The 141960-nt window shown below is 43.2% G+C and overlaps 6 protein-coding genes across 10 annotated transcripts; 4 read left to right on the top strand and 2 right to left on the bottom strand.

The window, feature by feature from the left end:
* Positions 1 to 8213: 8213 nt before the first annotated feature.
* On the bottom strand, positions 8214 to 32111 carry AKAP1 (A-kinase anchoring protein 1). Of its 2 annotated transcripts, none has more exons than XM_048966851.1 (11): positions 32006 to 32111; positions 18514 to 20200; positions 16465 to 16598; positions 15234 to 15360; positions 14533 to 14660; positions 13591 to 13768; positions 13083 to 13233; positions 12362 to 12429; positions 10835 to 10908; positions 9966 to 10031; positions 8214 to 9848 (listed from the first exon to the last, which is right to left on the bottom strand). In XM_048966851.1, exons 2-11 carry the CDS (start codon positions 20174 to 20176, stop codon positions 9786 to 9788), a joined length of 2652 nt encoding a protein of 883 aa, XP_048822808.1. In that variant the 5' UTR covers positions 20177 to 20200; positions 32006 to 32111; the 3' UTR covers positions 8214 to 9785. The 2 variants fall into 2 exon arrangements, with proteins under 2 accessions (XP_048822808.1, XP_048822809.1); XM_048966852.1 differs by lacking the exon at positions 32006 to 32111 and adding an exon at positions 30783 to 30880.
* Positions 32112 to 35539: 3428 nt separating this feature from the next.
* Positions 35540 to 116695, bottom strand: NF1 (neurofibromin 1). 4 transcript variants are annotated; one of them, XM_048966725.1, is made up of 59 exons: positions 116568 to 116695; positions 109838 to 109981; positions 108441 to 108524; positions 106130 to 106320; positions 104543 to 104649; positions 104194 to 104261; positions 103888 to 103963; positions 103162 to 103319; positions 102358 to 102531; positions 101777 to 101899; positions 101404 to 101478; positions 100463 to 100594; positions 99478 to 99522; positions 97377 to 97511; positions 96445 to 96558; positions 95773 to 95852; positions 94289 to 94412; positions 92767 to 92910; positions 92085 to 92331; positions 91714 to 91787; positions 91485 to 91568; positions 90456 to 90896; positions 89896 to 90035; positions 89224 to 89346; positions 88770 to 88853; positions 88060 to 88176; positions 87335 to 87516; positions 87019 to 87230; positions 86303 to 86464; positions 85242 to 85345; positions 84270 to 84405; positions 80703 to 80765; positions 78953 to 79111; positions 78283 to 78380; positions 77996 to 78142; positions 77423 to 77569; positions 77015 to 77125; positions 58518 to 58950; positions 57966 to 58306; positions 57218 to 57420; positions 56057 to 56250; positions 55452 to 55592; positions 54976 to 55255; positions 53642 to 53856; positions 53402 to 53463; positions 53163 to 53277; positions 52268 to 52369; positions 51368 to 51508; positions 50674 to 50800; positions 50173 to 50304; positions 49513 to 49648; positions 48531 to 48688; positions 47429 to 47551; positions 46610 to 46737; positions 45792 to 45892; positions 45026 to 45168; positions 44847 to 44893; positions 43850 to 44066; positions 35540 to 41446 (listed from the first exon to the last, which is right to left on the bottom strand). In XM_048966725.1, the coding sequence occupies exons 1-59, from the start codon at positions 116625 to 116627 to the stop codon at positions 41304 to 41306; spliced, it is 8547 nt and encodes a 2848-aa protein (XP_048822682.1). In that variant the 5' UTR covers positions 116628 to 116695; the 3' UTR covers positions 35540 to 41303. The 4 variants fall into 4 exon arrangements, with proteins under 4 accessions (XP_048822682.1, XP_048822684.1, XP_048822683.1 ...); XM_048966727.1 differs by lacking the exon at positions 80703 to 80765; XM_048966726.1 differs by lacking the exon at positions 99478 to 99522.
* Positions 60255 to 63811, top strand: EVI2A (ecotropic viral integration site 2A). The gene is made up of 2 exons (XM_048966743.1): positions 60255 to 60384; positions 62429 to 63811. Exon 2 carries the CDS (start codon positions 62445 to 62447, stop codon positions 63204 to 63206), a length of 762 nt encoding a protein of 253 aa, XP_048822700.1. The 5' UTR covers positions 60255 to 60384; positions 62429 to 62444; the 3' UTR covers positions 63207 to 63811.
* EVI2B (ecotropic viral integration site 2B) lies at positions 63980 to 67352 on the top strand. The gene is made up of 2 exons (XM_048966742.1): positions 63980 to 64944; positions 66030 to 67352. Exon 2 carries the CDS (start codon positions 66061 to 66063, stop codon positions 66904 to 66906), a length of 846 nt encoding a protein of 281 aa, XP_048822699.1. The 5' UTR covers positions 63980 to 64944; positions 66030 to 66060; the 3' UTR covers positions 66907 to 67352.
* On the top strand, positions 68758 to 72556 carry OMG (oligodendrocyte myelin glycoprotein). The gene is made up of 2 exons (XM_048966733.1): positions 68758 to 68972; positions 69709 to 72556. The coding sequence occupies exon 2, from the start codon at positions 69715 to 69717 to the stop codon at positions 71107 to 71109; it is 1395 nt and encodes a 464-aa protein (XP_048822690.1). The 5' UTR covers positions 68758 to 68972; positions 69709 to 69714; the 3' UTR covers positions 71110 to 72556.
* Positions 116696 to 129067: 12372 nt separating the features above from the next.
* Positions 129068 to 136307, top strand: WSB1 (WD repeat and SOCS box containing 1). The gene is made up of 9 exons (XM_048966734.1): positions 129068 to 129237; positions 129798 to 129966; positions 130071 to 130339; positions 130765 to 130896; positions 131164 to 131264; positions 133399 to 133571; positions 133932 to 134045; positions 134826 to 134933; positions 135185 to 136307. Exons 1-9 carry the CDS (start codon positions 129198 to 129200, stop codon positions 135342 to 135344), a joined length of 1266 nt encoding a protein of 421 aa, XP_048822691.1. The 5' UTR covers positions 129068 to 129197; the 3' UTR covers positions 135345 to 136307.
* The last annotated feature ends 5653 nt before the right edge of the window (positions 136308 to 141960 follow it).

Here is a 141960-nt window from a genome sequence, read left to right as displayed (position 1 = left end):
AAGTAAAACCTAGCTGCTTTTAAGCTGAACAGGAGCATCAGACTGTGACACAGATATTCAAAGCCTTCCAGAGTCCCTGTGTGGAGAGCGATTTTCTAAAAATGCTGTTTTTTTCCCTTTTTGTTTAAAGTAAACGTATAGTCTTTGAAGCTCCAAGGAAAGAACTTGAAAAATGTGACCTTCGGGCTTTGATATGAGACAACAAATAAAAGTAATCCAGAGGACAATCCTTTCAAACAACACGCATGGTCAATGGAGAAAGGACAACATGTTTTGCTCGGAAGCCAAGGCTGGCAGCAGGCTCCTATGTCACCTTTGAAAATACCAGTGGGAAAACCTGGCACTGCCAAAACGCTGTGGCACACCGCATGCCGCCCAGGGCTGCGTCCCCGGCCATGGGACGGACACTGACCCACACCACTGCTCCCGGCAGTGCCGGAGTGCTTTGCTCGAGGAGCAGCGGCTGTGTGCCTGGCAGCGCTCCAGGAGGGGACGTTTGCTCACCTGGCACCTGAGAGCACTTCAGCTCCTTCTCTCCAAATCAATATTTTCACGTCATTCAGGATCGGCATCCATGGGCCCACCAGGATCCTGAAGCCACACCTCACACTGCTTCTAATTGGGATGCTCTTTCAACAAAAGGAAATAAGACTTGAACATTTGGGCGATCCTGAGTCGGAATGGACGAAGCCTGCTGGACCTGCTCTCTCTGGGCCCTTTCAGAGCCATACATCATTACGGCGCTGTCGCCCTCATGATGTATTGGTGTAATGCATCATCAGAGCAGCACTGCTCCAGTGATGCATTGCTCTTCACACAGTGTTAGCCTCTCACCAGCCGAACGTCCACCAGCAAGAACACGTTCAGGACAGCCAGTACATTTTAATCTATTATTTCCCAAAACTTTTGGAGACTTGCACTTGTTTACTTGGACGGCTCAGCCCGGCTGCTGAACGCAGGCAGGTTCCAGCCCTGCCGTAAGCACCCAGCTCTCGAGAGCAGGGGATGGGCAGTAACAATTACCAAAGCTCCATCCCACTTGAAGTCTTTTCCTTTCTCGAATTGCACGGAAGTTTCAAACACTTCTCCCAATTCCTTCTCGCCCCTTTTTGCTCTCCTCCTCCTCCGGCTGCAAAGAAGGAAAATGTAAATGGTTGGTCAGCTGGAAAAAACTGACCAGCCACCCCACGCTATACATATGTGTATGAGTACATATTTGCACACGTGTTTAATTATAATTACTTCTTTTCAGCAGCAAGCAATGTGTCTGTTGCATCCAAAAATGATTTTGCTATTTCAACGCTTGGAAATCTGCAAGTCAAAGGTGAGGGAATGACTGCATGGAGCAGCTAGTATGAAAAAATCACAATCTGGCAGCTGGCAGCAGCCCCCGATTGCTGGCAGAGCAGGATTGCCAATCATTTTTATACCTCTGCACTTTAAATAGCAATAATGTGTTGAATGTGAAATTGCCTGTGCTGATGTGGTTTGCTTCGCGCTATTAAAATACAAGCGTCGGGACACACATTACACATTTGTGATTCCTCTGAGACATTGTTGGGGGAAAAATACAAACTCCATGAGAAAATTGAGGGGGAATTAAGAGGCACAGGGAGGGGGAGAAGCGGCCAGAGATCGCAAGTGTGCAGAAAGGAAACAGGGAGAACATTGTTCAGCGCATCTGGACACGGCCAGGAAGCGGCCAATTATTCCAAAGTCACCGGGGCACATTAAGCGACGGAGATTATTTCCGATAACGCTTATCCCTTATTTGATTTCCACTTGTTTTGTCCTCCCTTCGCCCATCCCAGAGCGATGCTTGGCCCAACACCCAAGCCCCTGCTCTGGTGCCAGGCACTGCTGTGTTTTTACTCCAGAGACAGAAGCATCAGCCGAGGCACAGCGCAGCTGAGAGACGTGGCGCAGCCCTCAGGGCGCAGCGCTCCCTGCACACACTTCCCTGCCAGCAGCTTCGGGGCTTTCCAGGAGCGCGGCAGAGCAGCTCTGCCTGGGCAAGGACACTGAGGGCTGTACCTGTGGCCATAGGCAGCGCTGCGTCTCCATCAGAGCCATTTGTGTCCCGAATCAGGAAGCCATTACACATTCTGACAACCACATAACTCTTTGTGGATGAACAGGTCCCTTAATGTATGGTTTTACAGCCTTATTTATATACAAGTACCCACATATAATGCATATCTGTATGAAAAAGTGCCCAAGCCATCCCTGCATAAGCAGCTACACTCCTGAAAGGGGAAAAAATGATGATATATGCACAGTGTTATTTCCGTCCACCTAAGAAGTTATAGCATGATTCACTGATCCCCACCTCGCTTTCTGCTCTCTGCCCTCTCCTCTGTCAACATATAAATAGCCATTCCTCAGCCACACATTTCAGGTGCCAAACTTCTGCAAAGTCTGTCAAGAATATGCCATTCCTAGCTCAGTCTCAGACCATGGGTTGAGGGCAAGTAATACAAAAACGCCAAACCTTCAATATTCTCCGTCACTTTGCTGTGAGTGGGCACAGCTGGGCCCCACCAGCAGCCACAACATGGGGTCGAGGGGGGAGAGGGTGCGGGCAGGGGGCTGGGAGGTCCTCTCAGCACACAGGGAACAAAGCAAAGAGATTTAAGGTCCTGTCATACCCAGGAGTTTTATTACTTCTTCTGCAGCAGTTATAGGGCTGAATTTTTTATTATTATTTTTTAAGAGAATAGGCATAGCGGTAAGGTGCCAGCAATAAAAAGCGCCAGAACAGAATAAAAACTGAAGTATCTGTGTTCATCATACTCACAGAGTCATGCTATTGAACCAAGGTCGCACAGAGGTAGGACACAAACCCACACTTTTCTGTCCCCTCTGCCCACAGCTGAGCCCCACAGGCAGCCCCACTCCTCCTCCTCCAGCAGCAGCTCTTCACAATCCGCACAGCGACCTCAAACCACACAGCCAGAGAGTGCAATGTAATCAACGCAGAAAGGCTGAGAAAATTAACTTAAAATTGTTAAATGAGAGGAACAAAGACTTCAGACGTGAGCTGGAAGATGAATCGTGCTAAGAGAGGAAAGCTGTCCGGGAACTTGGGTGCAAAGGCGCCGTGTTTACAGCGGCCGCGACACGGAGGAGGTGGCAGGCGAGATATTGATTTGATAAGCAGATGAGTTGAAATGCTGAGTGCATTGGAGATGCTGATAGAAAAAAGGGATGGATGGAGAGACAGGGGAAAGCAAGAGAACAGCTGTGTACACTGAGATGCATGAGACGTTATGGAAAATAGAAGGTCATCACGATCCATGAAATTCTCAAAAGAAATTGGAGAAGTGGAGATTGTGGAGAGACAGCAGATGTTTTCATGCCAAGACAATGATGGAACCGTAATTACAGCGAGATGGAGCATCCTGCATAGTCACAGCGACGGAGAAACAAAACAAACCCCCAAACCAGACACATCTGATTGGCAACTGGAAAAGGCTTCAAAAAGGTAATAAGCACTTAGCCCTTCTATTACACTGAAGTCAGATGAGTGGAGGAGAGAGGGCACTTCACCAGTGCAGGGCAGCAGCACCAGCCAGGAGGTCAATCAAGCCGTTGATGGGAACCCACAGGTCTGCCTGCGTCCTTCCCACAGGCTGCTGCCAGGGGCTCACAGGGCCGCAGCAGAGTCAGGAGGAACATTTTTTCCCTCATTTCAATACAGGGGAGCCCAGACACACAAAGATGGGGTCAGGACACCCACCAGCATGGCGAGTACTGCCCTGGGTCAGGGTTAAGGCTTAGGGCTGTGAGCCTTGGGGGGCTCTGGGTATGCAGCCCTTGACCAGGGGCTTCCCCAAGGACCACTGGGAAAGCAACTGCCCAACTGGTATTAAGCTTATAGCAAGCAAAGGCAACTAAGGGAAGAAAACCTAAAACTCTTGGGGACTGGAACAGCACAGGACACCATAGGAGGCAAAAATGCTCATGGATGTGAGTGCCTGCATGAACATCACCACGGGGCCTCAGTTTCTGACTCATCTGTACCATGACTTCTGCTTTTGCAAGCCAGTTCAGACTCGGCCTGCCCCTGAGCACAGGCAGCTGCGCTAGGAGGTACACAGCGCTGTTGGAAGGAAAGCAAGAAGGCCTCGGGCTCTCGATATTTTTAGCAGGTGCCAAGATACACTTCCAAATACAAGAGTGACCACTGTTACAGTAAATCTGCAAAGTGCATTCAGATCCTGGGCTGAGGCAGCACAGCACTGAAACTTCTGCTCCTCTGGGCTTCATACCGGCCATCTCTGAGCCTCTGTTTGCACAAAAAAGATAATTAGCTTGATCTGCAAAACTAACAGCTTGGTTTCACACTGCTCAGGAAGGCACGCCACTGACAAAAATAAATACAGTAAAGCCATTTAAATTAGGGAGCAGACTCCCCAAAGTGAAAAGCAGCGCTTTATCACCTCGAGTGCGGGCACCGCGTAAGGACAAACCTGCGAGCAGAGATACGATCCGCACCTGCGAGCGGAAGGCAGCGTTCCGAGCTGCAAACGAAGGCCTGCAGGCTCCGCTCGCAGCTCCGCACCGCCCCGCGCGGGGACCCCTGGGCTGGAGCTCGAGTGCCACCTGCAGCACCGACACGGACCGGGCTGGAGCGAGCGCGGAGCTCCCCGCGGGCAGCCCCTGCCCCGCTGCACCGCCTCGAGCTCCGCCGGCCACGGGGCCTCCAGCAGCGCCGTAAAGGAGCCGAAGGATGAACGCGAGGCAGCCGAAGCCTTCCGTCCCACTCCGGGAAACAACCGTGCCAGCAACACGAACACCTCCAGGAAAAGATGAGAGCTGAGCCCTGGGCGAGGACTGAGGGTCCTGCAGCTCTGTGTGGGGCAACACAGCACCACGAGCCTCCCAACATCGTGCTTTCTGCCACTGCTGATGAAGGAGTGTTTGCAGGGTGCCAGAAAGGGGCACTCAAACACACTCTAGACCCAGACAACGCGTGGAAAAAAAAACAATCCACAAATTACTTTGACCGTGCTGTTTTCCCCACTTGAAACAGCATCAAACATCACTTCAGCATCCTTGAATCCAAATCAGGGAGTTCTGATGTTAAAAATAAAAATAAAAAAAAGAAACCACAACCACCAATGTCACCCACTGACGTGGTTTCAGAAGCAACCAGGGCTGCTATCATGCCTCTGACCACGCTTTTAGGCACAACTGACACTCAGCAGCTGTTATCCTGTTCCAGATTCAGCAGAGGAAGGAAGCCCTGCTATGCGTCCCATTGCAAACAGCCGACACAGGGCTGGGACAGGCACAGGGTGTACAGTGGGGAATCACCCACCAACATCCACCTGAGGAGCTGAAGGCACTACAGGCATCTCACCATGTAACAGAGGCTGGGGACAGAAGTCTATAAACTGCTCACAGCAGAGACAGATCAAAGCAGGGACCATTACTCACCTCAGGCAGCATCAGGAAGGTGGACTATCCAGGTATGCTCAGGCAATTCACAAGGCAAAGAGGAAGTAACTCTTTCACCCACACTTAAGTTAGGAGACGCACTGCCACTGATCTCAGAGGTCAGAAGGACAGACGGCCTCACACGTGAACACACCAGAGGGCATCTGAGCGTCCGCTATGGCTGCACATATCACCTGGTGTCACTCCTAGGGGGAAAGTGGCAGAGCCCCAGGCCAGGAACACTGCAGGGGATTCAGCTTTTGTATCATACACCTCAAATACTTGAATGGACAGAGCTGACGGGGGCCAGCCAGACCTACAGCATGACCAGAGCAGAGCCCCGACACAGGGCCATTCCTCTCACAGTAGCCCCACGCACACTACTGCCTTTTGCCCAATGTAGCCCCAGTTTCATGCTTTGCAGTGCTGCTGTCCCTCCTGCATCCCGAGAGCCAACGTGGCTCAGAGGCGTGGAGCTCAGTGCGCTGCTCAGCTGCCCTGCAAACCGAGGCACCACGACAGGGAGCAATGCTCGTGTGCAACTCGGTAGCAAAGGAAAACAGATGTAAATTTCATTTTTACTTTCACTGGAAAAGAACAACCATCAATAAGGCTTCCATCCCCAAAGACAAAAGCCGGGCTCCATCTGCACCAACACAGAGCCCTTTGCTCCGGCCGGCAGGCAGGAAGCACTCCAGAAGGAAGTGATCCATCAGGCGTCTCCGGAGACCTCATTGATTCCACCCGTAATAAAATTACTGCCTTTCAAAGGGAGAGCCCCTCCGCACGGTTCAGAGCCGAGGCTCCGCCGCCGGGAGCGGCCACGGCGGCCGCACGTGGGCAGCGCCGCGCGGGGAACGGGGCGGCACCGCGGAGCCCGAGCCGCGGACAACCGCTCCTTTTCAACGTGCCCGCTTCACCGAGCCGCCTCGCTCCCGTCAGCCTGAGCCCCGGCCTCCCTCTCCGTCCCGGCCCACGGGCCGCCCCGTTCCTCCCGCCCAGGAGCTCCTTACCCGCGGGCCGCCATTCGGCCGCGCTGACCGCAGCTCCGAGGAAGGCGCTGCGGCGGCCCCGGGCCGTGCGGGCGCTGAGCGCCGCGCCGTTGCCTCGCGGCTGCTCCCCAGCACCGCTCCCAGCTGCGCCGCTCGGAGCTCCAGCCAACAGCGCGGCACCCGGGGCGGCTCGAGGAAGGGCCCATCGCCTCGCTGCTCGCCCCTACCACCTGCCTCTTTCGGTAATTGCACGTCCAGTGTTCCACTCGCTACTGCACAAACACGGAACGGGAAGACATTTGTGCTGCTGAGCCTGAGGAAAACAAAAGATGCAGAGCAGACACAGAGGAGAGCTCCCACGGCCACTGCAGCAGATCGCTGATGGCCCCACGAGGCCGGGGAAGCGTGAAGAGGAGCTGAACTTCATAGTCAGGTGCAGTGAGTACACAGCCATAGCATGAGCACAGACCTGGAAGTCCAGAGCTCCTCTCAAGATCCTGAGAAAAAAACAAACACTTCCAGGCTAACCTGCACTTGGTTTGAAACCAACGACCACAGGCTCTGGGATGTGGGAGTAGCCATGGGAGCTCTGTTCGCTTAGATCTAAAAACTCTAAAAACTGCAGTGTCTGCATTACCTTGGGATGGCAATAGTGCCTCTCAACTGCCAGGCTAAACTGTATTCTTCATATTTGACATCTAGAAAGAGACAACAGGCAGGCACTTTGAACCAGCCACTCCAGCCTGCAGCTGGGGCAGAGCTGTGTGCTTGCACAGCTGCCAGCACCCACTGCTCTAAGGTGTGCTAGGAAGCAGTAATGATAACCACCCACAGCACCTGCCACCAGCTGCTTACCTGGGAGACCACACCGCATGGCAAAGCCATCCCTCAGAGATACTGAGTGTGACTGCAAGGACCGAGGAATCTCATGAAATGAAACTCACCTTCTGCAATGAGATGCAAGGAAAGACATTGCTGAACTCTGCATGCTTCCAAACCACTACACCTCCCAGCATCAAGATGCTTTGTCTCCTGTCCTCGCCTATACAGCACCGAGGTGTAGCCCGCAGGATCCACAGACTGTGTGTATTCTGCAATGAACCCGACAGACTGGTTTTAAACCTTGAGAGCAGGAAGGCTGATACCTTGAACTATATAGTCTGTAAATATGTATGCACTCACAAAGGCAATACTGTCCAGTTTAACTCTTAGTTTTGTGCTACCTTCAGAGTCAGCTCATTCAGTGCCTTCATTTCTCTTCCTTTCAGAAAGCACAGATACATCCTGCTGCCAAAAAAATACCTGACCAATTGCAGGGTGCTCTGGTACCAGGTATGGACAAACTATTCACTGGGATACCCAGTCACATCATTGCTCTCCTTGGCTCAAATAACGAACTTGTCAGTGTTTTAAAGAGGTTTTGTCTCTGCACAACAGGATGACACCCATCCTATTTGGGAGCTTTCAACACACTCGTGGGGCCGAGCAGCTTCCTGAGTCCCAGGGTAAATTCACTGCATGTACACAACAGCTGTGAGTCCCACTGCTCAAACGAAGGCTTTCTAAAAAGCAATTTTAAAAGCAACCACAAGGTTACGTCCAGTTTTCAGTTCTTTCACAAAATTTGAAGTAAAAACAAACCCAAAACCAGGAGACTTGAAGCTTGACCTTTATGTATCTGTTGAAAAGCCATCGTACCTCACCTGCTTGTCCCACTGAGCTCTTTTCCCCACCCTACGTCCCAAGAGTTCTAGAAATGAAGGCTCTTAGTCATCACAGTTTGATTAAGACGGCTTAAAATTTGAGCTTTAATTGAAATGGAAAGAAACATTCCAAAAGGATATATGTCTTATAGATTTAACTGAATCACCAAATTTAGTTTCCATTGGAAATTATTGCAAATATGAACATTAAATCATAAGCGCCAAATAGGAGAAAATTCAAGAAAGGATATAATAATCATAACATATCAGAAGGGACTGGACCAAATGCTTTTGTAGGCAGTTATCCAAACGTGCAATGTACTGACACATGAGCTCACTGGATGTAAAGACACCTTTGAATCCACCTGAAAAAACCTGGGAGGCCCTGACTACATCATTTGCCTGGCAAGTATCTTCTCCACCAGCAATAAATCCCAACTCAATACCTATCTAAAGTGATACACATTAGAGGGCATGTGCTTAAGAGCATTAAGTCAGCTTAAATTACTTGGGCAAAAAATGTTGTAAGTTTGTGACACAAATAAATCTAAAAAGGAGCAAAAAAACCCAAAAAACAAAAAACTGTGAGAGAGAACACCACTGCAATATTAATGCCAAATTGTTACTTTTTTTTTTTTTTTTTTTTTTTTAAACAGGTCTGTACAGCAACATAGCAAAGAATGCAGTGACCACAATTCAAACCAGACAGCAACCTACGGGAATGCTAATCCTGTGTACAGTACAGCAGAAACACTCCCATCTCCAGATGCTCCAAATACGTTGGCTACCCTAATGCACTCCAAACCAGTTCTACCTACATAGGACATTTTGGTGTGAAAAAGTTTCTGTAAAGTTCCCTTTGTTTCCAGTGTTTTTCTTGTACAAAATATTACAATGTTTTTATATATATTTACAGACTTGCACAGCTAGAAAAATACAAATTACAATTAGGCTTGGCAATCAGTTCTTTAAATACATGATATTTCAGAGCAAAATTGTAGTGGTAATGTATCCTGCACTTCAAGCATTTCTTCCTTAAGCATATCAAGCATAAAAAGCATGATCGCAGCGGGACGTATGGGCAACAAATGCAGCTCACCAACCTCCTGGCATCAAGAAGATAAAAGATGAATGCAATTTATGCACGTCAGTGGCACAATATAGAAAAATCCATAACTGAACGGTAAGTTCCTTAATAACATTCATTAATTTCACAGGCAGAGCCTGTTAAAAAAATAAAAAGGACAAGCACTGTAACTTCCAGGAAAAGCAGACACCAACTTCATGGGGTACTATACATCTTCAGCACAAATGTAGCCACAGCTAACATTTCAGGGGCATCTGGTAGCTTCAAGGAAGCCCCAGGATTTTATTTTGCCTTTTAAGTAGAGGCCAGGGAGGACTTTTTGCCTTAAAGCTACAGTGTCTCTCCTTATGGCTTTTAACACCCTGCCTTTCACTGAGATGAGGTATGTGCTTCTAATGAAATGGTAACAGTTGAGCAAAACAGTTTTCAATGGACCACAAAACTCTGCAGGCAGGTGTAAACAGGTGTTCTGTAAGAGGTTGCCAAACCGAATTGTAACAGTGCAAAACAGGATTTTTTTTTTCCCCATTAGGAAAAGTTGTCGAGGCATCTAGGACACCGCTAGTAGTTGTCAACCCACTGAGCAAATCCTCTTTCCACCAGAGTTCTGTTTATTGACACCACCTGAAGAAAGGGGAAAAAAGAAAGATGAATAAACCACTAACAAGAAAGGCCAAGTTCCGAATCAGCAGCGTGCATAACCAAAACTGAAACAAGTTAAACAGCAGTATGGCAGCATACCTCATCTCCCATCATACTCCACAACTGTATCAGTGGCAGACCTGTTGCACTGTCGTAATTCGTGACCTGGAAACAGAAAACGTGTGCAGCAATTGGGTCTCATCCATGATAGATGCAAAGCTGGTGTTATTCATTGCATGACACTCGGTTCCTCAACCCATGTGCAGACCAGACAAAACAGCTGCTGCCACCACACAGCTGAGGTACTGCTGACAAGTTTACTGTATTTGCTCAAATCTTCACCCTTGCCAGAATTACTGATGCCTTTAAGCACTGTGTTAAGCCAAAGGAAGCTATAAAGCTATCACAAACACTATCAAGCTTCCCACTCATCTCATTTCAATTAGTTTACATGGATAATTACAGCCAGTATTAGAAGCACTTCAAAAGAGGTAAAGTCCCCTTCAGTAAGACCTAGCACTGTGCATGGAAGCCCATGAGCTCCACCAGAAGTCCTTCTTCTCTCTCCAACCAGCCACAGGCCACATCTTGTGTGTCAGCATGGCAAGAACACTACAGGCTGGCAGGGCAGGCAGTGCTTAATCTGCTGCATAACAGCCCACTCTGGCTCCATAAGCGCATTCATGCATCCATCCTCACCGTCCGCATCAGCTGACAAAAGGGAATTCCTGCCCCTTTCTTTGTGCATCTCTTCGAGGCACACAGTCCTGTGCAGTGGTGATGCTATACAAGGTTGCTACACAAGCCTGTTCTCAAGAACTGAGGCTTCTCAAAAAGAATCTTGCCCAGCAGCCAGGCTTACAGGTTCTGGACTCTTTCTGATTAATACACACACTGTACTAGGGGTAGAGAGGATAACAGCAGCAGTAAAATCATCAGCAAGTCTTTTCCAGACAGCTCTCATGTACCTGTGCCAGCAGTGCTGCCCCTCTGGTCATCTCACTAACAGCAGCGTCAGCTTCTGATGAAAAGTGATCTTCATCTTTGGAAAGAAAAGAACAGGGGAAAACAAGTGAGACATTCATGGGCTTTAAAGTCCAGAAGGCACCATTAATCTAATCTTGTCTGACCTCCCACATAAGCTAGGCCAGAGAGAATCCTCACCTACTGCTGCTGCAGGCATTTGCTGAAACCAGTCTATTAAGCTGGAGATCACAAGAACTATGCCTGCTGTGCTGCTGAAGGGAGAGGATGAAATGCTTTTCAAAGCCACTAGCTAAGTTAACGTGAACACAAGCGGCTGATGAATTAGGAAGCTTTAAAGACAGAAATGTTCTTCTGCAGTACCTCTGTCATTAATATTTTGATCCTTAATGAACTGAGCTCAGGAGCCTCAGGCCTTTCCTGACCCTGCAGCATGCAATGCTACATATAGGAGCTCTGAAACACTTGTCCCACTGGCTCTGGTACTTGAATGGTGCCAAACACACTCTGCAAGCACTTGCAGCCCAAACCTCACAACTTGCACAGCTTTTGGGGTACTGCTGCAAACTCCACATGCAACAGAAAACTCTCATGTTCCAGCCAATTAAGTTAAAATCTACTCAGCAAAGATGAGACAGGACAGAGGTGTTTCCATTTTGGAAGAAAGTTGCTCATTTCCTATCTAAAGGGTACAAAATAAAGTTTCCTCTTTGTGCTCCCCATCTTGAGATGATCTCCAGAAACAAAGGAATTCCCTGCACTTCCAGAATTAGGAGGCAGATTTCCTCAAGGCACATGAAAACCCCTCACCTCTGCTAGCAGCAGCATAAACCCTGCCGTCCATCTACAGCCTTGGCAGAGCCAGCACTGGAGTCCCGCCAGCCACAAGTTCCAGTGATTAAAACCTGCCCTGCCCACCCCTGCACCCCTTCTGCACCCAAGGGGGCAGGATTTTAGACACCAGTACTGCAAACATTACTTACTGCTAGCAAAGCCAGAGCCTGCCACCAGGGGGTGGGGAGAAACAACTGAAAACACAGCAAACATTTCTAGGCAGGGACTGACAACACAGCTTGGAGGGCAGTCTTTTCAAGGCAGAATGTGTACATCAGTCTTTTCAGCAGGAAAATACCTGGTATTTGTCTAGCAGACTGAAAACCAAGTTTGCATTTACAGCTACATTATGTCAGAAGGCAGCAGAATCATTACAGCTGCTTCAGTTACACCCTGCCAGTCCTGCCACACTGCTGTTTGGGACAGCAATTCATTCTCTCCTCTATAGAGAAAAAAAGAGTATGGATATTTATTATCTTCCTCCTGAGTAAGACAGATTGTGTCATACTAGCAGATCCAGAACAATAAAATATAATATCTCCAACCCTTGATCTCATCACTTCAGAGGCTGCACTTGCAATAGGAGGGACAAGTTTACACAATCACTGCTTGCACACAGCTGGTGTGCATTTAAACCTGCAGCAGGAATATGAGTGATAGCTCAAGAGCTCCATTACCTGGAAGTGGCACCACGTTGTCCAGTAAAACTTCTGCTCCTTGGAAAGGTAGTGTTACAAAGTCAGACCTTACGAAGAGAATAAGTTCAAAATAAGAACGTGGCTTCAAATTACTTCTGTATTCTTTAAGGTGATATTGATTAATCAACTGCTCTAATAGGAACTTGGTTTATAACTGATAATGGCCAAAAAAAAAAATAAATCCAACCATTCCACCAACAACTAGAAGCAATGAACTGCCTGCTTAACAGGCCACGTCCGTTTGAGCTCCAAGCAAATATCAGCTCCCTAACAGCCTATGCTTCTTACCTCCAGGCCATTGGGCACTCTTTCTGAAACAATTAAGTATTTAACAGGCTTGTATGCAGCATTCCCAGCCAATGGGGATGGAGCATACAGAATCTGAATTTTAGTCCTACCTCATTGATTAACAGTACATTAACGCACCATTAATGATGGGACAGACTCTGGAAGGCATCCTTCTGCTCAGTTTCCAAGCTGAAGCAGCAGAAGTCACATGGCTTTTTTTTGAAGGGAGGAGGAAAGACATTGCAAGGGTTTACCACACACCCAAGAAGTCCACACCCACTGCTGGGACAAACCATCTAACCATCTCCCACTTCAGCAGAGAAACATCCTTCAGTGTTTCAAACTGGATGGATGCTTTTGACGCAGACTGAAGCCAGATATTGCCCGAGGCTGTGGAAGAGGAGCTACAGACCTGATCTGTCTGAGTGTGTCAATCTTCACTCTCTCATATCCTCCATAGTCGACGTATCTGATCTCCACTTCACCGCTGTCTTTGAAGTAGCCAACAACTTGTGCCCGCCACCATGCCCCATCCAGGCCTGGAGCAGCACAAATAATACCAACTGCAAAGAGGAAGAGCACAGAGAAGAGAGGCTCAGCATTAACAGACTGCTGGAAAACAGCACTTCACGCGTTAGCAGTACTGCACAGTTATTCACAAAGACTCAACAGCATTGCTTACGTTGCTTTTATTTTCTTTCAACATCTCTCACATCCCCAACAGATAAGGCCTGCAGGTGAGACCAGAGAAATGCATTTTACCACTAAATCTCAGCCACTATAATGCCGTTCTATGCAGACATCCACTTCTGTTCCAGCCTCTAGCAGCAAGGTCTGCTGTCTCCAACAAGGAAAGCAAGTGCTGATTACTCCTTCCCTGTGGTGCACCCCCCACTTCACATCGTGTCCAAGTCACTTACCTTCCACAGGTGTTGGCAGGGTTGGAATTCCAGGTTGAGAATAGCAGACATACATCTGCTGGTCCAGGCTACGCAGGACATGGAAAGTGGGGTGTGTATGCTGCTGTAGAAACATGTGTCCTGCATTGACTTGGTTGGCCACAACCACTTCTACAGTGACTCCATCTGGGAGCATCAACTACCACAGGAAGGAGAGAAATACTCATCAGCTTTGACTGTCACATAAGCTTCAATCACATTTAGAGACACTGTTTAATTCTTTGTTCTATGAGCAACTCCTAAAGCTAACAGCCACCGGTGGGAGAACAATGACATTCTGGTAGTTGGCTTCCAAAGGCTGCTTTGGATCAGAACCAGAAAAATACCCAGCATTACTCTACACTAAAGGGAATCACATCTGGGAAGGGGCCCATCTTGTGCACAGAACGACTATTAGCACAGAGCAGCTGTGGGACTTAGTACACAAAAGATTAGAGAGAGTCAGCAGTGATGGAGGTCAAGTCATGCTGCACTACTGATGCTGTACAACTCCCAAGGATGCCTTGCCCACAGGATTTTTAACATCAAGGCAATCTCTGCAGGGGCTGCCTAAGATTTGTCACAGAGGTTGTTTCAGAAGTTAGTTTGCCCTTCCTACCAGAGGGCTGCTGTGCTGGGCAACTTCCCAGAACACAAAGCATTAGTCTGCTCAAAATACACCATAAGTGCCTTTAACTTTATTAAATTCAGTCTTCCTGAACAAAGACTGTCTTCACATCCACAGAGACGTGCACATTTACTGTACAGATTCTAGAAACACTGCTTGCATTGGGCATCTAAGTACCTTGTAGCAAAAGCAGCAAGAAAAGCAAAAAAATCACTTTACGAAATGCTGAGGTGTGAGTGTTCTCCAAATGCAATTAGGCACCATAATGCCACCAGAGCCAGCAAACCAGGGCTTACCCAGGAAGTCATAGGGAGGGAATGAAGCGCCAATGATGGTGGAGGTGGAGCATAGATGTTGGTGAGACTCAGCTCTTTGAACTTCTTGCCAATAAGGCTCAGTGCTTTTTCTACATGATGCTGGGAACCTGGAAGACAAAAGTCCAGCATAGAGTCTGTTGTACAGATATTCTGGGGACGTACGTGTATCCTACGTGAAGCAATACACCAACAAGAAACTTCCTAGGCTATATCAACAGTTTCTAGAAAATTAATAGATTGGCCACTAAATCTGATGCTGGGGCCATCGTGAGCCACTCAGGTTGTCAGGCCATCACTTCAACAGCTTTAGCCTCCAGGGTGACCTATTTCACAGTGTACTAAGATTTTTTCAGCCACATTTAAGTGTAACTCTCACACAGTCAGAGTCCATTTGTCAATGCATGTCCCCTAGCTCCTCTCTCAACACTAAGTGATCCTGCAACGATACCAGTTACAAACTACAGCAAATGAGGATGTTAAACTGCACCTCTAAAATAGAGAGTTCATGTGCTAGGATACAGGTGACTTGGTATACACCTCTACTGTAACAGCACTATCTGTGAGCAGAAAAGTTTTGTTGAGCACTGGACTCATTAAGCCTGTAAAACTGTTTTAAATTCCTTGCCCATCTAACTACAACCCACAAGCTAGGTATTAGACCATGAATAGATACATCTTACCTTCAATGTGACAGATTTGGAAGTCGTGGGAATAAGGTAGTGTTGAGATATAAATTTTGGCACCAGATGTTTGCTTCAGGAAGCTCACATACCTCCCCTGTTTGCCAATCAAGCGGCCAACTAAATGCTTTACAGAAGAGATAAGAAAGCAACAGTCAGGAAGATAAACAGATCAAACAGCATTGCCTTCTTTCACCCACATTCCCACTTCCCTGTGTGCAAAGGGCCAGGCAGGATGAGTGCAAAGCAGCACTGGGCCAGTTCTGTTTGTCTGCAGTAAGGTAAGGCAGTTTGTACAGATACTGATCAGTGGGTACTGATTGTTTTGACACATCTTGCAAAAAAAAAAAACAAAAACAAACCATGAAAACAAAACTGAATGTGATAAAGGCTACTGCCTTCCTACAGCAAGTGAAAGAACATCTCCTACCAGACTGGACGTACTTTTATTTTTAGGGCACTGTATTCAACATACTACTGTATATTTTGAACAAAGCATGTGTCAGTTTTAACACAAGCTAACTAGATTTGAAAGGGAGTAAATCAGGCCATCACGTGCTGGGCCATACAATTCTGGAGCAGCTGTGCAGTTTGCAGTCAAGGCAGCAGCATGCTTATCCTGACAGAGCTGCTGTTTCACTTCACTGACTGTCAGCATCTAGGTCTGCTGAGGAGCAGAACTGCAAGGGCAACGATGTGTACAGTAGCCATGGGTGACTGCGTACACGAAGTAGGAGAAAGGGGATGAACACTGCCCACAAAACCATACCCTCTCTCTCAAATCCAAAAGAAAACTTTTTATAATAACAGATGCGAACTGCTCCACAGAACAGCTCAGATCAGCATTCTGTTTGTGAGGAGTTTAGGCAGGCTGTTAAAACATGGTTCTCCTACACAATGAAAAACGAATCCTCACCTGCTCTTAAAAACCTTGTACTCTCAAGCCATTCTGAAAACACTTTTGAAGCAGCGCACTAACAGGCTGGGGTAGAAGATGGGGAGTAAAGACTTTAACACCCAACATTACCCTGGGTATAGACCTTACGTGCCTCTTGATTACAGCTGTGTACAGGCTCTTCACTCCTGACCAGTTGCAGCAGGAGCTAAATGCTTAAATCCTTGTTTATTTGTCGATCTCCTTGGGATGGCACTGAGCCACTACCAGACCGCAAGAACCAGAAGATCGCTATGTAGGGCAGGGAGGAAGCACGATGGGCTGGTGGCTGGTTACCTTTGGAACCTCGATTTCCCAGATAGTGAGGTCGGACTTGCTGGATTCTCCTCCTGGCTTAGAGTTCTGGCGGGTCTCTGTCTTCCCCAGGGCACAGCCACTGTCCACAGAATCCATGCTATTTACATCCGAACCTACAAAACACACACACCAGCATTCCAATTACTTCCATAATCCACCCAGCTTCCAGACAGAAGGCCATGAGAACACGTCATCTTGCAGAGAGATTAGGTTGAGCTTTTCTTATGTGGATTCATGTGATGTGTTCCTGCACTGAGTTCTGCAGCATTTCAGTACAGATCAAGCCCTGTCACACACAGTCTAAACAGTTTCCTTTTGTTCCTGGAAAGAAACCTGAGTACCCCTGGAAACACAACAGTAGGAAGCTAGAGTTCAGCATGAGTCCTTCAAACAGGGTGACACCTTACACAGAGACAGGACACTAAAGTCACCACTACCAGCTGAATAGGAGCTATGTTAGCATCAACGCACAGCTACTGCTGTGGAAAGATACTCTGCATTTTCCCCATGGCTTACACAGGGCTCCTCACAGGGAGGGACACACAACCTATTTGTCTGCTTCATATCACATTCCTGCCTGAACAAGAGCTGCAGTGAATCCTGAGCACACCCAAGCTGCCTCCTGCCTTAATATCTCATATGCCTAAAGAAACACAGCACCAAAGCTGAGCTATGGTTTGTTCCCAAGCCATCCATCGATATCAAGGTTTCCCTTGGGAAGGGGAAAAACAGTCTCCTTGTTGATACACTAGATCAGTGTATCACAAAGTTGATCCTTCCTGCAGAGTAACACACAGGAACATGAAGACCATCCAGTACAAGGCCAAAAAGAAAAGTAACTGAACAGCTACTTTATGTTTGCTACATCTCAAATAGTAAGACAGTACAAATGCCAAGAAAGTCAAAGACAAACAGCACAGCTGCTTGCCACGGACTCTCCAGACAAGGAGCAAGATTGAAATCACACAGCCGGGGTGTGAAGGTCAGCTGTAGGACCTCTTATCCAACAGTCACATTAACAACTTTACCTGTTGTATCCTTCCTCCCCAGCTTCCAGCTTTAGCACAGAGCTTTCAGCTCTTGTTATTTATCAGCAGGCTCCCAACTCGTTCTTACTTCTTCCATCACATCAGCACTGACAGCAAGGCAAAACCATTCTCTTCCATAGTTATTCTCACTAGTGAGGATGTTTTGTGGGTTTAATCCTTAATTCTTGGCAAACTCGACCCTTGTCTTGCAACAAGCAGCAACCCTACTATGCAGTGATTACAAGACATCCTGTCATTAAGAGCTGTTGGCGCCACAGGATCCTAAAGGATTTTAACACCCATCCTCAAGGTCACATGGGTCAACATTTGCTCAGACAGTTTTGCATTCTGCCAGGCATACATCAGGATCTAGAAGGCAAAAACAATACAGAGACAGATGGAGGATCTCCACAAGCATAGCTGCCTGTTGAGAATTCCTGGCGTGCACCTACTCTTCCAGGCAAAAAAGGCTTCAGGGTAATTGGTCTCCAACCAACTGATTTTATCAGGATTTATTAGAGCACTTCGCTGGTTCACCCAGCAGCACCTCAGAAGCCTGCCCTACAGCCTCCCTCCAGAAGCAGCCCACAAATGGAGATAAGAACTCACTGCTTACTAGAGTGAGTTGCCTGAACTGGAGCAGAAACCATTTGCATTAGCAAGTTTCAAACCAGTAAGGTGTTCAATGCCTGACCTACATCCAGTCACACCATTTCATGGGGACACTCACGCGCCTCGCTTTAGACAGCGAGCAATGTGCTGAAAGGGAATCACCCTGTTCATCCCTTTGCAACACATCACAGAACCCTGTGATTCCATGGCATGTAGAACATCCAGCTAACACTTGGGACACCCATCTGAATAAGAAGGCTGAATATTCATCTGCTGGGGAAAATTTAAGTAGAAAAAGGAATTATCTGAATGTGTTGTGAAGCAAGGTGTTACTGCCCATGAAATGTTTATTCACCATGTTTTGTTGGAAGCTTTACAAATCCTTTACCTCCTGAATGATCTCCATCCATCTCTGCTGCCCAGTTACCCTCATGGCGTGAATCTGAACCGTCTTCCTTCAGCGTCCCGTTACTGTATGGCACTTTGCTGTCTTCAGGTAGCTTCAGGGTAGGAGGCTTTTCACTTGGTTCTGAGCTTTGCTCAGCAGAAGTGTCTTGGGCTGTAGATGTGCTCAGTAAGTCCGAATGCTGGCCTGATGCGACAGACAGCATTGTGTTCTGCAACGGGTCCTCCACACTTGTCCCACCTTCAGATGCACACGTGCTGCACCCAGAGTCCTCCATAACCAAGCATGACTTCCCCAGCGATCCTCCATGGCTTGCCACAAGAGTTCTATCAACTCTTTGGGACTCACTGTGCACACAGTTCTTTTCCTGGTGGTTTTGTGTGTCTCCCTGAACCGGGCTAGACAAATGACCAAGTGCTAAACAGCTGGAATATGTCACACACTGATCATGCTCCTCTGCTGGCAGGGACGTTGGTACCGCAGCATCGCTCTTAAGAGCTGTGTTCTCATCCGCTCCTCCAGCTTCTCCTGCAAGCAGCTGATCAGAAGAAACAGTGCTTGCTCTCTCCTGAGGTCTCTCAACTCGGCTGGCTGCAGCCTGGCAGATCCGACTGGACACATCGCTTACAGAACCAGACAGCACTTCCTCAGTTGCTGCCAAAATGACCTTGGAAATTATTTGTATTGCTACTTGCTCGATTTTCTCAACTTCTTCCTTGTCCAAACTCACTCCTCTGATCCTCTCTCTCTCCAATTCATTTCCTTTTGCATGCGTGTCCTCCCCCTGACACACAGGTACAGTACTGTCATTCGACTCAGATATCTTTTCTTCCCTAGATTGCTCCAAACAGGCAGACTCCAAACTGTCTGATAACATCCTAACTGCAGAATCCTGGTGACTCGATACAACTTCATTAGAGAGAATGGCTTGTGGGGTATCGGCTTCCTTCTCCAATCCCAAGTGAAGGGCTGTCACACAGCCAGTATCCGACAGCGCAATTTCTGGCATCTGGCTTTCCTTAGGGGGCTTAAATGAAGACTCATCTGACTGCTCTGCATTGCTGATCTCCTCCGTGATTCCCAAAGACCCTTGTGTCAGCACCAGCGATGCTGATGGGCATGTAGCTTGGTTTGCACTAGAGCCTGAATCCTCTTCAGGGCTGACTGCAGCATCGCTATGATATTTAGCGCTCTTTGAGATCAGAGGGAGAGAAACACAAGCAGGGACACTGCTTTCATCTTGAGAACCTTTAATTTCTAGTTTTTCACTGTCGTCCTCAATGGTGCTGGGCTGAGTTGTCCTTATTGCTGGGGCTGAAAGGTCCCGTGAGAAATCTAACCTCTCGCGAGTCTGACGCGTAAGAGAGGGCGTCATCGGCCCTGCCAGCAGCAGGGAGGTCGAGGTTTCATTCTCTGGGCGTTCCTCTTCTGGGGAGAGAGGCAGTCTTTGAGGAACACATGCTTCTGTTTTGGGTGGTGAATCATTCTCTGGCAGTTTTTTCTGCTTTTCTTCCGCAATAGCTATTGCTTGTCTGTTACGGTTGCTTGGATGCTTTTTTCTATGGGAATAGATCCACCAGCAGCCAAGAAGTGCCAGCACTCCAGGTATGGCGTACGGGAAGAAAGTGCGAAAGCGTAAAGCCATTTTACAAAGCCTCAGCAATTAATCCTAGAAAGGGAACAAAAATGGCGTTAAAATACAGAAAAGGCAATGAGAAGTTTCACAAACACCTTGAGCTGTTTCTATTAGCACAACAGGGCTGCTTTCCAGCTGCTTTAAATTCACATCTCTGCTCTATCAGCAGACCTAGGAACACAACCCTCACCTAGCAGTAGGGATATCTGGTCAGCTTTCACCAGTGAATTTATCCTGGCCAACAGCTTCATGTTCTTTCTCCTGTCTTGCCTTTGCGGGTCAGCGCTGCACACAGGGCAGCATCCCACACAGCACATTTCTCCTGCACCAGGCTGAGTTCCCAGCACGGCCATACTACAAGCATTCAGCAGCTCAGACTTGATACACCACAGGTCTCCCCAGCTCCCTGCTTTGAGGACAGCATCACGCTCCCAAAAGCATTTTGTAGGCTGACAAACACCAGTGACTTACTACATGTGAGAAACCAAAGGAGAACTGCTTCACAAACCTCCTCACCCACATCACTGCAGGAGGGCAGCGCACGGCACTCGGCCCAAGCCGGCACTTCTGGAGGTGCAGCAGAGCGCTATGCAGCTGATCCATTGTTTTATGAACAAGGAGCACTTGCTCCCTCATGATGATGCAAGGGTCTGCAATAGCCAGAAGTGCCTTTGAAAGACTTCATGCCTTCTACTGGAAGCCCAACACAGCTATGAAAAAAAACCCAAACAAACAAACAAAAAAAACAACCCTACCCTTCCTCTTATCTAGCTATTACCATCACAGGATGGGCACTCATTAAGAACAAAGGGGCAGTAAGTCCACTCAGAACTTGCAGACCCCTCCACGCCATACATCAATCACTGGATTTGCAAGCTAAGCAGATGGGAGGGCTGACACTGATCTTATTGCCCATCTGTCTGCAGTGTGGTTTCTGCTAAAAGAACAGAGCTATATAAAGGGAGAACCGCAGCACTAAATCAGGTTACAGCACTAAGACAGGCAAGTTCCCCTCTCTGGAAAAAGCAACCCCCAAGCCAACAGGCGTCACAAGACCAGCTGGATGCGACCACACATCCGAGCAGAGAGGACAACACGGGCAGGAGAGAGTTACTCTGCCCTGCTGCAGAGCGATGCCAGGGATACCGCTAACAGAAGGCGCTGCAGGACGGGCTCTGATCCACAAGTTTCTGGGATGTCTCTGCAACCCGACCTCAATCGTTTAGTGACTGAGACAGACGAACAACATTTGCAAGCTTTTATGCGGCCACATAACCAATGTAGAACAGGAAGGCCTGCAGTTGAAGATAACCCCAAGGAATTCAGGCTACAGAGACAGCAGCATGCCAAGGATCCACAAAGCACCCTAGAGCCTGTAGAGGTAGCTACTGGATGCAAGTAAGCCAGTCGTAGCATGCTTTCTTGGCCCTAAGGAGCACATAAAGTGCTCAGCCAGGTAAAATGAGCTCTGAACACACAGAGCAGCCGAATCCCCAGCTTGCCATGCACTGATGAGTCAAAAAGCCACGACCACCCCACAGGGCAAGGGGCCTCCAGGCCTTCCACTGCCTTCTTGAAGGCAGCGGGTGTGTGCTCCAGCAGAGGGTTCTGTGTCGCCAGGGCAGCAGCTCTTCTATTCACGTTAGAAGGATCCCACTGCTCGTTCTGTGAAGCCTTTCAACAGGAATCATCCTACCACTCTACCTGAAAAACTGAACCTTGCCCCCCTTCAAGAGGAGCAAAGTGAGACTAACAGTTGTTATTTCACTTGCTTCAATTTCACAATACAACAGAGGGAGAACAAGCAAAGCAGCCTTGAGTACCTCTAACACCATGGGAACTCTGGCTGGGTTTAAGCTGCACACAGCCTGCAAAGGCACATGACTCCTGATGCATTATGGTGAGCAGCAAGATGGTCTCAAAGCTTTCCTACACCACCTAAATCACAGTCTTCGTGCCACTATTAACAGGCAGGCAGGAAGAGACTACATTCAGGGCTGCTCCAGCCAAGGACACCACTCAAGATGTGTAGGCTTTGTGTCAGCTTGAGACAAGTACCGATAGATGGAGTATCCTGCCTTCACTGCCAGCAACAAAGGCCTCTTAATACTGAGCACATGTCCAAGAACACAACATCATGAGTTCACAGCTTCAGTCATTGCACACACTTTTAGAAAGATCCTGTGAAATTTGGAAACATATCTACCCGTCTGCACAGGGACTGCCAGCAAAGGGACGCACACTGAATGCCTCAGCAGCAGCTCCTCATCACACGTGAAGCTCTGAGGTAGGGACAGCACAACCAGGGCTGCACCATGAGCATGCAGCCTTCCAGGGCCCAGCACAGCGCATCATCCTCCCACATTGCTCATCACCCAGTTGTGTTCATGCTATGACCAGAATCCAGGACACGACACATTTCTAACATGCTGAACCTCTTAATTGCAGTTTCAGCCTTTGTTAAAAGGGGTTCTGTGGGTTTTTGAAGCACTGAAGCAACTTCAGAGCATGCTTTCATGTCTATAAATGGAGCAGTAAGCAAGATGGCACACAGCACTTTGCTGCTTCTTTGTATCAGCATGCTGCTTGGATAAAGACAGACATCACTGTGAATTAATTCCACCACATTAACGAGTGTCCAGGTCACACAGGTGGCTTGTGCACTCCCTGCTCTTAGATGGGTCATGGCACTTGCACCCTGTGTCCCCGCTGCTCCCTGAAGACAGGAGGGCCCACACCAGGGATTTTCAGCATAGCTGCCATATTCTGTGCCAGCACTGCTGCAGTGCACAGCTCCCTGCAGCCCAGCTGGGTGCACCTCCTGCCCAACAGGGACATCACACCTACCAGGAGCCCTGGCACTCCCAGGGCACTATAGCAGCAGACTGTGCATGCTGCGTGGGCTCACTGGGCTGCCCTGCTTCCAGCACTGCTGCAGACAGGGAGGCCTCTTCTGCACTGTGGACCAAGGCTTGGCCCACAATCTTGCTCTGCTCCAAACCCTGCCCCGATGAAGGGCAGGCAAGCTCCACGCACCTCAGCTCAGCACCCAGAGCCCATGAGCCAGACAGCACCACTTCAGACCTTCAGGGATCCCTCAATGAGCAATTTCAAGAAGCAAAGGTGGGAAGTACGCTCTAACACCCCTTAAGCAGCAATACTTGTCCAGCAGAATCCATCTGGATAGGGATCCCGCTACTTAGGAGCCCAGACCCAAAGTCTGCCATACACCTACACAAACTGCCCTGGTGAACAGCTGCCACCCCTGAACTTCAGCAAGATGAAAGCCGCCTCCCTCCCTGCAGGAAGCACACCAGTTCTTCCATGCCCCACGCTGCTGGCACCCACACTGCCCTCACACTCCCCAGTCACCATCCCCGCACTGCGAGGCAGGGCCGACATGCCTTTCCTTAAGGAAAGCTGGAACAAAACCCAAACCGCTGCCTGCCTCCCACAACAGCCTCGCGGCAGAGCACTCACAGTTTACATTTTCCCTGAGCAGGAATTAAAGCAAAACATGACATGCCTGACCATACCCACACACAACAGACTGTTCTCCAACCAGGCCACAACTTTTACCAATGAGCGACACAAATAAGATCTGTTTTTTCAGGAGATAGCAGCCACAGAAGCGGGAGCCACCCACTGAAAGAGCATTATCTAGTTCCCTTTGAGAAGCACAATATTTCTTAGAGGAGAAAAAATAATTAAGCCAGCCTGTAGACTATGCTTAGTCTGTCTCCACTGGAAAAAAATGATTATCAGAGCAAGTGTTCCAACTGCAGCTTCCGAGTACAACCCTCCCAGTCTTCACGAGGAGCTGAGGAACAAAAACACACCTCCCCCTAGCTCTGAGCATTCAGGTCCCAGACAAGCCAATATTCACTGCACTTTTCACACCTCTTCCTCCAGCCACATTCACAACCTTAGCTGAGCTGGCTCAGTCACCAGCCTCACCTCCTGGTTCAATGCAGATATGATTTAACAAATGCACTAACACCTCCTGTACCTCATGAATGAGGCTTTTATGTTGTTCTGTGCAGAAGTGGAAGCTGTGTGCGCCGGGCAGTTCTGATTCGTTCTGCAGGAGTTACCTCCTTGCAGTCAGGCAGCAGAGCTCGTGGCTGAGAATAATGTTTTGGTTAGCACGCTTTGGATTTGGAATTGAGGGGAAAAAACAACACAGTTTTGTGCAGTAATTTGGATTTTGTTTGGAGGGTTTTTTTTTGTTGTGGTTTGTTTTTGAAATTGGTCACTGGAAAGCCTGCACACTGCTAAGACAAAAGGTTTGCAGCACAATGGGACATTGTGAGCCACTGCTGCTGCTCCTCTGCTGTCCACTTAAGTTTGTCATAGTTAATGCAGAACCACCCCACAAGCTGTCTCATACCACAAACTCAAATTAAAGTAGCTCACAGAAGCCCATTCCCAGCAAGCTCCCCCATACAGACTGTGCCATTATGATCCATCCCTGCAGAGCTGCATCAACCACACACACAACTGTCCCACACAGCTGTGCAGTGCAGCAGAGAGCAGCAGGATACCCTACGGGGTCGGGCCTGCCCCAGCCTGGCAGACAGAACACTTCCAAGAGTTATTTTGAACAGTACAATCACTTAAGATAAAGATTTTTGCTCTTCTGTGATATTTAAATCAAGGGGAATTGGCGCTTCGGCTGAGTGCTCGTTGGGAGCCCGTTTAATTTCTGGCTTGCCATTGGACTTATTTCAGCAAGTGCTGCGTGCTGCTCCCACTGATGCTCTGCCACAGACAGGAGGGCCATGGACGCCCCACACTGGGCTGGCAGCTGCCAGGCAGGGCCGTGGCTGCACACAACTGAGCAAAGGCTGCGCACCGGACCGCGCTGCAGAAGGTGTGAGGATGTACAGACATACTCATGCTTCATCTCTGAAAGAGTTCCTAAAGCCACACCCATTTTCCAACATGTTCCAGAGTGACAGAGCCCTCTCCCCATTGCTCATCCGACCGTTTGGGCACACGTGGCAATGGCACCGTTTACATACAGGGGGCTGAGCACCGCAGCCTCCCCCAGCAGCAGCAGGGCACAAGATGGCAGCTTGTCAAGTCACACGGCCCCAAGCACTGCCAGAACAGAGGGGCCTGGCCCTGCAGCCCTCACAGCGGGAGGAGCCCGTGGGGGAAGCTCAGCAGCTCCAGAGCCTCAGCCCAGGTCAGCGTGCCAGCACCAGAGCCAGCACCAAGCACTGCTGCCTGGCTCTGCTCTGCCTGCACCAAGAGGAGCCATCACACAACAGAGCTCACACCATCGGCATCTCAGGAGTCCGCTCTGAACATCACAGCTCACACCAAGGCCCAGCCGCAGCTCCGCACGGTGCTGCTCCGCGCTGAGCGCTGCCCTTGGAAGGGATTAGGACAGCAGGGAAGGCAGCAATCCAGCTCACATTCTGACTTGATTTATGGAGAACTCCTGGTGAGGACCTGGAAGATAAGGACAAGGATGGGCACACATGCTCACCTACCTTAAAAAAAAAAAAAAAAAAAAAAAAAAAAAAAAAAAAAAAAAAAGGCGAGGACAGTCAGCTCATTCCACTGGCTTGCAATAGGGTCCCAGAGTGGCTTTAAGCTACCTTGCTCCTCCAGCCAGGCCAAGCAATCCTTCAGTGCACGCATCCTTATAAGGTTAGAAATGTTTGCAGGACGAGCTTTGCATGGAAGCCAGAGAGCTCATTCCTAAGGCCCAAGAGGAGAGCACAGCCATCCCTGGAGCACAAGAAGCTGCACTGGGGGCACTGCCCCACAGCCTGGTCCCCCACCCAGAGCCCACCAGCAGGATGGGACACAGCCGGAGCTCAGTACTGCCCTGACCAGAGCCAGCAGGCAGCTATATTGGATGTACGGCTCTCCCAGCAAGCCCTGCAGTTAACGATACAGCAGTTGGGAAATGAATACTATCTGGGTGAAAGAACACTGGGCAAGGCTGCCTCGGCTAAAGCTACATGGCCTCTTAAAACTTTCCATGCTAAAAATAACCTGCAGCACACGCTTTGCCTCGTAAGAGGCAGATGAACAAGAGTAGACAAAAACCTAAAGAACTGGAAGAACAGAGGAAGTGCTGCACAGGAGCAGCATAGAGGTGGCAAACCCAAGCTGCCACCTCCAGTGCCCAAATGCCTCCATGGGAGGCTGCAGGTCAGGCTGCAGTGAGTGGTGCCCAACATGAACCTCACAGGATGGGCCGTGAAGCCACAGCCAGCTGCCACATCCCCAGGCCGCCAGCCTTGTGTCACCCACCCGAGGCACTGCAGGACATGGCAGCATTTCGGACTCCTGTCTGTCCCAGCCTCTCCTCCCAGGGCAGCGTACCATTCAGAAAGAACATCCACCACCCAGAGCTGAGAGCTTAGGATATGTGACTCAGAAGCAGCAAGGAGCCAACGGCAGGTAGGAGCCAGGCAGGCAGATCACAGACAAGATGGTATGTACTTAAAAAAAAAAAAAAAAAAAAGTGAACAGGTGAGTTTCTCTGTACTTAATTAAAGTGAAGAGTTCTGCAGCAACTCCTGCCACTAACACCAGCGCTGGGACACAAGAGCAGCAGGGGATGCTCCGGAGGCAATACCTCCCTTTACCAACTGCACAGCTCACAGAGCTGTCTTCCTACGGATGGAAACTATTAAGAAAGCCACTCTACAATCTTCAAGTACTAAAAAAACAGTGAGTCCTAGTTGCAGAGAGGTTATTATGACAAACAAGATGCTAAAAAAGCTGGTTGTTGTAGAGCTAAACTAGAGCTCTGGAACATGAAACACCAACAGCAGGCTGCTTTTATCTCAGAGATAAAGACTGCTTTTGGTGTAATCAGCTCCACTGATGTTCCTACAATAGCTCACTCCCTTCCTCTGCAGCTGAAGCTGCTGTGCTTACCGCCCAACTTTATCACTGCTTCATCCTACAACTCTGCTTCTGTAGCTTCTGACCCATCAAGGAACCTGAGATTGGACCAGCAGAGCTGTGCAGCTCCAGCAGCATCACTTCGAGGCCCAAGGCAGGTCTCAGAGCCGCCTGCCTGGACATACAAGCTGAGGTTTACAATGAAAGAATCAGTTTTGCCAAACTGTATGGTTTTTTTTACAGATGTCTCAGAAAGCACCAAGCAGCTCGTGCATACGCAACCACCTAGCATCAGCAGCCCTCCCTGCCTGCGCTGCTGCACAGATTAATGCAAGGCTCTGAGCTGATCCCACCCACTAGGCAATAAGCCACAGGTTACTCTATGTAATTAACATTAACCCAATCAGGTTATCAAGCTCCTTACTGCAGTTGGTATCTTACTACCTTCCTGCTCTCTCGTTTCATTATTCAGTTTCCTCAGCCACGCTGGTGACTTGCTGGGAGCCCTCTGTCACAGAGAAGGCCAAGGTCAACTGGCTGCTTTGCCAGAAAGGTGAAACAGCTTCTGTACCTCTTCATCAGTACCAGTTTCACCTTTCTCATCTATTCCTCAAACATCTGAGGAAGTTTGCCAGCTTGAGTCTGCTTCTGAACCAGACCAAACACTCTTTTGCTTCGAGCGAGCCAGAAGTTTAGCACATTGGCCACAACCTTCCCATTGTCGCCCTGCTTTATGCAGCAGAGGAAGCCCTTGGATTCAGAGCCACCCACCCTTGTGCACAGATGTCCCCGCTGGAGCAGCACCACTCCCTGCAGCCCAGGGACCACTCTCTGCTCCTGCCACTGCACAGCCTCACACAGCCTGGCCGTGCCAACGCCTCCCTGCCTGCTGGACTCACCTCCAGGTGGGCAGCTGCCAGCACGCCATGCTGTGTCCCTGCTGCACGGCCTGCATTGCACCAGGGGCGACTCAATGTTTTCAAAAGCATTTTTCATAAAATGCTGAAGAGAACCACTCCTCAGGTAGTACAGGCAAAGCTGCTTTTATTACATTCATAACCTACTGACATATTGCAATCATTAAAAAAAGATTTTTAGCATCTTTCCTTCTTTCTGCATTGTTACCCAGCTTGGAAACTACTTCCCTGAATTTCAGAACAAACACATTCAATGCATACATGCCTTGTATTTGCTTCTACATCAATATAAAACTCAGCCTTTGCTAAGGGCAACACTAATGTCCACGGCAAGTGCAGCTTACAGTTGACAATCTAAGCAATCAGTGAAGTAAAATACCTGGCACACACTTTATTTCCAACACCCAGGCACGCACAACGCTCAGAAGCAGAGACTAAACTAACCAAAGGCTTCCGCTGTGCTCTGCACTCCACACAACAAAACAGACCTGAATTTTCAAGGAGACAGAACGGAAAGGTTTACACCACAGCACTGATAGCGCTCACCGCAACAAGACCTTGACAGAGTGCTTCTCAAAACAAAACCTGGGCTAAAACAGAACAGCAAGAGGTGGTGTTGCTCAGAAGGAAGCTGTGTGCCTAGGGCTCGCTGCAAACAAACCTCAGAAGTGCATGGAAGGATACTCAACATCTGTTGAAAAAAGCACTCCACAGTCACCCACAGTGGGAAGGAACGGCAAAGGTTTCAGCAAAACACTTAGACTAAACAAGCAGGAAGATGACTTTTATGCATTAATAAGCTTGCTACGAGGAGTTATACAACATAATTGAGACCTAATCAGAGAGACGAGCTTCGCTTTGATCTATATTACAGGAGCAGCTACAAGCCCTCGCCTCAACTGTGCTGGGGGCTGTTCTCATGCACAGGACGGCTCCCCCAGACTTCAGCCCACTGCTGGAGTCAGCACACAGACCAACCTTCCTGCTGCACACACACTGCCCATCCTTTTACGGGCCAGCAAACAGGACGCTGTATGCTATTCCTTTAAAATATTTTGGAGTTGGGATGTGCAAACTTCTTTCCTGCAACCCTGAACACCACACCTGTCCTTATCCCCACAGTTCAACAGGAAATGGAACAAATCCCAAGCTCACAAACAGAAGAGGCTCCTCATTAAGGAAAGGGGACAAAAAATACAGGATCACAACCCTGAGTTTTATGGAGAGATTTTTCTCCCTAATTCTTGTTCCAGACTTCAGCCTTCTAAACCACTGATACATCCCCAAGCACAGCTAAAGCCCTGGTGCAAGAGGCACACACAGATCATGAGCTCTTGCTAGGGTCTGCTATTTATACCCACAGAGCCCAAACCAGCTAGAGCACATGGGAAGTTTCTCATCCTCATTGCCAGGTGGCAGCAGAGGTCACAGGCAGTTCCCCCCTGTGGTCTACAAGCACAGGTTTGTTTGCTGAAGAACAATTTGAACAATCTCTTCAAATCTCCCTCTTAGCTCACCTCTGCTAAGAGCAATGCATGGGGCCCCCACGTGCTGGTCAGCAACAAAGCTGACAAAGGGGACAGCTGAAGAGATCATGTGCAAAAGCAGTGACTGACAGGGAAACATGCCATCTCCTGCAACCCCTGCGAGGAGCAAACTCAACAGCCTGACCTTCCAGGCAGCGCAGCACCTCCTGCAGACACCTCAAAGAAGCTGAAGTTGGCAGCTGCAAGTTTTACCAACCGTTTGTGTGAAGCATTCCACAGTGCTTGCTTACTGCAAGCACTGCAGTAAGAGATCAGGATTTTAGAAAGGCCACTCATTAAATTCGAAATATTACATAATTAGAAATAATTAATGGTTTTTAATGACTTAAAGATGTTGCTATGGGCACCTGGGGATACCAATCCTGAGCTCACCATCCCTCTGGACACTAGAAATATCCTAAATAATTTTTTCACAGCAGTTAAGCACACATAAAAGGCAAGAGCCACAGGGCCACAAGAGTCCTGTGGTGCAGGGGGGAGTTGGAGCTTCACGATCCTTGAGGTCCCTCCCAACCCAGGCCATTCTGCAATAAGCAGAGCATGTTGCTTCCAGAGCATCATGCTCCTCACGTAGCTCTTCTACTGCACAAACACACTCGCTCTTGAATATGCCCCAAGTCAGCCTACAGTGCTTCCAAAGTAAATTCGAGTCTCAACACAGCGGCCGACGGCTCCTGGCGTAGAGCAGCTTTGGCAGCAGGCCTCACACTGCTGTCACTGACTCCCAGGAGAACTTGGGGGGGAGCTCAGAGCCCACAGACCATCGGGTCTGACCCTCAGGTACCGCCATCACACTGTGTTTGGTGAGGGGAATTCCTGCTGCCTCACCCCACGCGCTGTGGAGCAGCTGCCTTTACCCCAAGGCTTTCGAGGCAGTTGATGAAAGAGAGGAAAGCTCTCTATGCAAGCACCCTATTGCATCTCCAGAGCTTTAAGGAATGCGGTTCCTCCAGTGGGTATCTAAGCTTAGCATGACTAACAAGAGCAAACCTAAATAAGCAACAGCCACCAGAGTGTACAAAAATGGGTTCCTGCAGCACTATCCCATACAGACCCCCACCAACATTAGCTGCTTCACATCTGACAGCCATCAGCCCGTAGCCCCATGGCACAGAGCCTCATGAGAGCTGTTGGGAGTCCTTCAAGAGCTCCACAAACCACTGCAAGCAGCAGGTGCCAGGTGAGCAGCACAGGCTCTGCAAGTGAAGCATTAAGGCAGCTTCTATGGAGCGTCAAGCACAGTTTGAGTCTACAGGTTTTGTATTCCCTTTCACTTACTAGAACTGGAGTTTCCTTCTGCGCAGTAGGCAGCACATGCAAGCAAACCAATCAAACAAGAACGAAGCTGTGAAATGAAGGTGCGCAGAGAGAAGCCGCGCTACCTTCATACCGAAGGAATCACAGACAGACATCAGCCGATGCCAGGCACGGCACTGCTTCATCCGGCACCCAGGAAGCTCATTTGAGACAACGGAGGCTCAGCGCCGAACTGCGTCCCACGGGGAGCTCCGGCAGAGGGGCGGGCGGAGCCCAGCGCAGCTCCACGGCTCCCGGCCCGGCCTCCCTCCCGGCACATGCTCAGTAGATCATTCACAGACAAAGTAAACACGAGAAAAATAAAGTTAGCTTCTCTCACTACAACTTTCCCCAGCAACGAGCCATTTCCTTTCAACTCAAAGTCCACAGCGGCTCTGATAACGCTCCTGGGCGCGCGCGCAGCCGCCGGCCTCAGCAAGGCAGCGCGCGGCCCTGGAAACACCGCGCACCCCGCCGCCTCCCCCGACAGGCGGACCGCAGCTCCGCTCGGTTCCTACCGCAACGGAACGCCTCCCCAGGACGCCCGCACCGCGCCGGGCTCCCAGATCCGCGTCGAGACATCACAGAGCTCCGGAAGGCGGCAAAGCCCTGCCCGGTAAACGGGACCTTCCTTCGTTACGGGACGGGGGAGCAGCGCAGGAGCCCCAGGAGAGCGGGACGTTCGAGTGCAGCTCCGCGAGCAGCGACGCACCGGAACGCAACCACTGCGCTCCCACGTGCGGTCCGTGCGGCGTGCAAGCAAACAAACGAACCGACGAGCAAAAGCACGCGTCGCACCGGTCGGCGGCAGCTCCCATCGGGAACGCCCGCAGCATGGCCAGGCCCCGTCGCCTCACACGCAGCAGAATGGCCTCGGCCACGCCGCGATCCCGCAGCACACAGTGGCACCGCGGACAGCGGCCGCCGTGGGGAGCGGCCCCGAGCGGCTCCCCCCGTCCCGCTCGGTGTCGCCGGGTGACCTCCAGGCCGGGCCGACGGCACTGACCTTGGGCTCGGCGCGGCCGTGCAGGACCCTCTACGGCCCCCAGAGCGCAACAAACGGCCGCGCGCGAGGCGGGCACAGAACCCCCGGCACCGGCTGAGCGGAGCGGCAGAAACTCCGGGCCCGCGGCCGAGGGCTGACAGCCCAGGACGGAGGGCCGCGAGGATGAAGGGTTCCGGGCCCGGCAGCACGCGGTACTTACGGACGGTCCGGCGCGGCGCTGCCCCTCCCGGCGCCGGTGCCCAAGCCGGTCCCGGTCCCACCCGCCGCCCCCCGCCCGCGCCGACCCACGTGCCGCCCGGCCGGGCCGCCGCGCTGGGACATGCACGGCACCGCGCCCCGCCCGTGTGCCACGCCCCTCTCGCGAGAGCGGCGCCGGGACCGCCCCGCCCGCGCGCCGCGCCTGCGCACCGCGTCCCGCCGGCGCCCGAGGAGCGCCCCGACCGCCCCGGCATGAGGAGGATCGCGGCCTCGCCCCCGCCCGCCGCCATTCGCTGCTGCGGCGCTCCTCCCGACGTCTCGCGGTGCGGCTCCCGGTCGGAGCCGTCGGCCACGCTGCTCCTCGCTGCCGAGGGAAAGTTCCGGTAGCACGAGCCGGCGGAGCGCGACCGCAGCCTCTGGGTGCTGGGCTGAGGCGGGTAGAAAGGGGCGTCGGGGCGGGGAACGCCGCGCTCCGGGCCGTGGGCGCTTCGCCTTCGTTTCAGCGTTAAGTGGCGGCGTTCCTCACAGCGCTGCGCGGCGCGGATCTGACGGCGCGCCGCGAGGAAAAGCTTTGGGGTGGCGGCCGGGCAGCGCTGCGCGCCGTGCTGTGCGCGGGCAGGTGGGCACTGCGCGCATTTGCGGCGCCTGATGGTGAGATGTTTCCTTTACCTAATGATAAACATTTGAGCTGTGGGGTCACAGGAGCTCAGGAGCCAAATGTTTGGAGCAAACATGTAAGTTTCTTCCCTTGTTTTGTTGTCCTGCCCCTGCCAGCGCCTGGCCTCACCTGTGTTCATACGCTGAGGCCTTTACTCCTCTGTGTGCTTTGCATTGCTCTGAAGCAGGCTCCCCTTTGGCTCACTGCCACTCTGTGCCGTCTCTGGGCCACGTTCAGTCACGTCTGTCTGTAGACAGTTGGGTGGGTCTCACACGCTGTAGACCTCTGCACGTGTTCTCACTGTGAGAAGAGCTGGAAGAACCAGTAAAAAGGGGAAAGAACCCTGGCTGATACTGCAGGGAGCAGGAGGACACAGGCAGCAAGTGAATGCACTTCACAGAGTGATAATTAAGGCAGAGAGAACAGAGCCCAGGACAGGAGGCAGAGGCAGTCACTGCAACCCTCACCTAGCATCTTATCTTAACCACAAGTACTGAATTAATAAACAAGGGCTTGGAAAACTCAGCCCCAGTCAGGCCTGTCTCTGATCTGCCTCTTCAGGACACAGTCACTTCACTTACCTGCATCTTTAACGCCATGGTCTGGGTGAGCAATTCTTGTACAGCTCAACAAAGCCATTCTGCTGAGCATCCAACTCTGCACAGAATTCGTCGTCTGAGCATACTAGTCAGGAGCAGAAGCTGCAGAGCAGATCTTTTTCATTTTTCTAAAGGACAGTGTGCTATGAAAAAAAAACGAACAGTTTAATAGTTCAGTGGGAGTTTCTTAAACACAGAGTTAGTCATGTAGTCATCACTATAATGCCATCATTTGACTGTACCTTGAGATGCAGCTGTCGAACTTCATCGTTGCGTTGAGCAGCAAAGTTGTACTTGTTTGAACAAGTTACATCATGGGAGACTTTATTCTACCTTCTCCACCCACACAACCCTGCGATTTATTTTCACCTGAGAACTTGTTAATAATACCAGCGAAGAAACTAATGTTCCCAGATGTTTAGGATTCACACACAAATCTTAAATTCTACTGGCAGAAACAGAACATCACTGCTTTGATAGGGAATAGTCAGTAGCACTCTCCACAGCAAGAAGAGTTTTAGTTCTTAGTTCCATGGCGCTGTGCCTGAGCATGATATACTTACTCAGGTTAATGTGTTTTCTGCCTACTTTATCAATCCAGATGGGCTTAAAGGGAGGAAAGCAAAATAAGCATTTGATGATCACAGAAGTGACCAACTTGCAGTAGAACTCAGTGCTCTGGCAGGATGCTGAGGAGCAGACTTACAACATTTCATGCAATGGGTCTTAGATGTAGCAGTTTGCCCATGACAGCATTCGGTCACTTTAACTAATGGCTCTGAGCCACCCTGGGGTCAGCAAAGTGGGGCAAAGTCCAGGACATCTCTCCCCTGGCCCTCGAAGCAGTGCACTGTGATAAACAGAACGGCCACTTTGCTTTTATCTGCTGTGCTTCCTTAAACCAGCTGCACACAGCTGTGAAGCAGCCTGAGATGAGGCTGATCCTCATAGTGATGTTACCGTTCAGAGGTGTCAGATTCAGCTCAGTATATGTGCCAAAGTTGCCCTCAGTGCTGGCACCCCACCAGCTTCTGAAAAGGGCTTTCAGTTGTTACACCCGTGAATTTTTGTTGTTTCTTAGTGTTCACAAGAAAGTCTGACATCGTAAAAGGAGAACTGCAATTTTTTATGAAACATCTGGGCTGTCTGAAGTGTGAATATTGAAAAGACTTGTTATCCCAGTCAGGGGTATTTGGAAATATTTATGCTGGCCAGAGACAACTTAGTATTTAGGAATTATCTACTCTCACTACAGGTCAGTCTTATTCAGGGGTTTACAGCAGTTTAAACAATTGCAGTTTTCCTTTTTGTACAGTTTTACCCTTATTTACCTCTAGAACAAAATTTGTACCCTTTCATCAAAGAAGTTCTGAATTTAGACTTCTTTTTTCTTTGTCAAATATTCTGGCACATTGGTGCCAGCTGGGCAGGGATTCTGAAGCTATTTCCAAACAGAGAAGTGGTTGCTCTGAGGATGCCACTTTTTTCCCTTGTGTAGAGTTGTTCAACTGCATAAAGGCTGAGCTAAAATAACTCCCCTTTCATTCTGTACCACAAGTAACAGGGAAGGTCAACTGTCCAAAAGAAGAATGTCAGCATTTTTAGCAGCAGTCGCTCAGCACGGCTGCAGAAAATACCTCTCTTAGGGCTCCTCTTTACACACAGTGCTGCTATTTCTGATACAGATTAATGAACATCTCCTCTAAAGTAAAGAAAACGTACTACTATAGAAGACACTCAACTAATTATGATTCATAAAGGCAGCATATAAGTACTTACACATTTTTAGTGGAAAAGTATCCCCATAAAAGAGAAATATTTCTTTTTTGTCATAAAGGTTGCCTTACAGTTGAAACTTGAAGCTTTTAAGCGAGAAAAGCCCAAATAGACAAATTATACTGATGTGTTCTTTAAAGGCCAAGCAGCTGTTTTATTAAAATACTGAATTTACATTAAAAAGTCTGAGTCTTTCAATTATAATAACCTTACTGAAGTGACATGAAATCCATGACAAGGAGCTTGCTTTATTCTGTCCACCTTCTGTCCTCAGTTATCCACAGACACTTCTGCTACTATTCAAAACTGTGCAAGTTCACACCCACATAGAAGCACATTTGTCTGGAAAGACAAATCCCAAGGCAATTGGTTCTCATTTTCCCTAGGACAAACAGCTTTTCAACTCTCAGTTTCAAACCCATCCAAATCTGTGTCCCAAGAAACAGGAAAAGGATTTCAGGATATACCAACTCCCGTAAGTGAATGACCTTCAACAACTTGAAGCAGGTTGAATTTACATTTTACTTCAAAAAAAGGCAAAGTACATACATGAGGAGCAGATGGGAGGAACAACAGTTACCTGAAACCAGGCTTCCACCATTTCTGCCTAAGCTTACCAGCTGTGTCTGAGTCAGCAGGGCTCTGCCCGCCCTGCCACGCTTGCTGACCACAGGAACAGGACTGTTTGTATCCAGGGAACATTTTCAAAGGTGAGGCCCGAGTGGAAAGAGTAAGATATCATACACAGTGTAAGTTTATAGTACACAGCTTTGTTTTTAAATGACATAACGCAACAGCAGGAAGGAGAAGTAGTAGTTAACAATTACTAACACTAGAATAGTCAAATTTGTATGTTATACATATACAGCAACTAACTGCTTTACAAAAAAAGCAAAATAATACAATATATTGTCACATGTATTTACAGTGTAGTAAATATACTTTTCTGTCAAATTTTACACAAAAAATATTTACAGGTGAATATACTGCATTAAAAAAAATGGTGGGACCAACACTAAAAGTGACTTTCTGTGGTAAGTTTGTTGCATAACAGTAAGACGTGCTTCATTACATTTGTAAAAATTAAACTTAGGATGAAACAGAAAAAGCCCTAAAACCTACAACCCATTTAGGAAGAGAGCACTGGAATGCTCCCAAGTGCTCGGTCCACAATACTTATTTGAAAGGTTTCCTATTCCTGGAAACTTCATGCACATTAAAGCAGAAACATTGGCATAATTAACAGGTAGGTTATGTACTATTCAAATACTACTGAATTATCTTTAAGTCAGGGAAAATACAAACACAAAATGTTAATCATCTTTACAGTACTTAACTGTAGTTAGTACGTAATGGATAGCGTGTTCTGAAACAGGGGTGTCAAACATACAGTCCCCATAGTGTCGCTACGTGGTCCACGTGTTGCAATCAGATTTTTCTGAACTTAAGTTTTCATTCTGAAGTACACAGACTGCATGGCTGCAGAGCTGATCCTCAGACCATGGGGAGGGCAGCCTGTGCGGTGCTGAGCGCCGCCTGAAGCAGTGACTGGAAGGTCTGCACCTGGGAGTCTCCCACTTACATCAGGTTTCAAGCCTGATCTTGAAGCACTGTCACCAGCAACTGACTGCTGATCACTAGCATCAATGGAATGACAGGATGAGGAGGGGGACAGAGGCTGGATTAGAAATGGAGAGCGGTGCTCACAGGAATGAAACAGAGCAGGACACAGAATATGCACAACAGGAAAAGGGAGCAAATAAGGAAGGATGTGAGAAAGAAAACAAAAAAGTGAAGCAATAGCAACGGCTATTACAGGGAGCAGGTTTTCATGGTGATGGATGACAGTAAGGCACTGACCAACCATATACTAATCAAAGTTTACGAATGAAAGGAAGGCGTTTTCCCCCTTGATCTAAGCACAAACGTCCTAAACCCTGGTGCTGCTGTGTACCAGGGCAAACACAGCCCTGAATTACATCTTTGCTGTAGACTGTGGCCACCTAGAGTACTGCATTCATGTCTGGGCTCCCTGAAGGCAGATACAGACCTGCTGGAGCAAGTCCAGAAGAGGCCAGGAGGATGCTCAGAGGGCTGAAGCAGCTCTCCTATGGAGACAGGCTGAGGGAGTTGGGCTGTTCAGCCTGGAGAAGGCTCTGGAAGACCTCACTGTGGTCCTCGGGGGCTGCAGGAAAGGGCTGTCAGGGAGCACGAGGGCTTCAAACTAAAAGGACAGACTTAGAGCAGGTAAAAGGAAAAAATTCCTCACGGTGAGGGTGGTGAGGCCTTGGCACAGGCTGCCCAGAGCAGCTGGGGGTGCTCCGTGCCTGGAGGTGCTGCAGGCAGGGCTGGTGGGCCCTGGGCAGCCTGTGCTGCTGGGAGGTGCTGGCAGAGGCTGCAACGTGAGCTTTAAGGCCCCTTCTGTCCAAACCTTTCCACGGTTCTGTGTCTACAGTTACACTCAAGTTCGGCTCTTTTTTCCTAAAATGTTTGACACCCCTGCTCTGACAGTTCGGGTCACCTCACTGAACTACAGAGTGAAAACGTTCAATGACTCCTTGCCAAGAAATAGAACAAATTAAATTTTGCCGACTTGCTTTATCAATGTATCATTGGTTTCAGTCAGGACTGAGAGCTTACAGTAGTTCTGGTTCTCACTGAAAAGGTAATTTTGGTTTCACCATACTCACAGCTGTAAGAATGCATCAGTTCTTATTTCATGATGCACTTTCTATTGAGGCAATGCAAAATATTAGAAGAGTTGCTCTCAAATGCACTCAGTCCAAACAGAGCAGAGCTGGCAGTTCATCTAGAATTATTTTTAAAGAAAATTTTCTCACAGAGAAACAACTGAACGTTATCTTTTTGTATCAGTAAATCACAAGAGATTCTTTTTTCCTCCCACCTATAGAGGGAATAACTCTAAAGGCTTCTACAATTCATTGTCTTCAGCAAAACAGAAAGGGCTGGAAGTAGCTTGGTTCAGTATAATCAGGTGCAAACCGACAGCGATACCAAAGCTATTAGCAATGTGATGTACGAGATGAAAAAGGTTTTTAAATCAGTGACTCCCAAAATTACAAATGCATAGCAGCTGAAAAACATGGCACAAGTCACTGCTCTGTTCCTTAATTTAAGTCTAGCCTTGTAACCCTTCAACAGACCTAACAGTTCAGGGATCATGATTCCACTGCAGCTCCTACACAGTCAAGAGTAAAAAAATGTGGTTAATTGCACAAGTCTTCATATTTTCCAACGATTCTATTTCAAGATTGCTAATTCTACATTTTCATCCTGTTTTGGCAAACTATTTGCATATTAAGCTTGTGTTCATAGTTCTTCCAGGACTGTAAACAAATTAGAAGAATTGTTATTTTATGAATCAATACAATAAAGGCATTTATTTACATAAATGTTACATTGTTACTGTGTGGATACACGTGAATTATGTGCTATATCAATAAAATTTGAACACTTATAATTGTACCATTCTCTAATAATTTAGCTGTGGAGTTTGATTTACTGAAAGCCACTAACAAAATTGCACTAGAGGATTTCATTTTTTTCATATAGAGGATATACTTTTCTTCCCCCCTTCTAAAGCCATTTATAAGCTGTTAACTTCTAACAACAGAGATCTGAATCTAGGAAGTTTAACTGTTCTTTAGCAGTAGATTTGCTTAGCCCTACAACGAGCTGTCAGGCCTTTGTCAGAATGCCCATCCACCTCAGATCCAACGCTCTGCGCATCTTCAGCCCGTGCAGGTCATGTCTGTAGCACACAGCGCTACATCTTTACACGTCATGCAACATAGCAGCATATTATCACAGTCCCCATTGCTAATGCACTACCGTGGCTGGCAAGTCTTTCACAGTGATAGCAATTTCAGTTTCATATAACCCCCAGGTAGGAGCCCTTACAAACTAAAACCCCTTGAAAGTTCTGCAAGAGAAGTTTGACTGCAAATGTCTGTACTGATAGCAGAAATTGCACTGCAAACATTCAAACATAACCTGGATTTGACAAAGCGTCACTTACTTTTAAATTTGTGTACCTTGAGCAAACATTACTGTTGTTATATCACTGCTTGGACGGCACAAAAGCAGTTTTGCCAAACAACCTCCCAAAGCTGAAAGTTAATCAATAAAGTTTTCCCCTCTGTATCCCAACAGTTTATCTGCCAAGAATTTCTTGAAAGTGTGTATTGTTAGAAGGGCAAAACTAAAGCATACGTTAAATGGAAGAAAGAAGCAATAAATTTTAAACACTGCTATAGTGACACCATAATAGTCAGTTCTTGACAGTTTTCTTAGAATCATAGAATCTCAAGGTTGGAAATGACCTGCAAGATCATCCAGTCCAGCCATCCTCCCATCACCACTGCTACCACAAGCACTAAACCACATCTCGCAGCTCCTCGTCAAGGCGCCTCTTGAACGCTGCCAGAGACGGCGACTGCACCACCTCCCTGTGCAGCCATTCCATGCCTGACCACTCTGTGAGAGTGAGTGTCCAACCTAAACCTCCTCTGGTACAACTTGCGGCCATTTCCTTGGGTCCTGTTTGTTTCCTGGGAAAAGAGGCCAAACCCTCCTCACCACAGCCTCCCTTCAGGAAGTTGCAGGGTGCAGTGAGGTCTCCCCTGAGTTCCTCTTCTCCAGACTGAACCACTCCAGCTCCCTCAGCTGCTCCTCATCAGCCTTGTGCTCCAGACCCCTCACCAGCTTTGTTGCCCTTCTCTGGACATGCTCCAGGGCCTCAATGTCTTTTTTGTAGTGAGGGACCCAAAACTGAACTCAGTACTCAAGGTGCAGCCTCACCAGAGCTGAGTACAGGGGATGCTCACCTCCCTGCTCCTCCTGGCCACACTATTTCTAATGCAGGCCAGGATGCTGCTGGCCCTCGTGGCCACCTGGGCACACTGCTGGCTCATGTTCAGCCGAGCACCAACCAACACTCACAGGTCCCTTCCTCTTCACACTCACAGCCACTCAGCCCCAAAGCCTAAAGCACTGCATGGGGTTGTTGTGGCCAAAATGCAGGACCCAGCACTTGGCCTTGTTGAACCTCATCCCATTCACCTCAGCCCAGCAATCCAGCTTATCCAGATCCCTCTGAAGGGCCTCCCTGCCCTCAGGCAGATTGACACCACCTCCCAACTTGGTGTCATCTGCAAAACTACTGAGGATCCCCTCATCTAGGTCATCAGTAAAGATATTAAACAAGATGGGCCCCAGTACCACAGTACCAACTCTGGGACGACGCCACTTGAAACGGTCTCCAGCTGGACTGAACTCCATTGACCATTCATTACTCATGGGGCACAGCCCTCAGCCAGTTCCTCATCCAAAGCAGGGCAGACCTGTCCAGGCCACGGGCAGCCAGTTTCCCCAGAAGAAGCCTGTGAGAGACCATGTCAAAGGCTTTGCTGAAGTCTAGGTAGACTACATCAACAGCTTTTCCCTCATCTACTATGTCCCTTGTCTTTCCACTGTACAACCCTTTATAGTCTAGTTAAAGTACAGCAAAAAAAAAAAAAAAAAAAAACTCCTTTGGAAAAAAGACAGTTTATCCAGTCTGGTCCATATACAGTCCAAGTGTTTGAAGCTATGGTCTGGGGAATGAAGAGACTCAGGAAGCCTCCTTGTCCTCTCAATTTATTGCTGATTACTAGGAATTTAATCTAATCAACCAATTCTGGCTAAGCTCATTGTACTGCAGCTATTGTTAACTTTCTTTTAAGCACGGTAAAAAAAAGTCCACAGCTAAAAATCCTACAGGTTTGAATCAAAACCAGGATGATAGTAACTTCCCCTGGCTCATAAAGCCACTACCTTGAGAAGTGTGCAAACAGGATTAAGTATTAACACTTTCCTTTATAGAAGAAACAAACAAGGCGAATCACAGAAGCAAGGTAGAACCGTCTATGGGAAATGGCTTTCATATTTGGACAAGGTATGTTCCGCAGTGTTGAAGAACTCACATCTCCTTTGCCTACGAAGTCCTTCAGGGTCTACAAGTGGTTCTGAAACACTGGCTTAAATTAAAAAAAAAAGCAGAAAAAAAGAAAGAAGGCATTAAAATTGAGGCAATGTTTCAGGAGTTGATCATCTGGCAACATGGCTGACAGGATGGGAACTTGAAAAATTAAGTGCAGCATCACAACTGGTGGGGGGACCTTTGCAAGAGGCCCACGTACGTCAGTCAGTTTCCAAAAAAAAAAAAACCCAAAAAAACGATCAAACAAAAAAAACAACCCCAAGTTTCACACAATCTTCTTAATGCTGTGACGTTTCAAGCTGCCAGCACTTCGCTGCTTTTGCACCTGGCTGGCAGAGCCGTGGCGCATCCTCCCGCTGTTGGTGTGGCCAGCGGTGGGCGAGAGCTCCACGTTCTCCTTGTCGATCCCTGGGAACACACACAGACCAATGAATTAGCCTCGCTGCTTTGCCACCCTGCCGTCAGCACCATAACGACAGATGTTTCTGCAAATGAACAGGTTAGCATGGAAGTGCCTTCACGGTACAAAATACTGTGACACCCTCGATGCCAGAATCAAGGCACCCTGCCGGACGATGCGGCGCCAGGCAACGGCGACACAGGTGGCACCCGGTGACTGTGCTCAGGATACAACCCAGGTCTGCCATGCGAACAGGTGGCGGCGAGGAGACAGCCTCTGGGAACACAAGCGGCCAGCAGTGCTGCCCTATAGCTGGGAAAGCACTTCAGACATCCAACTAACAAAATATTTAAAATAACTCGTAACTCTCTTAGCAGGAAGTAACGCAGCCTTACTGGTGACAATGACTCGCAAATGAGAGAACTGATGCAGCTGGTTTATTGCAGTACTGCAATATGAAGAATAGTTTTTTTCAGATCAAATGTACAACTCTGAGCTCAGAAAGCACAGCCCCTGACCAGATCCAACACTTCTGTGTTAACTGTGCTAACCTTTGTAAGGACAAGAAAAGTCACTGCAAATACTCCTGAAATTCCACTAGTAACAAACAGGGCAGTGAGACTCAGGTCCAATTCAGGAGGGAGGGCAGAGTGCTGTGCTCTGGAGTTGCCTCAACACCCTGCAGCTGACAGCAGTGTCAGAGCTGCCTGTGCACGAGGCTGCTCGTTTGCAGGAGCACCTGCTCTGATGTATTTGTGGGCAGAATGAACAAGGGTACTTGAAAAGAAAATGCTCCATCCACACCCTCAAAAGACGCCCTCCCAAATCAAGAATAAAGAAACTCTAGGGCCAAAGCTTGGACATAACTGCACGATCGCTGACAAGACGTGAGTCTGGAAATTTTCATGACTGCTATTGCAAAAGTGCTGCTCTCCCAGACAAAGGCAGGAGGTAGAAGGCGAGGATGAAACCAGCCTGGATTTCTACCCCAGTGCACATATCTCCTAGAAGCTTTAGACGAATTCTACTGTGTTGTGCTAAAGGAATCACGTCAAACAGCCAACCTAAACAAACCCCTCCAGTGTAACTTCATGCTGACATGATGACAGCACATGATTGGGTATGAACCACTGCTCTACATCTCTGGGATACAGTCTGTCATTTGAAGACATAAATGTCTTAGTGCAGACATGCTTTCAATCAGTCATTACTTTTATGCTAACCCTACTTTGAGTTAATCACTCGTGTGGCAGCATCTTCGTGCAGCTGTCACTTTACTTCTGCTACAAAATGAGTATGCTTGAGGCACGTCTAACAACACTAAGCACTTACAGTACATGTGCAGCATTGGAATGAGTAGTAGGAAAGGTATTTTAATGGGAGAGACTCAAAGTATAACCAGCAGCAAAAATTAGGATGTCTGACAGCAAATGAAAAGGTTGGAGCAAAATCCTATCACTACAAACAGTATCTCCCACACTTCTATGTCTCATCCCTCTAAGAAATTGATTCTCATTGGCACAAGCAAGAATAGTGATTACACTCCACTGCTTCACACAGTTACAGTGAAAATCAAAACTACATCCAGAAGCTGTCTGTGGTCTGCTGTCCTGCTCCCTGTGTGTGTGAGCTCATGAAGTCACAAGCTATGATGAGAACAGGAAGCAACCTGCAAGGTGAGTAAAAAAAGTCTTTTGCAGTCTTATTTATTTATTTCTCCACACAGAAGCAGAAATCAAATGGTGCTGTGAGAATTCATTTTATTGAACCCTCTGTCTGCTGCAATTTAGTCCAAAGAATTTGTGTCTGCTTCCTGGCAGTGTGCAAATGATGCTGAAGCTGACCTCCTGTGAAACTAAAGAGCTCATGAAATAGTTTTACATTTTAGCTTAATATGTGCAGCAGAATAATTTCACATACCAAGCTTCCACTTCTCTATTACCAAATGTATCTTACTCTTGAAGATGTGAGTGACTTTTGCTGCTATTCCATTAAATATTACTAGCATCACACGAGAAATGCAACAGCTTAGCACTTACACTGAAGCCATTCCTGTGTCCAGGATTAGTAAACCACTTCTCATGCCACAAGCCCAACCCTAAAGCAGATCAAGCAGCATCTCGTGCAAATATGATGGAAGTAGAGAGTACCTTGATGAGGAAGCTGCATGAAAACTGCAGATTTAGAGCAAGGCAGAGAAGCTTTACAAACACAGAATGAAAGAAGAAACGTAAGTGAGTAATGTCTGTGACAAGGGGTGGGGAGAGATGACAGACAAAACATTCAATGCAATTGCAAGAATGCAATCATGTTTGATGTGTAAACACATTTAAAGCATAACAAGATGGAATACTTGGCTGTATAAATTCAGTACATTTCCTTACCTATCCAGCACCGCAACTGCTACTGACCTGGGGAGTGCTGGGAAGTTGCGAGCGAGGTCATGGAATTGGAAAGGTTAAGGTTAGCAGTAATGCTAAGCTGGCTCTGCACTGCGGGAGGATACGGAGATGTGGGTGTCAGGAGAGATTCTTCACTGGTCTCCTCATCAATCCCAGGCAAATACGTGTCAATCAAGGCATCGAGAAACTTCACTATGAGCTCAGCGTAGTCTGGAATTTGTGTTTGCTGTGAGAGATGGGGGGAAAAAAAAAGGTTGGTTCACTTCCTCCCACTTTTCTGTCAATGAATTTCACCCCTAACTCACTGTAGGTTTCCAGTGCTTTTGCCTGAAATTTATAAAAAGCATCTGGAGGCAACTATGTGTGAAAATCCATTTGTGATCCTTCCCAGATTAATCTAAATGCAATACTACAGAGCACTCGCAGATGTAATTTCAGTTCATCTAAGAACTGCAAAGCCAGAGGAGGGGGCTGTTCCATTCATAACGTTCAAAGCAACCGAACTTAAAATGTTATTAAGAGTATTACTTGTACCCCCCAAAGCCTACTGATGGAACACTGCTACTCTGCTCCTACAGATCTTGTAGCAGTGACTAGAAGCAACAAATGGAAGCACAGATGGTCAATGGTTTTATTTCTTCTGTTGTAACATAGAATTTGCCCTTATGGAATTATCATTCTTAACGATTAAACTCTTAAACATTAAGATAAGGATAACAAACCAGAGTTTCTGAATAATATTCCATGTCTTTGGAGTCTGCAAACTTCAGGGTGCTGAAAAGCTGTATTTACCACCTGACTGCTTTTATCCAGCCTCAGTAAGTTTACCTTGAGTTCATCAGAATAGCTGCTGCAGGCTAAAAAACTTCTAGCCATAAAAGCGACCCTTATGTTACTGACTTGCTCGTGTAAGTTTTGTCATTTATCACTTCTCTGCATCATACCTGGAGCATCAGCATGCTTCATAAAGAGAACAAAGGGAAAAATTGATGAATTTATCTCTTACCTTGGAAAATGGGCCAGCAAACCTCCACAACCCATTAAATCCAAAACCTACAACAACAAACTGAATGTTATGAAGGATTTATGAGGTCAGAGAGAATCCAAACAAAACTGATCAGCTCTTCTGCGAAGGCGTTTTCATTAGGATATCTAACTTTGAATTCAGTAATTAAAAAAAATTACTTTGTAGATAAGAAGTTTGGTATTGGGGTGGAGACTCCTCATGGTAGACAACACTCTGAACAATCCCATGAATTGGATTCAACAGATTTGGATCTTGACACAGCGACAAAAGGGTGTTGATCTTGGAATCCAATAAATTATGCCTAAAGAAAAGAGCAGTGGGTTATTTTTTTCCTCAAAATAAATACGCACCTTTCTAACCCATATCTAAAAAACTGCATTGAAAGAGCATCCCGAAGTACACTTTGTATGTTTTGATATGTGCTTGGGTTACTGATTAGAAAATGTGAGTCTATCTGGGACAAAAATATATAAAACTGTACATGTTGACTTATATAGAAAACTGTATGACCACGTGAAAAGTAATTGGATTTTCCACAGTACCAAATAAACGCCAAAGCCACGCAAAGTCACCAGGCTACTGTAATGGCAGCAGCGACACTGAAAGCTTTAGGGAGGAATGGATGGCTGCACAGACAGGATCCTGGCTGCTCTGCCAACCTGCCCAGACCCCAGACGTGTGCCAGAGGGCCGTCTGTAGCAGTGCTGTGTGAGGATTCCCATTCCCCTAAGAGCATTCCTTCTTCCCCTACGTTAAGTAAATGTAATGCTCTCAAACTGTGATGAACATTTGTCTCAAGCAAAGGACAGACTGCTGCTCACAAAGTACAAATGATAGAGCACCTCACACGTGCTTGCCCTGGTCCAGAGACATTTTACAGGAATGCCAAGTACAGAATCATCACAAACAGCTTCAGATACTTACACAACAGGAAAGACCTTTGGGAAGACAACACTGGCTTCTGCTAAATACTCATACAGAATCCGCTGGTCAAATTCATCAGTAGTGTACTTCACTAACGTTGCCTGTGATAATGCAAAGGAATAAATCAGCATGGTTCTGAGGGAGGCTGAGTAGTTACAGGCTTTTTTGCTTGTTATTGTAGTTTAAGGTTTTTAAGATTCCAGGATTCCAGAAGAAGCAGCATTACAGAAGATTAATTTGAAGACATGGCATTAAGTTGTTTTATGTCATGAGAAACAATAAGAACAGTTGGGTAATAGCTTCTATTTTGGTCCAAAATTAGCTAATCAGTTTTTGACAGAACTGTGCAACTGAGTCTTTCTGCATTGTAACAGGGCTGCAAGGTGTATTGGTGTACCTGGTGAAAGCACCAACGTACTGGTTGCCATATTACAATTTAGTCAGGGTTTAAATTGAATTGTGCTGGTATTCTAGCAATTTTCTCTTCTTTTAAAATACGTAATATGTAAGAATAGCTTCTTGTTATATAAAATCAGTTTGTAGTAAAATTCTGTCAGGAAAAAGAATCAATTGTTAGACATGCTCTGAACTATAATATAGAATCATGGAAATTCCAAATTTTCCCCTCCCATTGTTTTTAATGGATCTATAAGAGTGATTCCTAGGAAGTGTGAAGAAAAGCAGCTAAAGAATAGAGTGGCACAGTGCATTCTAAGTTTGATCCACGCGAATTCATGAAGCACCACAAGGAGCGTTTCTTTGGACGGTGAAAGAACATCAGAAAGTAACCCACAATAATACACAGAAAGAAGGCTTACAAGAACTGTAAGCAGCAGTGCTTGAATCTTTGGATCAGTCAGAACTTCTTCATCCAGGAGAACATTTGACTCAGAAACAGAAACTTTTCGGAGATGGGGGTGCTGCTGAGGTGATATTCTCTGGGTTTCTGCCAAATAAAAAAGACCAACTAATCAAAAGCAAAATAAACCTGAGCCAAAACAGAATTATATTTTGCATAACAAGTTCAATTATATGCAAACTTCAGAGTTCACCAGAATTTCCATAAGGTATAAAAAAGCAACAATTATGCTGTAATACTAGCAGAGCTAGATTGTCACATGGGATGTATTATCAAATGGCAAACAATAACCCCAATTTCCTATTCAGTGAAATACAGGCCCAGGGGTGGTAAGTAATGTTCTCAGGGTCAGGCAGCAGACTGACATCAGATACAACAGAAGAACCCTGGTCTTGCATTGCAATTGGGGATGGGGTCACAGGAAGCAGATGTGGGAGAAGATGAAGAGAGGCATTCTAGGCATCACATCAGATTCCACTTGCAAAATCTGCAGCTAGGGCTCAGTAAGCCATAAAAAGCCAAATTTTACTTATTTCACTCCTGCATAGGGTACTTTATAGCTGCCCCTTATCCTGCATCTACAAACTGAGCAACTCTAACTCAAACCTCAATTGTCAGAGATATGGAAGACTACACTCTCCAGAAGCCATTAAGATATTTCTCCCTTACCTTGCAGTAACCTAAGCAAATAAACACTGAATTTGGAAATAATCCTTTGTATATAAATACAAAGCATTTATAATTAGTGTTATTCTGAAATGTTAGTCCTGTTTCTCACCCATTTCATAATCATTTTCGGCTACTCTCCTCATTTTGGGAGGCGTTGTGATTCCAGATTCCATGTCTTGCCTTTTAGGAGCCTTTGTGTCCGATATCAAATGGTCAAAACTTTTCCTTGTACCTAAAAACAATTTATCAGGAAATTAAAAACATTAAACCTAAATCCACACTTCAATATTTCTGATTGTCTGGCCAACCTACTATCCTATCTGCAACATATCAATAGGAATCTGGGGACATTTTCAGAGGTGGTAGAGAAACTACAGGTACACCATGCCGCTCTCCATCACAGTTTCCAAAATGCTTCACAATGCATATGAGAATAGCATGCAGTTTATTCAAGTATGTAAGCTGTGGGCATGCTATGGTTTCCTGCTCAACACATCACATTGAATAAACATGCCAAAATGTGACTACTGAAAAGGAAGCAGTAACAGGATTGTAATGAAAGAAATGCCTCTCTTCTTCCACGTGCACTCATGTAAAGTTATGTGCAGAACTCATCTTGTTTCACAGAATCATCGCACGCTTTCAGTTGGAAGGGCCCTTTACAGGCCATCTTGTCCCACCCCCGCAATGAGCAGAGACATCCACAGCTCCACCAGGTGCTCACAGCCTGGTCCAGCCTGATCTGGACTGTCTCCAAGGATGGGGCACCACCACTTATCAGGGCAACCTGTTCCAGCGCCTCACCATCCTTACTGTAAAGAACTTCCTCCTTATATCCAAACCACATCTCCCCTCTTGTAGTTTGAAACCATTGCTCCTTGGTCTGACACAACAGACCCTGCCAAACAGTCTGCTCCCCAGAAAGCTGAACTGGCATCTGAACCTTAAGTATCTCAATTATCTTTTTTTTTTTTTCCAATCACTTCAGCATGCACATTCTGAGTAACATTTCCCATATTCCTGATCAAAGCAAACCAAATTATTCCTCTTCAATTGTAGTGTCCTCTCTTTCCATTTTGTAGAAACCACGTGCATTGCTCTGAATTAGGAGTAAGTACTTCAAGTCAAAACAAATACAAGTATAATTTTTCTCCAGTAACATTTCATGGAGTATCCTGCAGACAAATTAGTAAATTAGGCATCTTAATAACCTAGAAGCTTTTTAGTGTTCGCTTGCGAAGGCTGCCCCATATCCAAACTCATGGACTTTCGCGTTCGAGGGCTTATCTGTCCCACTGTTGGGTAACTGGCAGCCAGATGTCTGTCTGAGCCCTTTGGTGACGACCACGGTTGATTTTCCTTTAGTGTCCTGAAAGTGCAGAGAAATTAAGAAAATCTTTAAAACTTTTGCATATTCAGACATCAATTTTTCAGCTAGCCAAAGTATCCTATATTAAAACCATATTTTCAAGCAGGTTAATCTCCCAGCAAAATGCTTTAATAAAAAGTATTTATTTGGCTAGAAAAATATCTGAGCTAGTAAAAACTAACAATCTGGTATGAACCTAATGCTGAAGAGCCAAAAATAAAGCAATAAACCATCAGCAAATCTGCTCATAAGGCAAAATGCAAGACATTAAACATCTGCTGCTCTGTACTGGGTACTAAAAGGAGAGGTACTGAGTAAAGTGCTCTGCACTGAGAAAATCTGACTCTGCATGGCACTTCAGGGTTGACTTCCCAGCTTACTTCTGTGGCTGCATATGGACAATGGATAAGATGTCAAAGTTTCCCAATCAGGAATCAAGCAATTACTTAGCATCTCCTTGCTTCTTAAAAAGACAATTTTATTCTAAAATGCAAATGAAGAATGAGGTGAGATTAGGTCTCACAGAAAAGGGTTATCAAAAAAGATTAAGAATCTCCAAAGCCATTAACTGAAGTCTGAAATTGCTTCAGAGATCTCAAAATCATATTCAGAGAAATCAAAATCATGAACAAATTTCCCTGTGATTCTCGGTCACAGTAGCATGTTGGTCAGGAAGCACTGATGTGCAGGTGAACATTAACTTAGCTTTAATGAACAGGGGGTTTAGTTCTCTATATATCATACCTTACCTTTAGATAACTTAGTAAAGAAAATAGAGATTGAAATTTGGGTAACTTTTATTATCCAAAAGATAGACAACCAACCTATAGCTAGTGTCACTGTGATGTATGGGGTATGTATCCATAGGAACGTTTTCCATTGCGACGTCTGTCAACAAGAGAGACTTCCTATGTTTTAGGCTGCAGCGACTTCGGACTTCCTCAGACACTGTCAGCAAAGCTAAATTAAAAAAAAATACAAAGTTGGTGCAAATTTTCTATGTCAGGAATACACTGAAGAATGTAAGCATCTATTTACATTTTTTCTTAGTACAAAAAAGACCTCAGAGATGTAATTACACCTTACTGAAATGTACAGATTAAAAGTCATTAAAAAATAATTGTATTCCCCAACTAGCTAAAATTCCATGATCTAAACATTTGCCCTCATACAGCCATGTTTTCTGCTTCCAGACCACTAGAAATGTAAATTCTGCAAGGAGCAGCACTTGTTAGAACTTAAAACCAAACACCTCCAGTCTCCCTGAAGCATTTTGGAAGTTGCACAGTAGGTCCTGAGCTGACAAGCCTTCAGACCACACTGCGTCAGTGACGCACAGCAGCCTAACCCAGACTCTTGTCCAACTCCAGTTACAAGTTTCCTTCATACTGATAACAGAGTCATTAGCCTAACACCAGAAGACATTCCCACAACAACCCACTCCTTTCCAGTTAATGCAAGTTCACAAGAATGTTTAATTTCACCTGCTAGGTAAGCCACGCTCTGGGTGTTCACCTCGAACTTGTCACAGTTCCTGTGTTTGTTCACCAGAGCTAGTAGTGTATGTAGAATCCTGACTGTTCTTGCTACAGTGGTAGGTGAAGGATGCCTGTACCCTGCAAAATGAGGTTTAAACACCAAATCCTGTATTTAATTTTTTAATACATATTTATGAAGCACAAATATTGTTTAAAAGCATTTATAAATACTTCCCAGCATGTTCTCAGGACACTTCATATGTAGAGTAATGAAGTACAGCGCTAACAGAAACTGCACATTCAGGACTATTAATTCAGTCCCTCTGTCCAAAATCACATAATTACAAATGCCTGTGCATATATTGCATCCATATCTCACAAATCAATCTTCAGTGAGGAGATACAGGCAAGCACAGAGAAAGAAAGTATTCTGGTAGAAAGAAGTAATGTACTGCAGCAAATGAAACCACACATTCATTTTCACACACGAGCAACATGCACTCTTACCTTTCAAGAGGTGCCCCACTAGTGCAAAGTTGAAATTGGAGTTGAAATTTAGCCCAACAAAATGATCCATCTGTTTGCAGTGCCATTCAAGTGGTCTCCTGATCTCCATGAACACCTCCTCTGGGCTCTGACTCACAGAAAATAAGACATAAGAATATTTCATACAAGCATAGAGTGGTTTTGGCTGGGACCTCAGCGCACATCTCCTGCCATGGGCAGGGCCACCTCCCACCAGCTCAGGCTGCCCAGGGCCCAGCCAGGCCTTGAGCATCTCTGGGTATGGGGCACCCACAGCTGCTCTGGGCAGCCTGTGCCAGGGCCTCACTGCCCCCATTATGAATTTCTTCAGAACAGCCTATTTGATTGGAGGTTACTCATCATCATCAATTAAAACAGTGACAAAACATAGTACTTTAAGAAAGAACAGGAACCTATTGACTGCACTCCTGACTTGAATACATCTATGTATTTCTCTGTTGTTTGGGACCAACCTAGTTAGGCTGTCATCTCTACATCACAGTGTACTGCTGATATTACACAAGTAAACAGCTTGTAATGCAAATTTTAAGTTTTAATTGCTTAATTATTGATCACTAGGGTAAGGAATATATGTATATTTTCTTTTGATTAGAACTAACTGCTTGCATGAACTCAGGGTTAATCACAGCTGATTACTAGCAGAGGGCTTGCTTACCTTATCATTGAACACTCGAAGGCTATCCAAGGTATGCAGATTCTGTTCAAGCAGTGCTGTACCTGCTGAGTACAGGTTGACTTCATCCAACTGCAGTACTGCCATGGCTACCCAGAAGAGGGCCTTGTGCATAGGAGAGTCCTAGAAGTTGAAGGGAAACAAAGAGACCACGATTCTACTTTCACATAACACAGTGCAAAGCTACCAAGTAAACAGTGAAACAAACTGAAGTTAATATAGATTTTTTTTTTTTTAATCTTTAGCTGTGTGAATGAAAGTCAAATATGCACATTAAAGCAGCCCTTCAAACACACCTGACACAAAAAACAAGGTGTTTTGTTTCTTTTTTTAGCATATTTTTAAGGCATTAACAAAGAAGGAGCTGCAAATGCATCCATGCTCTCCAGAAACCCCGCCATAGAAATGTGTTCTTTTATGTGTGCATGACAATGCCACTCCACAGGTAAATTCTGAAGTGATTCATTAATGGTGCACCCACTGATATGCTGATCAATTCACTGAAGTAACATAAAATGGCTAAATTAATCTCAAGTAAGACATAATAAAAACTTATTACAAGGCACGATCAGAAAGATGTATGAACAACTGCAAATTCAAAAGCCGAGATGGAAAATCTTGGTGAGAATGAATGCAAACTGTGGTGCAGCCTTTGCGTACGGCCCAGTGATGAAGCAGAACTGTACATTCTGAAGGCTTTTTAAAGCTTCTGCACATACAAACATCTGTGACATACTTCTCATATGCAGTACTTTCAAGCGTGAGTCAGAGCAGCGATGTGTGAACATCAGATACCACAAGACTCACATACATTTTTAAGCTTATACTCGTAATTATAACCTACAAAATATATTCTGTTTCCTCCAGAATCCAGTTGCTTACCTTGTTAAGAAGAGGCTGCAGTTTGGTGAGTGCTATAACTGTTGCTTCTATTAGAACTTGGCTATTGTAATTATCAGGGCCTTTTAAACAGCTCTCAAGTCCCTTTTTGTAGAAAAAAAGAATAATAAGAAAACAGAACCCATAATTAGATTTTGCTTTATGAAAAGATGAAAGCTCTAAACTATAATGTAGTTCTCAATTAGTTTACAAAGGCTGAGTTCCCTTTAAACCAATTTGAAAGGAGTTTCAGAAATGAAGATCTACACAAGCATTTATTTATTGCTGTAAACAATCATGCAATGTGTATTAAAAAAGTAAGGGTGCAAGAGCCACAGAAGGGCTTCTGCAGTTCAGACACTGCACAGTTAAATTTTATGTCCACATAACGTTAGTAAAATACTTGAAGAAATTCAGCACTGTTCAGCTCCTATAGAACACAACCTCCTTTAGAAAATATGGACATAATTACCAAGCTAGGTAATATGTTGCAAAGTTTTCTTATATAAACATTCTGCTTTTTATTGTATTTAGTTGTTAATGTCCTTAAAAAAAAAAAAAAAAAAAAAGAGTAACACATACAGGTAGCTGCATTACCAGAAAATTGCTCATTTATTGTAATACTGACTCTTCTGGATCCAAATTCAGTGTCACAAATTTTAAACTCAATATTGAGAACTAATGTTACTCTACAAGTAGCTGCACTGATAAATTTATTGCCACCAAACTAATTTAAAATAGAAGGCCTACAAAGACAATTTCCTATCAGGTTTCTCTGTAGAAGAATATGCTTGAAGAATGTATTTACTGTGAAATTATGCTGCATTTTATATTCAATAGGAATGCTAAAAAAAATTAGTTATGTGTCAGAGAGGAAGACAAACACAGACCCTTATACCTTGCTAAGAATTCGGATTATTTGTTTTATTTGTCCATGAGAGACACGCTTACTTATACAGCCAAAGACAACAAGTGCTCTTGGCTGCAGGGATGGGTTATACTGGAATGCAAACCTGTGGAGAAACAGAGTACACTGCATTAAATGAACATACAACAGACAAGCTGTACAATGGAAAACTGAAAATTCCAGGTGTACTACAGGCAGTTAGGGGTCATGCTTTGAGATCTATAACATACTTTTGAGCTAGTTCAGTCCACTGGTCCAGCCACTTGCATGTTGGAATATCTCTCATACAAGCCTAAAAAGAATGACATTGTTTGAACATATACAGCATAAAGAAAATGAATTATTTTAATTCAGAGTGCTCGGTTATTCTAGTTGTCAGAAGTGCTCCTTATCATGTCACTGGAGGCACTGCCCGTTAGACTGCTTGCTGTAGAATAAGCAGCACTGGAACTTTGTTTTGAAACACGTACCTCCATGATCTCCAGCAAAGCTTCAGTAACCGTTTCCAAGGAGGTCAGTGCAAAAGTCTCCCTCTCGTAGGAGCCAGGTGAAAATGACCTGTCTCGATAGCTGGAGCGGAATGCTATGACTGCAGCTGATTTCACTTTGCTGATTCCAAACAGCAAATAAAATTTAGGCAGAGAAAATTCAGTCAGGCTCAGTCTTAAAACTTGCTTGGTCTCCTCTGTTGAACAAATTTTTACACATTAGACTTAAAACACTGACACACAATTCATATTTTAAACACACTTAAGCTCACTCTCCCACAAATACACAAGCAGGTGATAAACCTGTGCATGTTTCTATACTGTTTTCTTTGCTACTTGTCTCAGAACGTGCCAGAACAACTGTGGCCTGCTGCACAGATCACTGAAAGCAGTTGTGAGAGAGAGGCAGTCTGGAAATAGATACAAAGAAATTTGTCTACAGATGTGATTTTCTGAGACTTTTTCTCATATTTGTTAAGAGAATGGAAACACGGAGCGCTCCTGCATTGGAAGGCCAACATTACTGTCAGTTCAAACTGCAGTTAAATTCTGGTTTGGGCTCCCATTGCAATTAAGTCCCTTAGATCAGAAGAAAATGAAGGCCCTGGTACTGGCACTGCATATTCTTACAGTTCTGAACTTTGTTCCAGTACTGTGTACTTCAAACCCATTTTTTAAACAGGAAGGCTTGCCTTTCTCTCTGTGCATCACAGCAAGGCTTTTCCTTAAATACAAGTGTCTGTGTCTATGCACACACTCTGTCAATACACTTAGATATCATAAAAGGAGCTTTTAGATACTTAAAAAAACAAGATTACATAAACTTCCTGATTTTTTTTCACGAAATCCAGCCTGATTTTATACTGTACTTCTGTGACTGCTGCCCCTTTGCTATCTCCAATATTTTAGGATTGCTAAAATACAGCTGTATGCAATATTCCTGCTTTAACCATGCAGTTTCAAAATTTCCTTATGTAACTGATATTTGTTACCACATTATGCAACTATTCAAAAGATGCACATCAGCCAGTTTTAGCACAGATGCATTTTATCCTTAATCTGCATTACAGGAACTTACTGGTACTTTCTTCCCTTTTTCAAAGACCCGTTATACAATTCATACTACACACCTGCTTGAAACCAGTCGTATTTTAACTCCCCCTTCATAGTTATTCTGGCTCATACCCTTATTCTGGTTTCTACACAAGTTCAACAGCAAGACAGTATTTTCAAGCTCAGAATTGTTGAAAGAGAGAAAGATAACTGGTATTTCTGAAACTAAAAAGCAACCAATTGAAAACCTGTTAAGAACTTACCACTAAAATGAAGCTGTGAGCAAGTGCACAGAGAATGAATGATGTTGATGACAAGACCATGAGTGGAAGCTCTGAGAGAAAGGGGTCCTGTGGCCACCAACAAAGTAACCACATGAAAGAGGTAGGGGAGATGTGCAGCCACATCCAGAGAATTGTTGAAGGACAGCATCAGCATGTAGCGTGCTAGAATGGCAATATCATCCCACATCAGGTGCTGTTCCAGCGTAGGAGTTGGAGACAGACAAGTCTTGTCAATTATTTTGCACATCCTTCCAATCACCTGAAAAGAGAGCAACCATCTTGCTTTTATGAAACAAAGAGCAGAGCTCAAAATTTCAGTAGAAGCAGTTACAAATCAACATTAGAGTTATTCTTCTGGGTTTTTTTCATTATTGCTGAGTCATCAGAAAGCATCTCAGTGCTACACTGTTATCTAAAGGTGAAATTACTGTTTAAGAGGCAAGGAGGGAACTCACTTTGCTTGAAACCAATTTTACATTTCCAGAAGCAAGCGCTACCGCTGTGTCTGCCATAACCTCAGCTTTAATGGATCCTAAGCCCCCTGTGGCACTAGTTTTGATGAAACTGTCCAGCACTACGTCAAGAAGATCTGTAATCTGGTAGAGAAAAAAAAGCCTTTCTTACTGTTTGGTTAACATAATTTTTCTACAGTAAACAATCTTCTGAATGAGTAATCATTACATTTTTTCAGTTGAAGGTGCACAGTATCATAAGTGTAAGCGACACTCCTAGTGATCTGTCATCTTTCTGGAAAAAGCCCACTGAAATATTAGAATTGCAAAATGAACTGCATCAGATCAAAATGCTTCACAACTGCAGAAGAACTATGATACGGTATCGTTTTTATTTTGCTCTCTGCTTCAAAGCACAGCTATTCATAAAATGCTGCACTTTGCACTTATTGAGAAGAAACTGGATTTGAGGTGGAAAAGAACCCCAAAAAACATTTCTGGGAAACAAGCAAGGTCTTATCTGTCAAAAACTTTATCCTCATGTAAGTGATTGAAAACACTATAATCTGCTTATGAACAAACCACAAGAAATCGTGCATAATTTATACCTGTCCAAGACTTCCCCATATTTTAGCCTGAATAGAAGGGTACATCTGTTTTTCATTTATTGTCATTGTTATAAGCTTATCAAGAATAGCAGTGACTCGCTGGCGCTTTGCGTCGTCGTTGTGTTTGCAGAATCGAACCAGATTGGACAGCCAGGGAGTCATGTACTCCAGACAGAGATGTTTCAGTTCAATGCCTGAAATAAAAACTCACTTTGTAACAAAAGATTGCTGTTGGTCTCTCTGAACAGGTAAATAATTATTTGCAAGCACTACCCTTTCATTTCAACAGAGCACACTGTTAATAATAACATCCAATAAACATCTGTAAGAATCTAGCAAGGAGATTTTGAGATTTTAGTATCTTAAGACATGTGACAAAGATGTGTACGCTTAGTATGAAGTGGGACTAAAGAAAATTTCTCTTTAATCTTAAGAATGTATTCCAAACTGCTTCCAGCAGTAAAATCAGAGCTGTTTTATGTCTGCAAAACAGAGATAACAAAAGCAGAATGGTAGAACCAGACAGGAGATATCATCAATCTGAAAGGCTTAAATTTGAAAGACACAAACTGTTTTCTTCAGGTATCTGCTAGAACTCAAAACTTCACCAAGATCTTTTTTCTTGTTCTCTACATTCTTAATTCTGGTGAATCAAAAACAGTGTGACAGAGATCTGATCACCAGATTACTCCCTGTATAAAACTGTCAGGGGTACGAAGCAAATAATTTGTGCTGTGATCACACTGAGTAATTGTTTAGATAAATAAGATGGCTGGTGAAAGCTAGAAAGACTGGGCTCAGGCTGCTTTATTTCTTTTTATAATATCTGCTTCCTTTCTTTCCATGCAGAAAGAAAAGGGTACATTCAAGAGCGTAAATCAAAGTACTGTTGGAGTTTCTGCTCCAACAGATGCCCCCCCAGGTCACAACATTGGCTTCTGAGGATGACACAGCTTCACAGAAATACAGAATTATCAGATTAAACTTGATTGTTAAGAAACAAATATAAACGGGTCATCTTAAAAACATCCAAATCAGTTCTAGGAAGCATTAGTAACTTCAAGTTGCTGTGACTCAGTAACATGAGGAAGTTTGTTAAACTTGACAGCTTAAATCGTTTCATGTTCATGGTTAGTAGTGAGGAACACCAGCGTTACTTACTCGATTTGCTAAATCCTGAAATACACTCTTCCAAGAACTCTAAGGTAAGGTGTGGCTCATTAGCTGCAAGAGTCTTACTAATTGACACAATAAAGAGCGTGTTGTTGGCAGGAATACATAGACCTGAAGTTTCCAGTAACTGGCCCTCAATCTTTAAATTAAAGGTACAGGTTAAGGCACACAGAAGATTATAGGCAGCAGACCTGTAAACAAAGCAAGCAATGTGATTTGTAATAGTCTTCCTGTCTGTTTTGAAATACACACATTACACTGAGACATCACAGCAATGGCAGTCACATTTCCAAAACCAAATCAATATTGTTATATAATGTACTATATTTAAACCCTGAGCTGCTTTTCTGCATCAGTTAAGGTTCAGAGACAACATTTGCCTCGGACAAATGAATTAAATTACTCCTTTGTTTTACGCTGTTTCTGATGAAGTTACAGAGTATGCTGGAAGAATTTGGTACTAGACTTCTCAGAAGAGCATCCAGTTCCAGGAAACGCGAGGCATTTCCAAATGCACCTGAGTGGCTGAGAGGCAGGAGCCGAGGGCCACAGTCTGCCAGTGAGCAAGGACTCATTTTTGGAGGCAGCCCTCTTTGACGAGACCCAAAAATTTGCTCTGCAAGGGACAGCTATTAAGCAAGAAGTTCAGCACCAAGCCAATCAAATGTACCCAATAAATACATATTGCAAACCAAACTTTTCCTTACAAAGGGAAATTAATTTAAAAGATCAGTACCGCAAACTGGGGTCTGAGCTTCCCAAGTTGAGCAATGCTATGTTCAGCAGTGTTCCAGGAACATCCTTAGGGCGAATTTTAGTGTGCTGTGGGATGGAGTCTGGTTGTGACAGCTCCCATCGTGTCCGTATGTGAATAATGGACCTCACAATAGCTTCACACTCCTGATGCATGAAGGTGAGCGGTGTTCCCTGGTTGGCAATCGTCAATGTAAACTGATTCTCATCAACAAGACATATTTCCTCAATCTCAGAGGCGTAGTATATGTCATTTAAAAACACTGTTTGTCCCAGGACTCTCGTTCGTTCTGCTGATGTCACCTGCACAGCTGTTGATCCAACCTTAGAAACAGAATCAAAAAATGGTTGAGCACCTGCTGTTAATGATACAAAGAGACAAGTGTGACATTTCTATCTGACCAAGATACATGCATGAAATTGTATGAAATAATACTGTGTTGTGAGACAGAGAAGAAAATTAAAAGACAGCAGAAACGCATTTAAAATCTTATCAAAATAGAACAATTCACTAATAAAGCATGAAAATACTTACTTTAATAGACACTTTGGTGTCTTTGTGAGCCAACTTGAGGGCATTGTGAAATACTTTCAAGTCCTCTTCCAAAGCTAAAGTAGCTGCTGGAAGTTTCTGCTGGTCATGTTCAATGTGCTCCGCCAGCTTTCCTGGAGAGTCTATGAAAATCAGCCTTTTGCTTCCTTTCAAACCTGTCAAGAGTCTTTCGTGGTATTTGGTGTATTCTCTGACCCAAGAATTACAGTTATAAATAAAAACTGCTGAGACATTTTCATAAGCAAAGCCTGGAAAAACTACAAACCATTTAGAAAGAAAGTCAGTTTTAAAGCGATTACTGGGGCCAGCATGTGTGAGGTCCACCACAATTTCATATGGCTTTGCGTAGTATGGCTTCAGAGTTAGCAGGACGTGGTATATCAGTAAATCTCCATTGATCTGGCCAGTCTTGAAACTGTAAGAAAACATGACAGACACTGTTGGCTTTGCCTTCTAGACCCATAATAAAACATTTCAGTGGTGCGTCACACACACTGCTACACTAAAACAGATTGACATTTACACAGCCCCAGAAATGTCAAACTCAAAGCAGTGACACTGGACTGGCATCCATAGCCTAAATTCTGTCACGACTCATATTCCAACCGAGTTCAGCCCAGTATGCTACAGCTTGGTTTGGATTCATTCATTTTGAAGTGCCACACCACCTCCCACAGCCATAAAGTCTCTGGACAGCCAGGAGGCTCATCCAGCACCTGCAACCAAAGGAAAAGTAAAATCCACACTGCTGAGGAAGAGTGCATTGATTGGCTCAAAGCTGATGCAAGTTAAGGGCTTCTTTGAAAAAAGGCATGAAGTATCACCCCAAACTCTATTTTTATTACTTTTTATATTTTAAACACATTTCTACAGGTTCATACTATACCTACTTTTATAAGTAGAAATAAATTATTTAAATAGTCTTGGTTAAGACTAATTAAACACCTACATACCATTTTTTTCAGCTCATTTTGTCTGCTAAATACTGCAGCAAGCACAGCAATGTACTCTAATGCTTGGTGGATGGTTTCTAAGAACGGTTGGTCCTTTGAGTAGTACAGAGGACACATCTGTGAAATAATTCTTACCTGAAAAGCATGCAGGAACTACAAAAATATTAAGAACCCTTTGCTCTCATTTAGTGCTTTGCTGAATGTTATGAGATCGAACAGAGCATCTGTCTGAACCAAGTTTTCAGAGTCAGTACAGCAGATAAAATTCTACTAGAAAGAATTAAAAAGCAAACTTTGCAGTAGTTTTTGAACTTTTAAAGACTCGTGCTTGTTTTGAGTTAGCATCAACTCAACTCTTTCAAAGCAACACAACAGGCTACGGAAACATCTGCTAAGCACTGCAAGCACAAGTCATTTTGATCTCAGAGGGACACTGCTCCTGGTAACATCTGAGGTAAACCACCTGAGCACAGGATAACGGAGGAGATACCCTTCACAAATGTAAAGCATTTATCTGTCTGCCCGAGAGACTTTTTCTCCTGTGTTACTTCCTGTTACTCAGAAAGCTAATTTGGGCAAGTTGGTGTTTTTCCCCCTCTAAGATGTCATGGCATAGTCGTTTAGAAGAAAAAAAAAAGAAGAAAAAAAGAAGGAAGTGGGTCATCACTGTGGTTTTAGTTCTCCACTTAGAATACAGGACATGTAATTTCAGTTACAGATTTGCTTAAAAAAAAAAAAAAAAAAAAAAAACAACAAAACCCAGCACTGTCCAAGTCTACTTTGCTTCATGTTAATGGACGTTTGCATCCCAAGAGCAAATACACACACAGAGAAATCTTACTGTTAACGGAATAAATATCTGAACACCAACTTTCTTTTGACTGCACCACGGAAAGGTAAGTGCACATTTTCCTTCTACTTTCAGTTCCACTTGAAAGTTTCCTAGATTTTGTAGGAAATTATACATGAAAGTAAGTTTGACTTTTTTTGTTTAAATACAACTCCACCAGTAACAACAGTTAACAATCAATCTCTGCCTGATTTAAGGAGTCTGATAAACAATTGCTTTCAGTGATGCTAGAAGTTGTTCACAATCAGACTAAAGAAATAACAGCAGTCTACACTGCTCTTTAGTTCCTGTTACTGCGGACTGACACTGTTACTCTGCACTGACAGAGGACCCTATCAATACCTGGGCACAAATTGCTGAGTTAAAGAAAAACAGAAAAAGCTACGTAATGATCAGTCCCTTTGCTAACAGATTATAACTGAAGCCTTTACAATACTAGTTTCTTTATTTTTAAGAAAAGCATATTGGTCCAAATAAACATTCGTACAGCTGCAGTTCTCGGGCAGTAAGGATTGGAGTGCATCTGCACTGGAAAATGCACCTCATTTCTGCACGTCATGTAGAAACTTTGTGAAATGCCCTGCTTCCCTCCACCCCCAAAAAGGTTGTGCTGTTGCTGCTTTTCCTCCTTTTTGAAGACTGCAACAAGGCGTTCCCCAGTAACCGTTACCTCAGGAAGATAAATATTGTACCCAGGCTGTAGCTGATGACTAAGATGGTTTTAATTCAAACTTAACAATAAGGACTCAGAGCAGTTTAGTTTGAAGTGTGAATTGCAAGGAAAGATACAAACATATTCTCCTCTCCTCTGCCTCATGAGCAGCCACCCACCATCTCACCCTGCTCCCATCCCAGGCCCATCATGCCCTTCCCTTCCCTGGGGGGCTCCGGGAGTATGAAAGATGTCATTTGGATACTGAAAAGACAGGCAAGCTTAGCTCTCTGATTTTTGAGTGTGAACACATTAAGTTCTCTGGTAGATAAGCTAACTTTCAACTATGGCAAAAGCAAATTTATTTCTGGTACATTTCCAAGTTACCAAAACCTAGAAACATACAGATGTGCTTTGTTACCTTTAAAGTAACAGCTGCAAGAAGAAACGCATTTCTACAAATTAATGTCAGTCATCCTTGATAGCATTTATACACGAACAAGATGTAAACTACAGCACTTGGAGGAAACATTTCATTCTGTTAACAGAGACAGGGAGCACAACAACCAGCCATAAGACCTGAGCCTGTCTCACACACGTAAACCTGAGAAGACTCGGCACAGGCATGATGCAGTAACTTCCCTCTCTCATCAGCATCACTCTGAGGTTGTCCTGTTTGTCTCTGATTCATGGTGCGAATCTGAATATTACCCTAATGTAGAGCAGAGCATAATATTAATGGTAATCTGCACAATTTCAGAGGTTTTTAAAGGAAATATCAAATCTGAAGTGTGTTTGTGATAAACAGTCTCTTGTACAATAAACCAGATACTAGAGAACAAAGATCTTCCTAGGGATTTATCACTCCAGACAGCCGTGATAAGAAATAAAACGATTAGAACAAGTTACTGCTGCCATTTACAGGAATGTTTTCAGTTAAGGTCTCTGCTTGGCCATCTGTACAAGCACAGTTACTTCTCCCATATTTGGGGAAACACGGTGAAGCAGAAAGCGGTGCTCTGTAGGTTTTACATGGGTGCCTCCCTTCCCCATTTAAAAACAGAAGTGATGAACTTAAAGATGGTTAGCTCTAAAGAGGAGGAACTACAGCAGTCTGTATCGACACCCACAAATCACAGAGCACTCAGCAGAAAACACTTTCCTCTCTTTGCTTCATGTTCTTTTTTCATCTTCATACACATCACACATAAACCTTCAAACACTGGAATTCAGCACTGTAAGAGCTGAAGTCCAAGACCACCAATTCAGTCAGGATTCCAAGCAGCTGAGTGCTCCCTTCCACACATGGCAAGCACGAGGCCAAGTTACAACACAATGCTGATCAGAAAAGCTGCTGGCTGCTAAACCTGACAAGCTGATTCAAACCTCTAAGAACTAGCATTGCGACTTCGTAACACCAGAATTTCTATTTTTGTAGGTGACTGAAGAGGAAGATGAAGACAAAGAGACATGGCAAACCACATTCTGCTTTCCCTCTTGGGATAATCTTCTCATTGTGTTTGCAATTAAGTGCAAACCATACTGACTATCCCATGGTTACCAATGAAATCTGGTATCCAAACTGCCAAAACCTTACTTGCAGTCAGAACACAACAGAAGCCAACACAAAATCTCCTGCAGGCATTGATTTTAATGACAAACCAACACCCACTGCTGAAATGCTGACAGCCACCCCCCAGTCTTTATCTTCAACAACGGGCCCAAACTCCTCATCTTCCTCTGCCCAAAGTGTTCCTGACACTGGAGGACCTAAGAATGCCAGCACACCCAAGATCCCCATGACAAAAGAAACATGTGAAGACAATAAGTTTCTTACACTGATTTGCTTCATTATAATAGCAGCCCTTGTACTCATCTGCACCTTCCTGTTTCTGTCAACTGTTGTAATAGCAAATAAACTGTCTTATGTCAAAAAAGCTCAACAAGGAAAACATCGGCCCAGGAGCAATGGCAATATTCTGGCTACCAACAGCTTCTGGCCAACTGCAGCAGGAACGTGGCAGAGGATACCTAAGGAGACAACTGGAACTGATGTGGTAATGCAGGACTTGCCATCAGAGAGAGATGCTGCAATCCAATTGAGAACCCAAGATGAATCCACTGAGAGTCACGTTAAAGACACAGATAATAAACATGAAAACAAAGAAACAATGTCACACAAAAGCATTTTTACCAATTTCGTAGTTGAGATTTAGTCAACTAAAAACACCTTCAGCTTTTACATTTTATACTGGATTAACATGAGACAGAATCTTAGCTTTCAAGAAACAACACACACTGTAACATGGGAAAGCTAAACCTTCAGGTTTCTCATTTTTAAAGGTAGTGGGTATGCTGTGAAAACCTGTACATCAAGAAGAGAGTAGGACTGCATTAAAGAGATTTTTAGAAGTAGCACCAGGGCTGTTTTAACTCCTTTAACCAGCAATCATGGTTGTAGGAACCAAACAGGATAAAGCAGGACAGAACTTTGCCATTTTCAAAGATCACTGGGGGACAAAAAAAGGAAAGGACAGTTAGAAAATGCTATATTTACGCAGACTAAAGTGCTACACAGGCATGTTGCTATTTCAAGAAAACCATAATTCAGTCACAACTTTGATGCCATTACTGAATCAGGAACTATTCTGTTAAAATGCCTTTCATGTTTATTCTATCAAAACTTCTTAAATCAGCTTAATGTCTTTTGAACCAGACTGAGAGCAATCATGCTTTTTGCTTTGATTTTAGCTGTAAATATATGAAGTTTGTACTGTATGTTAAAATATAAGAACTCCTTTTTGTAATCATCAATAAACTAGAAACATCAGTAAAATGTTAAATTAATTTTAAATAAAGTTTACATTCTGTTTTTTCTCCAAGTCACGAGGGTTAAAACCACAGTATCATGGAAAGGCAGGAAAAAAGTAGAGAATCACGATCCTATCAGTGGAAAGAAGGAAAAGAAACAGTAACGAGGGTGGGATCTGCAGCCAAAAACAGGTGGAAACTGTGAGGATTGAAGGGAACTTGAATGAGGTAAGACTCAAGAAAGCGTGTGTCATAATATCAGGATTTGCATGTGCAGCAGGAGTTGGCAACAGACTGGAAAATAGCCAGCACAGCCAGCAGAGCACAGCAGCAGGCATGGGACATGGAATAGCTATAGTGGAAGGCACAAGAATGCACTTGCAAAATGCTGTGAGGATAGACATACACGTTTCTTTGGCAGGCCAAAACACTCAAGGAGACAAAAAAGTAGTTTGGGTTATGATATGGACAAAGAGACAGCAGAAAAACAACTGCTTTGAGCACGCAGTCCTCCTTTAATGGTGGCAACAGGCACCAACACTGTCCAGACAGAAAAGCAAAGTGGGGAAGGGGAGGCAGAGGAAGGGTGAGATCTGCAGCTATCTGCCTGTAACACAGCTACCTGAAGGAAGATGTGCAAGCCAGCACCCCGTGATCAGAAGTGCTCTATGACTCACTGTAGCGAGCCTACGGTTGCATTTCCATTAATAACAATGATAGCTCATCAAAACCACCACTGAATTTTTATTAGTAAAAATGAAATCCAATCCAAACTTACTTCTGTGTCATTCAAAAAAATTTGTAAGCACAACTATTTTCAGCAAGGACTGGAAAACAAGCATTCATGAATTCCTACATAACAGACACATACCCAACAAAGGCCACCTAAATATTTGAGTTTTACAAACACAATTGAACTGAAAAGTTTGCTTTTAAATCATGCAAACCTTGAGCTAAGCTTCTTAGTAATCCTCCTACTCTTGACACTTCCTGCAGCAAGTGTTGGTAAACTTCCTCTTTAGCTGCAGAAACTTGCTTCAACGTGAGACAAGCCATTTCAGAGCTGCTCAACTCCTAGCACAGCCTGTCCTCTTAAGGCTTCAAACAAAAAATAAGAGAATGCTTGCTTGACAGAAGACAAAGGTAAGAATCAAATTCAAAATGTAAAGACTTAATATTTGCATTATTTATTTTTAAATGAACTGCACTTTGTACAGCACTTCCTAAGCTAATTCAAAGTTCCTGCAGTATTTGGAAGATGCAGACATTCCATCCAGTTCCTAAGGTGTTGCTACTGTGAACTATCACGAACTCTACACATATGCACCATTTCAATATATTTTAAAACAGAATATATTTTTGAGCAGAAGAAAATAAAATGGGGTCCTTTTTATCTGTTTTAAATCTTACGTTTAGATAGTTATCTCTAGAAGCATTAATCTGCTGCTCATACATGTTTGCATCGTTGCATCTGAAATTAACTTTCATAGTTACACATACTGAGGTTCCAGGCGCAGCTTCACAAGAGCAGCGTGATCACAAATTATCTTCAGGTAAAATCACAATACGTGTCTGTATTTTAATGATTTGCATCACACAGAAATTCAGAAACCTCAACTCCGAGCAGTACAGGAAAAAACGTCTGCTCCATCCCAACTTCCTAACGCTAACACAACCTCCTTCGTTACAAAACCTTCCCCCGTGCAGGAGTTTTTTTTACAAAGACAGCTAAATATTGGAGTTCTGTACCATTATAGTTGCAATATTTGGAAACTTTTGCAGAATTATTGCACTCTAACCTTAACTGCGCAAGTGAGGGAGGAACAGGAAATAGACCTTAAAGAACCTTTCACCCAGGTCTCAGCTTATCTCTAGGCTTCTCTCTCAGTCCTTCAGGTATAAAGTAGGGCAATTTTCTTTACTCTTGTTTGTCAGTACTGCTGTGTTTCGTATTCCATTTCACATCCATAATCATTTCTGTGACAGATAAAAGCTATTTTGAAACACACTTTGCACTTCTCACCAAACACCTTTTTCAGAGAAGGTGGAAAACAAAAAAACCCACAATGATATTGATATCAGAGACAAAGCTGTCAACCATACAGATGACAATAAGCATGCAAGTTTAATCTGGCCTATTTGTTTTAGACTCTAAATATAAAATTGTCTGGTATCAGTAGTGTCACTTCAGGTTCAATTTAATGTGTTTTACTTTATTCTTGATGTAGGAGGAGACGTACTTAAACAGACTGCAGGAAAATGGTCAGCAACGCAGTAATATTGCTTCTCTTCTGTGGAGAAATTTGGAAATCACTTTCCACTGAAATACCTTCAAATGTTTCCACAAGTGAAAGCATCGTGCATACCAGCACCAGCAGCCCGGCAGAGGACAGATCTATCACGTACCAACTGCAAACAACCGGCCCCAGCATGCAGAAGCCTGCAGGAGCGCTGACTGCTGCGACAACACTGCCACAGCTGCCCGAACCACACATAGAGCCCACCAACGGGAGCTGGGTGGCAGCAATGATAATGGGCATTGTTTTGGTTGGTATGCTAATTGCTATTAGTATGATTGTTATATGGAAACGCTGCAAGAAGCCATTGCTAGCCGATTCAAACTGGGCAGGTCAGTCTCCGTTTGCAGACGGAGACACTCCAGATACCTTTGTGGACTCTGGCCAGGCTACCAAGCGCTTGTCAGTTTTATTTATGTTGCCTTGGAAATTAAGAGAAGAAGCATCTGTACAGCACGACCCTCCCGCATCAGAGAAACCACCCAACGGCACAGCCAGCAACGCCCGCAGGCAGCAGCCCGCAGCAGAGCACAGCTGCTCCGCCACCGACCCCGCTGCAGCAGCGGCTCCCGGCCCAGAAGCAGCGAGCCCAGAGCAGGTGCTGCACCCACAGCCCACCGAGGGCCTCGAGCTGCCGCCTCCCCCTGCGTGGCTCACTGAGCTCACTGAGCCGGCCGAGCAGCACGCCGCGGATCCTGGCCAGCAAGAGGAACTTCACTCAGAAGTGAAGGAACCGTATCCCCCACCACTCCAGCTAATTACTGAAGAGATCTATGAACCTCCGCCACGGCCGGAACAGCCTCAGTAGACTGTGCCAAAATAACTTTCCAAAACGCTTCTCATTTTTCTTAAACGAAGCACTCTTCAAATAACTGAGTAATGGAGAAGTTGACACAGGCAAGAACAGCGAAACCACAGCACGAGCAACAGCTCCCCGGCATTTCTCAACTTCAGCTTTCACAAAAGGGAAGAATCCCTTTCTGCCTGCAACAAATCTTGGCAGAACACAGCACGCCTGGTGCCACTGCATGGCCTAATAGTGACTCCACTGTGCAGATAACAAATGATTCCTGATTTTGGAGGGGAATCAGAAAACTGCGTGCACCTCTGTGTCCAGCACATGCAACACACAGATGGATGTGCACAGTGAAACTTTAGAGGGGCTCAGAGCTTCTTGCAAAGGTTTGTTCTATTAGACTACGTCAATGAATGCAATGAATTCAAGTTAATTTTAATAAAGCTTTCTAATTCGAAGATGTTTTGGTTGCTTAAAGCATAACAGAGTTATTTGCTTAGATACAAAGCTTCTAATTCAAAACAGTCTAAGTGCTCTGGCATGCATACATACAGACTGCCTCATACAGAGGTCTGTTTTCTGCGTCAGATGGAGGAGCCACTTGGGAACAGAGGATGACAGGTATTTAAAGCAAATCCCTCAGCAGCCAGCAGTTCAGATCAAAGACCAATGAAATGCATACTGTAAAAACTCTCATTATTTTGTTCTATTTTTCAGTAGTATAGTAGGGTATTTTTGATAGTATAGTGGCTGTGAAAAAGAGGCTATGACTCCAAACACACGAAAAACAAAAAGGTGGTGTTTTACCCAGACGCTGGTTTTGGTGGATGAAACAAACAGTTCACAGAACATCCAGACAGACAACTATCAGAATTAGCTGCACATGTTTACTAATTTCTTCCTTTTCTTCCTCTCAAGCAGGATTTTCAGAATGGATTCAATGTAATTAATCTTTAAAAATTGGTTTAAGGTTGTCTGGATTGCAGGTTCCTTTAACTCCAGGTGCCCAGGTTGGCCCATCCTTTCTGGGCCTCAAGTACGAGATAAGTTCACTATCCTGTCCAGAACCATGCATTTTTATTTTAACTATTTGATGGTAAATTGAAGGGAATTCTCAGAGGTAAATTACAAGCATGCATATTTTACTGGCATTTAATGCCCAGATTTGTAGAAAGATAAGATTTGCAGAGAGAAGCTGCTAGATACTAATGCTAGGTTTCCATGACATCTCTGCAAAATGACAAAGAACTTGCAGCTTTGAGTTTGCTGGGGGAGGGAACATGTTTGGATGTCACATAGGCCACCTGTTCATACCTGTTACAATGGACATTCCATTCCAACTGCATTCTGGTTGCTCAAAGGCTTTGAGGCTTTACGCATTGCACCATGTTAAAATATATGCATATATTTTGTATGTGACAAACGTGTGCATTACAAACTATGCATACCCTTGCCATATTGTTTGGAGCAAAGCAGATAAAGATTTCCTTAGAAAGCGGTAAATTCCTGCAGTATGTGCTGCTGGGTATAAACCCAACAACACACAGACAACCTGATCCAAGCAGCACAAAACCAAGGATTTTTAAATTAGGAAAAGATATTCTGGCAGGGTAGCTTAAGTAAGCTCAAGATAGGAAACCTAAATTAACACTAACCCTTCTTACTGGAACAGAGACTAAATGAAAGCAGAAAAGAGCACAATTCACAGGACTTCTAAAATAGAAACATTTAAATGGGTTCATACACTAAGCTACGAAAATTTTATATGTAATGTTTTGATGCAGTATCACGGCTACAAATACATAAAGAAGTTAACTGATTCAAATTAGAAAACCCAACTATTTTATTGAATATGTATGCTTTGCAATAAATTTGAGTCAGCACCAGCGACAGCTCTGCAGTCCTCCAATGTAGTGCAGATCAGGTGGTTGCAGAGCCCCAGCTAGCAGCAATACGATGCAGCTGAAGAGGCAAGCACAATCCACAGACAGCAACTGTAGCTACTCTCTAGAACAAGACGACCTCTAAGCTTAAATCTTTCACAGAAATAATGTGCTGATATTGCAGAAGACATTACGGTAAGTTTGTGTTTTCTGTTTTTAATCACAATACCTACTACAAAAGTAGAGACAGAAATAAGAACGAAATTATTAGTTGATGAGAGATGCTTGCACCAGGAATTTGCTGCAGTGTCAGAGATTTCTTACTAACATTAATTCAGCTTTCAAACATGTGTTAGCTTTGGGAATGTAACTGACACGATAATAAGGAAAAGTACTAATGTGCATGTTACTATGAATGCAGAATTTGGGTTTCCAACTAAATTCCTAACCAATTTAAGATGTATTTTAAGCAATTCTACTTAAGCAAATAGCATGCCTGTATGGGGGGTTCTGCTACATTACTGCAGAGATTTGTAAAGCAGATCCAGTTGACAGCCATTTTTTCATCCTGTATAAAAGAACACATTATTCCAAACATAATATAGGCTTGAAATCACTAAAAACAAGAAGCAGACATTGTATAACGTTTGGAAGAGACTTGCATTTTCGGAAGAAAGCCCTCATTTGAGCTTGAGGGGGAAAGGCAGATGAAAAAACAAGTCTCGTTCTGCCAGACAACATGACAGGCTCTGAAGGGATGCTTTGTGAAGTCTCTCTTGAACAATTACAAAAAGGACCGTGCCACAAAGGGGTTTATTGATATTTTTACTTAATTTCTGCTGCAACTAATCACTGCAAAGACAGCCCTTACAAATAAATAAAATACATTACATGGATTTAAAGGGTGTCATTTTTGTATATTTATTTTTAGGCAGCAATGGAACACCAGATACTGAAAGCATCTACCTGCCTGCTGGTCTTTCTATTTTTCATACCCACTGTTCTGGGTATCTGTCCTTCTATCTGTACATGCTCAGGAAACAACAGGAACGTGGACTGCTCAGGCAGAAACTTAACAGCATTGCCACACGGACTCCAAGACAACATTACATATTTAAATCTGTCATTTAACCACTTTGTAGATCTCGATCATCAGCTGACGAGATTCAGCAATTTAAGGACTCTTGATATTTCAAATAATTGGCTCAAGAATGTTCCTGCTCATCTGCCCAAGTCCTTGTGGGAATTGTATGCCATAAATAACAACATTAAGGTCCTTCAGAAACTTGACACAGCTTACCAGTGGAACCTTAAAGTGCTGGATGTTTCCAGGAATATGGTGGAAAGAGCTGTTTTGATCAACAACACACTGAGCAGTCTCAAGTTTCTCAACCTCAGCAGCAACAAACTTTGGACGGTTCCAACCAACATGCCCTACAACATAGAGACAGTGGATCTATCCAATAACTTCTTGTCTCAGATACTTCCAGGAACGCTGGTGAGATTACAGCACCTCACAAGTCTCTACCTACACAACAACAAGTTCACATACATTCCTGACAAAGCTTTTGATCAGCTCTTTCAGCTGCAGGTAGTAACACTATACAACAACCCGTGGTCCTGCAGCGATGAACAAAATATCTCTTATTTGCTTAGATGGGTGCAGGGCACCACTGCCAGGGTGCGAGGGGCTCCCTGCGCCGACCAGTCCACGCTGTGGGCCAACATCACGCCGACCTCCGCCGCCGCGCCAGATGCCAGCTTCATGATTAAAGGAATGAAGGCAGCAGACATTGCTGCCTCTCCAGCGGCAGCTGAACCAACCCACATGACAAAAATGCATAAACTATTTAAAGCAAAGGAAGTTACTACCTTGGCTTCGTTAAGCCAGACAGTACTGTTCACGAGCACAGAGCGGCCCATGCTCCTCTACCCCGAAGAGCTGACGACCAGGAAGGTCAGCGCTTACGAAGCGGCTGCCACACACAGCATCCACATTAAAGATTCAACCGATGTGAACTCAAGCCTGACTCATTCAACGGGATCATCCACCACTCCAATGACTCTTAGTATTACCAGTGGAATGCCGACAAACTACTCCAGAATGCCTCAAAGCACAACCGCTACCTTAAGGAGAGAGGAAGCCACTACCAGCGCTCTGAACACTGACGTGCCCTCCAAAGCGAGCGCCTGTGAGATATGCTTGTTTTATGCTGTAATGCTTAATGCAGTGGCAGTGCTTATTGGTAGGAGCTCTGAGGTTACTCCTGTGACACGTAGCTGGGGGGGAGGCATCCAGGTCAAACAGCAAATCAAAACACGAGAAGTCTGAAGCCCTGACTGATCTAAAGAAAATAACAGTTCCTAAAGAAGTGCAGACTAATGTCTCGATACTAAGCTGCTACTTATTTTAATATGTCTTAATTGAGTAAAATTAACCTATGCTCTTGTTTTTTAAAATGTGCTTATTTTGTATTTAAATTTTTAATTTCACTTGCACAGAATTTTAATTACTGATTGTATTATTTTGTCACTAAACAACTGGAAAAAAACAGAAGTCCTGTATCATATCTGCATTGTCTTGCTTGATTTGCTGGTGAGAAATTCCTGTACTATAGCAGCAGAGATTCTTTGTAAGTTATGATGCCATGCATAAGGAAAGGAAAATGTAAAGAAACTAAACTTAGCTGTTTCGCTAATCAGAAGTAATTCTTGAGAAAAATCGCTAGCATGTATATCTATGTTTGCTTCATATGTACTAGGATATTTTAAATACAAAGAACAACCATTCTGAATTTAGGAATTAAATATGACAATGCCACCATGTCCATCTACTAAGAGGGGCTTAACTGAGAAGCTAACACGGTCCAGCTTCAGCATGGGAAGAGTGGTAGGGGCTGATCTCTCTTTTTGCTCTGCCTTGACTTAGAATTGTAGGCAAGTTATTCCTTGCTCTCCATAATAGAAAACAAAAAAAGATAGAAGTAGAGGAAAACGCGACACGTTCAATGCCATGACACTCTCCAATAACACGGGCTTTAATCTACATACATTAACAAAACCAAACAGCTTAACTTACAATCAAACATCTGAAATACTTCAACAAAATTCGTCCAGAATTCTTCAAACTACTTTTTGATCAAAATAAAATAAAATATTGGCCAGTTTCAAATGCAAGTTATGTAACACATCAATGGAGCAGTTTAAAGCTCTCATTTAAACAATTCCTGAATCTTGTGACTTAAGATTTAATTCAAGCCATGGCAATGAACATGCCCAAGGCCTTCCAACGATGAGCACGAATGCTGTTCTCCTTGACATCCGCGCCATCAGCAAGTAGAAGTAGATGCACGCATGGTTCTGACCACTCTAGGAAAATTACGTGGCAAAGGTACTTGATATACTACTGATGAAGTTTTGCAAACAGCATGAAATGAAAACTGAAGAACAAGTTAATTGTAAGAGTATTATTCACTTAATACTGCAATTCTTTATTCAATATTTTCCAAGCATTTCAGGCCATTTAATTTCCAGTTATCGTAGCACAAAGGTGCCACAAAATCTAGAAAACCTCAATACCAAGACTGCAGTCCTTTACCTATTTCTCCTAGGTATCACTCAAGGCTGTGGATGATTTATAACCACTGGTATCAGAAAAATCACAACTTTCCAATTGTGAACTGTATTTCTATAATCAGAAATGTGTTTTAATTTCTAACAGTACTGTAAATGTTGCACAATGAATTTGTACAGTTATTTCATTGGCACTTAAGTAAAAATAAAGCTATGTTTGTATTGAAATGAACTAGTGACAGTGTTTCTTTTCACTATTATCTTGCAGACAGGTAACTGTACAGAACAGATGCTATTTTATTACACAGATCTATTCCAAGCGGGCATTTGGCTCAGTCTTTATGTCTTACGGAGAAAAACTATAGTATGATCAAATAGTACTATTTGGTTACTCAAATTTCCCTAACACTGTTTATTAATAAGCTGCCGAAATAGTGATAATAGCCTGCCCTTCTGCTTCTTACCATTTAGAACTTGCAAACCCCTCAGACCAATGTCTACCCACCAGAGAAAGCACTCTTTTTTTCATCTTAAAAAAAAAAGAAAATTTTATATTATATATATAGATGGGGGAAATCACAGATGTGATGGAAGTGAGATGGCACTCCCTTCAAACTCCAGGGCCATGCTCTATATCCAAAACTTGCCCTTGGTAGGTGCAAGCAAAGAGGGCTTCTCAGTCAGACTGCCTTCAGTAGGCAGATTAAATTTGGATTCCCTTGTATTTTTCTGGAATACAAATGAGTTGATAACAGAGCACAAGTAGGCAGGCAGTGTGGGAGGCAGGCACCTGTTGCTTGGCAACAGCACAGTCAGATTGAAATAAAATCAACACGCATGGCTGTGAGCGCTGCAGAACAGCTTGCTGTGCTTCTAACAGGCAGGGCACTCAGTCCACGATAAATATAAATACCATAATCCATCCTCAGGAAATTCTTTGTTTCAAAATAACTAACACTTCAATATAACATTCAGGATCTTTTTGAAAATGCTGCTGTCTTTATCTGTTGGCTGCTCCAGACGTGATCCAGCACGCCTTGATGCAGAAACACGTTTGCTTTCAGAAGGCTAAAACTGCTGCACGGGCAGCTGCAGTGTGAAACAACTCTGAGGTTTCTGTTCCCATGATTCCTATTAATTAGTCTGAGATAGCAGCTTTAAAACTTAATGGCAGTACTTCAGGATCAATATATACTGAGGCATTGATCACTGTAGTAACAGAGCAAGGATTAAAGACAGAGAGCACTGGCTTTGGAAGTCTGTTTGTTACCCAGGGAACAAAACATGGAGGAAAAAAAAAGGCAGAAGAGATTAAATTTCACAGCACAAGAGGATATCAACTGATCCAGATATGTCAGAGAAATGACTCAACAATGCCCTAGCAACAAGGCTTTAAGCTAAAAAAGAAAATCTGCCTGCTGCAAGCCCTCAGATGTACTGGCAGCTCAGACCTGAACAGCCTTTCCACATTTCACACCTCAGAACATGACATCTGGCTCAGAACCATGAGCTCAACACCCCAGAGGAACACCTCCCAGCCATGTCCCCGTTTGTAGAGACAGCGCAGAGAAGAGGCCCCACCTGCTAGGTTTGAACAGCAGCCTCGTGGAAAGAAACCACAGGCTTACATAGCAGCCCAAGAGAAGTAGTAATAAAAAGGGTGACAAAGGCAATAAATAGTAACTGGCATGACAAATAGCTGCCATCCAGCCTTATAATCCACATTCTGCTTTATTCTGGCCCATTACCAACTTGCCCAAACCTGGACAGATTTCTCCCAAACCCCTGTATACAACGTTCACACACAGAGCTGGCCCCTTAATCAAGGAGCATCACACATCCAAAACACAATCAGCATTTAATGACACTAAAGATTATACGTTTTCTCAGATAAAGCAAGCAGAAGCTGAATAAATTCCAAGTATTCAGGGTTTGCTTCACTTATCTATTGGTGTTCACTACGCATCTCACTTGAAGAAAGGTAGAAAAAGTCTTATTTCAACAAGCTCACTCACACCGAAATTAACTATGCCAGGGTACAACAGCAATTTTAAATATATTTCAACAGAAATCATATTTATTCAAATATAATGGAGGCGTATTTTTATTTTTGTTGTCATACAGTCAATATAACTTCCGTAAGATATGGAGGAGGGCAGAGAGAACAAGTTCCAACCCATTTTCCTCAACAAAAGGATTGGTTATCTTGAAAACCTGAAGTATTTCTGAAAGTATACATTCTGCTTTTTTCCATCCTAAAGAGACTGCTTTTCCTCACAGTGGATACATGCACGAGTCTCAGAGAAACAGTTTCCAAAATGCCTTTGACAGAACTGAAGGAAGGAGCAATAAATGCAGGTAGGAGTTGAGGTCTGCAATGACCCAGCTGACCCTTCTCACTTGCCGCAGACGGATGACAACTTTTCAAGCTTATTCAATTACAGCAGTGAACAAACAACAACCGGGAGAAAAATCAGAGTTTCCAAACATCCATTTTTATTCCTGTATTTCCAATGTCAGGTTTTTGGTTTTTTTTTTCTATTGAGAGCAGCACAACTAGTTTAGAAGGGGTCTGAACATAATACATCCTATAGTCCTTAAAATTCTACTGACATTCAGGTTAGTGACGTTGTCTTAAACAACCTGCAGGCTTTAAAAAACAAATTTATTCGAGCTGAACCATGCTGTCCCAAGAACACCATACCCTTTTTGAAGCTTATGCAGAAACAAACTTCAAAATCGCTTATCTTTGGGTTATTCTAAGTGTTCACAACAGGCTAGTCACCTACATGATGGAGCAATTAAAAATGGGTCCTTAGCTAAACTTTTGTAACTGTGTGAACTTAGTTGCAGGAGCCTCCAGGGGAAAAAAAAGAACTTAGTTTCAGTCCTGGCACTGGATACACTCATTTTACTGCCAACTCTGTATCACAGCTCAACCTCTCAGGCATCATTCATGTTTTCTCTACCGCCTAGCATAGACGCAGCGCTCAAACATAAGGTTTGATTTCCCCAAGTAAAAATAAAGGAAAATGAAAGGCTTACTTACTTACATTTTCTTATATAGTTTCTAATTCAGAACAACAAATTGTTGAAAAACAGTGCAGAGAGAAGTGGGAAAGAAAACAAAATTTATGTAGTGACTGCTTCTTTACGTTTAGTATTCTTTTGATTGGCATAGGCTTACATATTCATTAAGTACACAAGAAACTTGGGCACTTTGCTCTCAATCCACAGTTTACTTCCACACAGATGAGCTATGTCAGACTTCCTTTTTTCTCCACCTTATGATCACCTTACCCAAACGACCATTTACATAAATTGTTTAATACAAACACAATATGCCACCAAGAAATGCCTTCCTCAGCTCGCCACGTGCACTCAGAGGCTCTGCTGACAGTTCACAACACCATTACCTGGAAGAGGCCTCACAGAGAGCAGCAGGCCACAGCCACCAGCTTGGGCACCACAAAAGCTGCTCAGCCTCACGTCAACAAACAAGAGCACCATCGCTCTGACTGCGCACCTGCTAACATGGTACAGCAAGCAAGCACCCCACTGCCAGCACACAAACACCCCAGCAACAGCAGAAGCAGCAAACAGTGTGTCAGGAGCAGTGCTGGGCAGCTATGTTGGCATGGCTCTGTACCCACCAGCACCAGCAAAAATCACATTGCAATAGCAGCAGAAGCACAACCATGAACCCTAGGGGCACCAAAAGGCAAAGCAACAATCCGACCACAGCAGCATCCACAAGACCTGACAGCATGGGTGGTGCCACGTGGACACGAGGTCCCAGCAGCAGCACTGGGGTACAGCAAAGGCACCACCAACGCTGCCCAGAGGAAAAAGGCACCAGCAGCGAGCTCAGTGACACAGCCTCTCGCATGGCTGTGAGCACGACGACTCTCCTTTCGTTAACAAGTCTGTGCTCAGTACTTAAAATCATTCTCAGTTTCTATGGATACTGCTTTGAACATGCTGTTCTCACAGATCCACAGATCTTAAAAGGTCATTATTTAATAACTGAATTAAAATACCAAGTTTCATTCACATTCTTACTGTAGTAGCACCTTTGCAGCCTTATTTCATTTGAATTAAACACAGATCTAAACAGAGAGAATTACTACTTGATCATAAACTGACTAATATTAACCTTGGGATATTCTTCCTAAATTCAGTATTGCAGCATGCTACTTGTTATGAATAACTAAAGCAACACTATGGTGTTCACTGTATACAAACCTTCTAAGTACTTGTATTACTCTTTCAAATGGGATACGTGGATTTTTTTGAGAAACTCTATCTCACATTTAACTTGTTATTCATCATACTTCATAATGCGAAGATGTTATAATCACTGATAAAGGCTTAACAGTAATGTGGTTGAAGGGTAAATAGTAATGTGGTTTATTTCAAACAGTGAAAAAAATAAATAAAATTCATTTAAAGTTTCAGGTATATTCCTACAGGCACCCACACAGCCCAGGGTGTAAGAGCTACAACAGTTCTAATTTAACTCCAAATCACAGTTCAAAAATATGGTCTCCAAAATTTAGCAGATAAGCTACTTTCAGAGTCCTGGTTGTGTCACTTCACATACACACTTGATACTTTTGATTTTGCATGTTTATTTTAGACAGGGTAGGCGAAAGATTCCTTACCGCCGAGCAATGTAGTAGAAAACAGGATTGCCAGCTTTAGATGTTCCAGCCTGGTAGAAAATATTTAACGTTTTCAATGCTTTGAACTCTTCTTTTTCATGCACCTGGTGCCTAAGAAGTAGAACATGACATCAACTTTTCACAACTGCCTTACAAAAAACAAACTAGCAAAACCCAAACCCTCTATTTGCATCTTTAAACAGAAGTATTAAGTTCATAAAATCTTGAACCTTTGTTAAATCACAAAAGCTACCAAGGTTTCTCATTTATTAAAATCTACTTACAACCACAGCAGGTGCGTTTGCAGCCAACTTTTTGAACACTCCTTCAGAATGAAAGCTGCAGGCTTAATAACTACATATGTTACTCAACATGCTGAAGACTAAAAGCCCATAATAATCTCATTACCTTGTCATAAATTCTTCAAATTTTGAACTGGTGAGATTTAAACTGGACCAATGTGTATCTGCCACAGGTTTGTGCTCAGGTGGACCCAGATAGGCAAGAAGAGTAGCCATTTTGTCAAAAGGTCGTCTTCCAACAGCTTTGTGGTCCCTAGAAACAGCAAATTTCTTAAAGATAGATCTTTCTTTACTCAGTAATTCTTGTAGTGTTTTGCCCAATATCCTCCCTTATCTTGAAGAAGCTATATTTTCTTTTTTAGAGTTTGAATTTTTTTTTTTTCTAAGAGGAATAATGAGAAAAATGCATTACATGTTATTTCTACAAACCACATGACAGACACTGAGATATAACTATGTAAGTGCACAGAAAGCTGGCAGTAAAGAAGCCAAACGCTTCAGACCCTTTCCCAGTAATGGGCTGTAAGTAAGGAAAGAAAAAACTAAAAGAAGAAGTTCCCAAAGGTAAGACTTCCATCAATGAAATTCTTCTCAATATTAACCACAAAAACATCTGATTCCAAATTCCAAATGTTCATTCCCAATTAGCAGTTCCTTTCATAGCATTCCTAAGCCTTACCTATTACTGGAAAGGTACTGGCCAATTTTCTCCTGATTGTTCCACAACAACCGGTGCAAAGCAAGAACATTGCCATCGCTGATGAAAGACAGGCTGTGATTGACGGTGTCACTCGCTGGGCAATCGGACGCAATATCAAGGAAAAACCTAGAGATCAAAACCAGTGATTGCCATAAACATATTAGGGAAATCTGTCACGTAGGCACGAGTTAAAAGGCCATAAGAATGCATCTCTGCTTACAGTTTACACAATAAAGATCCTTTGCAGAAGTTCCCAAAGGACCTACCTTCGAGCTGCATCAAAATTGCTTTTTACAAAGTCGTTAAAAGGCCTCATATGTTCTTCTTTTGTAAACAGGACATGGTTGGCAATACTCTGAAGTATCTAAACAGCAATAAAGAACAGGTAAGGGCGCAGAAAGTCTTAATGTCAAAACTGCTACGATAGCCAGCATAACTTCACTACCAGAAATACCTATCTTAAGCTGCTGTGAAACCTCAAAACAAAAAAGCAGCCACACAAGACAATTAAGTTGAAGTATCTTCTTTTACATTATTATAAATATTAGGATAAGACTTCACTTAGACATGCATAAAGGCAATACATGCTTATTTAAAGAAAATCACCATTTCTCAACATTAAAAACACACGTAGGTCACAGAAGTACAGAACCATTAAACTACCAATCTTGAGATTCAATACAGGGGGAAAAAAAAGGTCACTTCTTTAGAACTTGTGTGAACTTAATCAATATCAGCATATTCTCTGTACTCCGGAAATAATGTTGTTTTCAAATAAGGTTATGACTTGTAAAAGCAGCAAGCTGCAGTTCAAATATGATCTCCGCCGCTCAAGAATACGTTTAACTAAACGTTCCTCACATCACTCCACCGAAGAAGAGAATTATTTCAGGTAGAATATGAAATACGGCCAAACAAAGAGAGAAGCTGATTCACCTTTGACATCAGTTTCAGTCCCCTCTCAATTCTGGGCGGAGGCTTTTTATCTAAAATCCCTGCCTCGTACGGGGAGACGATCGCAGGGTTGATGAACCGCAGGAACATGGCGCTTCCAACCGCCCCAATGCTGTTCTGAGGAAATCGCTGACTAACAACCTACAAAGCATTATAAATAATGTATTTGCATTAAAGGGAAAGCAACTGCAGAAAATTCTCGCAAGGCAGTCCCACATTATGTATTCTTTCCATAGTAGCCAAGCTCAACAAGTCTGAGTAGGATTCTCTTGCCTTGATAGGTCTTGCATTGCACGACAATCAAGAAAGAGAAGGAAGGCAGAGAAAGGGAGAGATGGCTGTGCAGACACAGGCTAGGTTTACTTCAGCTTTCACACAAACTTCCTCGCTGGGGGTCAATTTCTGAACACAAAATTCCACGTTACTGACTACTTAAGCCAATGACAAGTAGACAAATGCCTTATGTTTGTATTCAAGCATGCAGTATTCCAAAGAAACACAGATAATTCTTTTTAGATTCTTAGGTCTTTTCACTTCTATTTTCAAGGTCCTCTCCATCAATAGGAAACAAAGTTTCAGGAATAACCTGAATTTGAGGGAAGGAGATATTTGTTGAAATACTCTCCATCTCCATCGTATCTCATCAGATTTGTCAAAGAAGGAAACACAGAATGGTCCAAAGCTGAGTGGGCAATGTCATAAAAAAATTCAATATTTATACACATTTTTGTAAAACTAACAGCTAATAATAATAAATCTGATTCTATGTTTCCACATAACAAAATCAGCAGTTTCATACGCAAAGTTAAATTGTTTGCATAGAACACAAACACTCCCCAGTTTCCCATACTTCAAACAAAAACCAGAGCAATCTCCACTCATGCTTCTTAAAACAGTTAAAGCCATTAGCACATACATAACATATCAAGAATCACTATGGTTCAGTAGCAACTTCATTCATAGTTATCTTGTGAATCAGTTATTGTAATACGTTCTTGTAAAATATTAGTTTGCAGAGAGATTTTCTATTTCCACACGTTACTGTTCTGCCCAGCTACTGCAAAATGTAAGGGAGTATTTAATAAAAGCCCAAATTTTCATTCTACTCAGTTTTGTTCTTACATTATGTTTTGAAGTCACTGTTAAAGAAAAGGGTAAGCCTCAGCTTTTAATGACACCACTTCATCACAATTTCCATAAGTCAGTTGCAATGGGAAATCTGCTTCTCTAAGTAAATACAAATGCTAAATTTTATTGCTTACTCACAAGGCAAACAAACAAAAATATCCGAAATAAGTCATGGGAGCTTTTTTTTCTCCAGCAATTCATCAGTTAACTGTTCTTCCGGCAGGATGCAAGCTGAAGTCGTTACCTACTAAAGCATTACAACAACTAAACAGACTCAGATTTTCCCCAAAACCAAAGAAAACACTTTCCTTCTCTATTTTTTTTTTTTAATTTGAAGATGGCAAAGGTAGAGGAATCAGAATATTACATACTAAGAAGTAATGTTAAAAATGTCTTTTTGTTTACTCAGATAGGCACACAGAGAATATTTTAAATATAACTTAATTCCAGTGTTAATTGAAATGAAAGCTATTTTGTGCCAGAATTAGTAGAATGATTTCACAGTGAGTTCAAACAGACTAAAGTGAAGATGTTTTGAACAAACAGCAAAAGATTTCTGTTGTGGGTTGAAAGAAATGGCTAGTAAAAAGGTCTCCAAACTTACTGATTTTTTGTTTTCCTTTTTTTCTTTTACGGTAGCTTTATTCAGTAGAGAGTGGCAAGTTGCCTACAGAACAGAGATGAGCACAAACAAGTCACAGCACCAACTACATACAGCAACAAAAAACCAATGTTGACTTGTACGTAAATTGCACAGTAAAATGTAACAAACATAACCAACAGAAAATGAAATATATAAACTAAAGACTGATGATGGAGGTTTTATTCCACTTTTTTTTTAATTAAATCTTGTTTACAAAGCACTAAATATAAAACAAGCAAATGTTGCGTTTCAATCATTTCTACTATTTCTGGCTAGATTAAAAGTCAAACCACATTAAAGTGTTCATGATATACAATATAGGGCATTAAGTTGTATATTCAGCTTTCAGATGCAATTCACCATTCCCAAATAGTTTTAATAGTACAAATAACAAAGTGTTATACCTTTGAAATGCGCATTAACTTTTAAAATAAATTTAGAGTTTAAAATCTTCCCAACGTTTCTCTGTGTGTCCTTCAATTTGGTTAATCTGTGATTCATCACGGTTATTATGACTTTGATAACACTAACAATAAACACATTTCTGTGAAAAATGGAGGAAAAAAAAAAAAGCAGGTCTACATGATAGTCTAGATATTCGTTTTGATTACGTTAATTTCAAGGCAAAGGGACCCACCACAAAGCATCACATTCTCCCGTATTTTACATCAGGATCTGAGCAAAGCTACAGCACATCAGCCTTCTACTGCTGCCCTCCAAAGAGGAACATCCTGCTCTTGGAGCTCAACCCTCCATCTTCCATAAAGGCTGTCACAGTAAACTAGCATCACCAGCTGGTTGGAGCTCTATCAATAGAAAAGCTTACAGTGTTTGGTGGTTTGAGATCAAGCACACACCAAGAGTCCATACATCTTTAGAGTATCAGAGGAGAAAAGAACTGGAAGAGAACTCCTGCAGCTTAAAAATGTGACAGAGTAAAAGCAAATGAGTGAAACTAACCAAGTGATGAGTTCAAAATTATTCAAGACCTTTTAATATTTAATCAATGGTGCATTTACCAAATTTTTGACCTTGTATAATTTCCAGAAGGAAACAGTTAACTTCAAAAACAGTCTCATCCATCTCTACTCATCACGCTACTTCATTCAAAGGAACTAAAATTTCCGCCTCTCTTTATTAAGGAAAATCATGTTGTTTGTGTGCTTAATTCCATATGTTTCTATGCTTTTAGGAGATAGTCAGCACCATTTCTTTGTACAAGAGACTATAATCCAGTTCATTCTTGACCACATAACATTCCAGAACATACATCACCTGAAAACGAGCAAGTGTGAATGTGATGCAGTTACTGCAGAACTAGCAGTGAGCTGTGTGTCCAAGTGAAAATGCTTACTAGGAATTTGCTCTGGTAAAAGCAGCACCTGCCAGTGCAGTCTGCAATATCCAATGAATCCAGCATCTCTGTTTCTATAATGTTGCCACACTAATTAAAATTAGCTACAGACCTCTTACAGAGTAAGAATACCTGATGAGTATCACTGCTAAGCTAATTTGCTTTTTTCACTTGTTTGTCTGATTGATTTGGAGAAGACCAGCAATCACCTGGTTTCAGAAACAAATTATTTCTATTGAAACAATGCAAATACAGCATTCACTTACAAAAAACAGGTAGTACCTACTGCATAGAATTTTTTCTGACTGTTCATAATTAGTTCAAGGTTTTTTCTCCTGCGTCTGCTTCCACTTTCCACAACTATCTCCCACATGCAACAAGGGCTGACAACTCCTTTGCATGCCTTCCTTCCAGACAAGGCTCAGAAAATCTGTTTTCCTTGCTGCACTTTACACCTGCTCCTCTAGAACACCTCAGGGCTCACAGCTCACAACCTGCTGCGCACAGCTCTTCTGTGACAGCATTCTCCTCCAGGACTGGAGACTATATTCCCTACCGGTCCCACAGGCAGCAGGAGCATTCCACAGGTTTCCTATGTTCAAGCATTGTTTATAAATGGAACCAGGAACACGCAAAGCAACAGTCCCAGTTTGGTAATTTTCTTTTGCAAAGTTGATATGACAGCACACAACAACCACAAGTCACAAACTCAATCTTTGTAATTCACATCATGAAGAGAACTCCACCAATTTATTTATCTTTGTCTCTTCCAGGTTCTCTTCCTCCTGTTTGCTTCTTTGTTTATCCATACTGTGTATGTGAAAACATCTGGTCACCCCTTTAAGCAAAGCACAGCAGCCCTTTACGCACAACACACTCCAGGCATCTGGCAGGCAACCCTACGGTAACTCCAGGAGAACACGCTGCCCGTATCAGTAGGAAGGTATTTTACTTTATAGACTAAAATGTTCTCCAGTTATCATTCTACATTTTAAATATAACAATTTCCCTCTGCCTAATCATCCTCAAAGTACAAAGCATCTGCAGCATTCCAGTTACTAGGCTAATGTTATTTACCAAATCATATGCAAGTGGACAGCCTTCCCAATAAAAGTGAATGGCTTTGCTTACAGTTGTCCACAGCAGACTAGAGACTCCTGCTTTCAGATCTTAATCAAGAGACACGATACAGTGAGATCAGAATAAAGTTTGTATACTGTAATGTCTTGATTTCACCTGCAGAAGAGCTTATTGAAGGAACCACACGTAACTACAACTCTACCAAACACAGCCAAAACATTTTAGACATTTATTCTCTTCCACTATAATCAGCTACTAGTCATGCTTTCTAGAATTCAGGACTTCAGCTAGTTTTGTCTCACTGGAGCCCATACAACTTTGTTGCTTTGTGTTGTTGTTGTCTTTAAAATTTATTTATTCACAAGTATTTTATAATCTTTTTAGCCTGCTCTTCTACCAAAGGTGTAAAATGTGAGGTTGTGTCCACCTGTAAATATTATTCCCAGAGCAGTGATCTAGATAAGATATTTAATAGAGAGTTTTGGAAAAATTTACTGCAGGGGTGAAATACCCTTGAAGAATTTGCTACTATTTTTATGCAGAGAACTTAAGATTAATAACTGCACATGTAGCTATTATACTTATGAAGCTGATCAAAGGTATGAAGTTAATAAATTAAATTTAAACAAGACCAATTAAATCAGAAATAAAAAGGAACAAGTACAACGCTTTTATATTCAAAATGTAGTTTTGCATTCTGCTGCCAAGTGGCAGTGATTTTTTTTTGTTCCCTATTTCTGCCTTCCCTAGAGAGGGAGCTGTACGACAAACTGATGGAAGCGAATATAACCATTACCTCCATAGCAAGTTAATCTTTGGTTTCCCACTTGAGATGCTAAAACACTGAGATTATTAGGACTGAATTCTTAGCTGTGACACAACTCCTTAAAAAAAGAAAATATTTTAGTCACCTCCTCACTGCCAGCTCAAGTCCTACAGCAGCATCTCGTCTTCAAGCTCAGCTCTCTGCTATTCACCAAACTTCTGACAGAAGTCTTTCAGTAATACCACTGTGCACCCGTTATCAGACCAAGCTGTCAGAATTGAAAAAACGAACCCCAGAGTTCAGGGGCAGGCACCCATTGCAGGCATACCTGGTACAAACAATGGCACACACTGCGAAGTTGTGGAGGGAATTCCGAAGAAGAATTAATGATTGCATGGAAAAATTTTTCTGTCATTTGCAAGAGACTCCGCTGGTTCTCTTCAAGGCTTTCTGCAGGCTCCAGCCTGAAACAGATCCATAAACGTAAGACTGAAAATCAAACAAATCACACTAGCTGTGCTTGTACTTTGAGCAGTAACCTTCTTCCACAAGGTAAACAGAAATTTTTATAGGAACATTTACAGTCTTTCACCACCAATATTTTACATTGCACAAGTAGAAGGTCATTTAAAACTCAGTAATAGACAGCTAAGTTGGACTCTCTCTTCCATACAAAGACAAGCATTCATCACTTCCAGAGGTCTGCACTGTCAGTTTGATGGTTTCTCTGAAAGCAGTTCCTGAATTAAGAGACAGATGTTTGAGAGCTAAACTATTAAAAAGGCGGCCTACTGTTTGGTAAGCTTTTTAAGAGAAGAATGATGAAAATTTTCTAAGAATTAAAGTCAAAACAACTGACAACAGTTACTAAATCCAAGTCCTGAAGTGACACAAGAAATTAAAACAAAAAAGCTGCACACAACACACATGCATTCCATCTTACTTCTGTAACTAATTCAATGACCTAAACCAGATGCCTTCTGGTACTGCTGCAAAATGCCACATTATGCCTACACAAAAGTATGAAGTAGTATGAAATAGCAAGCAGATGAGGTTTGTAAGGGCTCTAAGCCCTCAGGGCTCAGAGGACATGCAGCAGAACTCATCTCACTGCACTGGACAGCTCTGTAAACTCTCCCTGGGTCTAAGAAATGTAGATACAATGAATGTACCTAGAGGAATGAGGAGCAGAAAGCATGAACGTGTGAGAAAAATATCTGCAACAATGAAAAGGGAATCACGATGACTGGGAGACAAGTATATAAATAAATACATTTGTTCCCCCCCTTGAATCTCAAACCTTGTAGGATCCACCTCAAAGCTGACGTGCTGCCATTCAGAGGATGTGATCACTGTTCTTAATAAAGGTTCCAAAAGCTTCTGCAAATAAGTAGCACCATATACCTGTTGGAAAAAAAAAAAAAAAAAAACCAAAACAGCTTATGTGGGCAGGTTAAGATAGCAGTCCACAGGAACAGTACAAAACTGTGTGAATTATGACAACCTGAAAACACTTGATTTGTTTTGGCATTAGACAGACTCCTAAAACACAGTTGTGGTCAACTTCTGCAAGTATTTTAACTACTTGGAGAAAATTATAGCTCACTTCAATAACCATAATAAATAGAGGAGAATCTTTCTTGAAGCACAGTGACTCAACACAGTACTCTGTACAGTACATCAAATTTTATACTGAAGGGAAAGCACAAACAAGAGCCTTGAATTCATCTCACCATCTTTAAATTGCCCATTAAGTAAAAGGTCATCATATTACTGAGGTGGACATAAGTTTTAAGAGACTTACAACTGAAGATTATGTAGGTCAGGACTTCAAAATAACTGAATTCTGTACAAGTATTTAGCTATTTTTACCAAGTCGGATCTTCTAAATACCTAGTAATGTTTGTCTTCAAGCCTACAAATCTTACATACATTTTTATTAAACAATCAGTCAGATTTTTCCACAATACAGAGCACACAGACCAAGAAAAATGAAGCATTTTTCACTTTGGAAACTTTCTAAGGGACTAACTGGACACTTAAGTCCAACCAGTTGAGCCAAACAGTCCTGGTAAAAGGTTAGTTCCAGAAGGACTGGTATTTTTTATCTACAAAATTACTTCTATCAACAAAAATTATTTCATCAAGCCTTAAACACAAAACTCCCTAAATTTTCAAGAGATGTCAGTAAGATGTACAACTAATTTAAACTGAGCTTAAATCCTAACTTTGTAGTATTTCCATAAAATCCATTTTCTCAAATGCTTGACACCGTAGGTGGTTAGCTTTGTATTTTTGTATTACTAAACCGTTCCTGTTGTTGACGTGATTTGCAGCAGAAAGAAAGGTTAGACAACGTACCTTAAAACAAAAAGTCATTATTTTACTAGCTAAGCTGTTTCCTCGGAAGAGTGTCTGCATGGAATCTGCTAGCTCAACCTCCTTTGAAAACATGTTCCAAAGTAGCTGGTAGAGCAAGTGCCGGGAATCAAAGAGTGTGACCAGAACACGAGCTAGCTCATCCTGAAAGAATCAAGGCAACATTCATCTGAGCACCCAGTTACAGCTTGTACGAATGCTTTAAATTTGCTATTTGCATGTAAACATCCAGTTAAGCACAGACAACCCTTTCTTTAATCTTCCCTATGCTACTGTGTAAAAATCTCTTCCATTGTAACTCCTCATGCAATTTCAGAAGGTCCAGATAGATAAGCTGTATAACAAGGACCAATTAATCTTGCTAAAATCTCCACAGAGGAGCAAATAGAGTTTTGTTCTTCTGCATTACAGCACACAACCTGTAACAAGTAACATCAATGAAAACAAATACATAATAACTGCATATAAAGTTACTTAGACATCAACTAAAATTCAAAATAAAACTCTTGTTTGTAATTAAGATCTCTTAAAACTGAATACATTTTTTCAGAATATACTCAGAAAAGCTAACTATTACAAAACAGAGGTCTAATCTCACTTTGGTGGGCCCTGTTACACTTCAAAAGTGTTTGCACTAATTATTTCAAGTCTTGTTATTTTCAAAAAATATAGGAAATAAAATACATGAATCAACTCACCCACTGAGAACAAGGCACCACGTTCGCTAAAGCCATAGCAATAGGAAGCTCTCCCTGATCACCCATCATCGTAACCAACTCCACCAGCCTCTCAAACCGATCTGCCAGCACTGTTTCTGCTAACGTATCAAATTCTGTTCCCTGCTGTAGAATTTTGGTGAGGACTTCCATAAACGTAGCTCTTGTCTGGAGGTCTTTATGATAGCCCAAGCCTCATTTAAAAAAAAAATAAATAATAATAATCCAATAAAGTGACTAAAAATCATGTAAAAATAAATGGAATACATAATCACAGGGTTTTCTCCAACTACATTACCTATTGAATGCATAAGGCCACTGTCCACATTTGCATTGAGTAAGTTTGACATGGCGAGAACAGTGCAGTGCCGGAGCGAAGCCAGTCTTCGGGACATCCCACGTTTCCTGCCACCTGTTTGAGCACTTTCATCTTCAACTTCACTACAGTCATTCAGAAGGTTCATAAACAGTGTGAAATACCTAAAGGAAAAGAGAACGATTCGGATCATTGAAAGATTATATGAAGGCAACACTATATGAAGGCAACACTATGAAGATTTGCACACAAAAACGAATAAACGATAAGCCTTCAAAAAAGAATCCCGTGCATGCCCCAAATAATCTTTTTTTGTAGTACTGAATTGTCTAAGAATATGTTGAAACAATAGGAAGGCAATGCCCAAGAAACACATACACAAATTCCTCAGATCAAGAAACTGAATTTCACAGGTGCACCTTCACAGCTAAATGCAATTTCAAACCCAGTTAATCCCTCTCCCATGAGTTAAAGATATATCTACGTTAAGGGGAAACAAAACCAAACCTAATAATTGTTTTCTAAACAAATATGTTTCCATTAACATAGGAGACAGATGGGTAAAATGGTGAATGTATGAGGTAACTTTGGACAACTAAATTTATTCAGCTAGAAGAAAAAAAACTTAGTTTGTAGTAAAAAAAAATTATATGGTGCATGTACTTGGAGCCACTGTATAATAAAAATAGTTAGAAGTCACTATTTACTTAAGAAATAACTGAGATTTGGCTTCCATCAACTCAACACCATCTCCTTCTTCAGGCTGTAATGGAAGCCCAGCAAGAAGAGAGACCACTGCTTCCATACTTGCTTGGTCCAAATCTCTGGGAAAGAAAAAAAAAAAAAAAAGAGCTGTGAATCATTTCAGATTTCAGCAGGATTGGTCTCTGCTCCCACCTGAAGATTTCTCTTCATGCACCAAGTCTTCCACTTACGCACCTAATTGAGCTGAAAAGTCTACCAGAATAAGGTCTGCATTCTGTCCAGCAGGAAAATGCAACCACATAATGCAGAACAGGTTCAAGCAACACATTATTAAAGGACAACAACTGAAAAGCAAGTATGTCACTAAAAACATTTAACACTAATTTTTTATGACTTTATAATGTATCATAGGACAAACTAACTTCATAAATTAAAACTAACAATCCTAATGCTAAATCAGAAATTGTATTAAGGAGAATTGAACAGAAATTGGAACACTTTGAAAGAGCCCTCAGGAGCCATGCCAGTGAATGCTATGCACTAAATATTATCCTGTTGCTGCCCATCAAAAAATTAAGTTTCATTTTTGGCATTTTCCTTAAAATTACAAGCACTAAAGAAATTCCACACGGTCCAGCGGATCCATGTATATCAAATGTCACCAAAAACACCATCAGCATTTCAGAAACAGCAAAACAGCATCCTTCCATACCTTGTCAAACACTTCACATCTTCATCTGTTGCTTGATTAGATGTTCCCATAACCCAGTCTGTCAAATATTCCACCATTTTGTTCCTGTAAAATATACACATACAAAATTGTTAGCTTTTGGTTTTTAAACAACAATCTGTTTCCTCAATCACACTCACTACCGTTTACCTCCTCTGAATTATTACAAATTCCTATTTGAATCATCACACAGCGACATTTTAGTGGACCAACAAATACCCCATCCAGCATCACGTGCAGATTTCTTTTGTTTTTTTAAACACACATTTAGCATCCCCAAAATCAAAACAAGAATTTAACGTAGCACCAGATTCTAAATTATTAATTTGAGGACAAGGACTGTTATGAAAAAGCGTTGGTTTTTTACACAAACACACACATAGCAGAACAGAATGACACCTGAACATGTTTACTCTTTCCTAAATACTTTACTCACCTAAATTTCATTTCTTGGCAGAATGAAAGGTCATCCCTCCGCTCCATCATTACTTCCACCAACTGACAGAGCTTAGTTTTTATTTGAATCGCATGTACCAAGTTCCCAAGCACACGCACATACCTGGGGACAAATGGCAAAAAGATGAAGCAGATACTTCATGGTGCATAAAAAACGACCCACACATCTCATACATCTTTTCAGCTTCATCTCAAAACCTACATGCAATGGACCTGCATAAGAGATCAGCAAGTGTTTGGGCCAATCTTTTTGCCAAGTGAGGAAACCAACCTTTATATATCAGCTAAAGATGGGTATCAAATTTCTTCTGGTCAAAAAGTTTCCTATCAGTACAAAACTGAACAGAAACCTGCCCATCAGCTGACTGCCAACCACTGACACAACTGCATATAAAAGAATGAAGGAATACTTCCAGGAAAGGAGGTGAGCTATAGAATGGTTGGTTCTGATAAACAAAAAAGTCACCTTCCGTCAGTTCACTTAACACTACGGTATAACCAGTCTCCATGATTAGTGAACCTTTTAGGACCCTAAGAAAGGGGACCGCAGTCAACTTCCTTGATGGATGCAAGCAAAGGTATGAACTAAAAGAGTCTAATTTTCCTCCGTAAACACATTACTTTGTATGGGAAAGGCAAGAAGGTTTCTTACCTAACCAGGTTTAGCATCATTGTCTCAATACTAGCTTGTCCAAGATGTTCTGAGCTCCCTTCTGTATGATTGTCAAGCAAGTTCTTCATTATAGCAATGGTTTGTTCTACAAATTGTGTGTTGGTCTCAGTTAACAAAACCTACAGGAAGAAAGTTTCTGGTCTTAATTATGGACAGGAAAAAAAAGGGGGGCAGCTGTTTATCAAATATACTGCAGAATTTCAAAATCTAACAGACAAGCATTTTTCAATTATCACTTGAGCAAAAGAACGTTACTGTATGTCATTATTAAAACAGGTTAACACTAACCAATCTTAGAGATTCTGAGAACATTCTCACAGGTTCTGTTAAGACTTTACTAAGAACTCAAAAATATTTTTAATAACTTTATGCTAAATACAACTTGGAATCAAATACAAAAATTACAGCAGCATGCTCTCAGTCACAACATTAGCAGATCTTTTGTACAAACCACGAACTGACACCTCATTTCAATTACCAATGTGAAAGACAAGACTGATGCTTTTTATTAAGATACAAATGCGAAGGAAACACTTTACCTGTCCTTGAGAATCAAAAAACTTGCTGATGGTATTCTTCAATTTGTTAAATAGCATTGGATAAAGTGCTGGACTCAACTCCAAACCCACCAGATCTTTAATATTAGTCCGTATTTGCAGTCCCACCTTCTCATGGTTACAGACCATCAGAGTCAATAATCGATCTATGAATTTGCTAACAGGAGTCTCTGCATTTCCCTCAGTGGATACCATAGATATCATGGAGCCCTTACGCTCATTGACTGGGCCCATGGGTGGACTGTAGGTTGCTAATCCTGCATTGCTACGATGCTGCAGGCACACTCCTCCGAGGGCACAGAGGAATCCCGTCATGTTGATCCATTCCTGAAGAGAATCTGTGTCAGACAAGTCTATGGAGCCTCCCCCACTAACATGCGACATTCGCCTCTTCACAATTGTCTTATGAAGACTCTCAGTAACCTGAAAAAGAACAACTCGAGATGAAGTCTCTTCAATTAAGCAAAAATAACAGAGAGATCAGAATTTGAAAGCATTCCATATCGAATCCTGCCATTTAAAATTCCAGTCTCAACAATTTTTTAAGATTTGCCTTTTGCAGTTTGTTTTGGCCGTAAAAGAAATCTATCCAGGGGAACTACTTTTGAAGAAGTTGAAAAAACAAGGCTAGAAGTGGCCCAAAGCGGGTTGTAACTCCCTGCTCAATACCAGGATAGAGCATATTTAAGTGATGACTGCCAGCAGCTTTTTGTTTCCCTTTAAAAAAAAACAACACAACCTTTCAGTGGAAAGGACTGCACAATTTCTCTGGTAGTATTCCAGAGTATTCTTTTCACTTTATAAGTTTAGACTCCATCTGTCTTACAATTTAAGTAAAATTATTTCTCTCATCAGTGGGCACAGAGGACTGATTTCTGGAATACTGTCATGGAACTCACATCCTTCTACAGAACTAGCTGCCTAAGTTAAAGATAAATTCCTTAAAATACATAAATTTAAATATTTACTTTGAATTTCTAAGTGTTGAACCTATGGAAAAATCATAGTCACCTGCCCATCTTCCATTTTGGTCTTCGGATAGTTAAGGATTAGTTTTGTAGCTTGTTCCCATTTTGCATGTGTATCCTCCCAAGCCTAAAATAAGACATATCAAGATTTAACTTCAAAATGACTTGAAACAAGTCTTTTCTGTGTTCAAAAAAACCAAACCATATCAACCAACAACAACAAAAAAACAAGAAACCAACAGATATGTATATAAGTTTATAATAAAGTTTACCTCTGTGTTCCCTGCAGTTGGATGTTCAATACGTCTTAATAAAGCCATCACTCTTTTCTGAAGAGCTGCTCTCCCTACAAAGAACATAATATTTATCAAACAGGTTTTTGAAAAGCGACCTGCATCAAATATGAGATCTTTGAAAGTAATTTTTAAATTAGCAAGAGGAACATAACCCCTTAAAGTGTTTCAAAAAAGGTTCTCCCTGTCACACTTTCACATCATCACAGACACCCAAATTCCCATTTTGTTCCACCTATTTCAATGAAAGCAAGAGTTACACTTGAATCAAGAATCTTATTCAAAGAATTTCAATCCCAACAGTCTTATTACCCAGGGGCAAAGATATTTATCAGATTCATCATTCCTACCTGTTGACATCATATTGCTAACAGATGCAAACTCCATGAAAGTGTTGTAGTTTGGCAAAAAATTATGAACTGAAACTTCATCCACTCCACATCTGATATCTGCTTCCTCACAGAGGTGACGGAAACAGGACATTGCAACAAGGACTGCCTCAATATCCGGACTCCACAAAAACATGTATAAGGCGACTTCCAATTTTGTTTGGGCCTGGCGACAAATAGGTGTTCCACTGCATCCTGCTGTACTTTCCTTGGGAAACAAAATTCCAAATTTGGTAATATTGCTTAGGAATATGACAGTTCTCCTACAATTTAACTTTATCCAAGATCCTTCTCAAATTTGCTTTTATTCCAGGAGAATAAACAGTCCTAACCGAGATCAGAACTCTATTGTACATGACACTGCATAAACAAAGTGGCAAGAAACTACCTTCATGACTACCTTCATGTACTTATGGAAGTCCCACTGATGCTAGAAAATTATGTGCCAATAAACAATTTTTTTTGCTCATAGAAGATATTCAAAATATCATTTCACTTTTTCCTGCAGCTGAAGAGTAGATCAGAAAACCTTGTCTGCCCAATGGCATACCTTACTGAAATGTTTGATATTTTGATTTTTTGCAGTACATTCCAACTGCACACAATAGTTCAAAAGGTGAGATTTCAGGTTTATGTTACTCACCATGGAAGAATTTCCTTTCCCTTTCCTGAGGGTGGCTCCAGGAGCACAGCGCATCATCTCTTCATGGTCAAGAGACATCTGACTGGTTCCACCTCCAGAGACATCATACAGGAAGAGGAAGTGACAGGAAGTTCTGTCTGATTGCTATGAAGAAAAGAAAGAAAAATAATAAACCACCTTATCTTTTAAAACAATATGATTCAGGACATGGCTCTACCTTATCAAGGGGAAAAGCTCCTCAGAATTTACAATGTATCTTTCACACTGGTGCTCTAAGAGGGCCTCATAAATACACCCACATAAACAGTATCTTAGAATGATGCTTTCCCTTAAGAAAACAAAGTATTTTGAGAACCATCTTCAAAATGCATCACCTTGAAGCAAGCACATTATGCCTTCTCCCTTGAAATCCCAATAGGTTTCTTGGTTTTACTCCACAGAACACATACCAGCATAATTATAGTTTAAATGTAATTCAGTCTAAAGAAGCCAAGCTCAGCAGCACTATAATTCTCAATACACTTGATATTTTAACATAAAAAGTAAAAACCAAGAGCATGAAGCAGAGCTCTGGAAACAATTATTATCTTTTTCTTATCCTGATATTAATAATCATCCTCTGAGCATTACGAGGGAAGAGATTTCTAACAACTAAGTTCTTCTCTACTGAAAGCAGGATTACAATCCTAAGCAACTCTGTGTCTCAAGGACAGCTGATTCCTACTTCAAGGCAAAATACAAACGTCTTCCCAAATTCATAAAAAGCCAGAATGCCCGTAGTCCTGAGCTGCAGTATGAGATATTTTACAAATGTACATTATGTTGAAGATAAAGAAAAAAGCCTACCACTCAGCATCAAAACAAACTCAAAGCCTCCATCAGTAACAGCTACCAATGTTGAAAAGAGAAAGAAGATCATTTAAAGACAAAAATGCTCTTGGTACAATGGACATTTAAGCATGTCACATATCACACATGGCATCTTCTCATGTTAATACATCTACTTGCAAGCCAGACAGAAAAAAACAAACTCTTTATTTTCAGTAGTAGGCCTTCAATTAAAAAAGTCTGGTTTTAATTCTAGCAGGTACAGAGTTCAAAGTGTGTTCAGCTCGGAAGAAGTCTCCTAGTATTTGAAAGAAGTGAGTTCTAGGACAAGGCTGAACACAAGCTCAATGAAATGCATTTTCTCATAACCATCATCCCCTCTCTCTCCTCTTGCAGACCATTTCCCCTGTATTAGGGAAATAAGTGCAAGGCATCACCTCCTCAGAAATAACTGAGGTTTTGGAAAACCATTTTCAGGGAAAGTAAAACAATCCATGTAGCTGAATCCTCACCCTAACTTCAGCTAAGGGTTCTAATTACAGATGCCTCACAGCATTGTCTCACAGATGACAGAAGACAAAGCATTTTTCTCTTGGTGGAAATCAGAAAACAGAAAGTGCAAGTGTAGCCACTAACACTCCTTCAATCATAAAAATAACCTAACAAAGGGAGTGACAAAACGATATTTACGTACTTTATTTTTTAGAAGGAATTTATTCCTACAGATGAGAATCTCTCGCAGCCACTTGAGGATTTCTGTACTGCTGAGCATCTGATGACTGGTTAATTTCTTGCAGATATAAAAAAGCATTTGTGAACTGCAGCAAAATGAAATGAAGCATTAACTTTATCATCTAACAACAAAATATTTGAAAAAGTTATTGCTACATTTTACATAGAAATAGATGACTGGCATGAATGTCCTACAGATGAGCTAACACCTTCTTTTAACTTGTATAATAGATATGATATAGGTGTGTACTTCAAATGACACCATCCCCTCTGACCCTTCCCACCGCCCAAATGGCCTCAGCAGCTCCCTAGACGAAGTTAAGCAATCTGGGTACTTGCTAGAAGTCCACACTCCAGGGCCACCGATTCAGAAGTCCTCCATTTATCCACAGAACAGATACAGCACAGACAGTGGCAGTACAAGTTTACCTACACTGCTCTGACAACGTGTCTCAACTCTGTTCTGGAAGGAACACATCTAGGGATGTTCCTCCTTCATATCCATTCAGGCCTCACACTCTCTGTTAAAACTGCCAAAGGGTCCAAATTAGTGTCAATTTTAAAGGGTTCCTCCCCCAGCCCAAACAGACCACAGATTCATTTCTACTACTAAATTGCAGTAATGAGCTTGTTATCACCCAGCTAGGTAGGACTCAGCCCCAGAACTATCCCATAATAAGCCCTTAGAGCCACCTCTAGCAGTCATGCAGGCCCATTTGCTGATGCTAGTGAAAGCGTACCACCTAGACTTCAGGCTTCCTTCCAAAACAACCTCCTGCACCAAACTGGAAGAGATCACCAAATTCTCTTCTGAGAAGAGAATGAGCTGAGTTGGCCAGCTCACGCAGTTCTTATTATTCTGAGTTTACAGGCTCCTTAGTTTTTGGTTCAGCTCTTTTGTAACTGACTTTTTTGGAACTTTGTTTACCTTAGTATTCTCCAATAAATCAACTGCAACAGCTGCTGTGAAGTTATAAAAAGCAAGACAATTTACCAATAAAAATTCTTTAAACATACAAGAAAGACAAATGGAAACCACAGGTCAGGGTCAACTACTACCTTCTTTAGGTGAGGGTTTCAAAGTCAAGATCAGTAAATGCACACTTCTAGAATTGCTTAGCATTATCCTCCCTCAGTCCACACAAATACAACAGAATTCAAACAACAAACACTTGTATGCAGGGATAAAGCCTTTAACTTTTTCTATCAACAATCATTGCTACTCCTCAACAGCACGCTGAAGAGAACTGTTAAGAAAGCCTGCAAAACACTTGTGGATATTTTTGTTAGAATTCAAATTGCATAAGGCAGCTTTGTCAGGAGAAAAATGCTTTAACAGAGTGCCAATTCACGCTGATGTTACACAGCTTTCTGAACTATTCACAGCTATTGCAAAAAAGAAGAGAAATCAAAACCCATTCCTCTTACTTACAAAAGTTAACTTACCTAATTTCCCAGAATGTTTCTATAGGTGCATCAGGATTCCATAAGTCAATGCTGTCTAACTGGTGAAGAACTAGCAAGGCCTAAATTCAAAACAAAACAGCATCTCACTTCAGATAAGTTTGTATTTTAACATTTACTGCAGATGTTTGTTCAAGCAGTCCTACGTACATAAGCCTCTAATGGTGACTACAAGATTTCTTTAGTTAAAGCTCTTCTCCAAGGCCAGGAAAATACTTTCCTCTTTGTAACCATTCCCTGCACAACCAAAGGCTTTATAGACAATGGTCAGAATCTATTGTTAAGTGCTTATTTGTGAACAATCACCAAAACTGAGACAAGCACCTACGAGCCCAATGGGGCTGTGCAGAGCGCAACAGAGGAGCAGAGGAACTGTCAAACTCTGTTCGATCAATGCCAGGGCAGAACAAAATGTCTTAGGAGGTGTAGGGCAGCCACCAACTGGCAACCCGAATGGCTGTGTTTTAAAACGTTCCCTCTAGGTCTCTCCTGTAAAACTTTTAATGCAGGAGACATTTAGCAAAAGACCAATAGAGACACATCTCTAAAACAACTGCATAGCTGATCAATACCTACCAGGGCTTCTAGAAAAGCCCCAGTTTGTCCAGCACAGCCTGTACGAACCATCTGGCATAGAGAACATTCACCTCTTACCTCCATGGCTTCTTGTGCTATATCTGGCATACTGGACTGTGGAACGAGTTGTACAAGGCCTGTAATTAATTCAGCAGTGCTGCCTTGTGTCTCAGGCCCTTGCTTCCTTGGATTCTAAATAGCGAAAATGAAAGCAAGTTTAAGAAGCAAAGCTTGTCAATGACTGACCATGCTACTGAGTGATAAACAGTAATTTCTGTAACTAAACTAGAGGATTTCCACATATTTAATTGCGCAGCAGCGATGACACCCCATATTATATCTCTGACATAATAGAATCTATTTAAATTAAACAAACAGACCAGACAGAAGGAAAATGTTTAGCGCACTGGTTAGATGCTCATACTACCCTACTTTTGGCAGCACTGCATTCCCACACCCTCCACGTGCAGACTTTTGATCAATACTCAGTTTACTTCTGATATTTCAGATTTGATGTATGAGATTTAGTCACAGAGTAATACTGTAAAGAACAGAACATTCATTCTGACATGAATTCACATGAAAGCACTTTCAAACATGAGGCTTATTAAGTTACGGTTCTCTTTCACATCAGAGTGAATCTTTAGCAATTTTACATATCTATTTTAAAGAATGCTTGCCCTAATCCTCCTTTTACTCAACACCACAGACAACAGTAACTGAAAGCTGTAAGGAACTAAGAAAGCATCCATTTTTCTGGTCACTGAAACAAGGACTGTAATCCCTTCTTTCTCCCTTCAGTTACACAGCTGTATGTTCCCTTTCATTGTGTTCCCCTCTGGTTCTGTAAGATGCTTCATTTTTCTTGTTGTCTTTTTGCTTTGACAGTTCAGATGAAAAGAATGAACAGGGAAGTATCCTAGATGTCATGGGCATATTTCTAATTTTTATTCATTTAGGAACTTCAAAATGAAATTCTAGTATTTGAATGAAATATTCAATATACTTACACACAGCAAAAGCTTTGGATCAGCATGGATCAGTTTTACCAAGGATAAGAGCAGGAACTTGTAGCTTTTGGTTTCCAAGTCAGTAGGCTTTTCTTTAAATTTAAGGCTTGTCATTTTCTCTTTAAACGTAAGACTCTGACAGGAGGAAAAAGCAGTTATAGTCAGCAAGGAACTATATGTAGAAGTTGCAACTAAACAACTTATGAAGCATTATTGTTTACATTATCTATGACTCATGAAAGAGTTAAAAAGTACATTCAATTCACTCAAGTACAGTTGCATGGACTTCTGCTTAAAAATTCCCCGTTAAATATGCGTATGCTATCACTATTACATCTGTAAAGTTTACTTAATAAATATTTTAGTGAGCTGCAGGTGGACATAAGAAAAGCTCTGGATAAGACAAACTATACAAATAAAACGTGTAGAAGAAATAATAAAAATTTAGAGCTATTTCAGCTGTTCTGAGAGGAAAAAAAGATCACAAGTAAACCTGAATACATGAGAGGGTAGGGAATTTTTATTTTCCAAAGGCAACACACACTATTTTGTCATAGTTACAGTATGGATTAAGGCATTTTCATCTATGTGACGTCTGAAAAGAGAGTGCCTTTCAGTTCTCAAAGCACACAGTGCATCTTTACATTAAAAAATGCTAGTTCCGTTTGAAAAACCAGGAATTGTCCCTGCACCACTCAACACCCTCATCTGAAATGGAGGGCATTATAAAGTTTGTATCAGCATCAGTTTGTATAAGGAATTCTGACTCGACTCCACTGTGAATGGCAGCATGTTCCAGCATTGCCATTCACAACAGAACCCAGCATGACCAACACACCTCACTAACAGTCACACAGTGCTGGCTGTGCAGTCAGTGCATATGGATGTCACTCAACATAAGGATTTCCAAAACTGAGAACAAGCTTCGACCCCACAGCACGCACAACACTTCTTGTTGCACAGCAAACTACTGCAGCATCTTCACCTTAACAGATATAATCTGGACAAATGCTGGTGTCTGTGAAAAACACTCATTTATCTCTCTATGTGTATTAAAAAAAATACGAGATATATTGCATTTACTGGACCCCAGGATGCTCAAACACAGATTTTTATCTCTCTCCAGAAAACATACAGAATTTATATTTTCATTAATTGTAAACTCCATCACCAGGGACTAAGCTAATATTTTTGCCTACTGCTACCAAAATAGTCGGGAGTAAACTGCACAAAAAAAGGCTGTGGATATTCAGCACAGGACAGAACACTTTAGAAACTCAGCTTTTTAATTATCTAATTTATTATTTGATAAAATCTCAAACAGTAACAAGCTTAGTGAAGACAAAAAACAAGTTTTAATTTTGAACGCAAAATAAACCAGCTCAAAATCATCCTCAAGTGAAGTGAAGTATATATACAATATTGTAGAATGCAATTCTTCCAGAAATGCTCAAAGCTCACACCACTTTGCTGGCCAGTGAATATATATGAAAATAGAATAAAATCTACCACACAAAGTATCTGATTAAGAAATTGATACTATGCTAGTAGAGCTAACTAATGCTGTTAACTGCATTAGTTTGCTTAGTTTGCTGCAGTAAGGGAGAACAGACACTTGGCAAAAGAAGCTGATCAGCTTCTATGAAGTGTTTATTTACTTCACACTGTCAAAGCTAAAGGCAGGGGGACACGACTGCTGTCTGCACAGGCATCGGGGGATCAACACCAGTTTGAAGCTAGCAGACAACAGTGAACAAGAATACATGGGGATAAAGTTACACATAAATAAGTTTAGGCTGGAAATTAGAAAACAGTTCTAATCACAGAGCTGGGAGATTCTGGAAGAGTGTTGTGATGGAAATGTAGAGGGCAGAAAGAACAGAACAGATCCAACAAAAAGCCTTTACCAATGAAACAAGTTTGTATAAGGGATGACATTGCAACTGCCAGACCAGCAGAAGCAGTCTCCTCCAGTTCTGTGCTCCACGCAAAGCCACCTTCTGTGTCCGAGTGAAGTGATGTGACTGCAGCAGTAACTATGCACAGAAAAGTCAGGGCAACGAAAGGCTTTTCTGCGGTAGTTACGATGGGTCATACTTACAGCAACAGAGGCCCACTGCCATGCAAAACAGTGACTGGTTGGCATCTGACCATGAGCGACAGCAGCCAATAAGAATAGAAAATAAGAAGCAGAAGACAAAGCACCACCAATCAATGTCAGAGTTGACACTACAACACCCCTGCTATTTTCTCAACAGATGAACATACACATGTAAAAAGCAAGTTAAACAAGTTATAGCTTTCAACTAAAGGCATTTTGACTGTTTTTCTTTCATATGACAAGCCCAACGGTAGTATTTTCATGCATAATTTTAGCTCTTCTAAAAACAAACATCCAACACACTGTGACAATACAGAACATCAGTGAGCTAACGTGACACATCCAGAGTCCTACACAGAAAGATCAGAAGGAAATGCGGTTGCGTGTGAACTTACTGAATAAATCTGGACGAACCACAAATCTGAATTTACTCAAGATTTCTAAGACAACCGAGAATACTGACTTCATTTCACAATGTTGAAAGATCTTTATCATTGATGCTGTCACCAAGACCAGTCAACTTGCTATCAGAAAGCAAGCAAGACAAATAAAAGGAGGTAATAGTGTAATAATCGTGCTAATCATGGAAAAGCATTCCAGTTTTCAGAAATTAACCTCACATACAGAATGCTTCCATTTTTCAGATTAAACAGAACTGGATATATTATCTAGCTATTCACACAGCAAGAACACTTAAAATGAATGGTTAGCCACGGAGGACAGTTACTTCTATGTTGCCAGTTTAAAAGCAGCACGAAAAAAAACCTGGAGAAGCATGTGTCACTACAGCATAGGAACAGCTAGTCAATACACCATAACCTGGAAAGTTTACAGAGCATGTATGGCTCTCTGTTGCTTTTTGGATTGTAATGTTCTTCCCCCCTCTACTTTCCAGTCTAAAGTTAATGAATAAAAAGCCAACATGGAATGGAGAGATGGGAAAAGCGATAGGTTTGTGTTTTACCAACTCATTGACAAGTCTTACCGGAGTCATGCGAATTGCTGGATGTGCCCCACAGCCCTGAATAGCTTTGTGAAGTGTCTCACTAAACATGCTGCGAAGCTCCACGGAATGGCAGTACACAGCATCAATCCTGGGCCACCAGTCCAATGCAGACTAGGAGGAAAATGCAGAAGTGCTCAGCAGGTGTGCCATAACATGACTTATGTCATGGTTTACATATGATTCTGGGATTTATTCCACAATTCTTAGAGCTCTAAAAGTTACAAAAGGTTTAATATAACAAATGAGTGTTTTGCACACTATTACAGATACTTCATTTCAGTCTTAAATGAATTGTAACTGAAGCAACAACTCGAAGTTAGCTGCTTACAAACAAACGGAAAATCTGGGAAACCAGACTGGATTTCAGGATACAGAGAGCTTCATAATACTATAAACACTCAACATGTGCTCAACTCATTCTGATACACTACGCAAAGTAGAAAAGTGATGCCCTAAGCACTTGACAATATCTAAAAAGCTGTATTATTCAACATATTAATCATAAGTAAAACAGCATTAATTTGAAAGTGTACGAATACCACAGCAATATAATTTATTTAAAATTACTTCCTTATTTTTCCTCTGGATACACCACATCCACTGTAGCACATTCTTCTCTATTTCTCAAAATGCCTAATAATTTTTTTAAACAGTGTTCTCATTATCATGCTGGGACAAACGAACTTGAGTGACACCACGTCGTCAGCAGGGCAGCTGCTCAGCACTGACTGGTTCCATTTTCACACTGACCAGGAAAACCTCTCAAATGGAGAACCCAACCAGCAGACAGTGTGAAATTACATTTGCACACGCTTGGCTATTAACAAGCAACTCCTGCGGCACGGATTTCAGCTGAAGCAGCTATGGATCTGAACAGAAGCCACAGATAGCTGGGCTGATTAAATATTTTCAGAACTTACATTTGTGATTATTCGGTGGAGTGAATTTACTAGTACATAATGAAATGTTGATGGGGAACTCTGTGCCAAGCAGATCTGCAATGAAAATAATACATAAAAGCCACATTTTTTCTCTGACATCTTTCATTCCACACTGAATAACATACTGGAGCCTTTTAATTAAATTGACAAAATTGTCAAATGTAAAGACATGAGAATAAGGAACTCTAACAGGCTAAGAAAAGACTTATAAAAACACAAAGTAATGCATCACTAAGGGACACTTACACAGCTGAAATTATTTACCAACTCCCAGCTGCTGTTGGCGCATCTTTGATAATTTACAAGTCACTGACAGTATGCAGAATGACTTACCAGAACGTTGTGCTCTCACCTTAAAGTGCTGGTTATTATGCGGGTTTATGCGGAAGCATGAAACTAAGCAGTCAATCATAAGGTCTACATCTGCATTCTGATTGCTTCTTGAAAAAGGTTTGCTCGGATTAAACAGCAAATTCTATATACATTTTTTTTTGTTAAAGAAAGAAGAAAAAAAGAGAGACACCAAGATTATTCTCATCTATTTTCAATACATCACATGGGGGGAAAAAAGGAGCATGTATTCTACTCTAAAAATTACACTTTTTTTCAAACAATATCTATCAGTATCTACTGTTGTGACATGGCACCTTGGGAAGCACTGAAGTAGTCAGTAAATTACGCAGGTGTCATGGCTTCACCGTGAGGCACTAAATAAAGAAAAGAATGCAAAACTTCAGGAAGAAGAAAGCAGGGCATTAACAAAAAAAAATAAGGGAGTGAAATTAAGAATTGCAACAACTCAATCAAATGCTGCAATTTAAAAAAAGAAAAAAAAAAACATTCCATTAAAAGACACCATGGCATTCATTTAAGGGGAAGTTTGAAGATTTAAAATTCAAATTTCTTCATTGCAATTAGGAAACATAGTTTTACCTTAAGATCTACTACCATGGACTGCACTAGTAGGAAAATGACAGAATTATCCTCCCAGTTGATATAGGTAGATGCTTTGCACAGTTTAACACAAGCAATAGCAGCACTTTCAGTCAGCTGTCTGCTCCCACTGTGGCCTGCAAGTGCTTTCCTGAGATTGTCCAGGAACAGTTTCTGCAGAATTCAAGTGGGTAACAGTTATCATCAGAGCTTTGGTAATCTGTGATCAGAGTTTTCAGAAACTTAAGTATTCAACCATATAATGTTGCATTTCCTGAATAGAAGTCACAAATACTGGGGCTGCAAAAAACCAACTTGATGCAGCATTTTTGAGAAGCATTATCTGTATTACACATTCATTTTGGATCATTGAGGGCAATCAGAATGCAATAAAATCAGATGCTGGTTCACTCACAATAAGAATGTTTGCAATCCCACCAAATCCTCCTTCGGCAGGTATTGCAATTACAGAACACACATTACACACACTGAACAAACTCAGACCGGTTCGATGCAGAGCAGCTAGAAGAAATGCTAGCTGTGTGGTGGAAACAAGGGCGTTGCAACACTGGGATTCAAATCTCTAAGGAAACATGCAAGTTCTGAAATAACATTATTTAGGACATACTAGCTGCATGAATTATTGACAATGAAAGAACGTATGCCAGTTGAGAACAAAAAGGGTGCAGAAATTCATATATGGAACTTTAATACACTCGAGGTATAAAAGACGTAATAAAATAAAATATAGAATAAGCAAAGACAAGCATCACCTAGAACTCAGAACTAAGATAATTTTCTTACCTTGTTCATCTTAGTTTCCTCTACCACATCCTTTGCTATATCTTGAATTATCTCTGGACACAGGACCAAGAGTATGATTTGTAGTGGCCACACTGCTGCTTTACGTTTTGTGCTCTCTGCAAAGCCATCCACCAAGTCAAACAACTTCTCTGCACAATCTGCATAAAATACAACCTCAAGTTCAATACTGCTTTTAATTATGAAAAGACAGGAGTAAGAGAGCAATGATATCTCTGCCTACACAGAAAAAAAGTCCTGCTTTGCACATCACAAACATGCTGCCCAAGATAAAAGTGGAGTGAACCATTTAAAGCCCTGGCTTATCTGAAAATATTAATTTTTATCCTTTTGGATTAAAGATAAACAGGGCTGATGTTTTCCAACAAGTTTTTTTTTGTGTGTATCAAGAACAAAAATACACATCTGAAGAGTTTGCATCTCTGGGGGTCTATTTCTTTGTGTTCTGAATCACAAAACAAATCCCTTTAAAAGTTGAGACAGGAAAGAGAGCAGAAACACATTCTTGCCTGCCCTGAAAAAGACTGACCGAAATTTGTTCTGACATGTAGGATGGACAAGAAGAAAAACAAAAAAAAGACACAAAATGAATGTGGGGATGCCTTGTGGGAAAACAAAACCAACTAAGAATATCCACAAACCCCTCATGATTTAATAGGAAAAAGTTAAAACCAACTTTTGAACAATGTGTCATTTGTTATGTCTCACCGGCCATATCAGTCTGTGGAGTCTGATACAGCTTTGTGAATTCATCAGGATAGTTTTCCACCCAGTTCCAAAATGCCTGCAAGTAACACAGAACATCTTTACGTTCCTGAGCTTAAAAAACATAGTTTTTGAAATTACATATTTAAATAAATATTTCAGTGTTAACTTTTAACAACTCGGCATTTCTTGCAGGACACAAAGGGAAACACCAATGCATATTTTACAATCAAATTCTGAATTGCACGTATTTTTAAGTTACAGAAAAACAGTAAATAAGCGATGAAACAGAAAATTAATAATACTTGCCTTTTCAAGACTGTTGATAACAGCTAACTGAGCTACTTTCTTAAGGGCTTTAAACTTGAATACGGTCTCTGTAAAGGTAAAACATCTCTGCATTAAAGAGAAGCTTAGTTCTAAAAAGCAGCAAAAAAAGTTTATAAAAAACGTGTGAGGTGCAAAGCCTCACTTTTGAAGCCTTTAGAAAGTAAGCACTTTCTGATACTTTAAAGGTATTCGCATACCTGTAAGCACTTTGTAAAAATGTACAGGATATTTGGATTAAAGAAGAAAAAGCTGAACGTATCAATACCATTGTGTCATCTCTAACAACACATATTCAGATATAAATATTTCAGACAGGTTCCCATCATACCTTGCAAGAGTCGTTTTAGCTTGGAACAATCCACACTGATGTACTGCAGAAGCTCAATGTCGTGAACATCAGCATTATCTTCTGAACAAACAGTCAGCTCCTGCAATCTAAAAATATGCAAAGTAAATTAACTTCTCCTTCAGATGATCAGACAGGTTTGTGCACACACCCACGATTCTATACATTTGCAGAGCAGCAGAATAATAAATGATCTCCACATCTAATATGATCCTCTCAGATAAACTTATCCAGGTTTAGAAATAAAAGGCAGACTTTGCAAAATTAGGAGTTACAATCAAGTCCTGTTTAATCCTCATACTGAGAATAGATCCAAAAACACCAGTGGTAAGTCTCACAAGACACCAGTATCAGCTGGTGACAGCCTGTTTACAGCCAAGATTTGCCTGAAGACTTCTGCTATCTCCCCTCTTGTAGCTCTAATCTTGAAATCTTTTCATCCAAATTATTCACTTGGGGTCATGACACCTTTAGACTACTGTTCCTTAGCAGCAAGTCTTGCCCCAGCTAACTTCTCTACAGTAAAACAATGACTGATGCCACTTGATAGCACAAAAGGGAGCTACAATCACACTCAGTAAGCTGAAGAAGGTCCTTGTTACTTGGTGCAAAAGAACAGGATGAAGTTTAATCATACCATTCTAAATCCAACGGCACCTTTTCAGTTTTGTACTGGATAATTTACTAAGCATCTCAACAGATACCAGGCCACTAATAACTAAATCATATGCTCTCACAAACTAAAGATTGCCATGTCTAGTTCCAAAACTACAGATGTGTTTTTGACAAGGAATGCAATTTCTAGTACTGCACACAAAAGCAGCTCTTCATTTCTTCAACACCAGGGAAACTTAACAGCCCACGCTGGGAATGGGAAGGTCCCCACTGCACTGCTTTTCATGCCAAAAATCCCCCAGCTGCTGTGCAAGGCCTAGAAATATTCCTAAACAGGAAGCACAGGTCAAAAGATCAGCAATGCTAACTGTCGGCAAGCTGACCCCTGTGGAGATCAGCAACAATTGGTCAAGTATTTAACTACTTCTGTGCAAGCCATCCTGAAGAGAAAAACAGGTCAGGGGACAAAGGCACTACAGTATGGTCAAACTGATGCTAGAAAGGATTTTAGAGCTTGAGAAGTCAGCCATGTTACATACACGTGAATAAGGATTCACAAATTAAACCCAAAGACTGTCAGAAAGTCTTAGCTGAAAAATATGTCCTATAAAAGGAGCAGATATTCAACTTTAGGCTACAAAATACATTTCTCTCAGTCATCACTGTTTCATTTTACAATAAAGTTTGACTCGGACTTACAAAAGCAGGTAAAAAAGAGCAATAAACACAACTCAAGGATTATGCTGACAGTAACCCAGAACAGATATGGAACAGGTACCTTTTCTAACCCTAAAGTCAAGTAAAACTTTGACAGGCAGAGGAAATTTCTCTAAATACCACTCAAGCAGTAAAAGTTTTTCAAAAATGAAGGACCGCAGCTCACGAATGATCTTCTAGGCACTCATTCTCAGGTGTTCTAATACAGTGGCTGAGTCAAGCTACTAAAAGACGTACCTGGTGGAAATGCGGCTGAACACAGCATTGAAGTTATTGCAGCTAAGAGAAAAAAGAACCCCAGAGGCAGAATTGCGCAGTTCAGCTGCATGCTGGTTCCCTTCACGGTAAGTGTGGATGAAGTGGCAGATTTCTGGCAGCAACTGTTTTACCAGCATAGTCTCGTCCAGTCGCATCGTGTCCTTCGGTTGCTAAAATTAAACATTTGGCACTTCATGACATTCAATTTTCTAGGTTCGAAGGCAAAGAATGGAGCATCTGCCACTAGTAGCACAGGACCTGAATCTGGATTTCAAATTCCACTTGCATGCTACCACTGACCACACGACAAGCTATGCAGATTCTTCCCGTTTGAACAACAATCTGCACCATTCAAACCACGTTACAGTTCTGAATTAGTCTCCAAAATATGTAGGACGTGAAGTTGACCAATGCCATCAAGCAAAACACCAAGTTCGTTTCTGAAGTAAAATATATTACCTGAGTAATGTTCTCTGCCAACATATGTCAAGCACTGTCCTGGCTTACAATAGTGGCACGAAGGGCACAGACTCACCCGTACCTCCCTTTGGTTAGTATTCTGACCCCTATACTTCAAACAGCAAATCTTTTTTTAAATGAACTGAAAAAGAGGTGCTTCTCTGTTCCTCTTCCCTGGAATGGCTCTATGAGAGTCAAAAAATGTCTCAACTTTCCTGTAAAAGAAAATTTCAATTTTTGCCAGTTTGTACAGTATGAGACATAAGGAAACTATTTGCTGAAGAATTTGAAGTGAAACTTTGCTCTAGTAAGAACAAGTTTTAACAGAAGGGTCAGCATTAAAGCTTTCTAAAATTCTACCAATGAATTTACCATAGGGAATTGGGAAGTTTCAGAGACTCCCACTTTGTTGACCTGAGCTCTGTTGCCATGAGAACTTGATGAAACATTGAGCAAGAACAGTGAGCAAGAAGTAAGTCTGAAGATATCACAGAACACAACGCTCTTTGTATAGAACTTTGGCTCAGTCTTACTGTACATATATGGGCTCAATTTGCTCTCGTTTGAATGGACAAAGGGAGAAGCATCCAGCATAATTTTAGGCTGTTGAAGCATCATCATGTATCAGGAAAAAAAACAACACTGATGTTTCAAGCAAAATGTGTAAAAGAAAATGTTAAAGAAATCAAATTTCAGAAATTAAACAGGTTTTGGGATGGGGTCTCCTTTGATTCTCCATATGAAAGATGGAAAATGAACCAAAGGAGGTATTTACTTTCGCTTTTGCAGCCATACTTTATTATGCAAAATGCATTTACCTGGGTCTTTTGTGAATCCTGATGAACTCACAAATACTGAGACTGTTTTACTACTGTAAGATACAGTGCTTGACAAACCTAGTCACCATGTAGTTATTACCTTATAAAAAGCTTTCAAAAACAGAGAAACAGCAAGAGGCTTGGATGATTTCATGATATTCAACCAGGAGCACAGCTTTAAAAAGGAATTTCATTGCCTTTCTTATTAAAGGAATAAACCACAGATTTGCAAATTTTGTTCACAGTGAAATCTGGCTCTGGAATTACAAAGTTTAGCACAGTAAGCTGTACAACCATCAACATCCCAAAGGTAACAGCAAACTGCCTTTCAGCACAGCTCTGACTGGAAGCCTCAGGACGGGACTCCCAGTGGAAGTTTGAACAGAGTTAACTAATGTAAACTAGGAAGCACCTGCAAAAGTAAGTTTTAGAGTAGCGATGGCAAAGTTTCTACTGTAAATGCAATTACACAAAGCTGAAATAAAATTACTTTACCAAATGAAACTCACAAGAGACTTTAAGTGGAATATGCCACATGCATTCAAAGTTTACAGCAATCTAGCTAAGCCAGATAACCAAGTCTAATTCTTTACCTGAGTGCCCCTTCTTACCCCAGCTCACATCTGCCTCACAGAATACAGATGTCTGAAATTTTCTAACAAATTATTACATGAAACTCGTTATTTATAACTCCAGACAATCAGCTGAGCACTGAAAAGGCCAAGTTCATCGGTTTGCCTGAATCTGTATAGATGGAAAAATACTTCTAATCATTATTACTAAAGTCATTATCGTTAATTCTAGGCAGGAAAACACAGCCCAGAAATACTTAATTTATCAATTATGTAAATAACATTCATATATGTAAAATTCTGCTCTTTTTAAAATAGCATTAATACTACTTTTCTCCAAATGAGCTAAGTTTTATGTTTTGTACCAGCAATAACTGACAGACAGGCATTTGACTTACTCTCTTAACTCATTTGATACCATGCTCATGCAAGTATACTTACCCCTGCTAGACATTTTTCCAGTGTATCCAAGATAATCAGTTGAGATAGATATAAGTTCTTTTCAGCAGTTTCTCCAAATATTCTCTGGAAGAAGAAAGGATATGGATCTGAGTGGCACAAATTTGATTTGTAACACATTAAAGTAATGCTGCAGAGTTGCACAGAAAATTATGGCTCCTTTACTGCTCTAAAGTTAAGTTCAGAAACATAGCTAGTCCAAAAAAAGAATTAAAACCCTGTTGCTGAAGAAATATCTCTGTACTGCATGCAGGGCCAAATCCAACAAGGAATAAGCAGTTACTGCAGAATAAGAGTGGAGGTGCACTGCAGCCCCTTGCCTTCATCAGACCGGTAAACTATTCAGAAATGAAGGTTACACCTTTTCAGAAACTATTTTGGTACCAATTACTGCTGACTCCTTTCCAATTATGTATTTCATTGCCAACATCTCACTTAACAGAAATGATGTTGCAACAAATCTATACCTACAAGCTTATTCAAGTGCTGCTAAATTTATCATAGACCACAGCAAGAAACATGAGACTCTCCAAAAGGATGCCACACTTCAGAAACAGGATGGAGGTAGAGATCCATCCAGCACTTAAGCTATCACCCAATTGTTTTGCTGGTACTGGCTGGTTCCAACAATACAAAGACAGCAAAACAACGCAGAAAAGATTTAGCCAGAACTGTATCAGTACTGCTGCCTGAGTCCACAGCCAACTTACAGCTGTCCAAAGGAGGTTCCTCTCAAACATCTCACACTGCTCAAGAGGTTGGCTCAAAACTAATTGCAACTTTTGGCAGAGCGCAAACCCTTTTTCTTAATACCTTTACAAATAATGCTGATTTGCACAGTAACTTACTCCACTGAACAGAGGAAAAAAAAAACAGTTCTGTTCCTCAGTGAAAAGCAAACATAGATTTTTTAATTAACATTTTTAGCTCTGCTGCATTCTTCATCTAAAAAGGCTGCAAGCACTGCTCCCCCAGCCACCTGCAGCACCTCGCCAGGCAACAGAAAGCATCGTCCTCATCTCCCAACAAGTGGTGCATCCCCCCAGCTTGCACAGCCAGTACCTCAACACTGCTCAGAGGCCCAGATTGCTCCCTTGGCTGCCTACAACTCTCCCAGCTACAGACCCCTTCCCACGAATAACAAAGGATTTCCCTTAACCACCCTCCTCCCTTAACTTCTCTGCTGCCATAGCCATCTCCCCATCTTGATTTGTAAAACTGTGCTGTTGGTGAATGTGATCATATAGAAAGAAAATACGTAGAAGTAAAAAGCGACCAACATTGACTGAGCTTCAGTGTCTCTTTGCAGACACTGTGCAATGTGAATAATTAAAAATCATATTGAGAATCATCCAGCAATCTAAAATGAGAGAACTCACCATGTTATTAACATTTTTTAAGATATTAGTGAGACCACTGATGACCAGAGAGAACTTGTACTTGGAAATGTTGATGAGACACTCCTTGTTGTGCTCTGTGCTGACTTTGGTGTGGGTATTCTGCTGGCTGGCCTTTATGGGAAGCTACAAAGAGAGATAAGTCGTGTGAGCTTTCCTGCACTGAAATTTTCATTACTAGAGATGAATTAAATAAGACACCAGGAACAACCTTGAAACACATTCTATAAGACAGCAACAAACAAATGGATTATTTCACTTTCTCTTGCTACTAGAGATGTCTTCACAGCAGTAATACCAGCAAGCTGAAACAAGAGGAGATGAAGGCAAAGGTGCACAGGGGTGCGAACTGCAAGGAGACCAGGGCAGTTCAGAGTAACCCCTGCCTGGAACTCAGGGCTGCCCAGGAGGAGCCTCCAATGTGAGCCTCAGCCACAGGCACGCCTCAAGGACCGGGAGCCCCACGTCAGCCCCTTCAACATCCCGCACTGACAACTCGACTGAAGTGCAGCTTTTCCAGAATTATAAGATTCAGAGTGACTGAAAAAAAAACCTGAGAACACCCCTCATGCCGTACCCAAATTTCTCCAGGGTCACAAAGCAGCCACTCCCCAAGCACGCAGCCACTGCCCTCTGCTTCTCCAAGTCAGTCAGTTTCAAAACATCACACAGCAATGTGAAAAGCAGTAAGTTGTAAAAATTCATTTTAATGAGGATTTTTATAAAGTAACCAAAAAGGGAACCAAAAAAGTAATCGGTATTGCTGTCCATTTCCATAGACCACGTGTGTCACTTATATTTCTGAGTGTGACTCAGGAACTCTCCATCCACAGCAACTTGAATCAAATGCCACTGCTAGATTTAATTCTGGCCAGAGCTCTCAGTACAGGCATGTTCTGAAAGACCAATAGCTCTAAATGAACGCCACAACCTTTTTTGCATGAACTGTAACAAAGAGTCCAAAACTTGAAATATTTTTCTTGACAAGTTCTGATCTCGTCATTAAACACAACCAATTTACACCCACATCTCCCATCTGTAGGGAAACAGACCTCTGTAGCACACTATCTAGCTTTTACGCCCGAGAGCAATTTCCTCTCCACACAAATTGCAGGTTAATCCGAGTCCAAAGCGCTGGCTTTCTGGGTACCACCGTCCCAATCCAAAGGCGACCACAGCGCCGCATCCCAGCAGCAGGCACAGCGAATGCCATCAGGGCCAGCAGACGAGCGCAGGCCGGTCCTGGAGGAACGCCTTCCTCAGCTCGGCGGCTCCGGGATCCCCGAGCGCTCGGCCAGCATCGCCGCCCTACGGCGCGGCCGCTCTCACAGCGCGGCGCGATTCAGCGCTCATTTCAGAGCTGGAAAAGGCACATCAAAGCATTTCTGACTCAGGCTTTGTTTTCATTGCTAGATGTTATTTTTACAATGTATTTTCGGAAGTCGTTAGCGGAAGATAGATACATTTAATTAAAAATTTCAGCGTTACTCGTACTTTTATCGGAATTCTGAAGTCTGTGCTGACAACGGCAGAAAGGCTCAATACCACGAGTGACAGAACGCTCAGAAGTGCCTCTCCAAGTTTCAGACCCAGCTCCTGTGCTGCCATGCAATGGAAACATTGCGTTACACGCTTCGGGAGCTTCCTGCCACAACAGCCACTGCAGCAAGGTCACCTAGAAGTAAAGCTGCTTTTTATACTGCCTTCTGAAAAAGGAAGCTACATTAAAAGGAAATATTAGCACTGAATTTTTTTTAGATTCCTCAGCTATTTCCTTTGTGCTTTCTGACAAGCCGGAGCACTCTGCACCCAGATGAAACGCAGTGCTGAGCGACCAACTAGAAACTGCTCAGCCTCTCCACCAAAATCCAATCTAAACCTTACAAAAAATGTTGAACCTTTACTTTAAGTTTTATTTTAGGAAAAATACAGACCAAAAATGGATTACCTGCACAGCCTTTGTTTGAATCAGAAAATAAAGCACGAGGCTGCTGTATAACAGGAGTTTCCAAGCATGAACACAGGCATCACGTTGAACTCGTCGCAGGTGGGCACAGGGATGGTCACTGTGCTCTCATCCAACTGCTCTCACCAGCAAAGTAGGAAGCAATGGTCAGCAGCCTCGTGAAGCACACTGGGACGCACAGCCCACGCAGAGGTGTGCTGTGATAAACCTCCCTCCCTCTTATCAGTTGGACTAAGCCAGGTTTAGGTGTCAAACCATCTAAAAAGGACAGGGAACAATGGCATTTTGGTCCACGATTGGCTTTCCTTCTTGAAGCTGGCAAAGAAAAAAAAATGCACAGACTGAATCTGGAATATTTCCAGCTATCATGTTCTAAATATTTTAAGATGAGCTGAAACAGAATCTTGCTGCCACAGCTGAGGAAAAGCCATTAAATACCGAGCCTGACAGTTGCAGTAAGAATACAAGCCCCTGTGCGTCCTGAATCCAGGACAGCAGCAATCTTGTGCTCCCAGTACTGCTGACACTAAAAAAGCCAATCAGGAGCAAATAACAAACATAACATCCTGAACAAAAACCTCCAGTGTCATTCTTAACAGCATAAAAATATACCTACATCTTCCATTTCAAACAGTTTATTGGAACTTTTTCATTAGGCTGTAATACACAGCTGTATCACAGACTGAAAATACACACAGCACCACTACTTCCTCAGCATCACCAGTTAAGGATCAACAGGCATCTCCCTCTGAAACTATAAACACGCACTGCACCACCTTCTGACAGCCTTAATTCAGTGAAAGTGCCTCACAACTCAGCCTTCTGAAGAACAGGGAACTTTGAAAATAGATTATAGACATTGCCCTTAAAAAAAAAAATAGTAACAAAATTACGTTTTCAAACAGTTACCTAAAGGTTGGTACCATCAACAAACGCCTATTTCCCTACTTCAACAAGGAATGATCATCAAACCATCCTGCTGCTTTTCATCAGCTGATGAATGGACTCAGTAACACCTGCTGCCCGTGGACCATTCCTGGGTCTGTTCTGCAGGTCACATCTGCACACAGAACAGCAGCTCTGTAGAAATACTTTACATACACTGGTTCGGAAAGTAAGACCAAAGCTGCTCCAGGTTTATGTTAGGGAGACATATGGAAATAGCACCTCTGTGCTCCAGCCCAGAAGCCTGCTTTGCTTCTCAGCTCCTCTGAAATTTTTTTTCAGACTAGTTGCACAAAAAAAGAATTCACCTTCTGCACAGCCTGGTCCTCCTTGCAGCAAAGCACTGTGCTGAGCCTGAGCACCAGAGCCATCGGAACTTACACAAAGTACTTTGGAATTCCTTAAAATACAAACTTATCACTACTAGTGGTTTCTTAACAAGCTCAGATGAAAAAGAATGAAGAACACAAAGCCAGTGCTTGCAGCGAGCACCTCTTTGGGTCTGCAATTCTGTACAGATGTCAAATGCCACAGAGAGAAGCAACAGGAGGAGGGAAGATCTGCTTTAACACGATGCCTTGTAATGAAAGTTAGGGGAACATTCCTAATGGCATTCAGTTTTTATACAAGCTTTCTTAACTGAAAGTAATCATATCTCAAACTACTCATGGGGAGACTAAACCAAAACCTAAACCATAAGGGGCTCCTTCTGTTACAGTATGTCATAATGGTTTAAGTCGCCACACGTTTATACCGGATTAATATTTTCATTCTATCTGACAGTCTTTAAAACAGCCTAGATTTAACTGGGTTAGGCACTGAGGTTTCTTTGCTAAGTGTAGAAGAGCCATTTCTGTGATTTCACCACTGCATCAGCCTTCCCATGACTTCAGTTGTAACACATTAAAAAACACTATAAAATTGCAGTACATAAAATTGAACACAAACACTTCCAAAGGAGAAAAGGGACCGTTTTATTTTGCAAATTCCTGGATACGTCTGAAATAAGAGAACTTCACTAAAACGCAGCCCAGCCTCTTGGTGCTACAGCACTCTAATTCCATCCAGACCACTGAAAGTTTTGAAAAATGTATTCATAACTACTATATATGAACACCTTAATTGATTCTGAATGCATTGTACAAGAAATGGGATCTAATCTCACACGTACAGTCAATTGCTTCTTTCTGCACCAGCTGAAACCTTCAAGCAGTCTTCAAGGGTGGCTCAACACAGAGTGCTGCAGCAGCTGAAGTGTCAGAATTGAGCGCAGATGGGCAAAACTGGCACTAGCTTGGAAAAATGCATTCAGTCAGTCAGCCCTCGGTTAATTCATAAAACTGTGCTTGCCATTCATTTCAGGCCCAGAGAATCACGCACACAAAAGCAGATTTTGGTTAAAGCATCGCTTATAACAATAAACAAGAGTAGACAAGAACAAACTGGTTCGCACTGATTTTGGTTGTTCTCAGTACGATTAGCATTCTCTCAGATTGTTGTTCATCTGCCTTAAAATGAATGAAAAGATTGTCTGTAAGTTTTGGTGAGAGATGGATACATTTTCTTTCTCTGTGAAAGAAGGAATAAACCTTGAAAACATTTGTCCTCTCCCCCGCAGAAAACAAAACAGAACAACTCTCAACTCAAAACAAACACAACTCCCCTTCCCCACTCAAATAGGACGACAACATCAGACGGCATCCTGGCTCCCTCAATGCTGAATCAAAAGGTCCTGCATGCAGCAGGGCAGACACAGAATGCAAAGGCTCAAAAATGCATCATCATCACTAAAACGACACGCGCTATATTCAGCACATTTTGATTAACTACAACCTTAATTTTCAAATGAGTGACCAAAGACATAACAAGTCGATAGCTTAACAAGCACGTGGTTAGCCAGTAATGACACAGAGGTAAGCAGCTACAAGAAGCATGAAGAACCACCACCGACTCAGAATTCACTTAGCAGCAGAAAGCTGCCCTTTGAGGATTCTTTTGAGAACAGACACTTGTCCACCCTGAAGATCACTGCCAGGTGAGGCAAGGCAGAGGAAACTACACGTTAAAAGGAAACCAAATTGACACCCCTGAGCTGAGATTAATGAATGTGAAAACTTCTGATTAAAAGTAGACATTAATATCTCATGCTTGTCTCACTGCTTCATTCCCCAGTTGACACAGCGCTAAAAAAAAAAAAAATTGCACTGGTTAAAGAGAAGCACTCAATAAACTGATTAAAATATTGCAAATAGAGCCCATCATCCATACCAACGACCACTACAGTCAAAACTGCATTCGATGTAGACTGTCCCTGCAACTCCAATATTATAGCATCTCAAAAACCAGAGCAGCTTCCTTCCTGTCAGGAGAGGATTCCTCCCACATACCTTTCTGCAATTATTCCATAAAATGTGCAGAAAAATACTTCTGTTTAAAAAGCTCAAGTTCTTAACTCTTAACAGATGTTGGCAAGCCCGGTTCCACAATATACATAACAAAGCAAACGACAAAGCCTTAGGTCTTTTAACACCAGTACACAAAAACATATTCTAGCAATACTGGGAAAATAATCAGTACCGTGCCTTTAAAGCCTATGGAGAAAATGATCTATGATTCAAGATAAGGCGGTGTGTGGGGGGATACATTGGCCAAGCAACTACTGTGCCTAAAACATACATGAAAAATCTGTATCATTTTAAAGTCAATAGGCAAAACTTTTTTTCCTTAAATAAATTTCATTCAGAGCAGTTTTGACATAAATGTAAAACAGAGCAGCTTACTTCCACACAGCTCAGCTGCCATCTCCCAGCAGGTTGTCCAAAGCCAAGAGTCACCATCAGCGACACATGGCTCAGGCAGGTGAACAAAACCCAGGGCTCAGAACCAGCCCCATGCTTTGGCCCAGTGCTGGGCTGAGCCCTCAGAGAAATGCCTTTGGCGCCACGAGGGACGCGCTCACAGCACAGCCAAATGAGACACAACAGAAACTGACCACTCAGACTCAACCCAGCTCCCACTTACGCGTCAGGAAAGCATCCTGGGAGTAAAAACGCCAAGCTTAAGCAGCAGGCTTAGCCTCGCTGGGAAGTCACGCCACCTAATCCCAGTAAGCGGTTTCTTCGTGTGGATCAGAGACACAAAGTCCAAGGCCCACAAATCTCTCCTTCTTCCATTCAGAAAACCCTTCTCCCAGCTGCCAGCACTGGCTTTCATAAACAGAAGCAAATATCCGTCACTGCCGCAGCTTGAGGAGCCGCTCCGTCCCGCAGAACAGCTAGCTCCCAGCACCGGGGGTGAAATTTCACACCAACGTTCACCGTTAAGCGACGGGGAAGAAGGCAGAATTGCCTGAGCAGCTCTCCAGCCACTCTCCTTACGCTCGTTTTTGAGGCTTTATTCCTTTCTGGCGAGCAAGAAGGCGGAAAGCTCAGAATCCCCGATGACATCCACAAAAGACGAGCTCGTTTCTGGGAGCGGTGAGAGCGGAGCCGAGGCAGAAGCGGGCACCTCGGCCCCGCCGGCTCTCCGCGGGCAGCGGCTGAGGCTGCCCCAGGCCGAGGACAGGCCCGGAGCACCGCTCAGCTCACGGCACGGCTCCACCCGGCCCCGCGGACCCGCACGAGGGGCGCCGGGCCGCGCTCCACCGCCGCCGGGAGAGCCGGGGCCGCGCAGAAGGGCCTCGGCGGCGGGCAGCGCTCCCCCCAGCCGCCCCCCGCCCCGGGCCCGAGGCCCTCCCCCGCCGTTCTTCCACTCCCGGCCCCCCGACCCCCGCGCCGCCGCCCCCCGGGCCGCCCCCTCTACCTGCTCGTCGAAGCGGTTCACCACGGCCTGCACCCACTCCACCGGCTTGTGGGCCGCCATGTCCCCCCGCCCGCCCGGCCGCGGCGGGGGGCGGATCCCCGCGGGGGGGGGGGGGGGGCGGCGGCGGCAGAGCAGCGGAGCGAGGGGAGCTCCGCGTATCCCTGACGCTCCTGGACCCTCAGCTCCCCGCAGCCATCAGCGCGCAGGGCCCGCCATGACACCACACCGGAAGCGGGAGCCCGGGCCGCCCCCGCCCGCCCGAGCGGCAGCGCCTCGGCCGCCGCGCCAGGGGGAGCGCCGAGACACGGCGGCGGCGGGCGGCGCCTGCGCGGCCCCGGAACCTCCGCGCCTGCGCCCAGAGCGCGCCTGCGCTGTGCATCGGGCCGGCAGAGAGCTGAGGGCGGGGCGGTGGCGGCCGCGCCCTCAGCGTGGGACGGACGGGCTGTGCGGCTCGGTGCTTCCGCTCGGCTGTTAGGTGCGGGCTGGAGCGCGTAGCTGGCAGCGTTCTGAAGAGCGAAGAAAGGTTCTTTAGCGAATCAGCTGATCTCGGAGTGACGGCTCCCGGCACGGCACCATCCCTCGCTGCACACGCTGTCATTGCGCACCGCTCGCTCCCGGCGGTTCGGCGGCGGCACTCAGTGCCGGTTCTGGCGGCACAAATAAGTGCACGAACTGGGGTGGGACCTCCCGAGTGAGAGTTAAAATGGGCCAACGTGTAAAGGAGAACCGAGTAGTGAACGGGCTGAAAAATGAAAACTGAAATCTAGGTGCTGAAGCAAAGAAGCGTCTTATTTTCCATTTGGCCAAAGCGGAAGAAAATCTCAAAACAGGTTTTCAAAACCAACAAACGGCACAAAGCGAGGCGGGGGGCGGAGAGGCTCCGAGCCGGGCTGCCTCACCCCCAGGCACGGGGCCGCCATCACCGACGGGTCCTGCATCACTCACTGCCGCGTGCCACAAAGCGCGAGATTGATTCCTTTGCATCAGACTGCATCACAGCCGTCAGCACCGGCATATCCCAAAAAGATTTTTAAAACTAAAGGTTGAATTATGTTCTAGAAAATACTTTTGCTGTATTTGTTATATATATTTATATCCAAATCAAACAGACGTGACGTGTGCATCCTTGCTGAGTATCCAAGTGTCCCATAGCAATGAGCAAGGAATGACATCCACCTGAGGCAACTCAGCCACAATCTTCATAGGGATCTCTGCACCCTGCCGAAATCAAAATAATAAGAACTAATTGGAGGGGAGGGGGGCAGAAAGGTTTCAGCTGACTGATACTCGTGAAAAACATATCTCGAAAAGACAAAAAAAATTAGGGGTGATAAGATTATCTGAGACGGAGGCACCTTGGGAACTCTCGACTTCAGTAGAAAAAGACTTCTCCTCAGAATCAACTAAAGCAAACAAACAGTGCTTCTTCCTGTTTCTCAGGGTGTTTTTCCCAAAGCAAATCTGTTCCCTAAAAGCAAACACAACTTGTTGCAGGCTTCCCAGATCTTAGGGGGGAGGGGTGTTTCAGAGGCTGGCTGGTGATGCTGGAAATCCTCAGTGCTTCCCTCAAACTCTTTGGAAATTTCCAGCCAGTATTTGGCCACAATCGCTCTTCCACAATGTTCAGCTTCCTTTTATTTTTTTTTCCTTTCCTTCCTAGATTCAGTGCAAAGTGCTCCAAATCACATTATCCTAAAAATCCCTATCCTAGAAGAAAGCACAGCAGCTCGACTGTTTATTTTGGTGTAGGACTTTGCTGGACACATAAAAAGCAGCATGATTTTGTCTTCCAGCAGGCAGACACGTGGCAAGTTATGACTGCTAGGTACAAATTGTTTGAAATCATTGCAAGGTCCTTAGCTCCAGATAGAGTCTGAGTTGTGTACCATTTCTCAGCAGCTTTTGGCATTCTGGTGCTTCTTGATTATTTTGGTAAGGGTTTTTTTTTTAAGACACTTTAGTTTAATACACTTTCTTAAGCTTGTATGTAAACTCAAATAAGAAATTAGAGCCTAACTCATCCACAAAAGTACCCCACTGTTTTGTCAGGCTTTAAAGTGAATGTCGATGGTTTTTCCTCACTAAAAATTTCCTTTTCTGTCTGTCAAAAGTGATGGTGGTGATAGGGTCACACATAGGAGGAGAGTCTCCACTTTATCCTCTGCTGCCTCTCGGCACAGGCTTTGGCCTCATAAAACCTAAAGCGCCAAGCAGCAAAGCAAGAGCTGTGGATCTATCCATGTGGGAATAGTTCCAGACAGTCACGATTCTAGTTAAGTCAAGAAATGCCCCTTGAATCACTTCCTTGGAGGCATTCCGGCACTTCTGCTTTTTGCCTAAGTGAGAGGATGGGGAATCAGGTGAGCAAACCAAGGCAGGCAGAGAAAACACCTGGCCAGATCTGCCTTCCCCTGTAAGTCACATCTGAGCTCAGTTCCTGATGGAGAGGGTGTCATTCTAGAGGAAATGGGCCAACTCTGGGGCCAATGGCAAAAATATTTTCCTACTCCTTTTAAGTGCAGTTTGTTAAACAAACTTCAGTTAAATGTGGAAGAAAGGCAGGAAGAAGAGGATCTGCCAAGATTTTGGTAAAAAGTGACGATGTCTCTAAGCTACAAACTCAGCAAACACGGGTTTTCATCTAAGAGCTGGCAGGCTCCCAAAGAAAGCTGCGCAGCCTGTCCGGCAGTGCTGCCAGTTCTCTCCCCATCGAGATGCTGCCTTTCACCTCCCAGGAGGACGTTGCTCCAACAGGTTTGTCCATTAGAGGGCATTACAGGCCACTAAAACCCCCCAAGTTCCAAGCGTAGGAAAACAGTCCGTATTCATTTTCATTTGATAAACGAATGGTGGCTCTGTATTCTTTCCATGACACCTTATTATCTCATCTGAAATGTACTGTAGAGATTTCGAAACGCAAAGAAACTCTCTCTGTTGGATTAAACCATGGATTTTTTTCTGTATTTTGTGCTTTCCAATTTCTCCCTGGCTGCAATAGGACGTGTTAAATCTGAGAGAAAGCAAATGAACTAATTATCTTAATGGTAATCACAGAAAAATGGATTATAATTTAGAGAAATCAGAGGTTGGACACAGAATATTCATACTACAATTTTTACGCCAGACAGTCCAGTCATCATGGGATAACTGAAACTGAAGCACAGTATTACACAGTAAACCTGTGCTGCTGGCCACCAGTAGCCACTGTAGCCCTCAACATGGACCTGACCTTACAGAGAGCTGGGCACTCATTAACCTACTTTGCAGATGTGGTCTTTTTTCACTCAGTCTTGCAGCACTGCAGCTCCACAAATTTCCTAAATATCATCACGTGAATTAAAAGCAACAGTGAAACACAGAAGTCACTTCTGCCTTACTTGCAGCACTAACAGAAATTGAGAAACAAGAAGAAAACATTCCTAAGCTGCAAAGGACAGGGAAAAACGCCAAGATCTTTTGAGAGTATGTGGTAGGACAGGAAAAGCAGGCTAAAAAAAATAACAAAAACAAAACAAAACAAAAAACCTGAAAGAGAGGGCAAGAGGAAAAAATACTTCTTCCCAGCTCAGCAAGAAGGGAAAGGAAAAGAAAAGGTGAGGTCTCAATTGCTTTTTTTCTGTTACATTTGTCAAGCACGTGAGCTCCTCTCAGCTTAGTTCTGTAAAGGAATTAACTGTGGGTATTTTGTGTATTAGACTGGCAGAATGGACCTGGCCAACTCATCTCTTCTTCCCATACACAGAAATAGTTATACTGCTACCAAAGCTCACTGCTATTCTGGAAAGCAAAAATATTGCACAGCCCTGTGCACCTGTACAGCAGTGCAGCTATTGCCTTTGCCAGAACATTCACTGACACACTGATTGAAGTTCTTACACCATTTATTGACTCAGTCATGCTGGTATGGCTCCAAATCCAGACCAACAGGGCACTGATGGGGTGCAGTGGAGCTGGGGCTCTGCCAGCCCAGCACTGGAGAGATTCCAGTTGCAGTTTAAGATCATAAGCTGCACAGACGTAAGATGGGCACCAGTGTCAGTGTCTCCTCAGCCTCCACATGACAGCTTTATCACCCTCACACCATGGTAGCAGCTCTGCACTGTACTGCATGCTCTTTGCTCCTAAAACCCAGATCCTCTATGTAAGGTGCTGCACAAATACAGATTAAAATGAAACCCCTTCTTTGCAGCCTTAACTGATGAAACATGTAAAAGTCAAAAGGGCAAACAGAGCCCAGGGAGCGGTCTGACTAACTTTGTTGTCACAGCAAGGCAGCAGCACAGCCCTGAGCAGTGCCCATGCCCACCCTGCGAGCGAACTCCAGCTCATCAGAACCTCAGAGAACAGCTTAAATATCTCTAGGAGAACATAAGCTTGCTGATTAGCAGTTTAAGTGAGGATAAACACTAATTAGTAGCTTCTAATTTGGATGATACAGCACAAAAAGAGAGTTTACCCACTTTTATTTACAACTATCATCAAGATCTACTCTCACATTATCTTATTACTTGACCGCACGAGCAAACTTTACTTTTCTGGAGTGAGTGCAGCCCCGTCCCACCTTTGTCACTGGTGTCCAAATGCCCTGGGTTAAAACTGCCTACCAGGACGCTATCAGCCTTCTAATTGCACTGTAAGCTGAGCCTGATGACAGAGGATGTTTACACCGCGTGACGTTTCTCAGTGCACGACAAAGCCTCATCACGCGATGCCACAGCATTACATCTTTAATGCTGCCATCTTCTGTTTGGTGAGAACGAGGCGCCCGGACCATCGGAGCACAGCATGCGTGACTGAAGAGCAGAACTTACAACCTAAATTCTACACAGCGTATTTCTGACATAGTGTCACTAAATCAGGACACACATGTATTTCCTGCTCATGTCAGGATAGAGACTTAAACTACAGGTCTTGCAAAAAAACCTCCCTTTCTTGTGTCTTTAACAGCAACCTTTCCCACCAGAACCCTGGCGGCCAGGCACGCACAGCACCAGAGGTAGCAGCAAACAGCTGCTGAGATGAAACGTTCAGCTGCAATTAATGTGCTCTGCAGCAGTAGATCCATCTGCAGGTCTGAGCACGTACACCTCATCTCCCCATGCGTGGTCACCCAAATGGCATCTGGGAAAAGGTAAATTACGCTCCCCAAATCCTGCTTTGTCTCACTGAGGAACCCACTGCTACGTCACAACTTTGTTACTATGCATTTTCTATACAATTTGTGACTTCAGGGAGACATAATGAACATGTAACAAGAAATCTCATCAGTCTCCTTTGGGAAACAGACAGTACAAAGCAGTTACTAGTAAAGGTGAAGTACAGACTGCCCACTATGCTGCTTGCATGAGATACTTATCACATGTTAACTTGTGGGTTTTCAGTACTAATGGCAACATTCAGCTTTTACTTTCTGTGCTATGGAGCTGCTGGAATAATGGAGCACATAATTACATCCAGTCACTCTTCAGTACTCAGATTACAAAACCAGACTTCTGTGCCAGGCCTTCAGGAAGTAAGATGTGGAAGGAATTACACAAATAACCTGCAATTACATTAATGCAGAGAGCGGGACCTTCCCCTAAAAGCCATCAGACTCACTGACGTGACCGCATCTGGCTGATCCCAGGTAGAGAAAAAAGCAATACAGGAAGCAAATTACAACAGCCGTGCTGGTGCCTCTGCATGCAGGTCTGCTCAGAACCAAATGCGATGAAACGAAACCTCCAGCATGGAGGCAGCTACAAAGCATAAATGTGCCTGCACCTCTCTGGTTTATTCCTCTAATTTCAGCAATGAGCTGTGCTCACTTAGGGCCCTTCTACATAGCTATAGCTCTACCTGCAATAGGAGTTGTCTGTGTGTACATATATATATATATCTGCTTTTGTTTCCTGGACTGTTTTACTCAATCATTGCAAACTGCAGGCCAGTGCTTAGATCTGTACAGATCCAGCTAAACTGTCAGCTCACATCACATGCATTATTCTGAATGTGCCCGCCTGGTGATATCCTGCGCTCTGATCTGCAGATGTGTTTGTGGCAATTTCCCTAAAAGCAGAGAGGTATACACACTGCTTCAAAACAAATGCTGCTTTTGGTTGCCTAAGTATCTGTCCTCACACTGAGCAAACACAGGCATGCATTCTATAATCTAAGAGGCTGCACTGTAGATAGGCTTATTTCCATTTCTCCTTTTCTCCTTATACCTATTTCCAATCATTTTTAACAGGCCATCAAAAATGGGAGCCAGGAGAGATTTTAAGAAATTCTCTTGTCCAACCTCCAGCAGCAGAGAACCTCCATTTCCCCCAGACTTCACCCTTTCCGTAACCCTCTGCACATTTCCTGCAGCAACAGGCCTGGACACAATCCAGCCCAACATTTCCAGGCTCAGATCCCTACCAGCTCCGGCTCACCTCTGGTCTATGAGCAAACATACTTTATCAGTGAGCAACCTGCTCTTTCCCAACTCAACTGCAGCAGGAATGCAGCCTGCTTCATTTCCAGGCAGAAGCTGTCAGACACAACCTTATCATTCCCCACTATGCTGACTTTTTCTGCTCTTATTAATTTATCGATCTGCTTCGCAAAATGTAGGTATTCAATTGTTTCATTTTTCCTATTAAATTCAACTTGCTTTCTACAAATTTAATTTATGGAAAATGTATTGGATTTGACAAGGACACCCTTCATGTGATTGATTTTCCCTCTGCTTGCACAATCCTGCTCATCCAGTGCCAGAACACAGACTTCATCAAAAGCAAAAAATATTCTTGTTGTAAACACGTTCAGCAGTTTATTGCTGATTACAATTTAGGTCAGCATGAATCACTGTATGCTTTTCTCCCAGATCAGTTTTTATTTTTTAAGAAGTGATGCTTTTTTGTATCTACACAAACGTGTTTGGAACTGGCACCATTCAGAATATTCCCTGTTATCTCATTATCACACTCACAGCCAGCCGGGACACAGCCCTTATTTCAACTGCTATGTGACTGCTTGGCATTCCTCTGGTCTCACATCAGCTTCCCAACCCTGGCCCCTTTGGGCCCATTCCTCATCACAAAATAAGTCAGTATTCAAACACAGTATTTTGCATTCTCTTAAGAGTTTGTATCTTTATCTCAAAGCATTCTGCTACTGCTCCCCAACTGGGCGGTTTTATTTAAGTTTGCTTTAAGGCTGGACTTTGTGAGTTGCCCACATTCACCTGGGAAGCATGTAGCAAAGTCGGGAAGTATTCTGACTGCATCCCATGCTTTGGCCGGAAGGTCTTCTATCTATTCAATTTTAATGAAACAATTAGAACAATGTTTATAACCCTGGTTATAATGACAGACTCAGTGTTTTGCACCTGTAAACAATCACATGTAACTGCAGACCAGAGTGCAGGAATTTAAGCCAAAAGAATGGAAAAGTGCTCAGTAACATTTTCCCCTGCGCACTGGAACAGAAAGTCGCTGCAAATCCACCAGGAGAGCACAGCACTGTGCTCCTCTGCAAGAAGACTTCATCTGCAAGGAGCCTTCGAGCTCTGAGGCTACAGAAGTCAACCACAGAGAAAGCAACCAGGCACAGAAAGCCAGCACACTGTCTGAAGGGTTTGTGAGAAAAAGGGCAAACTGCTGCGCAGCAGAAGTCAGAGACAGCTGAGGTTGTGTTGGCGTATATCAGGTGCAGACCCAACGGAGACTGCCTTGCTCTGTCTGCAGTACAGGGACCCTCTTCCACTGTCATGGCTTAGGGCAGTTCAAGTTCACACCTCTCGCCCTGACCTTCAGCCATCTGAGATAACTGCTCTTGTCACTTCAGATGTTAAATTTAGCGCAGATGTTCCTGAAAGCACTCCCTCACAAGGTGCAACATCCAGGGCCAGTGTACAAAGAAGGAATAATTCAAAAGCTAAAGTGAATAAACCCGGAGCTCTGTGAAGCTATCCGTGGTGAAAGCGTCCAGTTCACTACACACAGAAAGGCCATCTGCTCTATTTATTGTAACAACAAGATGTGGTCTAAAAATGATACAATCCCTAAGAGACCAAAAGAATGCTGAGAAAAAAACACAATCTCATCTCTCTGATATTCCATCTGTGCATTTTTTCCCCACAATACACCTTTAGCAGGCCTCTACAGATTAACCCCTTAGATACCAGATGCATCAATTTACAGCCACCTCTGGAAAACTAATCTAACAGCTAAGCAACAGAGCAATGGGGGAAATACCAGCTTGGAAGTGCAAGACAGAGGTAGCCTCACCCCGAGTGTGGGGCGACCGTGGGAAGTCAGATGTTGCTCCTGGTGCTCCACAATGACCCTGAGAAATGGCCTCGTCTCCTCACTCCCCTGCCAGCCAGTTTGTCTCTGTTTAGAATGCAGGCTCCTCAGGGCCAGCAGTCTTACTCCAAGCAGCTGAGCTGTGCCAATATCACTTGCAGACATCAGGCAAAGAACAACACGTACATGAGATGAAATAGCTGAAACTGTGCCAGTCACAGCAGGGTGGCAACAAGGGTGGCAGGGAGAGACTGAGATGGGCAAAGACTGCCTAGAATTGTTAATATTTATAGTATAAGAGTACCTGAAATCACAAAGCCTGGTACACAAAGTCTCACACACTGCCACAAGTTTCTTGCAGGGCTGTGGTGTGTTTTCATGTATCAGTTTTTTGAGTCCTGTAGCTCGTGGGGCTGTTACCTGGACCACCTTCACCTTCTGCTGAACTTGGAAGATCTGTCAACCTTGGAAAGTAGGTTACTTTCACCTACATGTCTTCAAGGAACAAGGAATGTTTTATCCAGTTCACAAATGCTTTGAGTACAAAACTCTCAGAACTTTTAACACCTTTTTGCTACATTTGATACATTTTCTCAAGGGTCAGTTAATCTATTCTTGCAACACGTTTTTCCCCATAAGGAAGATCGTGACTGGGGCCTGCACGGCTGAGCCTCTGCACCTCACAGAGCATAGAGGAGCCAGGCAGGAGCCCAGAACTAAGGCTGTGCCCACAGCCAAGACTGAGGCAACCGCACAGCCTTTCGGGGGTACTTGGATTTTCTCCTGCTTCCCCAGGCCCCCCACACCCACAGTCAGAGCTTTCCAGGGTACGCTGTTTACGCTGTGGCAGTGAGGACAGCTCTCTGTCCTTGGGTGCTGACAGCACTTCTCTCTTTGGCCAACACAATGTTCTGCTGCTCACCGTTCTCTCTGCTGCAATCCCTTTTCCTCTTCAGCCCCCTGCCCTCTTTATTCAGATTTTTTCTTTCACCTTCTCTCCTCCTTCTACAAACTAACACTGAACTTCTCCTACCCAAGGAGACAACTCAAAACAAACAGTGATTGTGAATTATTAATAATGTGGACTATAAATAGTATATTTTAATGACAGACCACTCAGATGCAGGCACTACTGCACAGATCAGCCACCTTGACATCCTTGTCACTGCCCATAACTGTCCCCTCAGCTGCCATTTGCCGTCTGTACTCCACAAAACAGCAACTGAAGGGGTGGGACAGAAATCCTGGGTCTGGCCATGGGCTCTTCTAGGACTTTGCTGTCATACATTGAGTGTGCTGAGCTGGCTCCCCGAGGTTGGTCTGTACAACCCAAACAGCCACAGATAACAGAAACGTAACCTTGCTAGTCCCCAGACAGAAGATTATTGTTGGGATGGCTTGCACAGACTGAATGGGGACCTGCATATTAAGCACAGCATGAATAGAATGTGATCAATATTCACTTCTGATCTGTACCAGGATTCATTAACTGGAATGAACAGCCTTTCTGTGGTGGAAGCCTTTCAGTGAAAGCCATAGCAATGGAAATGAAACAGAGCAAGCACTCCACTGAGGGTCCTGCAAGTGCCTAGAAGGCAGAAAATGCAGGAAGCAGACACCTGGGTTCATTCTACAAATTCCAGGCAGTGTGACAAATGTATAAAACCCAGTTTATATAAGAGCGTCACGGTCCCTTGTTTGGGACGCACATAACCTAATAGAAAGTGACTGAGTCAAAACAACTGCCTCAGAGCTGACTGAAAAACACATACAAAGTAGCTGAAAATTTCAGAGAAAAGATTAAACAAGTGCAGTGTGTTAAAGTAGATTCGTCAAGTCAGTACACAAGAATGTTGAATCAGTAGATCCTGGTGCCTTAGCAGCTGGGGAAAAGCCCTGTAACCTGGAAGTACTTCAGGCAGACGGAAAACAAAAATCCTCTTTCATTTGTAACTGCTTATAACAGTGTGTGGAGTCTCAATGGATTTAGATGGCACTGAGCTTATTAGCTTCCCAGCTGAACAGCGCTGAGCAGACTTGGCAGCTGCATCCACAAGGAAGGATAATGGAAAACACATAAATCAGCCTTGAGTCATCCGCACAGTCCTGCAGGCCCTTGCTACATGTGACTGTGTGGGGTATGCGCTGGTGCCACCCTTGATTCCACAGTTATGCCTCACCAGTAGCCCACGGCGAAAACCATCTGAAAAGTCATCCAGCTTGCTGCACTTACACAGCAATAACTACAGCAAGGGCTCTGAGAATGGGAAGTGTGATTTCTTTGTGAGTTTTGACTGATTTTTAGAACAACACTTTTTACCAGCTATAAAGGTTAAGTCAGCATTATGCAGACAGAACTCAGCTTTCTGCCTCTTCTGTCCAGGCTCCAAACACGAAATAAAAGCCCTGCCAGCCAGGTTTGAAGAGAAATGTTGGTAATGTCTCCAGGACAGTCTGTGAGGCCAAACAATTTCCAATAAACTTGCAAAAATCTGGGAATTTACCTATCACAATTTGTTTCCAAAAGGCAGATTGGAAAGCTCCGAGACTGGCAGCTGGACTCCAGAGCGGTGATGGCTGAACAACAGAGCAACTGCTGGAAAGCCTCACTGCTAGAAGGTGCCTTGCAGAAGACTATCCTCTATCCCTGTGTTATACAAAGACCATGCTAAATGAGCTAATCATCTCTTCTGGGCCTCAAATCTATTACACAACTGAGCAGACGGCATGCTGAGGAAGAAAGACAAACTACTGAAGTAGTCCTTACAAGAACATCAAAGCTTGAAGAAATGATAAGTTGGCACACACTTTGCTTCTTTTTAAAAAGCAAGAAAGTCAGTATCATGGCAACACTCCCACAAGCCATGTAACCTGACTGCTATTTTCCCAGGCTATAACAGCTCCCAAGGTAAGCAAACAGAACCCAGCCTTACTCAGGCTGTAGGTGAGGCTCAGGCCCCGAGGAGAAATCTCATGACATGAATTGCCTCAGACATGAGAGGACCCGGTTCAACCATTCTATACTTATGAGTAACTCCAAAGCAACTCTTCGCAATATTCACTGGCTACAAATCTGCCTTGCTGTGCAAAGCTGATGAGGGCTTTTCCTTCTGCAAGCAACAAAGGACTGACAGAGCAGGAGCTGCATTATGCCGCTAGGGAGTACAGTGCAAGCTGGTGTTACAGTGAGCTGAGAGAGTAGCAGACAGGCATTGAAACAAAACCACACCGAGACTCAGATGGCCTCAGTCACCCAGTAGTTCATGGACAACTCTATCAATTTTAACTGTAATTTAAAAACTTAAGCATAAAACCAGATCTTGCTGAATCTAGACACTGAACTGTTTTACAAAGAAATGTCAGGAAAGCAGGAACCTTCTGAGCATTTTCCAGCCTCTGGTCAGGGAAGATGGCATCAGGTGCGCACATCAGTATGGTGCACACACTGCAATGCACTCACACAAGCGTTTACATACTTCTCAGTTCACAGGTTGCTTTGCAGTCCCATGGTCATGGATATCAAGCATGCCACAATTTGGCTTAAAAGATAATGAGACAACTGCCATGTGAGGCACTGAGGCATGTCACCAGATGCCGGCCAGACAGCAGACCCATGCAGGAATGCTTCTGATCCCACACGGAGGCCCTACAGCCCACCCACCAGCTCACCCCACGTAACAGAGCCGTCTGGCTGCAACAGGTTCCCCTGAGATCCTCCCAACAGTGAGAGCCCCATCTTTGGGGGAAGCACGCTCCCAAGGTTCAGTCCATCACTGCAGTCAGGGTCTGGTTTATTTTGGTAGAGGTGGGACTGGGCGGGTGGCAGCCACAGGAAACTGAGCCGCCTTGGTGAAGCAATGGCACGCACTCTTTTTTGCCCAGATGTAATGAGAACACATCCAGGGGAATTTCGGGGCTGTGACCACCTCTAGGTGGGTGTGCTGGCTTCTGCAAGGCGCAGGGTCGAGCTCTGCAGGGCAGCGAGAGCCAAGACTGTTCGGGATCCAAGAGGAGCCCGGCCAGGCGTAGAGGGGCAGAGGAGCAGAGGGGCCGGGGCGCTGCAAAAACCCAACGGGCGGTGAAAGCGCAGAGCTCGCGGCCGGGGAGCCCTGCACAGAGCGAGAAGAGCCGGAGGGAGAGAGGGAGGAAGGGTGAGAAGGCGGGAAGGCAGGCCGGCAGGACGATGAGCGCCCGCCCGCGGGGCGAGGCCGCCGCTCCCCGCCCCGCACAACTCCCCGCGCCGCCGCCGCCATTTTGTCTCAGTGCCTGCGTCCCCGGCGAGCGGCGGTCGCTGTAGCTGCGTTGCGCCCGGCCGCAGGTTTCCGCGCCCGAGCCGGTCCGAAGGGCGGCCCCGTAGATGGCCAGCTTTCCCCTGAGTGTTAACGAGAAGCTCATCGGTGAGGCGGCGCGGTCGGTCGGTCGGTCGGGGCGGCTCTGCTCGGGCTGGGAGGGGTGGGCGGCCTCGTCGGGAGCTGCTCCCGGACCCTGCGGCTGCCGCTCGGCGTTCCCGGCTCCCGGGCTGCGCCGGGTTGGGGCCGCGCTGCCGCCTCTCGCCGCGCGGTCGGGTCGCGTCGGGGAAACAGAACGCCTTTGTCCGCGGGTTTCGGAACGAGACGGCGGCTTCCAGCGGACCGAAACGCGCTGTTATTTCACGACGGGCTTCTTTTGGCCGTTTGTGCCACTCAGGGCAGGACCCAGCGGGGCTTTCTTCCCCGAGCTGTGGAGTCTTTGGGCGGGTTGGAACGTGGTGCAGCACTGCTGCCATGGCAGCCAGCGCCTGGCCTCCGCTGCAGCTGAGGCATACCGAAAGTCGGCCGCTTCTTTTGTGACAGTGGGCAGCTGCTTTACAAGTGATGAACTAGCAAGCAATTGAGTAACACGCTGCCTGGTTCCTCGTAACATCTTAAGATACACTTAATTAATTTTGAAATGGAATTTCCTCTTTGTTTCTCTTCAGCACGGTCGCGGGCTGTTGGAGAACTCTTGGCCCCCACTTCTCCTTTCGACAAGAAGTGTGGACGTGAGAACTGGACTGTTGCGTTTGCTCCCGATGGATCCTACTTCGCTTGGTCACAAGGACATCGCATAGTGAAGCTGGTCCCCTGGTCCCAGTGCCTTACTAACTTGTAAGATAAAGCTGCATGGCTTTCAATTAGCCTGAAGAACTTCAGGATTTCAAAATAGGAGATAACTCTTCATAGAGTTCCTCTTGTATTCTTTTGTTTTGCAGCTTGCTGCACGGCACAAAGAATGTTGCAAATTCTGCCAGTACAAGGCTTTCAAGACAGAACAGTGACGGCAGTCAGCGAAATAAGCCCTGTGAACATATAATAGACTGTGGTGATATTGTCTGGAGTCTTGCTTTTGGGTCTTCAGTGCCCGAGAAGCAGAGTCGCTGTGTGAATATAGAATGGCATCGTTTCAAATTTGGGCAGGACCAGCTTCTGCTTGCAACAGGCCTGAACAATGGGCGCATCAAGATCTGGGATGTGTATACAGGTAGGGAGGGTGAGGGGAAGCTGGCATTTCGGTGGACTTTATGCGGTGTTAACATCGTTGATACAATGAATAGCTTGCAGAACTGTGATTGCAAATTGAACATTGAATACAAATTGATCTAAAAAAGAAATCGTGGGTTGCGACTGTAAACATATTGCACTGGGAGAGGAAGGAACAGACTCAGGTTGTGCTGAGATGTAAGCGATGGCAGATGAGGCCTTGGTGCTGCGGAGTGGTTACATACGCGAGGGACTTTATGCACATTACTTGTTTACACCAAAATCTTTAGCTGGATTTTAAAATTTTAGTATATTTTAAAAACAAGAGGTTACTTTTTATTCTTGAGTATGGGGAAGAATATATGTCAGTTTAATCTGAACAAAGTACAGCCCTTCATTTTAAACTGTGGTGTTTCCGTGTAACAGGAAAACTCCTCCTTAACCTGATGGACCATACAGAAGTTGTCAGAGATTTAACATTTGCCCCGGATGGCAGCCTGATTTTGGTGTCTGCATCCAGAGACAAAACACTGAGAGTGTGGGACCTGAAAGATGACGGTATGTTTTCAGTTCATCTGCTGTAACGCACGGGAGAAATATGCATGTACTCCATTGTTTATGGCAATTAACACAGGTCAGGACTTTAAAAAAAAAAAAACAAAACCAAAAATTCCTATTAATCATTTACTCGGTATGTTCTCTAAACGTTCTGTGCAGACTGACATTGCAAGAACAGAGTATAACATTTTACAGAGCTTTTCAAATTGGATCTGTAACATTTAATGGAAATTGATTTTGTGAATTATTACGTATCTTATTTTTTAGGAAATATGATGAAAGTGTTGAAAGGACATCAGAACTGGGTATACGGTTGTGCATTCTCTCCAGATTCTTCCATTCTGTGTTCTGTTGGAGCTAGTAAAGCAGTATGTGTCAGAGTTTCTTGTTCATTAAATCTACTCAATTGTATGCATAATCATTTTAAATCTAAGTAACTGTAAGCTTGTGCTCTGTGTCATGGATTTCTAATGTTTTATGATGATGTAGAAGTGCATGAAATTTAACTAGCAGATGTTGTATTGAGACACTGATTTTATGAATTGAACTTGCACTGCTTTTAGTTGAAGAAACTTTAAGCGTTCTTTGAAAAGTAATCTTGCACATCTGAACATGTCTGTAGAATAAAATCGATGACTAAAGCTTCCAGTGTTAAAAGATACACAGACTAATGCATAAAGCTACTTTATTATTGATTCTATTCTTTCTGTCTTCTACTCAATGAAAGGGACTTTGCAAAGTCTGAGGCAGTCACGGTATCTCTGCGTGTTCCCAATACGAATGGCACTCACGTGTCTGATAGAACTAGAATGAAGGACAGCATACTGGTTTTCTTTTCACCTGTATTGTAATGCCCCGCTAGAGAACTGAAAGCAGTGCAGGTAAAGCACATATGCAGTAAGCTACTTCTGTTGGCACCGAAGAACTAGATTAAGACAAAAAGGGGAATTCAGCCGAGTTACAGGGGCTTTTTGGGCAGTTTACGAAGCGTATCTATGCTGATTAGTAAGCACAATTCAGTAATTGAATACTGCTTTGTATAGATGACTGTTCAAATGCATTTTATGCTTTAAATTATCAGTGCAGCTTTGATAGAGAATAGTTGAGTCTGGGGGCTTGTTTTTTCTTTAATTAGAGTAGATGTAGATGTATACATTGATATCTTTAGGCTGTGTGTTTTGCATAAGCTTCTTGCTTTCCCTGTCACAGGTGGTGGCAGCAATATTGGTGTGATTGAGGTTAAGCTGGCACCACTCACACAGGAGCACAATGGTGTTAGCTGGGCAGAAAGAGTGGCATCTCTGGCTACCAGGCTGGGGGCGAACTTTACCATAGGATGAAGTAACCTTGCATTCGACTGCAAGGTGTACTGTACGTACGCAGGTGCTGGTTGATGTCCACTTTCTGCTTTCTTTCTTTCTTTTTTTTTTTTCTTTTTCTTTTTTTTTTTTTTTTTTTTTTTTAATTAATAATTTTCACAGCAGTGAAACATACTTGACTCCTAAAACCTAGTTTCTAGTTTTATGCAACGCTGGGGTCTTAGAGAAATTGGTTCAGCTTTAGGAAATGTGTGAGGCACTAAGGCCACGTTTGCTTTGGTAAAACATAGACTTATCTAAGATGTTTGTTTTTAATCTGTGAGTAAGGGGAAGAAAAAGACAAGGACCCTAATAAGCTCTTTCAGGGACATAATATTTTCTGCTTAAGATCATATATTTTCCATAAACTCATGCTGCAGAACAAAGATAGTTCATATTAAGTAATTATGCACAATTTTCATTTTGATTTTATATACATATAAAGTACAACTGCATGTAAAATCCCAGAATAATATTTTATCATTGTTTATAATAGTGTGCAATTAACTGAGTAAATTGTAATATTAATGTCTCTTTTATTGTTGACCTGATTTAAAATGCATAAATTCTTTCTAATAATATGGTTAGACTTCCCTATTGTTTTGCCAGAGACATAACTTTTGGCTGTGAAAATTCTCTTTGCTTGCAGTATCTGTTTCTCTTCCTAGGCTGACGTTGGTGATCCAAGCCAATTGTAAACAAGTGATCTTAAACTCAAAGGGATGCCACTGGAGTAACAATATGTTAACCTTACACTTTCTGTCTGTATATTTCTTAAAATTTTGGTAGTTACTGGAAAGAGGGGACTGTAGAGTTTAACCCTTTTATTTCTGCATATTTTAATAAAATAGTTTTGTAATACATGATTTTCAGTAAGCTACGTGGTTAAATTGTGTTGTCTTTATCTTATATTTTGTCTTATTTTGTTAATAACATTTAACAAGCGAGTTAGAATTTGCATGTCTGCTTTAATTATTTTTTAAAATTTTCATTTTAATCTCAAGTATGACACTGAGCATATTTCTTAATTGTAGTAATTCATAATGCCTGATTTTAATATAATCCTAGTTAAGCAGCTATTCTTAAAGTAATTGCTTCACTGCTTCGCTGAGCAGAGCTATAACATTAGCTTATGTAATTGCAGGTTTTTCTCTGGGATATGGATAAATACTCCATGATACGAAAACTTGAGGGACATCACAATGATGTTGTAGCCTGTGAGTTTTCTCCTGATGGAGCTTTACTGGCTACTGCATCCTACGATACTCGAGTCTGTGTCTGGGATCCATACGTTGGAGTTGTTCTTATGGAGTTTGGGTAAGTGGAGTAGTTCCATCCAGGCATTCCCTACTGAAGATTGATGGTCTTGTTTGGCTGTAACTGATAACAAGACTTGGGAAAGAAAATCTTAGTAGCGGCTGACAAAAATCCTACAGTGGTAGCATAGTGGAGTTTTTCCTTCTGAGGAAGAATTCAAAGCACCAATACCTCAGTGTGCACTAATGAGAGCATTTTCGGTAAATACTCAGTACTGCAAAAGATACAGTAGTAAAATTTCTGCTCCTGATTTCATAGTTAAAATGTTCAGTCTGGTTTTTTTCTTTCAGCTTAACTGGTTGTGAAGGAATCTGCTGTAGCTCTTAAGTATTACACTGTTGGCTCTCTCTCTATCTGCAGGCATCTGTTTCCACCTCCTACTCCAATATTTGCTGGAGGTGCAAATGACCGATGGGTGAGATCAGTGTCTTTCAGTCACGATGGACTACATATTGCAAGCCTTGCTGATGATAAGTAAGCATGGGGAAAGATCTGTTGGACTCCTTTAATTCCTCCCGTATGATGTGAACGTTTAATGGCAGTTGGGTTGGCCTGTTTTAAACTGAGAAATGGCATTTGGTAGTCTTGGTAAAAGTACGTGAGGTGACTGCTGCATGTTTCTGTTCATTTTGAATGCAGAAAATAATGAGCTGTGTACAGGGGAGATGATCAGAGCAACAAGAGAGGGGTTATAAACGATGAAAAATGTAAATTGAAATAACAGTGCAGTTAAGAATTTTCTGTTGTTTTAGTTTACACAGCAAAAGGCAAAGTACTCCATGATCTGGTATTCAATTTCTGCTAATGTGCAAATCGCATTTTGAAGATCTGTATTTTAAGCTTATGAAGAATGCTTTCTCAAGATGACAGCAAGGATATTAACTACAGGAACACTTGAGTTTTTTGTTTGTTTAGTTAAGATAAGCATTATTGGGCTTTCCTGTCAGGAATTACGCTTAAGAGAGGTTTTGTAAATCTTCAGGTTATTGCCTTCTGCTACAGAAGGCCAGCTTTTGTTTTAAATGGCAGAGTTAGAAAGGTTGAAGAAATACAAATGATGGTATATATCACAATGAAGAAGTGATAATATTTCAGGCCACATCTGAAATGTACTGTATGCATATGAAAATATTGATAGGAATCCCCAGAATCTTTATCAGACTTTTTTTTTTTTTTGGTATGGAAACAGAGATGATACAAGATAGAATTAAATGTCTGTTCTGATAACTGACTGCTTCATTTTTCCCTTTTCAGAATGATAAGATTCTGGAGAATTGATGAAGAGTACCCTGTACAAGTTGCTCCTCTGAACAACGGGCTCTGCTGTACCTTTTCTACTGATGGCAGTGTTCTAGCTGCAGGGCAAGTATATGCTCCCCCTTAAAGATTAAAGTGACACGGTTAGGTTGTTAGTTAAGTGTTCTAAGGATCTTCAGTCGTAACATGCAACTCAATGCAGAAAATCTAGAGTCCGATAAACTCATTTCTTATCTTGGAGAATAAATAAAATACAGACCCACAATGTGGATTGGAGCAGAATCATTAGATAATCGAGGGCAGTAATTCTGTTTTCCTTTTTCTGGTTTATTTACTCATTCATTCTTGCTGTGCAGGACGCAGGATGGCAGCGTGTACTTCTGGGCAACTCCAAGACAAGTCTCTAGTCTCCAGCATTTGTGTCGCATGGCAATTCGAAGAGTGATGCCCACAAACCAGGTCAAGAACTTGCCTATTCCATCAAAAGTGGTGGAATTTCTTTGTTACCAGATTTGAGCAGAGAAAGTAAAAATTATATCAAACTGGCAGGTGGCCCAGCTGCTGAAACTGGCTGAACACTTCAAAGAATCCTCAAACTTTACAGCCTTTGTGATTAAAACGCTACAGGTTTTCTAGAGCTATTTAAAAGTGATATCCTAAATATTGTGTCCAAATACCTGACAGTTAAATTTATAATATTTATGGAAAACACAGTAGAAGTATTCCTGATGTTCTCAATTTTCTAAAATGTAACTGTGAAAACATGTACATACATAGACATAAGCTGCTATGTGCTGTCAATGTATCTTTAACATTGCTTTTGTCATTTTTTATGTGTGTCATGTATATATTGCTTTGGTAGAGCCATCAGATGCATCTGTGCTGTAAAGTGGAAGGATAACTATTATTCTGGGACACTGAGCTAGAAAAAATATTGACATAAGGAAGCTTAACTGCTCTGTATGTATGTACATTGGTTGGAGTTCAGGAAACTGATCCGCAGATACGAATTCATGTTAGTTTGCTTGATGGAAAGGTACAGCTTGGCTTTTTAGAACAACGTATGGTGAAGGGAAGTAGGTAAGGTAGTGAGGGATGGAGCATATCTCTAGTCAGGAATTTTGCCTGTGTTAGCTAAAGGAGGCCTTATGTTCCACATCAGCAAAACAGGTTCTATTGAGGTATTGGGCAGCGTTGAAGAAATATTTCCTTACATTTCTAAAAATTTAACTACTGTATTATTGCCTGATGCTTTGTCTGTAATAAGAGAAGTTTACAGACTCAGTTTATTATTCTTTGACCCTACAATATCTCTCTGGGGGTGATTATTGGTTAATGGCCAAAGATAAGCATAGTACTTGTTTTTGCCTTCTGTTATTTATCTGTACCTGCAGATATAAAGAATGTATGCATTGCATAAAATGCCTGATTATATATATTTTTGTTGAATTTTTTTTATTAAAAACTTGTATAAAAATATATTGCATCTGGTGACTGATTTGTCAGCTCTATCTGCGTGCACCAGTTGTAGCTGCTCTCTTGCACAGCTTTCCTTTCCAGGCCCACAGGACACTGACCTCAGTAAAAATTCAGTGTGGGGAACCCCAGCACGACCAGCCCTTAAATTAGACCAGGTCACAAGCATTCAGTGACATAAAGAGTTCCTGTGCTTGTGCACTGTGTCAAATGGAGGAAAGGGAGTTCTGACTACAGCACGTAGCCGAGGTTGTGCAGGCTGTAGTAACATGTAAGTTGAATGGGGGTTTTTACTTCCATACGCTTCCAGAGTACTGTTCAACCTGTGTCACAACAAATATTATGTGATGCATACAATGTATGGCAGAGTCACAGTAAATCATGGCCAGTGGCTCATTAAAAATTAACCAAGCTACATCAGTGGCAGCTATGCTGGGTCCTCTGTGGTGACAGACATGCAAAAGGCTGCGGATCCTTTGGAAATGCAAAAAGCATCTGCTTAGGGATGGGAAGTAACTGCCCTCTAACCACGTGTGAATCCCTAAGGAAGCAGCCAGCACTTCCTAGAAGGCCGATTTCATCCTTGAGAGGGTGGGCAGCAGACAGAGCCAGAGGAGCCTTGAATCTGAGCAGGACTGTTGTCCGTCTTACTCCAGCAAGTGAGGGAACTGTTTCCATGCTCTCGATCCCTGTACTGGCTGGCTTAGAAAGAGTGGATTCCTGCAGCAGCACCAGCACTGGTACTGTGATGGAGTGGTGAAAAACTTCAGGGAGTAAGATGGAAAATAGGACTGATGAGAATTGTTTTTCATGAATTTAGCGCATATGGGATGTGGCAGAAGCTCACCAGAACACAACTCCTCCTATTACAGAAGCTGGCAAGTCTGCTATGCAAAGAAGGCATCTTTTTGATGGTTTCATCCAGCCTCACTTGATCAAACATCTATTTATTTATTGGAATGTGACAGATGGCCTACTTGGCTTCTACCAGCTTAGCTACTACATACAGAAACTATTAAGAAATCAATCCCTTCATTCTTGGACATGCTGTTGACATTTTAAGAGACTAGGATGCTTCAGAAATACAAGGTGCTTTTCTGCTTCAACAGTAGGGTCTTACTGGCAGATCTATTTTCATGTCCTCGTTTTCTTGGGTGACATACAAAGTCTCTGACAAAGCAGAAAGAACTGATCTAAGCACAGCCCAGCAGGCCTTAAACTGAAAAATAATTAAAAAAAAAACAAAACAAAAAACAACCAACCCTATAAATATCCCCATTCCTTTGCTACAGCACAGTTAAGTGACAACATGTACTTCAGACTCACAGTGAAAGAAGGTAATGTTGTGTTTCAGCCCATTTGCAGTGCAACGTACTGTATTTGCACATGTACAAAAGAAGAGAGACGATGGCCTGTAGCAAGCAAGCCATCTTCTCTTCTATATGCTCAGCCCAGACACTCAGGCCTACTTTCCAGGAAGATTTCCCCCAAACACTGTTTCCAAACGTCATAAATCAACTTTCCACTTTACAAAGACGACTACAGAACAAAGCCAACAGAACAGAACTTCCTCAGGAACTAAAATCCTGCTGGCAAGGAAATCACATACGTGTCACCATGCTACTTAATGACTCACTCATTTGGTGCAATATTTTTCATTGAATTGCTCCAATTTGGGACAACATTTTTCTTTTTCCCCCCTAAATGCACATATGAAGACACAGCTTCTCATACACTAGCTGAAGGAAAAACCGATGAGTTGTGTGGCCCTTAGAACATTCCACCTCAACCTAAATGCAGAGATGAGTAGCTGCCAGACATGAAGTTTTCTGCCAGGAGCCTTCTGACTTACAAATACACGCTCCTAAATGCAGTCACTCTAATCAGCTTAGCTCTGTTCTGCACTCTGCCAGAATGTCTGTCCTGAGGAAGCAGCAGCCCTCCCCATGAGAGACCGCAAACCAAGAAGTTAGCAGTTACTAACATTTCTGTACCTGCAAACATTAAACAGATGGATGCAGACAGCTGTGATTTGAGAGTATGTGCTTAATTGCTCTACTTGATAATGGAAATAATTGTTCTACAACTTCAGAACAATCTACAGCTAGAAAACTGGCCAGAGCCATTTGTTAGGAACGGAGGAAACAAACTGCAACTCTGGAATGCTATTAAGATGCATGGAAGTGGTTTGTAGGCTGAAGGGTGTTTTGCTGTTGTTACCAAGCTGTGAAATATTTGGCCTAGTTAAAAAGAGCTCATAAAGAGGAAAATTTAATGGAGCAAAAGTAGCCCCTTTGTGTTGGTGGCACTCTAGCTGGGACTGAGCAGAACCAGTTTTAGATCCATTCAAAGTCATCTAGAAACATGCTCTGCACAGCTGGTATTTCTGTGGCAAGCATAATTAATGTCCTTAAAGCATTTTGTAATCCTTTGCTGAAGTGTTCTCTGGGTATTAAAGAAAATCAATAAAGTGGACAGGAACTGGGCCGAGAGGCCGGAAGCAGAGTCGTCCTGCAATACGCTGACACACTGCGCTGTCTGAGCACTGCAAGCACAGCCTTGCCAGGCCAGGCAGCAAAGACAATTAGCAGGAAGAAGAGATGATGTAATAGCTTGCAGAATTTCCTAACATGGGCAGAAATATCTAGCAGTGGAAGAAAGACATGAATAACTGAGAATTTTTGGATCTAATGAGCTCTTCTAGAAAGAAAAGCATGTTAACAACACAGAAGTAATAGACAACGGCAGTCAAAACAGGCAAGAGGAAAGTGAAAATTTCTAATATGCTGATAGTTTTTTACCCTGTTATTGTTCATTAACCCTATACGCAGTAACACAGAGCACATTTCTTCTGGGGACAGGATGCTGGACAACGTGGAGCCCTTACTGACCAGTTCCATTCTTCTCTGCCTGGGCACTGCAAAGCCCCAGTATCACCATGGTACTTGACAGTTTTCTACACCATGAGCCCGCAGATTCAGGCGTACCCTAGCTGAAGGAAAGCCCAGCTATGGATCCAATCACAAATTTCACTTATTAGTGCTCACACTAAGTTTTGTTTCTAAGTGTTGCCAACCTTGAGAGATTTTGTTTTGTCTCCAGACAGCCTGCCTTTCATGATGCATGTTCTCTGCACTTAACAAGTGTGACTTAAATGTGGAGTCTTACTGGAGAGGCTTATTGAAGCCATCAGGCCAGGTTCACTGAAATGTGTGATTTATGGAAGCAAAGGAAGAAAATAACATCTCAGTTTCCTCTCCTTCACCAATTCAGAGCGTTCCACCTACTCCAAAATGAAAATTATCCCCATGAAGCCTCAGCCTGCTTCTCCTCACTCTGAATCAGTTTTTTTGTTTGTTTGAATCTTTTCTCCAGGACACAAATGATAATTTTTAGACTAAGTACACAATTAGCAATACACATCATTAGCAAGTGTATATATAATCAATTGCTTTCAAGCCTCTACCTGCTGTGGTGCAGAGGGACACCACAAGGTGAGATTTGCAACTGATTCATCCCCAATATCCCCAAGGAGTTTCCAGTTCTGACCATCATGCAAAGCTAAGCCCATCAATAAGGCCAGGAACACAGACATGAACTCTCAAAGCTTAGCACATCCTCTGTGGGGTAGCCAGGGTGAGGGACGTTGTGTACCAGGAAGCTTAGCTTGAGACTCAATTCTGGTTGGTAGTTACCACAACAAACAAGTTACAAAGCTGTTGGTGCTCCTCACAGGACCACAGTACTTGATGGCATTGGGCTGGCAATCAGTTACACTCTGCAAAGAGAGGTCCAGTACAGTTCTAGGAATATTATAGTAAAACACTTGTTTTTGACCAGTGCATATTTATCCTCCCTTTCATTCACTTATAGCAGTATTTCCTGACAGGCCCAGACATCTGAGCTGCCCAAGCTTTGAAAACAGAAGCAATAATTACAACTTTTGTTATTACCATTTCTAGAAGCACAAGAAACCCACAAATGACTTACAGACAGCGGAGCTATGTCTGTCAGACAGGCAGCCTGGCCAAGGCGATCGCTCTACCACACAGCCAGCAGAGACACAGAAGAAGGACTTGAGGAGAAACTGCACTGATGTAACACAGAGAAGACCTGAGAGAGGACAGAAAGATTAAAGATGCAGGGAATAATTTTACACAGGGAGGATAGTGCTCAGGCTGAGTGCAATCAAGCCTACTCCAAGCTAATATCAATTCCCTCCCAGCTGTTATTAACTAGCACTTGTCAATAGATTACACAGAGAGGGGCAAGGAGAAAGAAGAAAAAAAAAGAACAACAAAAAACAAACAGACAAAAAAGCAGCAGCATCAGTAATAGGAGCCTCTCTGGACACAAAAAAGCATGGGAAGAAGGACTGCAGAGATAGCCTGCAAACTGATCCTCAGTGACTGTCCCTGTCCCCTGCAGTCCTGGGCACAGATCCTCTGCTGCATCACATGGGTGCTTGGCTGCCTGAAGGCATGTCAGAAGTGAGACCAAGAGATAAATTCCTCATCATCAGAAGGAAGGTCTTTGGAAATGCTGTGAGAACAACACCTATTTTCAGCATTCACACAAGGCATCTCCGTTGAATCGTTCAGGGAGAGACCGAAAAACACTCCTAAGTATTTTGTGGGATCGATATCATTAATATTGCAGCTAAATGAGGTCTTCCATTTCAACAATTCAGAAATATGGTGATGAATCCCATAACCTCTATTCCTCATAAATTACAATGTTCTCATAAAGGATAGACATTGTATGAGATCCTATAGGAAATGTGGTCAGCATCATCCCACAGGAAAGGTGTCAGGCAAAAACTCTTTAGCCAAGTAATTGTTTCAGATTAGAACCATCTGAGTAAGGCAGATGGGTTTTATGTGTGATGCTGGCTTCTGCACGGGGATAATTTTGTTTTATAAACACCGCTCCACACAGCACACAAATCCAGCTGCAGTAAGCAGTTCCAGAACAGCTTCAATTATCGATGTACTAGAATGAAAGCAAAGCCAATGTAAACTTCAGATAAGCAATCAGTAACTTTGTTTAGGTCATTATAACAATATTAGCTATCAGCTAAATTACACCTTTTGTAACTAGTTGAATTCCAGACAGAAGTTCTGGAATGTATGTTATTTCAAATGGGAGATTAGAAAATCCCAAACACCCACTGTCTTTGCAGATGTCTGACTTCTTTGTCACATGGAGGAGATAAAATATTTATTTATGGGCTGTTATATTGAAGTTGCCAGGCTGGGGGCTACATAACAGAAAGACTTAATCCCACCTCCCTCTGACCTCACTTCTCAGCCCACGCAAGCTTCACAAACACTACAGATAGCTCAGTTTGCCTGTGCACAAGATGATGGACTTTTCGTCACTGCATTGGAGCATACTCTGCACTTCTTCAGGTGCCTAGGTACATTACCTCATGTATGTGAATTTACTTGAGTGTCAAACAGCTACAGTTCCTGCCTATGTGGTTCTGTGTATACGGACAGGAGATAACAAAAGCAAAACGCCCTTAAGTCTTAATGCAGCCCTCTGTGTGCATTTATCTGCCTTCTGTTTTTTCTAAGCTGAACACAGAATGGCAGCTACTGTCTAGTGGTAGCTAAGGAGGATAGGAGCACACAGCTGTGAGCACTTAGGAGAG

Source organism: Lagopus muta, chromosome 20, assembly GCF_023343835.1.
Source record: "Lagopus muta isolate bLagMut1 chromosome 20, bLagMut1 primary, whole genome shotgun sequence".
In the NCBI taxonomy this organism is placed as follows: Eukaryota; Metazoa; Chordata; class Aves; order Galliformes; family Phasianidae; genus Lagopus; species Lagopus muta.
Note: the sequence above shows the minus strand (reverse complement) of the source record. Positions and strands in the feature narration are given on the sequence as shown.

Coding starts and splice junctions, on each gene's coding strand:
- AKAP1 (XM_048966851.1), bottom strand. CDS start 20,176: ATGGCTTTACGCTTTCGCACTTTCTTCCCGTACGCCATACCTGGAGTG. Junction 12,430..13,082: donor GACACACTCAGACAGATCAG/GTCTGTAGCTCC, acceptor TCTCTTCGTAAG/GTCTGACTTTGTAACACTAC. Junction 9,849..9,965: donor GGAGTATGATGGGAGATGAG/GTATGCTGCCAT, acceptor CCCTTTCTTCAG/GTGGTGTCAATAAACAGAAC.
- EVI2A (XM_048966743.1), top strand. CDS start 62,445: ATGAAGACAAAGAGACATGGCAAACCACATTCTGCTTTCCCTCTTGGG.
- EVI2B (XM_048966742.1), top strand. CDS start 66,061: ATGGTCAGCAACGCAGTAATATTGCTTCTCTTCTGTGGAGAAATTTGG.
- OMG (XM_048966733.1), top strand. CDS start 69,715: ATGGAACACCAGATACTGAAAGCATCTACCTGCCTGCTGGTCTTTCTA.
- NF1 (XM_048966725.1), bottom strand. CDS start 116,627: ATGGCGGCCCACAAGCCGGTGGAGTGGGTGCAGGCCGTGGTGAACCGC. Junction 102,532..103,161: donor AGGAAACTAAGATGAACAAG/GTAAGAAAATTA, acceptor TGAATTCTGCAG/AAACTGTTCCTGGACAATCT. Junction 91,788..92,084: donor TAGCAATATGATGTCAACAG/GTAGGAATGATG, acceptor TGTTCTTTGTAG/GGAGAGCAGCTCTTCAGAAA.
- WSB1 (XM_048966734.1), top strand. CDS start 129,198: ATGGCCAGCTTTCCCCTGAGTGTTAACGAGAAGCTCATCG. Junction 131,265..133,398: donor CTGTTGGAGCTAGTAAAGCA/GTATGTGTCAGA, acceptor ATGTAATTGCAG/GTTTTTCTCTGGGATATGGA. Junction 133,572..133,931: donor GTTGTTCTTATGGAGTTTGG/GTAAGTGGAGTA, acceptor CTCTATCTGCAG/GCATCTGTTTCCACCTCCTA.